Genomic DNA, 119,389 nt, shown 5'->3' with positions numbered 1-119,389 from the left:
TCTTAGAGGAAGCAATAAATTGAGATCTGAATTATGAGGGGAAGCTAGATGAGCAAAACCTAGGCAAGAAAATCTAGGAGAGAATATGGTGGATAACTTCACCCTTATTTTTAAAGATTCTAGAAAGCTGCTCAGTTGGCTATGCTCAGTAGTTGAGCGTTGACCTATGAACCAGGAGGTCAAGTTTCGATTCCCGGTCAGGGCACATGCCGGTTGCGGGCTTCCCCAGTGGGGGCCATGCGGGAGGCAGCCGATCAATGACTCTCTCATCATTGATGTTTCTCTGTCTCTCTCCCTTACTCTCTCTGAAATCAGTAAAAACATATATTATATATATGTGTGATTCTAGAAAGCTGCTTATATCATTCACAGAACTTTTCCCCTTTCCTTGATAGTTCATAATGCCCAACATTCCTCCTCCAACTGCCAACCCCAGATCCAGCCTCCCAACATTACCGTTGGTCATTCACAAGTGTTATATTGTCACAAAACTGCCTCAGAGCATAAAGTAACAGAAGATCAACAGTGATTCTCTACTGTTTTCTACTAAAACTGCTCAACACATGGGTATATAATGGAATATGCACATATAATAAAAAATGTATTCCGTGGGGTATGCTCATTTATAATTCTGATTGCCTATGGCATCTAGTAGGATCTTTCACCAAATAAAAATTCAATGGCTCCATACCAATAAGGAGAACATCCCCAAAATACCCACCAGGAAAACAAAATGCACCTAATTCTTTAAGTGAACAATTAATTTATAACTAGAATAAAAACAAACTCTGGCCTAAACAATAATTTACAACTTTATAATTTTATGCCTAATTCTCCTTACATAAAAAGATACACAAAAAAGGAATTAAAGGAGGAAAGTTACATGAAAATAAGCATATAGGTTATGAAGATAATCGCTGAGGCATGGGCAAGGTCTATTTTATTACCAAGAAGTAAATTTATTTTCAGATCAGTGACGGTCAATATTGTTATTTATCCTCACTTTGTTTTAATTAAAAGGTGCCATAGCACCCACAAAGAGGTTTTTAAAAGTCTTACAGATGCCATTGTGTCTCAGAGAGGTTTGTCTTGTACATCTGGGAGTCAGCTTGTACTTATCTAAACCTCACACACAATTAAATGTTCTCAGTAGGTACAGCTTTAGTTTCAGCGGAATAGGGTTCCAGGAAACCCCATTAGGAGTTTCACTATTTACTCTACACCAACAAGGGCAGCTGGTGCCTTTCGGCCACGGTGCGTACTCTTTTGTGCATGACCAGCAGACCTTTTCCTCTTAGTGTGATTTCTCACAAGTCAGATTTTAATCTTTCATGTCTTATCAAAAAACTAAGAATAATACTTTACAGTTAAAATTGTATTTTTAAAGGCTATACAAAAAGCTCAAAAATAATTTTGAAGTATACCATCCCAGCCAGCTAGCTCACTATATTAATGGTGGCGGGTCACGAGTACGCACATGTTCCGTGTCCCAACGTTGCTGACCGGTCACGAGACAACTCGTGTCTGCACTTACATTAATTTAAGTAATTTTAGACACCTTGCTGACTGGTCATCACGGAAAAGTAGCCTGCTGCACCCGCGAGTTATGGCGTGAAATAGCCACAGGCTGTTAGCATCTCCTTTAATCTTATACTGCTGAAAACTGAGCGTTTCCCTTCAACTCTCCCATGTTTAGCTACAACCCAGTAAAAATGGCTGGGCTGCCAATGACCCAGATAAGTACAGTTAATTCAAGATTCCAACTCCTATTTCCAGGATTAGAACATTCACAATACCTGCTGCTTTAAACACTTGAACTTTCTAGTTTCACTGAAGTTGAGAGCTGTCTTGCCTAGAAAGTTCCAATTTTATTTTCTCAATTTCTGATAACAAACAAACTTGTTTTTCACTGAAGGGAACAAAATCAATGATATCCTACCGAGTTTCTGCTGGGCCGAGCACAGCTGCAGGGTTGCTATAGTAACTCTCGTACACTGACCATGGAGTGTCCCTGTTCAGGAAGGAAATCATTTGCTCCACCCCCTGAAGAGTCAAAGGCTCTGGCAAGCAGCAGTCTGTGAGCTGGGACACATTTTTAGTCCAGCAGGTGTGACAGAGGAACAAGAGACCATTCTTTATTGCCTCTCAGTAAGAAATGTCACTCCAACAACCAAAACAGACTCCAAACCAAGTTGCAGTGTGTGATCATGTATTTCTGCACCATGGGAGGACTCTATTCTTTACCCAGTTCTACTAGAAACCTGAGCTAGGGAACAAGCAAAAGCAATTTCCTCCCAGGCACATAGCAAAAGGGAACCCCTCCAAAAAAAACAAAGACCCCTCCCCCCCGCCAAAAAAAACCCCAACCAAGTAAATTAGAATATTCCCACTTTTATGAAGAATGCGTTTTGGTTCTTGCTTTCAGGCTTTAAGCCAGGTAAACAGGTTCTTGACATTTTCCCCCCACTCAGACTTAACATTTATTGAATTTTTACTTAGTGCCAACCTTTCTGCTGGGTGCTTTAACATGTTATTTCATTTACTCCTCATAATAGCCCTGTGAGGTAGACAGTAATACAATCTCCACTTTACAAGTAAGACACAGAGGTTCCAAAAATTTATTTGATGTTCAAGCTACTAAATGGTCGAGTCACAATTTGAACCCAAATCTAATTCTGAAATCCATTTTTTTCTACAACACTACACTGATTTTGCAAGAAAATTCTAAATCAAAATATTCAAGCATTCTTAAAACGACTTTAAAATTTTTATGGTATTTTGTTTTAGAAATACATTTCCATAATAATGACTTCACTACTGATATTCAGCCACCTTAAGTGCACAGAAAATAAAGGCACAGAAAGATAAGGCTACATTATGGTCCTGGTTTTTGTTTGTTTTTTTGCTAAATATAAACTACAGAACTCACATTCTTGAGAATGAAAGGCAGAGTAGAAAAACAGGCAAGGTGAGGAAACTGAGTTTAGACTATGTACTCTGTGGGCCATCTCTGGGGCTGAAGAAGCTGATAGAGATAGAAGGAGTGAAAGTGAGTGAAGACACATGTACTTATTTAAACCACAGGGAGAGAGAAACTTTTATCTCTGCCATTAGTTATTTTCAAGGACAATTCCAAGTATCACTCTGCCTGTTCTCGGTCTTCCCCTCACTTCAGGTATGGAAAGGTCTTCTAACATAGTACATCTTACTGAGAATGAGTCATAGTTCTCCCCAGAAAGACCACAATTATCCCCTTCACAACACTTTTTGGGAATTTCCTAGGACATGAAGACTGTCTTTTAAAATTGTTTTTCCTAGCTCCCCAAGATCCTAACCAAAAATTCTTTTACACCTATAGCTTGAACATTCCCCCAGCTGTGGATTCAATAAAGGTATACCTCCAATTCTGTCCCTTTGGAATCACCACTTCTTAAACTGTTTCCCTATTTTCTAAGTTCCTCCCTCCCAGTATATCTTTTCTGTCAGTCTTTTATTTCAGTTAATGACTCCAATTCTCTAGTTGTCCCAAAGGATTTCAATGAGAAACCAAAAAAGTTCAGAAGAGTCATACTAGTTTTCATAGGCTTCTGGAAAGATAGGTAAACAAATGTAAATTTATTATTATACATAGAAACATAGAAATCTCTTTTACAGCACTGATTTAAAAATATAAAAAATAAAAATATTTTCCCAAATTTTTGCTGGATGAGGTATTGAAATGTCCAACTTCTTCGTATATTTTTCTATTAAAAATTTGCGGGTCCTGGAAACTCACATTCTCAATTTATACTGATGAATATTATATATAATACAAAAACTAAAAGTTGTCAAAAGTTGTAGTTATAAAAGTGGGTTTGTAAAAGAGAATGAGAATAGTAAAGCTTCTGCAGTTGGCATGTCATCTAAAAATGAAGTAATTATGGGTTCTTATTTGTAATTGTCATAGAAACTTGGGCTAAAGGCCTCTTCACAAAGTTTTTCCATTTCCAAAAAAGAAAAGTATTTCACAGCTCTAAAGCAAGATAGGGAAGTAGTACTAGGAAAACTAAAAGACCTTTCCATACTCTGTTCATTTTATATTGGTTCTTAGGGTTACAGGCCTACTAAATGAAAAAGTGGAATGGTACTTGAAATGGTATTTCAAGTTGAACTCAATTTTAAATATCATCAATCTAGTATAATTTCTTAGATTTAGCTTAAGATATCTGAAAAGTGAACAATGTTTCTAAAATATGGTGAGATTAGTATTTCAGTCAAGAAAAACAAAAAAGCATACCATTTATTATTTGGGACTCTTAGGAGGTCATTGGGCATTAATTTAAAAAATACTACAACTTGACACTTCATAGAGGCTAGAAACATAATTCGAAATTTCATAAAGATATATTAAATTAAAGCCATTTTAACAACACAAGATCTCATTGACAAGAGTTCATTTAAGGTGACAGTTTTGCTATAGTGTTACTGTTCCCACATGATATCATCTCTTCTCAATTTCATTTGAAGATTATGGACTTGTGTTGGATGAAAGTTGCTGTTCTTCTGAAGAGAGTTATTTAGCAAACATTTTCTGGGGCGATTTTTTATGTTCTGTGATCCTTTAGGGTTGCTATCTTCTCGTTGAATACCTGAAGCTTCACGCATCTTTGAGTTTTGAACTTTTTGCTGCAGTTTACGAACCTGGAGAGAAAAAAAAATCTACCATTTTAGTCAAAAACATTAAAATATACCCTATAAAAGATGGATTGATGGTTTAAAGATTACATAAGATTAAAAAGCTCAAGTTTTTATTAAATGAATACCTATTATATGCCTACTACTGTGCTAATCAGGTAGAAATATAATTAAAACAATCCTTGCTCTCAAGAAGCTTACTGCTCTTATTAGTGAAAGAAAAGCATAAACATGCCAGGTAGAGAGTAAGTCAGGCCAAGATAACCTGGAGTAGGACAAAACCGTGTATCTGAGAAGGCCAAAGTAGGACAAGGTCAGTGTGGCTGGGGAAGCTGAGAGAAAGGTTTATGGAAGACATGAAATGGGTAAAAACTATAAAAAAGAGAGGAGAGAGAAGCTTTCAGGTGACATCAGCAGCAAAGATTGGGTGCTAAGAATGAGCATCAAGTTTTTAGTCAAGTATATACAGGGTGTCCCGAAAAAATGTATACATACTTTGAATGATTATTCCAATGAGTTAAATCTGACAGGAAACATCAATTGAGCTATTAGCTGTTAAGTGTGTGTACATTTTTTTGGGACACCCTGTATATATATTACTTAAAAGTATTCCTGAATTTAAAGTACTACTTTGGCCCGGCCGGCCAGGCGTGGTTTAGCAGTTGAGCATTGACCTAGGATCCAGGCAATCGGGGTTCGATTCCCGGTCAGGGCACATGCCCGGGTTGCCGGCTAGGCAGCCAATCAATGACTCTCTCATCATTGATGTTTCTATCTCTCTCTCTCCCTCGCCCTTCCTCTCTCTGAAATCAATAAAGATATATTTAAAAAAATAAAAAAGAAAGTACTACTTTGTTGTTGCCAGTAGCAACAACAAAAAAGTCAAGGGAATAACTTTATCTCATTAAGAAGTATCTAGTAATGGTTGGGTAGACAGAATTAAACAAAACAAAATCTATGAACTAGCCAAACCCATTTCTTCCAAGTCCAGTCAATTACTTAATGTTTCACTTATGCACAGGCCTCATTTGTAGAGCTGATCCAGACACAAGCGAAGTACCTGGTGTTCTATATGTCTAAGGCCATTTTAATCGCAGACATTAAATCTATCATGATAAAATACTTGAAAATTTATGCTACTACAGCCATTATGGAATATATTTTCAAGATATAATTTATGAGCTAAAATTTATGCCTAAATTTTTAAAAATTACTTTTCTATTCCCTTCAAGTTTCTCCTAAGTATGTTATATATCTTCATTTCCTAACACAATCATACAAAAATTTTTATTTACTATAGCCTTAAAAGCCAGTAATGTGAACACGTTTGCTTCAAAATGTTCATTTCCCTTTCTTTCTTTATTGGCCATAGAAGTATAAAGGCAGTAAAATTCTGCATCCTTTATTATTGTTCTATAAAGTGAAGGAGGCTTAATTGCAAGGCTAATATATCACCAATTTATATGCTGATTACTGCACAGGTAGATAGCTATCCTATGTGATTTGAGAGCTCCTGGAAAGTCTCCCTCTGCCTTCTGCTCCAGTAGTGCAATAGTGCTAAAAATCCAACCTATGAAGTCACTGTCTTGGGATCAAATATTATAATATTCCATAATTCATCTTAAAATACTAAAATTGTTATGCCACTCTTAGTTATTAAGAATTCCCATGCAAGGACGGAGTCCCCCTCACCACCTCAGCACAGGTCCTCAGGGAACGCAGCACAGCAGAGTTTGCTCCGGGAAAGTGGAAATAGTGGTTTTAGGATTGGGTACTGCTTAAGGAGTCAGGTTTATGTATGGTTCTGAATTAGAGACCTGTCAACATAAGGGGCTTCATTCAGCATACCTCACAATTTTCCCAAAGACATTTCTGAATACGTAACTAAATCTTCTTTCTCCCCTTTCATTCTTATTTTGGAAAGTTATGTAGGAGGCCATGTTATTCCAATGGGACAGATGGTTCTATTCTATAACAGGCCTGCGTGAATTGTTTATCATCTTTTCACTAAGTCATATACACAGACCTCAAATTTGGAAGGTCATACAAAGATATAACACTGAATCCAGGTATATTATCTTTTTATTAAAATCTTTTACTAAAGCCTTCTTACACTGTCTTGATGCTTAATCAGTTTGGAAATCTGTTCTCCTTTAATTTCCATTTTCTTGACTAAATGCTCTAGTTCACATTCTATGTCTTCAGAGACTGCATGGCTTTCAGTTTCCTTCATTTGGTTCAGTAGTTCTTGGTGCTCTCTATGAAAGAAAAATATTAGACACTGTTATAAATTTTAGTTAAATATTAATCTTCAAAGACAGTCTGTTCCTATAATTAGGACTATCTAATTAAATACATGGTAAATGTAAACAGGCTCTTGTGATTTGAGATTAGATACATTTAGAAATATCTTAGACTTAGGGTCTTAAAGAACCTTAAAAAAAAGTCCCAATTCTTGACATTCATAGCTAAATGTAGCAAAATATTCTGATGTCCTTAGCTAGAGGCATTAAAGTATTCTCTTTAGTTCCAACTTTGGAATTATTAATGTAGGATCTTTGGAAGAATTCCAGCTATAGAAGTATTTGCCAGAGAAATCCCTAGATTAGGTGATAGCTTACTCAAAGAAATACTGTCAAAGGAACTAGTTACATCTTCCACATTGGTCTTAGTACAATTAGCTGGCCAGCCAAATCACATATTTTCTGGAATCTTGTTAAATATATATTTAAACTTGGGGCTAAAAATATGTATCCCATACTGAATCTTGTTTGCTACTGATGCTTCAACTTGTAATGCAGACCAGCCAGAGTCTAAAACAAGAAACTACATTCCTACTTGTCTAATGAAATCACTCATTTAACTAAGAGTATAAAAAAACAAAATAATCTTTCTTGTAAAAGCTTTTGTGAGTTATAATTTAAGATCACCAGACCCCAGTTGTTAGAATGACACTATTGCACTAAAAGTTGAGATTTTGGAAATATAGAAACTCCTCAGATTAGAACAGTAGTAATTACACACAGTTGAAATTTTTAAATCCAGGAATAAATACAATGAAAAATCAGTGACAAAAAATCTGCAGAACAAAATAAGTCCAAATTGCTAAGTGAGGCCATTAAGAATTTATAAGTGACACTGTTCTTAAGACTAAGAAGGAAAATAATACCTAAATATCTTGCTACTTCTGATAAAAAATAAAAATACTTACATACTCATTTGGTCCAGCTCATCTTGCATTGCCATCAAAAGTTCAGACAAATTGTCACAAATGGAAACAGATTTTTCTGAGTTAGGAGGTACAACTTTACACTGGGAAGTTGTTCTAGTAGGCTTGTAGAGACATCTAGGCTCAGTAACTTCAGTGGGTTTCTGAAGAATATGTGACCCATAATGTTGCATCATTTGCAGGAGGTTTTGCATACTTGTATTTGCAGAATGGTGTGCACTGGCAGACTTTAGGGGAAAAGAAATAGTGAGAACAATGTCAAGTGACTGATGGCATTTAAACAGAAATTACAACAAAGCAGGAGTTTTTTTGAATAAGTATCTTCATTTTCCCCCTCTCACCTTCTCAGCCACAATGGGCAGTGATCCAGACTTTGAATAAAGTTGCTGAGGTGGTCCTCTTTTTAAACATTTAGTTTTCTAAATATTGAGAAGGGAAAAAGAAAACAAAAATATTTTCAAAGACATTTATGGCATGAAGAAGTCTCAAAACTCAACAGTAAATAAATAATCTGATGAGAAAATAGGCAAAAAAGAGAGATTTCACTGAAGAGGACATATAGATGGCAAATAAACACATGAAAAGATGCAGGTTCACATAACTTTGAATTTTACATAAATGGACTTATTTTGTTTCTGTTCTTGAGCAACTTGCTTTTTCCACTCAACATTAAGCTTATGAGGTTCATTCAACTGATATATATACCTGTGGTTCACTTTTTTTTATGGCTATAAAAACTTTATTCTTCCTCCTTTCAACGATCATTTGAATTGTTTCTCACTTTTTGTTATTATAAACAATACTGTCTTGAACATTTAGTACCTGCCTCCTGCTGTATATACACAGGAGTTTCTCTTAGATGCTGGGCCATAGAGTCGTGCATCCTTAATTTTACAAGATAATGTCCAAAGTGATTGGACCAACCTATGTTTTAGCCAACTTTTATGACTGTTCCATATCCTTACCACAATCTTTTTTTGTTTGCTTTGTTTTCACTTTTTACTTTGAAATAATTATAGATTCAAAGGAGATTACAAAAATACATACAGGGAGGTCCCCTCTATCTTTAACCAGTTTCCCACAATGTTAATATCTGGCATAAATATAGTATAGTACAGAGATTCCAAGATGGCTGCAGAGTAGCTGGAAGTTGTGCTCACTTGCTCCCAGCCCCAAACCGGATTTACAACTAAATTACAGAGCAATCAGCCTGAAAAACCAATTGAAGGCTAGCTGATCTGAAATATTATAACCACTGAAGCCACACAGAGACTGGTAAGAAGGGTGAAGACACAGAAAGGACAGCCTTCTCACACAGGTGCAGCGGTCCATGAGAAGCTGGAGGGATAACACAGCTGCAGACCTCCCTCCTCCCTTAAAAGCCTGAGGTCTCAACCCCACACAGCGATCCCTAAACCAGAGCAACAGAAACAGGAGCCCAAATAGCATGTGGCGGTGGGAATCAGTGGGGATTCAGCCTGCCTGGGAGATTTAGACCATACCCAAGGATAGAGCACTCCTAAAGTTATAGCACCAGCCTGGGGAGTTCACTCTGGACTCCTATAGCAAGGCCATGCTGCCATACTTGGGTCCTGCGGAGGGGTCTGCTGGCTACACCCAGCAGTGACTTTAAGGGGCCCTCTATTTTCTGGGTAGGCTTTTGGTGGAGATCCAGATGGTGAGTAAACAATGTGGCTTGAGAAAGGGGGCCAGTCTCCCCCACCTCCATCACATAGCTGGTGCCCACTGCCCTACCAGTTGAACAGCTAGGCCTGCCTTGTCCTGCTGGGTTCGGGTTTAGGGGTTGGGAGCAGAGAGGCGCACAGAGCTGGGATTTTTGTATTGTGTCTCCTGGGGAGGCTTCTGTCCGGGGGCCAGTCGGGCAAGTGCTGGGCTGTGTGGCTACATTGAGTGGAGGCAAATCCAAGCTCCCCTGTGAGTTCAGCCCCCACTACCTTGGGAAGGAGAAGAAATGCCTGCCCATCTCCTACAAACTTTCGGGCACTACCCTCAATGGGAGGCTGTTTGGATCAGTCCTGCCAAGACCCAGATATCCAGGCTGGGCGCAGTTCCATTGGGGAAAGGGGGACGTTCAAAGTGTGAGACCCTCAGAGGCTATTGTCTGGGACCAGGGCCAAATGCTTAGCCCCCTCCTGCAGGCTGGGCTGGGATCATCCCCATTGGGAGACTCTTCTGATCTACACCTCTGAGCCCAGGGAGGCTAAGTTTGCTCCTGCAGAGGGGACAGCTGGTTGTAACCAACCTGAACCTGCAGTGAGCCCCTTCCCTTCCCCCCAAAGGGAAACCAGGGTTGGAGACTCTGGCAGAGGCTGAGGGATTTGGCTTTGAAACAGGGGTTACTTTCCCCTCACTGAGTGTCTGACTGCATGATCCCCAAGTAGAGGACCCACTAGCCCTATAGTGGCTAGCCTGGGCTCTTTTAGAAGCTACCTTTTTTCTTTCCTTTGTTTCTTTTTCCTTACTTATCTCTCTACCTTCATTATTTTTATAATGAATAAAAAATTTTTTGAAAATTTCCACTAACTCAACAAAGGATGCCGTAAGACATAAATATAAAAATAGTTCATTATTTTTTTCCACCGGCAAATTACTTATAGTGATTTTCTATTTGGCTTTGCAGTTTCTAATCTCATTGTACAAATAAGATACAGAACAAATATTTAAGAAAGGAAATAAGCAAAAAAAATCAGCATAAAGTTTCACTGGGAAAATGTTTTTCATTATTGCCATTTGTAAATTCTCTGAAAGAAAAAATTATGTAAAATACAGCCAGATTATTGAACAGTAATTCTTATTTATGCAATAAAAGGGTAGCCAAACTTAAGTACAATGTTCTCTACCTTACTGAATACATAGTGTGAGCCTATGGCAGTGGCCAGAGTTCTCAAAAATCATCTCTGCTTCCACAGCAAATGGCACACAGAAGCACTCATTACATGCATATTGAATAAATAGTAATAATGGTCATCAAAACTATAATTTCAGAATCATAAGATTAAAAAGGATTAAAATTTTCTCTCTTACCATTACAGATAATTAAGAAGGTTTAATACAATTTATCCAAGCCATCAACTCATCTAGAGTTTAGAACTAGGAAAATGTTTGTCTTTCTAGAAAAACTGGAATGCCTATTATTTCACAAAGGCAGACATACTGCCCATTATATGCTCCTTTTTGCCTTCACTGTCAAGCAAACTCAGCTAGGTTTTGTGTTCAACTGCTGTTGAGGTTTTATGTAATTTTCTGTCCTTACACCCCAAACCACCATCACTCGATTCATATTTTTATCTCCATTTTATAGCAGTATTGTATGTCTTTTATTATAAATCTCTCTAAATTTTCTTGGGAAATGGATAGGTATAAATATTAAGAGTCAGTAAATAAGTATTAGCAAATAAAAATAAAGTGTTTGCATACCTTTGAAGATTTCTTTTTTTCCTTAGATCGTTTTGGGTTTGATACTGAAGACATTAAAATTCTATTGATTTCAAGTCCAGTTTGAAGCTACAATATTAAAGACAAAACTTTTTAAAACTGATTTTTAACAAGCTTCTTTACAATGAAAGATCAGGTCTCAACTTATAAAGATAAAAATGTGTTTTGAAAAAAAAGAAAACCCAAAATACTATTTATGTGTGTGTGAAGGTCATTAAATCTGTTGGTAATTACAATCATTTACTGTTTATAAGAGAATGAATTATTTAATGTATATATCAACCAAAGAGAAAACAATTTATAACCAGGAGTTGATATATATATCTATGTATATAGATATATAGATCTCTCTCTCTCTATATATATATATAGTCAAAATTTCAAAACATTAAAAGACCTCTTGGCAATGCATTCCGGTATATGAATGTATTGGCTTATTGAGAATTTCATTAAGAGACAAAACTAACAAGCTAGTAAGCAGAAACTGGATTCTAGAATATAGGCTTCAGTTAAAAAAAATCAAGTATGCCCTGGCTGGTGTGGCTCAGTGGTTAAAGCACTGGCCCTCTCATCAAAGGGTCTCGGGTTCAATTACCCATCAAGGATATATACCTGGGTTGCAGGCTGGATCCCTGTCCTCCGCCCCCCCATCCACTCTCTCTAAAAATCAGTGTAAAAAATATCCTCGGGTGAGGATTAACAACAACAAAAGAAAAGAAAGTAGAACTGTGATATATGATATAGTGCTCTATTTACCTCAGAAGCTTTGTCTTGAAATAGCTTACGCTGATGTTCTTCTTCCTTAAGTTTTTCCTCTAAATGTTTAATCTTGTCCTGCAAAATAAAAAAATAACTCAGCCAAATAACTAGAGCCAAATACCCTTTGTTCCTTTTCCAAATAGAGCCCTTGGGGTCTTGATTCTTAATAGTTTGGCAAATTAAAGCAGAAAGTAAGAAAAAGGAATGGCAAAAGACAGTAAGGTTTTTCTTGGCTTTCTTCTATGCTCCTTTACCTGCTATTACATATAAGAACAAAGGGAAAACAAAGAATGTACATGCATAGGCATTATTAACTTCCAGCAACAAAACCATAATGATGAAACTTTGGGGGGTATTAAAGGTCTAGAAGGTCAAATAATTATAGTCCTGGGTCTTAATGTTTCATTCAAAATACAGACAAATCACAATAAACGTCTGTCATGTACATACAATAAGGGCATAGTTGGAGAAGGTGGGAAAGGATAAGACATTAAAAATATAAGGTATGGTCCTTGTTACTTAAGAGCTTATATTATATGTATGAAATCAAGAGTAGCATAGATGAAACAAACAACAAAACAATGAACATGATTTGACCAAGACCAAGTATTTCGTTTTACATCCTTGGTGTGGTTCAGAATAGGAGGATAGTACCATTTCAAAGGAAGAGTATCCTGAGTGTTGGAGAACTCAAGGAAAGCTTCCAGGAAGTAGGACCTGGAGAAAGTCCTATGGAATAGACAGAATTTTGGTGGAAAAAGGAGAGGGCATTGCAAGATGGGATGTATTAAGTTAAGCATTTCAGGCTTAACTTCACTGCAAGTGGTGAAAGACAATCTTCTCAATATCCTTTAGGTAAATTATTTGAAATGAAAATGTTCTGCCATCTGAGAAGAAGCCAAAATTACAATTTTCCATCAACAGGCAAGATCATTCATGCTGTGACAGAATATATTAACTTTTCATCTCCATAGGCAGGACTTCATGTTTGGATTACTAAAAGTTGTTAATGAAGTTTTATAAATGTAAGATTTACTGCACATTCACATACAGAGCCAATTATGCCTCATACTAAAGATTTATTCCTGGCATCACCACTTCAAAGAAATTAAGTGGAAGCTTACCTCAGCAGTTTTCTGAGTTGTTGTAAGTTTAAAACATTCTTTTTCTAAAGTGTCAAGCTTTTCAAGTTTTGCTTGCAGCTTCATATGATCTTGCTCTTTTTCCCTTTGAAGTTGGGCCTGGAAAGGATAAAAACAAAACCTGAATTTGGCAAGTGATGCCAAGGGCTCAAGAATAATACAATTTCTCACAATTCAAAGCACAGTATAAATCTGTCTTAAGAAACATGTATATACATGCACCTAGTTTAGGTGTAATATAAATCTGTCATAAGAAACATGTACACCCCTGGCTAGTGTGGCTCAGTTGGTTGGAGCACCGTCCCGTACACTGAAAGGTGGCAGGTTCAATTCCTGGTTGGGGCGCATATGGGAGGCAACCAGTCAGTTTCTCTCTCACATCTATGTTTCTTTCTTTCTCTTTCTCTCTAAAACAAACAAACAAACAAACAACAAAAACAAAGAAATATGTACATACACGAACCAACTTTAGGTGCTTACAAGGAAAAGCCAAGAAAATAAAATATCTTTAAATAAGAAATAAAATGTGCTACATTAGCACCAGTGGAACAAACATTTCTGTGCTACATTAGCACCAGTGGAACAAACATTTCTGTGCATTTTTATATAACATTTCAACTAAGAAAAACATCATCAGTGAAACCTGTATTAAAGTGTTATACACAGAGTGACCAAATCTACTCATTGAATTACCCTTTCTCTGTAACATAGAAAAGCAGCTATCAGAGAAATAAAGCATACAGAGAACATGGAGAAGAGGAGAGTTATACATATATATGCATATCTATCTATGCACTGTTTTGTAATGGTACTTATTACAATGCAATATGTTAATAAAGGAACAGTGAGGGGGGCAAAGGGTAGAAGAAAATACTCTAGAAAAAAGTTTACTAGTTTCTTATAAAGTTAAACATATATACCTACCCCGTGGCTCAGCAATTCTACTACTACATATTTACCCAAGAGAAATTAAAACATATGTCCACAGAAAAGATTTGTATAAGAACATCATAGCAGCTTTATTTATAATACCCCCAAACTGGAAATAAACCAAATGTCCATCAACAGGAAAATAGGTAACCAAATTGTGGCATATCTATATAATGAAATTCTGCGCAGCAATAAAAAGGAATGAACTACTGATACATAAAACAACGTGCAAGAATCTCAAAAACTGTATACTAAAAAAAAGAACAGGAAACAAAAGAGTATATTTTCTATGATTCAATTTATATAAAGTTCTAGGACAGGCAAAATTAATCTAAGGCAGAATAGTACTTGTCTTGTTGGGAGGTAGGGAGAGATCAGAGAATAACTTGGAAGAGATATGAAATAATTTCTGATGAAAATGTTTTATTATTTTAGAGGGCTGTGGATTATATGAGTATATGCATTTATCAATAATCACTGAACTATATACTTAAGAGCTGTACCTTTCACTGTATGTAGATTATATGTCAATAAAACATTTAAAAAACTGTTATAAGTCACTGATCTATAATATTCAGCTAGGATAGGGATTTCTAGGTTATTGGGAATGTGCATGGTAATTTTACAAGATAAAGTGGTTGCTCTTTCTGGTTGTTGTATCCTCATTTACATACAGAATTGTCAGACTTTTTAAATTTTTTCCAATCTGGTATGTGCCCCAACTGGGAATCGAACCCACAACCTTTTGATGCACAGGACAACACTCTAAACAACTGAGCCACGGGGCAGGGCTCTTATTGTGTTTTTAATTTGCATTCCTCTGGTTACTAATGAGATTGATCATCTTTTCTACAGATGTATGTCCATTTGTGATTCCTTTTTTCCTGCAAAATGCCTCTTTATAACTTTGCCCATTTTTCTTTGTTGTTTTGTCTTGTTTAAGAAATCCTTCTAGCCCTAGCCAGTTTGGCTCAGTGGCTAGAGCACTGGCCTGCGGACCGAAGAGTCCCGGGTTCAATTCTGGCCAAGGGCGTGTACCCCAGCTGCGGGCTTGACCCCCAGCCCCTGGTATCTCTCTCCCATTGATGTTTCTCCCTCCCTCCCTCTCTGAAAAGCAATGGGAAAAACAATATATCCTCAGGTGAGGATTAAAAGAAAAAAGAAAACCCTCTACCCCAAGGTCATCTAGACATTGTTCTGCATTTGCTTCTAAAAATTTCAAAGTTTTGCCTTTTATGTTTCCATCTTTAATCCACCTGAAACTGATTTTGTGTATGATATGAGGTAGCAATCAAACTATTTTTTCCCTTAACATGGATAACAAAATTTCCCAGACCATTATTGAAGTCTATCTTTTTCCCAATGATGTGCAATGGTACCCTTGTCATATATTGAGTTTCCATACAATATACTGACTACATTCTACTCCTTTATTCCGCTGTCTATCCATATAAATATCATGTTAATTTTGATGACATTACAGTTTTAATACATAGAAGAGTAAGGTCTCACCGTATTCTTTTTCAGAATAGTTTGGCTATTCTTGGACCCTTGCTTTTCCATATAAGCTTTAGAATCAACCTTTCCAGTTCCTTGAAAAACCTACTAAATACCTGACCAATTAAAATTCAGTACTGATTGGTACTTTTACCCATTTCCAAGACAATGCAAAGGCCTTAGAACACTTTAAACTACATGTATCCCTTCCTAATTTATCAGCTATTATCATTAATTTTAATCCTTTATATATATTTAAACCACATAAAACATACATTATTGTTGTCTAATACAATATTCATTTACCTATATATTTACTATCTTCACTGCTCTTCATTCCTGCCTGAATCTCTGACCTGCCATCTAAAATAATTTTCCTTCTGTCTGAATGCCCTAGTACTTCCTAAAGCAGGGATGGGGAACTTTTTTTTTGCCAAGAGCCATTTGGATATTTATAACATCATTCATGGGCCATACAAAATTATTAACTTAAAATTTAGCTATGAAAAAAGCTCCTAGATTTATTGAATTTCGAGTCTCACCTGTGGTTGCCTTGGCAGGGCCAGACCAAATGATTTTGTGGCCTTATATGGCCCTTGGGCCAGACGTTCCCTACCCTTGTCCTAAAGGGTGAATTTCCTAGTAATAAATTATTTCAGTCTTTGTTAGTCTTAAAATGTCATTATTACACCTTTCTTTCTAAAGGATATTTTTCCCAGTCATGATTTTTAAGTGGCAGTTATTTTCTTTTAATGCCGTAATTATATCAGTCCACTGTCTTCTGGACTCAATACTTTCAGTTGAGAAGTCAGCTGTCCCTTTAATGTCCCTTTGAATGTAATCACCCCCCCCCCCCCAGGAAGCTTTTACGTTTTTTTCTTGCCTCATTATTTATCTTCTTCTGAGGTGTCTAGGCATAATTTCTTTTTATGTATCCTGCTTTAGTTTGATAGGGCTTCGTGAATCTATGGTATAATCCTTTTAAAAATCAGTTTTGGAAAATTCTATGCCATTATTTCTTCAAATATCACTTCTATCCCATTCTCTCTCACCTTTCCTTTTGGACTTCCAATTATACATAAGTTTGACCTTTTCACTCTAACTTATGCCTCTCAGTCTCTTTTTTGAAACTACTATCATTTTGTTTCTTCACTGATCTGGATGGTTTCATTTTCCAGTTCACTAATTATCTCTTCTTATCCACTGTTAGACCCATCCATTGAGTTCTAAATTTCAGTTATTATATTTTTCAGTTCTATAATTTTTATTTATTTTTTCTTAAATCTGTTCAGCCATTTTATGGTTTCCAATGCTCTGCTGAAAATTTCAATCCTCTGTTTTATCTCCTTGATTATAGCTAGCATAATTTTTTTTTTAATCCTCACCCAAGAATGAAAATTATATATATATATATTTAAATATTTATTGGTTTCAGAGAGAGGAAGGGAGAGGAGAGAGAAAGATAGAAACATCAATGATGAGAGCGTTGTCACTGATTGGCACACCCCCGACTGAGGATTGAGCCCGCAACCCAGGCATGTGCCCCGACCAGGAATCAAACCGCGATCTCCTGGATCCTAGGTCGGTGCTCAGCCGCTGAGCCACGCCTGGCTGGGCCCAAGGATATGTTTTTACTGATTTTAGAGAAAGAAGGAAGGAGACGGAGAGAGCATGAGGGAAACATCCATGTGAAAGAGTAACATCGATTCATTGCCTCCCGTATGCTCCCTGACCAGGGATCGAGCCCACAACCTGGGTATGTGTCTTGACTGGGAATCGAACCCACGACCCTTCAGTGCATGGGACAATGTTCCAACCAACTGAGCCACACTGGCCAGGGCACAAGCATAATTATTTTAAAGACTGTGTCTGTTAGAGACAGTGCCTAGTTGGAGCTACCTTGTGAAAGTGTTTATACACAGTCTATTAAGTATGATATATCTTTCTTCTTAGTGTCCTTTCTTCTGCCTGGTTATCTCTAAAAGTTTCTCACTGTGTCAAAGAAATGTTTGTAGAAATAATTTGAGGTACCTGAGAATATTAGCAATCCAGGATCGCTTTAATCCAATTTCAAGGACTAAGATTTTTCTGAGTTATTTTGATAACCTAGAGCAGAGTTGAAATCTGGGTTTTTTCCCTACTGTTTACCCTTATAAAGCATTGAGCCCAGAGGATATACTAGGGTTCCTATTCTTGATAGGCCCGAATTCTAACTTTAATTTCCTTAACCCCAAAAGGATGGCTGTCAAAAGCATTATTTAGCCTCTGAATGGACTGTTCTAGAATCAGAAATGCCCTTAGAAGGGACCTGATATATCAGGCCTACCTCTCTGGATTTAAGTTTGCACAAAGATTTTGAAATGGTGATTTTTCATCAACTTTTTAATTCTCCAATGCCTTTGTGTATTTTTTCTTTCTCCTCTTTCTATTCTGTCTTTCCTTTTAATATTCTGTACAGTTTTTCTTGTTCTTCTCTATAGAAAGTTTGGTCCAAATGACCTAGTCTGCACCACTATAAGTGGAAATCTATATATAGCTTTATATCCTATTTTACTTATGATTATACTATAACAATTTTTCCACAACATTAAATATTCTCTTTTTTCCTGAGGGCAAATTTGCCAGCTTTTATCGTGTATTGAATTTGTGTCATCTAGTTTACATCTTACTTTTTTACTAAGGTATAATTAACATACAATGTTATATTAGTTTCAGGTGTACAACATAGTCATTCAACCTTTGTATACATTGTGAAATGATCATCTCAGTAAATCTAGTACCATCCGTTTCCATACAGACATTAAATATTCTTCAAAACCATATTAAATTATATTTCTTATAGAAAATATGTTCACCTGTTGTTCTAGGATCATATTCTTCTCTCGCTCTACATTGAGAACCATTCTCTTCGTATATTCTAGTTGCTTCTCTAGGAGTGTACAGCGAGACTGAGCTGAGCTTAATTGTATACTTATATCTATGAAAAAGTAATGAGTCAATTAGTTGATTATCACATAGACCAGAGATTTGGTTATCATAAGAAATACATTATATGAATTCAATCAAGGGTTAAAAGTTAAGGCTTCTTTAGTTCTATGTACTGATTCTTCCAGAGTTACCAACATACATTTTTGTGAATACTTCATTAATTATATGTAACTGGTTTAACATTATCTCCCCCTAAAGACCCAGAGGGCATACATCTCAAAAGGGAAGATGTCAGTGACTTATGGGATGATAAAAATCCTGGCTGTTCCTGGGAAATAACACTAACTGGAAAAACAGAGGACCCAAAGTCTCTTCCCTATCATTCTACCATTCCCATTTTTCTCTGCTCTTGACTACAGACAGCACAGTTAAATTCATAAGGTATAAATAACCTCTTTTTATTATTTTTTTAAATATATCTTCCTTGATTTCAGAGAGAGGAAAGGAGAGGGAGAAAGAGAGATAGAAACATCAATGATGAGAGAGTCATTGATCAGCTGCCTCCTGCATGCCCCCGACTGGGGATCGAGCCTGCAACCTGGGCATGTGCCCTGACCGGAAATCGAACCCCAATCGCCTGGATCCTAGGTCGACACTCAACTGCTGAGCCACGCCTGGCCGGGCAATAACCTCTTTTTAATCCTTTAATTTCTTACTTTCCTAAGCTCTTTCTTCCACTTTTTCCAATTACCTCAGAAAAATATCTCTCCCCATTTCTTCATTCTATTTATAAATTGAAACACAAACTTGAACCTTGTTTTTAAGGGTGAGTGTTATGTTACAAAAAGAAAACCATATGCTTTGAAGTAAAAGTATATAAAGAATTTATGTTCTAAATCTCTAAAACCTGTCTCCAGGTGTCTTTTTCATAATTTCCACAGAATTTCCACCTACCTGTTCATTTCATCTAATTAACCTCTCAAGTTATATAAAATTTATTTATTTTTATTGTTTTTGTATTGCTTAATTACTAGTGTTGCCTTATAGTTTTAAATTTTAAAAATGTGTTAACTGAAGCTATAAAGTATTCTAATTATGTACAGGTTAAACTGGATTTTGTTGGAATTCTGAAAACATTCTAATTTCTAAACACAACTTGTCTAAAAACTTAATTTTTCTTTTAATCCTAAAGTTTTATGAACGAGGATAAAACAGACATAATAAAAATAAGTCCAAAGTGATATCCATTTCCTGAAAATATCAAAATATCTGATAATAAGGGTTTGAATGTATATATAAGAACAAATATATTTAAGTAAATCTGCTTAGACTGGGCTTATTATTTTCAAACTGTAAACTTTACTAACTCCTTGTTTCTGAGAACTACTGAATTTTCTCACCTTTTTTCTGCTTTATCAGTTCCTGGTGTACCAGATTTCTCACATTTGTTTCATCTTCCAAGGCCTTTTTATACTGTGCTGCTTCTCTGGACAGAATGTTCAGGTTATCCTCAGCTTGTGTTCTCTCTAACTCTAAACGATGAATCTTTTCCTGAAGAGTTTTTAAGGCTAAAATAAGAGCTGTTGAAGGAAAATTTGCTTGATATTATAAATGAGAATTTTGAACACTTACAATCATATAAAAGTTACTGGTATATTTTTGTTAGTGAGCCAGAAAAATGTGTAAGTAATACATAGTTCTCATAAAAACGGAAAATAACTAAAATTCTAAAAAGGAACACATTTTCTCTAACATATCTTGTAAAAACAATATATTTATGATTGTATTTAGTGAGTTTTCTAGGTTTGACTTAAGGCTATTTTTTTTCAGTTATTGATGTGTTCAGTTTTAATCAAACCACAAACATTTATTATTCCTTTGCCCAAGATACAGTGTTAATAATCAGGACATATAAGGAAGAACAGTTTCTTCCACTGGAAAAAAATTATAACCTAGTGGTTTACCTGATAGCAGGCTTGAAAGATTATATGTAGCACACATAAAATACTAAAATTTTGGTCTGCTATGTTAATATCTTCATGATTCAGGTAAGTTCAGAGTTATAAAATGTTCAAATATTATCTTACTCTTTCTATTGAGTTGTAACTTCAAATTATAAAACTAGAGATGAATGGAATACAAATAAATATTATAAGCTATCTTTCATATAGTTTATATCCAATTAGAAAGATGTTTGCTAGAGATTATCATTTGTTTTTTACAAATAAAATAATTATATTTATTGCTTTTTATATGGTAACTGTGGCTGGCTTATTGGTTTGGATTATTATTTCTTGCAGTTGTTCTACTCCATAAGGCTAGTCTATTTATTAATAGCAACCTTTATCAGAGAATATTAAAAAACAAAGTGATAATCAGCATCTAAGAAAGTAATTTGAATTGCACAAGGTATGCCTGGAATCAGAAATATTTTTCTAATTCAGTTTTAAGATCCTCCTAAATTTATATTTTAAAAGTTATAATATTTGTATTTTGTAGTTATTCCAAAGTACTGGTTCCTCACGGATTTTCAAGGAAATTTTGGATATATGTTATTTCTGAATTTAATCCTTGAATAAGACACAATTCTACTTAACTCACTAGCATTCTAATCATCTAGTTTAGAAAGATTCCAAATATGACCTCTTATTCTTTAAATAATTTTTCTGTTTTCTAATGATGCTTTTATAATAAATCTGTGATATATGTCATCTTGCAGCTGAAGCCAAAAAAAAAAACTTAAATAACTTGCCTAAGCTTACAGAAACTTTTAACAGAATAAAAATTAGTAGTTTAATTAAGATTAGTTAAAACAGAATTATTTCATTTTTACATAAAAATGTTTTATATAACATACTTTGCATCATTCCTCTAATTTTAAGTAAGATTTGATATTAACATTACCTTGGCTATTTGGACTACGAAGCATTTTAGGAGAGGTAACTTCAAAGTTCACAGAGTGGTGATTCTGAGATAATTCATCATTCTGGGTGAATGATGGAACAAACACTCTTTCTGGAGGCTTAAGATAGCTTCCTACTATACTATGCATTAATTCAGAATCCATTATCTGTAGAGAATAAAGAAGTTAGATAGTATAGCATACTCTTTCCTATTTGAATGACAAAAACATCAGACAAATATTCAAATAAAACTTTAACATTAATACAAAATCATATACTGTGGAGTTGTATCCTCATGAACTTAATTGTCACAAATTCAACTATAATATAAGCTCAGCAATACAAGAAAGAAAAATGACTATTTACTGTATAAACAGTATGGCCAATTCTGCCTGATTTGCAATGAACACATGCCCTGGAGTGAGCATTACATGGGTGGTGTAAATTTTTTGGTTTCTCAGTTGATCATAAGTTCCCATACATCTCATCATATGAGTACCTCTCTATAAAAAGAATGATTCTAGAGTTCAAAGAGAAAGTATATATTCTAAAAGACAACACAGCTTTTAAAACAAGCCACTGATATAACTTAATTCTTGAATTAAATGGTGGAACTCCGATGTACTGGCTTCCAAAGGGATTTCCAAGAGTAATTCTGGATATATCAATTTCTGAATCCAATCCTTAAATAAGACACAACTCCATTTAATGCATTAGCATTCTAATCATCTAGTTTAGAAAGGTTTCAAATCTGAAGAATCTAAAATAGCCTTTTAGATTTTGGGCCTTTTTTTTTTTTTTTTGGTCTTATTTGGTTGGTTGTAGGAGAGCCCTTTTAATCATTTAGCAGGCAATTTATCTAACTTTCCCAAATCATTCTATTTCCCTTTCTGTAATTTCAATGTCTTAGAAATGCATCCTACTTTACAGCTTCTAGTCAATGTTAATTAATTCATAACCACATTGGAAAAAACAGGGTAATAATTACACACATGTGTTACTGATGAAATGTGGTGTTTTTAATAATATCTAGAACAAAGCTGGACACAGAGTCCTTGCTCAGAAATACTATCTCTTATGTTGCTGTTTTAGGAGAAAAATCATAATTATCTTTTTTTATGGTAACTTCCCCCGACTAAAGCTTAAAATTAAAACATATTAAAGCTAAGTTGCACACTTGAGAAAAATGAAATATAAGGATCTTATAAAATATTAGAGAATGCTAATAGCATTTTTCAGTTCAACTATAAAGCACTTTATATTTCACTAATTTCAATCAAATTGAAGGATAGTATTTTTTACATAAACATGCTCATTTTAAAAAATACTGTTTCTTGAGAGCCAACATATGCCATATGCTAATCTAAAACTTTATATACATTACCTCATTAAATCCTCACACTAGTCCTGGGAAGGTAGGTACTATCCTTTTATAGGTAAGATAACGATCTCATCTCCCACATCCAAAATTAGTGAGGTGAAAGAACTGGTCAAATTCACACTGCTAGTAAAAATAGAGTTGGAACTCAAACCCAAGATGCTGTCACTCCAGGACCCATGGTCTTCTCACTATTCGAACCTAAGCTACATCTAAGCTTTCATGTATAGAAGCTATTCAGAAGCAGCATTGACTATTGTTCACCTTAAGACTCATGAGTCCCTCAAACAAGATGATTAACATATTCAAACCTGCACTCAGAATCTTTCCATTCCACGATGGTCTTTCTAGTATAGTTCCAGGTTTGATTAATGGAAGGAGTTACTCTTTATCTGGAAAGTAGTCACCCCAGGCATTTTCATTTTTATCTCCCAAATAGTCAGTCCTGCTGACTCTACATCCCTCTCTCATTCTCTCTCACAGACCTTTAGCTACTACCTATCTCTAGCCCTCACTGTTAAGCCAAGTTTGTTTGTTTGTTTTTAAAAGGTCTATAATCCACAGACATTGTATGCTTTTTAAGGGCAGTTCTTAAGCAGCTTCTTATGTATGCTACTGTATACTTATTGCCAATCACAGAACTTGCCCATAATAGCTTTTCAATAAATAATGAACAAATGAACGCACATATCTGGCTTTCATTCCTCTATCCCCCTGCAAGTGCCATAAAAAAGGTCACTGATAAATTTCTGATAGGAAAACTGCATTGCCTTCATTATTAAAACCCAGAGTCTCTTGAGGTTGACAATGGAAGACTCTCCACATGCGGAACTTATGAGTTAAATCCATTATGTACTTCAACTTCTTACCCTCAAAATTCACTTTCCCCTTGGAAATCTCATTATCACTGTCCTTCCTCATTGGCCTCACTGGAAGAAGGGTGCTGCTCCTCTTACAATGCTCTTGCCTTATTATTATATGTCTTGTTACAGCAAAGATAAAGTTATATTTAAAAAAGACTTTACCAAGGCTAGAGGATAAGAAAAGAGAAGAAAGCGCAGACACCAAAAGGAAACCAGGTAGTCAATCTGAAGTTAGGATTTTCTCCTGAGGCATTTACGTCCTATTCTATCCTAGCTCCTGATCTACCTTTAACTAATGATCACTTTTTTACCACCCACCATATTCCCTCCTTAAACACTAAGCCTAGGAAAGAGAAGCACAGAGAGATCCAAGGCATCTATCCATCCCCACTTAAATCCCTTTATCCAAGTGATAGTTTCCTGATCTGCAACCTACCTTTTCTTAGTAGAGGTTTAACAAAAGAAACACCAGCCCTTTAGGAGAGACTTCCCTATCCTCAGCAAGCAGCCTGGTTTTACCCTACAGGTCACCTCCAATCAATCGTTATCTCAATATAACATAGCAATTCAACATTTATATGGCAATATATGCCAAATGCACACATTGTACGGTAACAGGGACTACTAATGTCAAACCATCTAGAAACCTGAGCTTTCTAGACATGTTGGTAGCATTCTGTGTATTGACTAGTCATTCCTTCTTGAAATTTTCAAATCCTTTGGTTGCCCATCTCCTGGTTATTTTCCTCCCTTCTCTGGTTAATTTCAGACTACCCTGGCTCTTTTCTTATTCTGGCATCCCCTCCATAGCCAATAGTGGTTAAGAGTAAGCTTTGGATCATATCTACGTTTTTGGTTTTTTTAAAGCTATGTAAGGATAAGAGTATATGCAAAACACTTAACAAAGTGCTTAAAACATAGTAAGCACTTAGACATGGTAGCATAAAAGCAAAATAAAACAAAATATTCCAATATGCGGGTAGTTTCCAAATATATATCTCTAGTTCAGACTTTCTTGCTGAGCTCAAGATAAATGTACCCCGTATGATATGTGGGGCCTAGGAAAACTTGGAAATAAGATTATCCTGAGAGCTAAACTGTAAATCAGTAATATAATGGACCAGAGCAGATATACGCAAAGTTAGCTTACAAAGAATGGCTCTAAGACCACAGATTAGACTGCAATATGTTTTAATATGTTCAAAGTAAGAATATTTTCATCAAAACGAAGAGGTGTCAGGAATGAAAAAAGAGAAACAACTAAGAAAAGACAAAAATTGGAGGTAAGTAAAGCTCTACTGTGGAGGTTCTCCTAGCTTATGTGGATGGAGGGAAAGGATGAATCTGAGGGATATTTGGGAGACAAGATTGATAGAACATAGCAATAATTTGACTACAGAAATAATTTGGCTACAGAGGTATGAAGGACAGGAAGAAATCAAGAAGAATGCTTGGGTTTCAACTTTTCACAAGTGGATGGTAGTGTTCTTAAATGAGAAAGAATCAGGTTCATAGGAGACACATGCATTTGGTTGTAGGCCATGTTGAATCTGTGGCCCTTCTGAGATATCCGAGAACAAATATCAAGCAGATATATGAAAGCTGAAAGTGAAGCTGGATGGAGCTGTATACCAAATGGTCACGGGTGGTGGTGAAAGCATGGGTGTGGATGAGATCAGATTCAACTATGCAGTAAAAAAGGTGCTTAGACTTAAGATAACTACCCTACCCTTTGTGGGCTGGACGAAGAATGAGGAGCCCAAAAAGAAGACAAGAAAGGAATGCCTTTTTTGCTTGTTTTGTGTACTCATACTCGCAAGAAGTTCTCATTTTTTAAAAAATTCTCATTTAATCAGTAGCATTAGAATACAGCAAGGCTTTCCAAATTAGAACAATTCTTTGAAACTATAAATCTGTTCAAGAATAGGTCACTTTCAGCATCTATCTGGAAAATTCATAGTACCTGTCTCTTTGCAGCTTCAAAGCACATCAATACACAAAAAGACACCCCTTCCAAAATATATACGATTTGGCTCACTGCAGTTTCCGGAAAACACCGCCTCTCTCTCACTTCTGGGCCTCACCATATGCTGTTCTTCTGGCCCTCTCTTTCCCTGGGATGAGGACTTCCCTGACTTTCCAAGACTGGATGAAGTGATCTTCGAAGCCATCCCAGCGATATCTCAGCACTGTAATGATGTGTTTAACCACTTGGTTCTCTAAGATAGGTAGGGGCTGTGTCTTTTTCACTCTTGTGTACTCAGTACCCAAAAAGGCTCAATTTTTTGAAACACATCTATTCTGCAACAGATTTAAGAATCTATTCTGTGAAGAATTAAAATCTAATTTGGTTATCACTCCATTGATGCCTTATCTCACCACAAGTTTTCCTAAAAGGAATTCTTTCAAGCCCTAGCCCAGAAGCGCAGTTGTAACAGCATCGTGTCCCATAGGCCAAGCCTGTGGGTTGGATCCCCGGTCAGGGCAAATCCAACAATCAACCAATGGCTGCATAAATAAGTGAACGAATCCACGTTCTCTCTCAAATCAGTCAATCAAAAAAATGTTTAAAGGGATTACTTAAAAACAGACAATACTTTGTAAACAAATGGTTGACTCCTTTGTACTAAAATTTGAAGATTTTTATGGGTCTTTTTTGACATGGTACACTTAAAGTCTGCAAAAATTCATTCCAAAAAATCATGCCCTTTAGTCTCATACGACATGGGTCTGACAACTCGCTTTCAAAGCCCTGCTTGGGAGGTCCTTTGATTGAGCAATTAAAGCACAAAACACCTCTATGCAATGTCAAAGGTGCAACTGGACAGGTATTCCCTAATCCACTCCGCACGAATCCGCCAAAAAAGACAGGCAGCAGCGCAGAGCACCTCTTCCCACAGCATCCCTCTTGCCTGGGTTAACGCCGCTCCCTCCGACCCTCAGGATCGCCACCTCCACGCGCCCTCGGGCTTGGGTACCCGGGCTGGTCCTTCTCACGCAGCTTTCTGGCAAAAGTCCCCGGGCAAAGAGGACAGCCAGCCCCAGATGGCCTCGTCTCCAAAACCTCAGAGGAAATGGAGGAAGGAAAGTCCGTGAAGGGGAAAGCGGCAGCCAGGCCGGCAGTTCTCTCACCGAGCCCAGGCGCTCAGCGCGCTAACCGTTGACTCGCAGGCCAACTCAAAAAAAGCCGTAGCGCCTACTGGGGGCTGTAGTTTCCGTCGCAAACCGAACGCGCCAGCAGCATCAAAACTACAATTCCCAGAAGCCAGTGTGACGACGCCCTGCCAGCTTAAATAAGAAGTTTGGCGTAATAAAGAGATCGTCACTATTTTTAGGCTAATCTTAAATTAAATTTCTCCCAGGAATGCGCCTTGGCCCTCTTTGCTGTGCCTGCCTTGTCTGTGAGAGTGTCAGTACTTCAACTCCTCCTTACTTTTCTTCCTCCTTCCCCAGTCCACAGATTCCGAAAGTCGAGGTACGGAAAACACACCCGCGGCGGATTAAGCGTCTCCTAAGGCGCATGCGCCTTGCTCGCCGTCACGCATGCGTAGCAGCAGGCGGCCGTTGGCGGCAGCGCGCGGGCTAGGGGTCTGGAGGTAGCCTACGGAGGGCGGGGCTTTTTCCAATGGCTTTGCCTCGGCGGGTCGCGTCTGCCTGGGCGGGGAAGAGGGCGCTAGGGCAGGGACTGCTCCTGGGCTCCTGGTTAGTGCCGGGCGGAGAAAGGGGAGGGACTGGGGGTGAGGACCCCATCTCCCCTCCCTGCTCCCGCCCTCTGGGACGAGCCCCGCCGGTGGGGCTGGGCGAGGGGGCGGGCTTTGCGCCTTGGGCCCCGCGGCTTTGCCAGCTCCGCGGCCCTACCCCGCACTCGGGGATTGCGGTGCAGCCGGGTGTTCGTCCGATTTAGCGGGCGGTGGGCGGGGACGCAGAAATCGGAAAAGAAACGGCATCTCCCCAAGGGTCTGGAACTGACGGGGCCGGAGACCCTTTTCTTCCACGTCGCTGCGGAGACAGCGACGGCCGGAGGCGGCCGCCCCCCGGGAGCGCCGGGATCCTCGGGCCCCGGCGGCGAGCGAACCAGGAGTCGGCGAGCCCTCCCTGCCGGCCTCCAGCCCGCGGCCGAGGCGCGGGGAGGAGCTGCGGAGGGCGGGGACTGGTGCCGGAGGAGGGCGGGGTGGGAGCGCTGCTGAGAACCCCGTGGCTGCGAGACAAAAAAACCCCGAATGGCTGGAGGGCGTTCAACTGTTACCAGCCTTTTTGGGCAGAGCACGGATTTGACAGCTCCACAACGTGAGGACATCCGCTGACCCCGTAAGACGGAGGCAAACCCTTCCCTGTCCAGCAAAGCCAGCACTGTAAGGTTTCAACTTTCCAACTTAGGTTTTTCAGTGTCTGGTCAGAAGACCACCCCTTCGCGTAGAAGGAGAGGGTGAGCTCTATCTTGTAGATCGCTTGAAAGCCATCAGTATAAAAGACTCTGGTTCCAGATGTCACCCAGACGTGTGTTTTCATGAAGATTCGATTTCTCTGATTTTATTCTTACATTTCTCGTTTAAAAAATAGAAGGTGCTTTTGGGGACATGCTGAAAGTTAACTGAAGGCTGCAAAGAAAAATCTCCAATTGTCATGGCTGAAGGAGAGAATGAAGTGAGATGGGATGGACTGTGCAGTAGAGATTCAACTACTAGAGAGACAGCACTGGAAAACATTAGGCAAATCATTTTGAGAAAAACTGAGTATCTTCGTTCAGTGAAAGAGACACCTTTTCGTTCATCGGACGGGCTTTCAAATGCTGTTTCCTTGGATGGGTTGAATAAGCTTCTTGCTCATCTGCTTATGCTTTCTAAGAGGTGTCCCTTTAAAGATGTAAGAGAGAAAAGTGAGCTTATTTTGAAGAGCGTCCAGGTAAGGAAGAGCATTGTAATTTCAACTGTCTATAAAGTATAGTGAAATTTTACTTGCTTAAATTCACTTTGTGTTTACTTCAAATAGGTTATTATATGAACTCATGAATTCACTCTACATCTTAAATTTGGAGTGTTCTGTAAAACATTGAATTTGGGGCCAAAATTGTACAAGACGAGCTAAAGTAAAAGTAATTTTCAAATATAAGTAAACAAGTATTGTCTTTCTAGAGAGTTTTCACAGAAACTACATTCCTCCTGGAAAAAAATACGTGAAAGTTACAGTTAGTTGCAAGTAAAGACTTGCTTTTCCTTATATTTATTTTTACATGTTGTTGGAAAGTGTAGCCACTATGCTTTTCACATTGTTACAAACTGTTCTGTGTCGACAGTTTCACATTTAAAGTCTCTAAAATGATGAAGGACATTAAATGTTTCCTTGTCAGCTTTTTCAAGATAATTGGTGAAACAATTTTCTCTTGTTCTTAAAAACAAAACAAAAAATCTAGGGTCTGTTCTCTAAATGCAGCCTTTCTTTTGTTTCAAAAAAAGAATTACATAAAATAATGAAAGCTTATGTTATAAAAGCTGACATCTTCAGATTTAAAATTTGGATTCAGGTGGAGTGTATGGTAGAGACACTATGGTAAATTACTCAGCCAACTTTCTCTGTATTTGCTTAGGTTGTTTGTTTCTTTTCATTTTCACATACATTCCTGTTTAAATTGAGTGCAACAGGTTAAACATAGTTTTCCTCCTGTTTTGTACATAATCAATTTATACCATTTTAGTAGATTTATTGAAAGGGTTCTTTTTTTAAGAGAGGTTATTTTTAGATATTAAGAATACTCAGTAACCCTCTGTGCTTGTCGATCTAAATTACTCAATCCACATATGTTGTTCAAAGTCATAGTGTGAGTTTTAAAAATTTATAGTTTACTTGGATATATATGGAAATTAAGATTGACAGTTTTTCTCTTCTGACTTGAATTCATTTTAAAGCAACAGAAAAATCATGTCTATAAAATGAAGACTCTTCACATCTTGGGATATTTCTTCTTACAAACACTTTGGAAATAATCATTACAATTCATTTATCCAGAGTTACCAGAGAGGAAAGTTTTCTAGATACAGGAAGTTTACCCTTTTAAGCATCAAAAGTTATTTCTCTCTCTCATAGACTGTTGTGACTACAACCACCTTTTTTTTAACTTATATATATATACACACATATATATCTTTATTGATTTCAGAGAGAGGAAAGGAGAGACAGAGAGAGACAGACAGAAAGAAACATCAATGATGAGAGAGTCATTGATCGGCTGCCTCCTGCACGCCACCTACTGGGGATCACGCCTGCAACCTGGGCATGTGCCCTGACCTGGAATCGAACCGCCATCTTCTCCATCATAGGTTGATGCTCATCCGCTGAGCTATGCCGGCCGGGCTTTTTTTTCTTTTTTGTAATGAGGTCATCATTGTGCACATCAAGTACTGTTGCATAGCTGAGGGTGGAGTGTATAAAACTATATGATCCATGTTTTTTGAATTTTTGTGTTTGTGTTCAATTCTGTTTTTTGCTGTTGGTATATTTCACTTTGGTTTCTTTAACCTTTCGTTTTGCTGCTTATTTGTGTTAAAATGGGAAACCAGATAACCAATTTTCTTGAGTTACTGTGAAAAAAGTAATTAGGCTCTGGGGAGTACAGGGTCAAAGAGCTGTAATATAGTGGTAAGTAAATGGGTACTGGAGTCAGATAACAGACTGGGCTCAAATTCTCTCTTTTATTAATGTACTACAGAACCTTGGATAAGTAAGTCACTTGTTTTAGCTTGGATTTCCTCATCTGTAAATTGGGAATAATAACAGAGCTGTCGTGAGAATTAAATGTGATGTAAAGTGCCCCACTACATTGTGGATGATTCCCCTTTCATAAGTGAAATACATGGGACTATGTGATATAGTATATTTCAAGACTCATTCATCATGCAAAATGACTCAAGAATCTCCTTGACTGTAAAGGTTTCCCATAGATTTATACTCTCTTCGTCATCTCTGCACCTATCGCACTTTATTCCCGCCACAATTTTAACAGGCACTTTACTTATATTGTGCTATAATCATGTTTATGTGTCTGTCTCCCCCAGTAGGATTGTAAGTTCTTAAGAGTATTGGCTGGGACCTGGAAGCTACTAAATAAATATCCAATGGATGAATTTATATTCAATAGCCAAATTTATATTTGGCTTCTTTTTGTTTCTTATCAGTCTGAATAGATGAAGTTACCAAATTAGGGAGTCGTCCCCCCCCCCCCCCCGCCCCATAATTCAGTCATGCCTTCATTCAATGAGTGGTTATGGAACCCCAGGTGAATGCCATTCTAAGAACTAAGAACTGGTGGGCAACAATTTTAACGTTCTTTTGAAGGGAAGCAGACCATAAAGAAATAATCAAATAATGTAATTTTAGATAGTAAGGGAAGACTTCCCTGAAGAGGTGCCATTTAAGCAGAGAATTGATGAATGAATAAATGTTATTCTGGCAAAAAGGAGATTATTCTGTCCAAAAATGGGGGACAGTCCCGACATAGGGAACAATGCATGTGGAGGACTTATGGCAAGAAAGGGCAGATGAGTTTTAGGAACTGAAAGTAATGCGATGTCGTTGGGTCATGCAGTTTGATGGGAGTGTGAACGTTTAAGCATAAAATTATATAATATCTCCTTGACTCAGTTTTCTTATCTGCAAAATGAGGGTAATGCTCATAGTTCCTGCTTCACAATGAGAGTAAAATGAAATAACGCTTGCAAAGCATAGCACGGTGCCTAGCACACTAACGCTCAGCAATGTTAGGGATTCTTACTGTTTTTAGGCAGCCAGATAACAGAGGATCTTCTAAGCCATGTTAAGATCTGCGAACTTGATCCTAGGAACAATGTGAAGTCCCTGAGGGGTTTTGAGCAAGATGGTGACATGATCCATCCTGTATTGGAAGGAAGCAGTGAGGAGAATGGATATCAGGGGTCAAGAGTGGGTGTATGACATCAGTTAGGAGGTTGTCCACTAGCCCAAAGCAAAAATGATGGAGTAGGATAGTAGAAAAAGTTGGGAAAAGTGAATGGATTTGGGAGATAGATAGGAGTTAGAAACCACAGGATATTGTGTTTATTGTGAATATAGGAAGTGAGGAAAATAACAGAAATCAAGGATGGCTCAAAAGTTTCTGGCTTTAACTACTTGGTGAATAGTTCAGTAATTTCCTGAGGCAGAAGAGCGGTAGAGGGTCATTTTAGAGGGAATGATGAGTTTCATTTTAGACATGTTGAGATTACATTGCTTATGTTACATCCAATTAGAAATAGCTCACAAAGGGATTTCTGCCCCTGCTACCACTGTTCTAGCTCTGCCATTATCTCTTCTCGAGACGTAACCCATCCTCCCCCTTTATATCCATCCTTCATGTAACTGCAGAGCCATTTATCTAAAAAGAAATCTAACCATGTTACTCTCCTGCCTAAAATCCTTTAAAATAGGATAGAATCTAAACTTCTTAAGAATTCCAGCATCATCTGGCTTCCACTTACCACTCTACCTCACTGCCCACCACTCCCAGCTTCACTGTTCACACCCTTGCATCAGCCTCACATGGGAAACCAAGTAGCTCAAATGTAGTGCTCCATAGTGCTTTTTGTTAGTCATTAGTAAAGCAGCAGCTGATGAACTGGCTTTGCAATTCCTGCAGGTGTTCCTGAGGACCCTCAATTGCTATAGGTCAGCTCAGAGGACTATAGTTAGGAAGGGAGAGATGGTAGGGCATTTCTGTATTCCTGCTGTCAATTTATTAATTTCATGTCAACGTACTTAAATTTGTTCAACACATTTTTGAGAACTGTTCTATGCTAGGCACTGTACTCAGGACTGGGAGATCAGTAAGATTTGTTCCCACTTTTGAGAAAGGTCATCTATCCTCACAGGAGGCTTTATTTTATTTTTAAAAAATTTAACCCCATAATACCTTTTTGATATGCTTGATTCCCTAAACAAAGGAACAGAAGTAATACACTGGCTCAGTATACTAATAGAGCCCACTGGTAACTATAGTCTTTATGATGCACGTAACTAGGGAAGAAATGTGAATGTATGTATATACATCAAAAGATTATGAGGAGTAGTCAAAATAGCCAAGTATATTTTCAAGAATGGCCATTTGATCATTTTCATTTTCGTCTGAAAATGTCTGAAAGTAATTTGGCTTAAGACAGAAAATTTAGACCAAGTAACAAGGTATTTATCTTTAAGTGGGATGGAGGAGGCGTTCCTTTAGTGAAGTGATTGTTACACCCCAGTGAGAAGTGAAACTTAAGCTGTTGGGTATGGTGCACACTTACAGTTGTTGGAGTTCCAGTTGAAGTAGTCATTTGTTATCCAATTGGGGGATATATGGTTTGTAATTTTAACAATAAGAGGATTATTATTTTGCTAAGAAGTCTGGAGGTTGGGCAGCTTCAAGCTTGATTGATTCATTAACTGAACTACATTACCTTTTTGCTTCCATTTTTTTGTTCTCTTTTTCTCAACATAGCAAATGCTATCTCTGCTTATGGTTACAGGATTGCTACAGCAGTTACTGTCATCATGACCATCCACAGCTAAGAATTTCTTCCCATGTGTCTATCAGGGAAGAAAAGCTTTCCCCAGAGCCCCTCCAGCAGACTTCTTCTTAGTTTCTATTGACTGGGGTTGGGTCATATGCCCTTTTCTAAGCCAGTCATTGGCAAGGAAATTGGGCATTTCTACTTTTGGTTCAGACTAATCTGAATTCAGCTCCTAAGAACCAGGAGAGCCCCATCACTTGAACAAAGAATTTCTGTTAGTGAGGAGTAGGAGGACAGAAGGCAGTTAGGTTTAGTCAGAGGCTGCTATTAAAACTGTTGTTAGCCCTGACAGGTGTTCTCGGTGGTTAGAGTGTCGGCCTGCACACCAAAGGGTATCAGGTTCGATTCCTGGTCAGGGGCACGTTGCAGGTTTGATCCTGGCCCTGGTCGGGGTTCGTGTAGGAGGCAGACAGTCCTTATGTCTCTCATACTGATGTTTCCCTCCCTCCATCCCTCCCTCCCTCGCCTCTGCCCCTCCTTCCACTCTCTAAAAAAATCAATAGAAAAAATATTAAAAACAACAACAAACTGTTGTTATATCTAACTAGATAATGTATTGTTTGAGTCTAGTTATAATTTAGATTCTATTTGATAAGAAACTATTTATAATGATGCAATAAAATATAACAGATTAGGGTCATTCTAGAAGCAGATTTGACCTTTTTAAATGGTTGTTTTGATTTCTTTTTTACTACCACGTCTAGTCAGAGCCCAAAGTTTAAGATAGTGCATCTCAAATATTCACCCCTGACTCTTAGATCACAACAAAGAAGGTGTTCCTCTTTCAGTATTTACACTAAGCTTTTCTCTTCCATTTCCACTATCTTCTGGCCTTTCTTATTTTATTGATACATGAGAACTCAGTCCCTTTCCCTTAGAAAGCCTCCGGGCTTACTTCTCTACTCGTGCTTCCTCTTTGACCACTCTCTTTCCTTGCTTTTGAGCTCAGAGGAGAATACTGTTTACCTTCAGGTTGTCTGGGCTTCTTTGAATGGAAGATGTGGAGAAGTTGAAGGTAAATCTTTTTTTCTTAAATGGTTTGAAGACAAGTAAAGAGCCTATCTTCCCCTCCCCACCCCTTCCTCCCCAACTGGCTTACAGGATGAATCATATCTGCACTATCTACCCTCAGTGTCTTCTTTATAATATATAAATACATCCTGTCCTTTTCCTTTGTTCTAACTTTTTAAAGTTTTCAGCTTTTTAAATGTTTTATTCTTTTTACAGTGTCCCAAATGGTCTCTAGCATAATTTTAAAAATGCCCCAGAATGATTAATTTAAAAAACATAAAAAGGGGACATCTGTAATACTTTCAACAATAAAGATTAAACCAATTTAAAAAATATTTTTCTAACAGTTATTAGGTTTATAAATGGGAAGTAGTGTTTTGCAGGGAAATGGAATGTTAAACACTTGCTTATTAAATTTTGATTTATGGTCATGGGTTGTTCATGATATCATGGAGGACCCTCTGAACAGTTTGGCTTAATTAGAATTTTCTCATCTTTAACACGTGCCCTTAAAGTGCTGCACAGATCATTCATGGAATAAAAGAATTAGAAAATAAGTATGCTGTTCTCTTTGTTTCAGAGTTATATTTTCCTTTTGGTAAGCCATTAGGAATTTGCCAAATATCTTTTAAACCATTTGAAAAGATAATAAATTAATAACTCAAACAGCAAACTTAAGAATTTTTTGAAGCATTGACCTGACCGAAGGTAGTTATGGAATCTTGGGTTTAATAAAAGATTATTAATCACTTAAAACTTTGACACAACAGGGCCCTATATGGTGTTATATCTTAATCAGAAAGAGTTTTCATATTTAAAAACAGAAAATGTTTATGTGGTAGCAAGTTAACATGGTCTGGAGGAACTGTAGACATGGGAAAACTTAGAATTTGTGGAAGGACAAGGGGAGATGATGGGGAAGGGGGAGGCAATGCTTAAAATACATTGAAGGATAAAAGTACTGCAGTAAATGCATCAGCACCCAGCAAGCCTTCCCACCAATTTTAATCTCTTCTTTATCACAGTTTCCCAGTCAGTCAGTTTTTTCACGCTATGGTAAAATATTTACTTTTTAAATGGAAGTCAATGGAAAATAGGATTTATTTTGACCCAGCTTTTCTAGATCACTTTCTATGTTAGGTGAGAAAAACCTTAGTTGACCTTGATGAAATTATGCTGGCACTGTATACTCAGGGGTACCTGAGGGTTCTTCAGACTATTTGATGATGGTTTTGCTAGGGGCACTGGGTAGACTGGAAATTTAAGTATGAAAACCTCAGCTAGATAGTCATACTGTGGGAACATTATTTCATACTTTGCTTTTTTCATGTGGGTTACTACACCAAGTTAAACTAATGTTGATAAAGATACAGTTACCATGATGTTTGTGTATAGAAAAAAGTCTTTAAAAAAAAATTTTTTTTAATGCCTTTTTTACTGGAAAGATTTAGGGAGTTTTTGTAGGGTAGCAATTAGGACCATTTATTGAATTTTCCCGGTTGGCATTTTTATTGTTGAAAGTCTGTGTATTACTAGTAGACTGTCACAATTTGTGACTTTTCAACTTATAAGAAAATAACTCGTGAAATTTAGCAACATAAGAATTATCTGTTTTCTCATGCTCTAATCTCTTTTATATAGCTTATAGAAAAATCTGATTAGATTGCAATGAAATATGTAGTTACTTTAGAAAAATTAGATACTTTCAGTTTTATATTTAAATCTTACCCTATTTTTAAATTTAAAAAGGGAAAGGTCTTCATAGATTTATAAATTATTACTTATATTACAAAATTATCTTAAAACAACTTGCTAAGCTTTAAATCATACTAAAGGGAAATAAAATTTATGATGTGAGTTTTGTGAGTTATATTAACCAAATCAACTTTTATATATAAATGTTCATTAAATGAATAGTATTTACTTAGTCTTTTAACTTAATTGTATAAATTGACAAACTAATACAGGCATATATATATGCCTTTTAAAAATTAGGTAGGGTAATTTGTGAATTCTATGTGTAATATTCAGTGGAGTCTAATTAGAACCTTAGTTCACCCCACTGAAATGAGCATGTACTATTTTATACTTCGGTGTTTGACAAGCATTGCATACTCATCTTTAAAGTTTACATGATTTCATTTTCTAGCAAGTTGGCAGGTGTTAGCTGTCTATAATTATAACTGAGTAATTTTTCAAATGCTATTCATAGCCTAAACACAGCAAGAATTCTTCTGATCATGTGATGAAGACCAAACCTTGACAAATAGTGGTAGAGTAATATGTTCAGTGGTACTGAAGGACATATTTAGGAGAAGCCTTTTAAAAATAAAAAGTGATAGAGAGACAGGATTTCTCATAAAATAAGGTCTCTTGCAATCGTTGATAGTGATTACACCTTACCAAATTAAGGTGTGCCTACTTACTCAACTAACAAGTAATGTATACGTTGGTAGACTTAAATTATTAAATATAACTTAAGTTTATTCAGCTTTGTTGATGACAGAGGTTATGAGTATAAGAAATAACTGAAATTTTATTGAACTAGTATAGATTTTACCATTGAACCAGGTAAGTTAGTTCTTCTCATATCATTCATTAGGTGTTTGTTGTGTGCCTACTATATACCAAAACACTGCTTATGTATCTTTGGACATGTCAGAGGAAAGGCTGTAAGTTTCACTCAATAATGATTCTACTAAAAAAAAACAGAAGAAGCTTGTATTTTCTTTTTATCTATTTTGTGATGTGATTTAAAAATTAAAGGAGATCATATTGATAAAGCATTTTGTAAACTTCAGTATACTGTACAAATTTAATTATGAATTAACTCTTGGAATTTTCCTCATCTGTAAATGAGGATAATAATAATACCAATATCACAGGGCAGTTTTGAGAATTAAATAACATGAGAAGCATGTAGAAGTGGGCCCGGTACATAGTAAGTGCTCAGCCAATATTGGTGATGATGAAGATGGAGATGCTGAACTTGATCTAGGTCATTTAGCTAAAGAATCCAACTCCAAACTAGCATCACTTTTGAATTTTTATGTTTAGAGTTTAGGATTTTTATGTGATTTTTTATACATTTCACACTTTGTATCTACATGTATTAACACCTCTAATTGCCTTTTGTACACTAAATTTTTATATATTGGATGATTAATAAAGATGTCCAACTTTATCTTGGGGTTCTTCTAACCAGTGACTACCCCACACTTGCTCAGAGTTTTACCCCAGGGGTGGTGGCATGTCTATGGCATCTATCCCCTCCTTGGAGTTCAACACCATTCTGGTATGTCAGCATGGCACCAGCAGGGAGGGGTTGCAAGCACACAGATGCATGTGTCATCCAAACGGTGAGGTGCACATGGAGAGGTCCACGGCCAAGACCTGTACTTCAGTGCCAGGACACCATTGGAGGGTAATGGTCAAGACCATGGGCTTTGAAGTTAGTCAGTCCTGGCTTTAAATCCTACTCTGCCAAACTCCGTGATGCTGGGCAAATTACATAACCCTCTTAAGTCTCAGTTCCCCCACAGAATTTGTGAGGATTAAATGAGGTAACATATGCATTGCTTACTGGTACCCAGTAAGCACTCAGTGAACGTTAACTGTTAGTATTATGTTGTGCCCACACAGTGCAATGGCACAATATGTTCTTTAGGGTACCCTAAGTCTCTGGGCAACTGGGAAAGTTTTCACCTATTTTTCAGGTTCCCTGGCTCTAGGTAACAGCACTCTAGAGGAAATAGCACCTCTAGGAAACAAATTAAGGATTTTATAAATATTTGGTTTTTGCAACACCACCATAAGGGTAGGTATTATTATCCCCATTATATGTATCAGAAAAAAATCAAGGCCCAGCTAGGTTAAGTAACTTGCCCAAAGTATCATTGCTAGGAAGAGGCGGAGCAGCCAGGTTTCAAACCCAGGCGGTGAGATGCCATAGTTTCACTGTTAGATTGTATTATCTGGATAAAAATTTAATATAAGATTCCTAACAGTGAAAATATATAACATATTACTTTCAGATGTAAAACTTTGATTTTTCTAGGGGAAACCACATTCTCAGATGTTATTAAATTGCACATCAAATTCTTATTTAAACCCTCACCCATCTTGAAACTGCATTTGAACCCTGTGGAATCGTCCCCTTTCACTGTGGCATGTTAATTTTCATTATGTTGTCATAAATTTCAGCTGATTGCTTGCTGGCTATGCACTGTGATCTTGGAAGTACGGTATACAAAAGGCTTATCTTTACATTAAGAGATTACTGACTACGATGATTTCTTTAGTGAACTGCCTGAAAGAAAATTTGGTATATTTCCATGAGTAATAGAGTCAAGATTAGCTTTGAATGTTAAAAGAGCATTCTCCTAGCTAGTTCATTGTTGCCATGACAGTGCTGGCAGGGTGAGTGTTGTAGTAACTCCTTGCAATGATCTTATTTTAGACCCTAACGTTTGCAATGCTGAACATCCCCTTCCCCGCCCCACAAGTAACTCTAGTGGAAAAGTACTGGTTTTATAACTGGCTTCTGGCTTTGTAGCTGAAAGACTGCACTATTGTGGGCTTAAAAAAATAGTGTAGGAGTGTTGAGTATTTTTCCTGTGGATTATGAATGTTTGAAATTTCCCAAAATAAGGTATTGCATTACATGTCATACAGCAAGTTGTTTACAGCTAAAAAGGGGCCTCAGTTGTCTTTTTAGAAATCACCCCCAGATTGTACCATACATTGAGCTTATATAGAAGTCATTTTCCCATTTGTGTCTCCCATGCATACTTTAAAGTCTTTGGATTCTTTATTCAGTTATTATGGAAAATTAACATTAGAACCATAAATGATTGTGTTTAAACAGTGTAGGAAAGGACTTTTTTCTTATTCTTTCCATAATACAACATTTATCTAATCAAATTTGAACATTTCAGTCTTGATTTCCTTAAATTGTGAGCTAACTTATGTAACGATTTAAAGAAGTTACCCAATTTGAACTGTATAGTTAAATTAACAATTGTTGAGGTGTTTTAAAGTACTTCACTGATATTTTCTAATTGTAAGTGCTGTTATAACTATACTGTTAAGTGCAAAATATTTTCAAACTCACAATAGTAAGTGTCATTTTGTATTCTTTTGCATACCAATTGTTCAGTTTTGATATCTATGGCATGTACATTAAAAATCTAGTATAATATGATGAAACAAAATGATTTTGACAACAAACCTTGTCAAAGAAGATGGAAAATTTAATTCTGTACTTCCTTCATTAGTGACAATTACTACAAATGATTACATTTACGTTTTTCCTAAATGCTGCATTAAAAGCTTATTTTGCTTAGATGCTGATGTAAGTAAATCTTGCACAGTTGGTTCTGTACTAAGTAATTGAGTATGAATCTCAGGAAGCCCTTTTCTGTCCTTTTTTTTTTCTTCAGTTTAATGTATAAAAATCATTTTCTAAACAAAAAATTGACCCCAAGTTAGAGCTGTGTATTTGACTTTTTGACCAAGTATTTGGTATTTTAATCTTTATTTTATTTTATTTTATTTTTTTATTCCTTTTAGTGCATTTTATTATCTCCTTAGTGGTTATTATTTAGACTAGAAGGTGTCTGATCCCAATATACACATATCTTTGATGACTCTTTCTTTGAATTTGGAAGTAGGTGTGTAGTAAAATGTCAAAAGTCAAACCTTGAAGATTATTCTGTCGTTTTGATACTACATATTTATAGTAAATGCTTTTTATTGGCTGGAATGAAGCTAAATTATCATTAGCTCTTGTTCCTTTGTTAAAATATTTAATAACAGGATTGTTGTTTTGTTTTGTTTTTTCCTGAACCCCACAGCACCTCCAGCTGACCTCCCCCTGTATCTAAGACTGAAATGAGTATAGTTGTTTAAAGTAAGAATTCATTTTAAATCTTTCTTTGTACTTCTGACATTTTTCTGGCACTGTGAAGGATATAAAAAAAAGAAGACTACCACTACCCTTAAGACTTTTCCAATAACTTAGAGGAAAAAATTTAAGAACAAATCAAGACTGTAACTAAAAATGTTAAGTTTTATGGTACTAAGCTGACAACAGTGTAACTGTTGGTGGGCAAGTGTATACATAGTAATTCTACATTTAGGAAATCATCTGAAAAAAGATTAAGTATAATGATAATTACTATACTGCTATTTCTGATATAAATTATTATTTATATGTATTTTTATGTATAAGTGGGTAATCTAAATATCCAATTTCAATTATGGATTGATTAAATTATGGTACATCTGTATAAAGGACTATTATACAGTTATTAAAAGTTGTTTTAAAATATATTTCTGAGAAAAGAAAAAATTGTATATGTAAGTAGAAAAGCAACTTTTAAAGCAGTATGCGAACTATATATATTTTTATAAAGGGCAAAAAGTCAGAAAACCTATGCACACCAGAATATTAACTGTAATTTCTTGAGATGGGATTAAGGGAGACTGAAATTTTTCCTTTTATAATAATCATTACTAAATACTTAATTTTATTGAATTCTTACTATTGCCAAGCATCATCACAAGCATTTTACTTGTAACAGTCCCAAAATCTGAGGTGAGTTACACGCTTTGAGGAAGCTGTCTTCCCAAAACAAAACAAATATACAAATATGAATGCACCCACTCACTGTAAAGTTAGATTAAGTTTTTGGGTTATGTAGCCAAGGAAATAGGAACTTTGCAAAAGCTAAGCTTTCTCATTGAGAAAAAGCACTTGCAGCCAGCCTGGTGCTACTTTCCTTGGCCCTCAGGTCTCCTGAAGGGGTGCAGCTACTGGTGACACTGGGTCACGCCAGGTCTGCAAAACTCAATTCTTGGTATACTGTTGCCTTTTTATATTAGGGTTTACATCCACATTCTGGAAGAATTTATACAAATCTATACACTTTCTTTGAAGGCCCATGTGCCTGCAGTATCTTTTTTTTTTTTTTTTTTTAACCTACAGCAATTCTATGAGGTGAGTTTTACATTTCATAGATGAGGAAACAGATTAAGTAACTTAACTCAAATAGTGAATACTGGGAATCAGGAGGCATGTCCGACTCCTAGTTAATTCTGTGTTCTTAACCATTAATCTGTTTTTCTATAGTATCTTCTCTTTTTTTGTAATGAACTTATTTTACTTTTATTTTTGGAAATGATTTAAAATCAATGTGGGAAAATATGATATATATGGAGTATTATAGTAATTCATAGCAAGGGAAGATCAGGATGGATTAGGACAATGAAAGCAGCTTAATGGAGCAGATAAATTTTAATGTAATAATTAACTTTCTTTTTCAGCTGTTTGTTTATACAAGTATACACTGTTTCTATCTCCAACATGCCCAAACCAAACCTCTGTTGACTGGCTGGAAGTAATTAATGCTCTGTTGTACTTTCCTACAGACTGAGTTTTGGCCTCATCTTTGTTTCCTTTTTGTGGCCCCTTTTTATTTCCCTTTCACCATCTCTCAGTGCATGTATGAACATGTAACTGACTTTTAGGAGAGCTCCTTCTCACTATAGTATTGGGCATTATAAATAAAACAGCTCCAGATTGGTGGTTTCCATGTAGTAATACCATCATAATTTAAAGATTGAGATGGTTAAAAGTAGTAAAATTTACATTTATTATATTTTAAAGCCCATTGAAAGGAAGTAGAACTAGGTAGGATCTTGAGTCTGATGAATTAACCTTACAACATAAACTCGGGCTGATATGCAGCCAATATTCATTGGCACAACAATACATGTTAAAATATTTTCATACCAGCTGGTAAATAGTAAATGGAAACTGCAAAAGCAATAAAATTAATGATACATAGTTAAGATGGGTGGTTTATCTTAGAAGCCACACAGGCACTTGGGTTCCAAGCTAGACTGGTGACTGAAACGTGGAGCTAGGGAGTTTGCCCAAATGCCCTGTTATTTATTTCAGATGTTGAGGTACAGAAGCCCTTGAATGGGAGAGAGAGACCAGGCAGGTGAACCTAATCTATAAACCCACAGAAGAAGTGCCCAATTGTGCCAAGGGTTCAGGCCTTGGTGGTAACTGAGGGGTCTGCCACAAGCCAGGGACAGAGACTCTCAGGGTACAGTCTCTCAGGTGGGCTTGAGCAGCTTCTCTTTAAGAATTGAATTAGTTATCTGTTGCTTCATAACAAATTTGATGGTTTAAGACAATACACATTTATTATTTCACAGTTTCTGTGCATCAGGAATATGGCTACAGCTAGTTAAGACCTCTGCTTCAGTCTCTCATGAGGCTGCAGTTAGGTGGTGGCCAGGATTGTGGTCTTATCTGATGGCTCAGATGGGGAAGGATTTGCTTCCAAACTCACATGGTTGTTGTCAGGAGTCAGTTTTTTGAGGGCTTTTGGACTGAGAGCCTTAATTCCCTGCTGGTACTTGTCTAGAGGCTGCTCTCAGTTCCTTGCCATGTGGGCCTCTACTTGCTTTTCAGAGAAAGCACCTGAGAAACATGGAATGGATACCAGAAGGTAGAGATCATTGGGAACCATTTTAAAAGCAGCCTACCATGACAATATATCTCCTGAAACTACAGGTTGGGCAGAGTGGGTCTTCTTGCTTACTATGAAGAGAGTTGTGATTTAGGTTTGTGCCCAGGAACCTAATTAATGTCTAGAAAAGAGTGTGGTCCAGCAAGTGATAGTATGAGCCCAGGTTCTGTTCCTTCCCCACCCTTGCAGCCAGTTTCCAGATAAAGAAATCTCAGACCAGCCTGGCCAATGGATGCCCTTCCCCAGTCCCTGCTCTCTCACTGGGTAGGCCCACTAAGTATCAGTTGGAGGGGCCAGGCCATATGCCTCTAGCAGCTTTTTGATCCTCTTTTTTTCTGTCTTCCCCCATGACTCTTCAGTTCTCCCATTATTCCTATGTGATCCTAGTAAATTTCCTACTTTTTTTCTACTAAAAGTAAAATAGCATTTGTCCAAATTGTAGGTAGTGGCCAACAGCTTTCTTTTCATTATTTAATGATTATCTAATGAGCTGTGAATCAAATCTCAGCTGTGCCTAACTTGAGGGGAAAGTGTGTTAAAAAGAAAGTCCAAAACTTTTATGAGCATTCTCAAATGAATAATGAATGAAGTTAAACATTATTATAGCCCAGCCGGGCGTGGCTCAGCGGTTGAGCATCGACCTAGGATCCAGGCGATCGGGGTTCAATTCCCGTTCAGGGCACATGCCCGGATTGGGGGCTCGATCAATGACTCTCTCATCATTGATGTTTCTGTCTCTCCCTCTCCTTTCCTCTCTCTAAGATCAATAAAGATATATTTAAAAAAAAACACGAAAACAAAAACAAAAAACACACACATTATTATAAATCCAAATTTGTACTCAAATCTCCCAAATTCAAGTTTGTATACTTTACTAACAATTTAGTGGTATCCAAAAGGGAGCAGATGAAGTAATTTATAATTTATATTTTTTTATTGTATAAGCCCCAGTCTTAATGGATTTTGGATATTGTAGAACAAGAACCAAAGTGATTACATATGAAATAGAAATTTTTTTAAAAATTTACCCCATTGAATACAATGTTAAGTTGAGGCTAGGAAAGTTCTTGATTTTAGTTGAAAAAATATATATATAATATATCATTTTTTGTATTTTATTTTTAACATATTGACCAAATATTTTATTAAAATTAAATTATTGTTTCCACATATATTTTAAATCTGGGAAATATATATATATATATAAAATCTCCAAATGTCAACTATTTCTCTCTCTCTGGACCATGGTTTATGCTTTTCTACATTTCTCCAAAATTTTCATAATGAGTGTTTGTATCTTTTCTAATAAGATCAAAACATGTTATTAAAAAGAAAATAAGCTCAATACACCACTTTCTGTTCATAGCAGAATGACCTATGCTAAGTAGATCTTCAATATACTCTCTGAAATAAGTTTTTTCTAATACAGTATATACTAATTTTATTTTTAAAAAATATATTTTAAATTGATTTTTAGAGAGAGGAAGAGGGAAAGAGAGAGAGAGAGAGAAAGAAACATTGATCTATTGCCTCCTGTGCCTGTCCAGAGTAGGAATCGAATCCACAACCCTTTGGTGCTTGGGATGATGTTCCAACCAACCAAGCCACAGTGGCCATGGCAATATATACTAATTTTAAAAGCTTCTGTTATTTAATTTCCTTTAGAAATACATTTCTTTCAAGACTTTGGCTGTTGATAGAGCAGATTTTTTTCTAACAGAACTTTCTGTTTTTATTTTTGTCTTCATCACACAGGATGAAAATTAACTCTGAATTTTCAGCTTGTTGTAGCTTTTATGAGCACTAGATGGCACTCTTGCTCAACTGAAATTTACCTTACTCTCGTTTATAGGTCATATTTTAGTGCTGTGGGCCTTAGAAGAATTGAGTGTGCAACTTAAAAATGCTTATGTTTCCATTTTATTTTAAAGGAGGGAGTTTGAGGAGAAAGAGGAATTTTCCAAGTTTAAGTAGCAGAGCTTCACTGGTTCGATTTTTCCATGTATTTAGAAATCACCATAATAATAATGTCAGCCATTCATTCCACAATTATTTATTATGCACCTACTGTCTTTAGGCACTGTTCTTGGCACTACATACATCAGTGAGCAAAGAGATAAAAATTCTCTACCCCCATAGAGCTTACATTCCAGTACTTGGATTTTTTTTCCCCAGGTGCCATTCTAAGCTTGTACTTGCCTTCACCCATTAACTTACCACTTAATAAGAAGCTGTCAAAGCACAGAGAGGTTATCTAACTTACCCCTCTTCACCTAGCTAATGTAGGTGGAAATGCTGGGATTCAAACTCAGGTATTTGGTCTCTGGAGTTATAGTAATCTCAACACTATAGTGCCTCTCAAAAACTAAAGAATATTTTATTGATTCTATTGAATTAAATAATATAAATTCACCTATTTCTTTATAATTGTTCCTAGATCTGTTCAATTAAAATATTCCCATTTTTATTGAAAAATACTGAATTAATAAAGTGCTTATTTTTTAATGACTCTGTTGTCAACTTATCATATTGTCTTAACTCTTTTAAGATAATGTAGATCAAGTACAAGCATAGCTAGCCTTGTTTAAGTGTATATTTAAGCATCTTTATAGCCCTGTATTAGCCATATAGTAATTTGGATATGTTACATTAATGAGAACTCTTCTAGATTGTGATTCAGTTGTTGTGTAATGAAACATGGGACATCAAATATCAAGTTACTCTTTTACTTTCCTGCTTGCTCCACTGTGTCATTTTATGTTTTAGTAGTACTGTACTCTTTATAAAAAACAGAGTAAGGTCAACAATACACTGTGTAACTGAAAAATGGCACAGAACCTTAAATCACTTCTTGGTAGTATAGGGATATGTTTCATAATTTGGGGGAGGAGGGAGCAAATTTACCTTACTCTAAAAAAATATATATGTGATTTAGGATAATTTACAATTATGCTTGTATTTCTCAAGGATCAGAATTGTATTCAACAGTATACTGGTTCTAAGGCACTAAGTATAGAAGGCAAATCAGCCACTTTAGAATAAAAATATTGATGACTCATTCACACTTAGGTAATCGATAAGTAAAACCTGCCTTCAGGGAAGCTGAAATAAATAGTTCTTAACAGTCAGCTAGGCTAGGTTCTTATTCTTTTTTGCTACAGAACTGTTTTAGATAACAAAACTATGTTTTTACTGTGCTAATAATTAGAGTTAACTGTCTTTTAATTAAATGAAGTAATTAGTAAAAGAGGTTCACTCTGTTCACCAGGGAATAGAAGGAAGCTTTCAGAGCAGAAATTTATTTTGGTAGGTGACACAAATGAAGATTTCTCAAATTGAGGATTATGACTTTTCTAGGGGCCTGTGTACCCCTAATTTGAATGCAAAATTGTGTAGACTTATGAGCATTTTTCTTGGGAAAGGGCCCAAGTTTTATCAGATTTTGAAAGAGATTGTAACCCCAAAAGGTTAAGAACCACTGCTAAAACTAGAGTAACCTACTGCATAGTAAACTTACAAGAAAAGTTTAAGTGATTGAAATTTGGGAGTTTTAAACCAACAAAGGGAAAATTTTGTTGATTAAATGTTAGCTTATCCTTCTTGGTCTGCTGATCCTTTTGTGTTGTGTCTGGTGATATCAGTACCTGAATTACTTATGATGTTTATCATAAACTGTCAGTTTAGAGGTTAAAAGTTCAAGTCTTGCTTCAAGAATGTTAAGACACTGGGAGCTCAGCTGAGCACAGCATAACTCCAACCCTCATGTTAACATGAGCAATACATACCTGTGAGCCTCAGATATCAGGGTTGTGTTTTTCCTTAGCAAAGCTAATTAATACAGAAACTGGTAATAGCCAGACTACCAGAGTCCATATCCTTCTTCTGCCTAGCTGTCTCTAAGCTTCAGTTTTATCACCTGCAAAATAAGTCAATAGCATCTCATATCAATGAGATAATAGTACCTTGCTCTCTTTTAAGGTACTCAGAATAGTGCCTGCCTTAGTACTTATGGCAAAAAAACTTAAGTCTATCCTTGTATGTGCCGCAGTTGTCTAACATAACACCTCCTCTTACCTTCTAGTTCCTTATCTTGATTTTTCTCCTTAGTCCCAAACACTGCTGATACTGTTATTTATTTACTTTTGATTCTGTCTACTCCGTGAAGATGGAGACTTGTTCATTGCTGGGATCTCTAGGCTAGTGCTAGCACATACAAACAGATGTCTAATAAATATTTGTTAAATGAATGAATAAATGTTAGCTACTATTATTACTTGGCAATTTCTGTCTACCCCCCCCCCCCAAACCCCATCTGCCTAGACCAGCTGCTTCAGCTTTTTAAATGAGATGGGTAGGCCAAGAGGAAAGTCTCTTTCCCTAGCTGGAGTAGCTGAAATCATAACTTCAAAAGGAATATTAATCTCTTATGGGCCTTCTCTACTCAAGCTGTGGCCTGCATCTGGAGCACATAGGAGATTGTTAGAGATGCAAAATCTCAGGCCTCACCCCAGTCCTACTGAATCAGACTTGAATCTCCCGGTGGCTAGTGTACATTATAGTTTGAGAACCACCACAATGACCATTTTAAGGATTTTGGATTTTATCCTAACAGTAATGGAGAGCCACTAAAATATTTTAGGTTAGAGATTACATTATTAGATTTGTGATTTTTAAATGATCACTCTTGTGTTAGAAACTGGTTGTTTTGGGGAAGGGAAGGCTTTGGGCTGGGGATAGAAGTGGGACTGAGGCTTTTCACTATATATGTTTTCCCAGGCCCACTCTGATATGGTGGGCCCTGGCCAGCATGTGGCCTATCTACCGTGTCCTCCCACCTCAACCGTACTCTCAGACCTATTCATGAAGGATGGATACCCTGCTCTCACATCAGGACTCAGTGCACACCCCACATATAGCTATCATTTGCCCACTTCCTGGGCCTAGGGGTGTGTCAGTGGGCCCTATATTCAGCCAAAGGGAGGACACCCAAGTACAGGCCCTGGGAGTGGGCTTAGCCCTTTTGGGCAGAAACGCTCAGGGTGCAAGTACATGATCTGAGTGGGTACATGCCCTAGGCTCTGTGGACTCTCACCTGTTGAAGAGCTGCAGCTGGAACAGGCCTACAGAGGACCCTCTAAAGTGCAGGGACCCATTTTCTGGTTCTCGGGTATGTAATGCCTGTTTGCACCTTCTATTTTCAAATCATTGAATGCATTTTTGTTCAATGTGAATATATTACCTACATAAAATAAATAAAATGGGACATTAAATTATAATAAAATAAAATCACATTGGCTCCTGTGTGGGAATGGATAGGAGGGGTACACAGTGGAAACAGAGTTAAAAGGCAATTGCAGTGTTTCATCAGTTATTGATAAATGCTTGGACTGGCATAACAGTAATGAAGATACAGTTTCAACTCGTTTTTCATCTAAGTGTTTCACTGCTATGTTGTTTAGAGTGTATAAACTCAGTATTTTATTTTTCCTAAAGAGTTGTGGGAATTAAGCCTTCTGGTCCTTGAATATTTGAAAGTATTTTTCTTTGCCCTCAGGTTTCATTATAGTTCACTAGAATTCTAGGTTAAAATCCTTTTCTCTCAGAACTGTGAAGACATTGTTAGAATATTTTTGAGCATCTGGTGCTTATAGTGAGAAGTCTTATGACAGACAGTCTCATTCTTTTTTTATAAAATGTGCTTATGTTTGTTTGTTCGACTTTCCCTCTCTTTGGGAGCCTGTGGGCTTGCTGCTGCTCTCCAGTTTTTTGAACTCTTGAACAGTTCACAGAGCAAGACAGTAAGTACCACCTAGATTCACATGCTAACATTTTGCTATGATGGCTTTCCCTAATTTTTTTTCTTTCCTTTTGCTGAACCTCTTGAAAGTTACAAACACTTCATCCCTAAATACTTTATCATGTATTTCTTAGGAACAAGGACATTCTGGGAGTTTAAGATGTTTTTATTTATCCTTTGAGTTTTGAAATTCCATTAGTATATGCTAGAATGTGTATCTCTCCCCATCTCCCTTTTATTATTAATCCTTTACATTTGGGCTCTTTGAGTATAAAGATTTGAATCTCACATCTTCTTCTATTACTTCTTTTCCTCAGTTACCACTATTATATCTGTCCTTTCTGACCTGTTGTTAGGTAAGTGTTTAGGCCTCCATTGTAACTTTTTCCTGTATGTCCTTTCATTTTTGTCTTTTTATTCTATGCCTTAAAGAGTTTCCTGAATTGATCTTTTAAATTACAAATTTGTTTTCAGCCTAGTTTATTCTATAGTGTTTCTATTTACATGTTTATTCAGCAGTCATGTTTTTAATTTCCAAGAACTCTTGTTCTCTAATTGTTCCTTTCTCAGAACAACCAATTCTTGTATTATGAGTAATTTATTCTCTGTAATCCAAGGATGTCAATATAATTTTTAATTCGTTTCTTTTTCCTCCTTGCTGAATCAGCGAGGATCCTGGTGGGAAATGGATGGCACACTCAAATGGAGTGCCTAAAGAGACTTCATGAAGGTGTGGGTGGAGTTAAGGGAAACCAACCAAGGATGAAAAGCATTTTAGACTAGTAACAGGCAGATCTCAAGGGGCAAGGTTTGGGAGTAGTTACTGGAGCCAATGAAATTTATAGCTGTAGGAGAAGGGACTGTTGCCTTCAGTAGAGGAATATACTCACTGCTAGCCTTCAGCCTGGCTGGGAGGGAAGTGGAAGAATAAATACCCTGACGTCCTTCCTCCTGTCCTTCAATCTGTTAGTGCCTGCCATTAGAAGAACTTAATTATAGGCCAGACGGCAAGGGAACCCTAGTGATAGCATCCATAGAGGTGAGTATTTTGAAGCACAAAACAAAGAAGAGTAGGTCAGAGAAAGAATTTGGAGAGGGAAGTAGAGGATATGCTGTTTAGGAAGACATCTTGATGGGCAGATTGGGGCTGTGGAAAGAGGAGCCCTCTAGGATGATCTGGTAGAAGGCAGCAGCAAAAACAAATGCTCTGGTGAAGAGTGAATATGAGAGCAGTTGAAGGGGGAGAGGTTTTCAAGATTTGAGGGCTCAGAAACCAGGGAATAGAGATGGAAAAGTCTAGAGAGAGGGAGGATAAGAGGATAGGGAGAGAGCTGTTGAATTGAGGGTCTACCAAAGAAATGCATCACTTTGAAGTGTTTACACTTGTTCTTACTTTCTTTGAATTTGGAGGGCAGTCATATTCGGTATCCAGTTTTAGGGGTTTTTATCTCCTCATATTGTTAACTCTTATCTTTTACCTCCAAAATGTCCATAACAAACTTGTACACTTGGCTATATGTTAGTGATGCTTTGGAAAATGATGGTGGAGAGGGTAGGGAAACTACCATGAGAGCTCAGGGAAGTGTTACTGTATGGAGGAACCAGCAGTGAAGGTCACACAATTCCTTTGTGTCCAGATAGACTAGATCTGTTGGGCGGGGGGAGAGACACGGGTTCAGGTTATTTTGTTGAATAGTAAGGGCTGCAGGACAGGAGGACATCCAGAGTGCAGGCTCCTGGAGTTATATGATGTTTTATTCATCAGGAAAGCAACTAAATTAAATGGTACTAGAATGAAGGGTTAAAATAAAAAAATTTTAAATAAACCTGTCTTAGGAAACATAATTGATTTTCTTAATAATGTACCAGAATAACCATGTCCAAGGAGATAATGAGAGGATAGCTTTTCACATATTTTCTCCAGATCTACATGTGTCTTTTATATATGTTTGTGTGTGTGTGTGTGTGTGTGTGTATAATTTGATTTTTTATTTATTTTTTTTAGAGAGAGGAAGGGAGAGAGAGAGAAATATTGAGGTGAGAGAACCATTGATAAATTGCCTCCCCTGCACGCTCCAGTGGGGGATCAAATGTGCATCCTGGGTATGTGCCCTGACTGGGAATCAAACCTGCAGCCCTTTGGTATGCAGGACAATGCTCCAACCAACTGAGCCACACCGGCCAGGGCTGCACGTTTCTTTTGTGTTATGGCATTTCTTTGCTACTTCAAACGTGATATACAGGGTGTCCCCCAAAAATGTATACACACTTTGAATGATTGTAAAGTCAGTGTTTATTAACATATAGTTCCTTTTCAAAATTAAGTGAATTATCAGCTGGTATACGCACTTTGAATGATTATAAAGCCAGTGTTTATTAACATACAGTTCATTTTCAAAATTGAGTTATCAGCTGTTAAAGTGTGTAGACATTTTCTTGGGACACCCTGTATATTTGCTGTACTGCAAGTCTTCATTGACACTTGCCTCACACAAATCAATTTTTCTCTGCATGGACTCTCTAAAACTTTTTAAACAGTCTTTCAGTAGTACAGTGTATTTCTTTTGGGGGCAGTGATTATTTCTTTTATATTTTAAAGTAGTGTTCACTTATATCTCTTTGTTATTCAAGTGAAGTGGCTTAGGAGTTTTCACTATTTTACATGTCTTCATGGACCCCTTCCAGCCTCTCTTCCCCTTTGGTGGTTTTAATACTTGTTCCTTAGGCTTAAGTTAATCAATTTAGAGTTGTATGATGTTCTTAATTTTATCTGGTTAGGTTTTTGGTCGTTTTTTTTCATTAATTATGTCGCTCTATGATAGATTTCCTGAGTAAGCATTTAATGTATTCCATCATATTTCTAAAAATCCCTTTAGATTTTTCCTTCCAAAATTAAAGAATTATTTGGTAAATTTTTGGGCTTTTCACTCTCCCATTAAGTTATTTAAGCACCTTACCATTGTCTTTCATCAGTGGCTCCTTCATAGACCAGGATGAGTTCCTTTTCTTCACTTTGTATCACACATTCCTGAAAATAGAAGATGATCTAGTTGGCTTCTTTGGTTTCATCTTTTTTTAAATTTAAACACCATCAGATAATATCAGTGCTATGATACATGTCCAGATCTTAGTTACTCAGATTTTCCTCAGGGAAACAGACTAACTAGACTCCTATATGAGTCCTACCTACTTTCTTTTTCGTCCCATCCCAGAGGGATTCACGTGCCTCCCTTACCCTCACTATAGAAGAAAAAGAGATAGCAACCGTCTCCCCAACCCCCAAAAAACATCTTAGTGTCTTTAATCTGTGCTTCCTAAACAGGCTTGCACTTGCTTTTCTCTCCATTAGGAAGCTACAGCAAAGGCTCTAGGGAGAAAGAAATATGGATAGAAATTGTAGGTTTGTGTCTTTTTTATTATTAGTTTATGGATATATTATTAAGCCAGAAATCAAGATGCAGGATCCAAGAAAGGATTACCTGTCAATAGGAATATTAATTTGAGAGAATTAAGCTGAATGCAAAACCAGGATTTCTAGAGTTTTATATTAGTTTCATAACTTTACCTTCCACTATGTGTATAGTAGTAACTCTTTTATCCATCCTAACGGTGTCTCTTTCAAAATTTAAGGGATAGTTCTCATTCTTAGCTACTTCAGGCTCTTACCTTACATTAGACTAAAAGGAATTCTAATCTTTGTAAAAAACTTTCCATGTGTTGGTTTTAGACTGTAATTATTGATATAATTTTGTTTTATAATAGGTAAAAGATATTACTGTATTTTAAAGAAAATAAATTTTATTTTTAAATATTGTTTTGTCTTTTATAAATGGGCAGTGTTTTGTTACACTGAGACTATTACTATCACTCTGTCCACAAATATCTGAAAGACAAATGTGTGATCCTGAGCCTTTTCTACACCTGAATACACATGTGTTTTAATTTTTGGCTTGCAGCCTTGTCCCTATGAGGCACAATAATCTTGTTTTTTTCTTTTTTTCTTTCTCTTTAAATCCTCTAGTCATCTCGTTCAACCTTTGAAGCTAGTTTAGAAAGAACGACAACTCTGCTTCAGAGTTTGTGCCTCATGTCTCCATAATCAACTAGTTGGGAATATGTGAGAGGCACAATTAAATGATTTGATTTTATTTTTTTTAAATATGGTTTTATTGATTTTTAGAGTGAGAGAGGAAGGGAGAGGGATAGAGAGATAGAAACATCGATGAGAGAGAAATAGCATTTATCAGCTGCCTCCTGCACGCCCCCTACTGGGGATCGAGCCTGAAACCTAGGCATGTGCTCTGGCCAGGAATCGAACCGGTGACCTCTTGGTTCACGGGTCAGCACTCAACCACCAAGTCATACTGTCTGGGAGATTTTAGGGGTTTTTTTTTAAGTACAGCTGATTATTATTTCTTTTCAAATTGAATAATAAGAAGAAACAGATCCCTGAAGATTGAATGAGTAAATGGAAGTAGGAAAAGGAGAAACTAAATAACAAAATTCATTCTTATAAAGCTGAGAGGCATCATAATAAATAATAACAGCATTAGGGGGAAATATTTTTTATAAACCTGTAAGAACACCAATAATGATAATAATTCTCAAATATGCCTATAGTTAAGGAACAATAACCTTATGAAAGTTAAGGTAATAGATGTGAAAATAAGAAATAATAGGAAAATAGAATTATAAAGAGTTAATGAGGTGTTAAATTTGGAGACTGAAGAGAAAGATACTGAAAATAAGTGGTGTAAAATTTTAAGTTTGGCTAATCAGGAGTTTGGTCCAGTAGCAAGAGAAGTAGTTGGGGTAAATATTAGGGTAAATAATAACCCAGTTATTTCATGTGTCTTATTCAAATAACACAGTTTCTTATGTGAAAGGTAACCTCTGTGTTGCACTTGATGAAAGAACTAAGAACACACAGTACTATTATTTGTAGCTATTTTTAAATTGTCATAGTATGTTTGGCATTCTGAAGGTTTATAGACTGATAGTTGTAGAAAGTGGAAAAGAAAGGACTCTTTACTGTTATTTTGCCTCCTTACACACACACGGATTGCTGAAGTGTTACTAGTTTATTACCACACAGATTTGCCAACATTAAAGTATATTATCAGTGATGTAGACTTGTTTACACTTGATATATTCTCTGTGGTTTTCTGTTTTCTTTCTTTTTTTTCTTTCTAGTATTTGATATTCTCCAAGCTGGTTTAAAAAAACTGATGATCCATGTTTTGATTTAGTGATTGGTGATGACTGTGGCTTTCAGATCTTGCCTTTTGTTCTCAAGTACATACTGTCCTTAAATCATTTTCTATGTTGGTGTCAGTTAATACATCATGGGACAAGGTGTTGTCTATGTAGCTGAATCCATGATACTTTGGGATCAAGTATACTACCTCCAATTATAGCCTGATAGGTGCCTGAGTCACCTTTAAGTTTATTGACTCTGAGCTAACTCTGTAGTCATCCATAAGCTTTTATATACTGTCTTGGCATATAATTCAAGAATATAAGGGTATAGCTATTGTAGGATTTAAAATCATAGCCTGTAGGAAAAAGGTGAGGGAGTGGCAGAACCCTAGAAATTGTCAGATATCAAGCCCGTTTAGTGAGTGACAAGGCTAAATATTAGTTCACTAAGACTCTAGGACTATTTCATGATGATTTACCATTTATTGTTGATTTCAGTGTCGTGAATTTGAATTCTTTGGATCCAGAATTATACACATGGCTCAATTTTATTTCTACTATTTAATTTAGCATTGATATGAGTAAAGGAAAAGGCTGAAAGTTGGGGTGAAATAGAGGAAAACCTAAATTTTTTAGATTATCAAGGGGTTTTTTCCTCTTTAAAAGCATAACTATTTTCATAAATAATTAGATACAAGATAACTTGTGAAGTTCCCCCCTCCCTTAAAATGCTTTAACTTCACAATATACTATGAATATCAGTATCTTCCTGTGCAAATGGTAAAACTCCCCTGCTGAGGAATTTATAAACTGGGTGGCAAAATAATGAGATTAGAAGATATAACAGGACACACATGAAACAAAGTATCATCAAACAGTTATATCAGCAAAGGTACACCAGAAAAATGCAAATGGAAAACAGCAGTGATCACAAATCCCAGCAGAGACCTTGGGATTCAAAAATTTAGGCAAATATTATGATAGTGAGTTCCTCAGCAGTAGTACCCTAAACTTTCTCTTGATTGCTCTCATCTCCTTCATGAACATCTTCATCCCCTCCCGTCCCTCATTGTCATTGAACTGGCCACTGGGTAAAGCCCATGGGGAATTTGGGGTAAACAGACTCTTTAAACAGTTCCTCCTGGGCCTATCCTGGCATCTCCCTTCTCTTCTATCTTACATATAAATGTATATATTAGAGGACCCACCCAGCTGACAGATATATTCCTGACCGCCTCTTCAGGCCAGAAGCCCACCCAACCCCTGTAGGGTGGCTGGGAACTGGGACTCAGACAAGACAGTGACTAAGCATACATGGGCTGCTTCATTCTGCAGAGAGGTTTTATTGCTCATTCATTTGGTACAATTTCAGACATTTTGTTCTCCGTGAGACGAACTCTGAAGTATATTTCAGACTTTTTAGGTAAAGGGATCTCTAGCAATTGTATATTTACCTTCATGTTTAATTTCATGTTATAATATTGCTATTTTTGGTCTCTCTCTTTCTCTCTCACATACACACACCACTTTAAAATTCTTATATATGATTTTCTGTTGGTGTTTTGGTCAAGGACAAAATTCTTTATCTATGGCCTCACAAAATTGATCATTCACACTAGGACAGGTAAGATGATGGGTTATGCCAGGTCAGCAGGAGTAAACCAGGACGAATAGTCACCCTCCCTGTAAGTTCCTACGTGGCCTGGCCTCTGCTTACCTCTGTAGCCTCACCTTGCAATGGATTCTTTCTTGCTCTGTGAGTCCCAGATTCACAGGCCGTCTGCAGTTCCTTTTTTAAGTGTACTGTGCTTCTGGGTGCTTAGTCTTACTAGAAAGCCTTTATACATGCCTTTCCTCTCCCTGGACAGAGCTTTTCCTCTCTTCTTCACTCAATAAACTCCTACTTTTTCAGAACTTAGGGTAACTTCCTCAGGTAAGCCTTCTCAGACTTCATTGACTAGATCCCTTCTTGTTATTCCTCAGAGCACTACACTTGACCACATTTAGATCATTCTTGGATTAATGTCTCTCCTACACTAGAGCAAGGCTTCATGTAGGCAGAGGCCATGCCAGGTTTTCTCAGCAATTATTTCTCTGTCACTCAGTAGGTACATAGTAAAAGCTAAGTAAATATTTGCTAGATTAATTTAAGATGAAAATAAAGATCAAGTTTATTGCATAACCCAAATAGTTATGTGAAGTCAATTCAGATATGTCCCATTTAATTTTTGTTTAGAATAAGTAATACATTTATATTTATAATTGAAAGTGTTTAAAATTTTAGAAATTTTACTTTTACATTATACAATAATCAAAGGTTCCAAGACAGTAAATTTATTGAAAAAAAACATTTTTTTTGGGCCAAGGCTGTGTTTTCCTAATATAACATGCCTTTCAGTTATTTAGGTTTAATCCGCGGCCTCAGATGTGGTCCACAAGTCCCTGTATTAGCTAGCTCATTATTCTTTCTTCCTAAGGGAACCTTAACGTAGGGAAAACTTGTTGTTGCTTTAACTTTAGATTGTGCACATTTTAAAATCAGATAGATACATCTGAGTCTGAGTAATATGTGTAAGATATTTCCAAGAGTTGAATGCATTTTTAAAAGAAAATGTTACCTTTCTGTTGTTATAACAATTTTAATCACAAATTAAATCAAGGCTTATATGCATTTATCGAATTAATCATTTAAATTCATTTGATTTGCAGTCAGCCTATCCTGATAGAAAGATTGGGAGAGAAAGTTAGAAAGAGTAGTATATACTTTTTCTCTTGAGATATTGAAAGGCATAAATTTAACAAAGAGGGACAGGAAAAACACATGGTTATTTCTGATTTTCTTGGTCACCTGTCTTGGTGAGAAAATTGCTACCTTCCAGTAATGAATTTTCTGAGGCTTACTAGTGGCTCCATGACACAATCAGTTCTGATCGCATTTAATCATAATTTAAATAATATTAAATTATTCTATGTAATTAGAGTGGAGCATCCTACAGATGCTGTGCTAATTATAGTCATTAATGGCCTACTTTTCCTGACCTAAAAAGGTAAATGAAGAAGGGAATTATCTTTGCCTTTGAGGGATTTTCCCTCTAAAAGAGATTAGTTCACTATCGTTGCTATTTATTTTCACATGATACTTTTCTAGAATCTTTGTAAAACTTCATAGTACTAAACTAATCCATAGAAAAGGCAAGTCAGATCTCTCCCACTCCAATTAGAAATTGTAAAGTTTTATAAACAGGCTCTTTCAATAAAAGAGCTTAGACATAGATGGGATCTGTGGATCAGGAATGCACACATGAAGCATTACTTTAAAAACACTATTATAACATTTCTTATAATACATCTCTTTTAAATGTTTTAGAATATATTTCTGGAAAAACATCTTCAAGTTATCCTTTGTTAATGTGTTTACTTAGTGGTATGCTTTTTCTACAGATTAGGTGATGTTTACTCTTTAATGTAAATGTGTATGCATGTTACTATAGTTTATCAATGCATAGTGCTTAACAGAGGCCTAGCTTTGGTGCTTTGAGACTGAGAGCTAAAGGGGTGATTTGACCAAAGTAGGTCAAAGAGTACCATGGTGTAGCAAAGGGGAAGTCCCTGTGCTCACTCACATTGTTTGCCTCTGGTGGAGCTCAGTTTCATTGTTATGGTCTAGGCCTGTCTTCCTGTGAATGGAAGAAATACTCAAATTGCAGAAAAGTCTCAGGAATATTATGATAAGTAACTTTTTAGAACAATAAGTAATTGTCTGTTATTGGGAGGGTTGGTAGGGCAGCAAAGGGGAGAGTAAAAATTAGAACTGTAATCCTAAATTCCACAAGATCAAAAGCAAACATCTGCATACATATGATAGCTTCTCTAAGTATAACAGAAGAAGTGCTGTGTAGGTCTCCGTAAGATGGGACCTAGTGTTTCAAATTTTGCCTGCCTATTCTGCTTTTTTATATGCTAAGCTGTTGTGGAAATGACCATGTTTTAGAATCAAGGAGCTGTTTCAGGTTTATCAATTTATGTCATATTAGTTCTGAACATATGCAATTGATTAAACATTATAAGCAAATCTACTTACTGATCATTGGAATAGCACCTATCACATTTCTATGAAATACCATTTTGTGCCTGTTTGACTATGTATGATTAAGCTACTGTTAGAATCTAGGAGCATACTTTAGCTGGCTTCAAAGATCCTAGAACGTTTTTACATCTCGAAGATAAAATGAAATTTTCTTAAAATTAAGTTCTAAGAAATGACTTCCTTAGGTTGGTTAAATGTTAAAAAGTTATACACACATATATATAGTTGCATACATTTTGAAAAACTCTATATTCAGTTTGATGTCTTCTCCAACATAGTATTCCTAGTATCTTGGATCATGTTATCTCTTAGAGCACAGGTTTATTTTTCTGGCTAAATGTCTTTTTACTTAGGTTCCCCACCCCCCTTTTCTAAGGGCAAGAGACCCGTGAGAACCCTAAGCCTTTTAGAGCTCGGAGTTGCTGAAGTTATTTTCTATTCTTATATTTGCCAGGAATTGCTGACAACTTAAAAGCTATCATGAGTGAATACCAGCTGCCTAGATTGTTTGATGATTTTGGACAAGCGTGGATCAGGATTTCCTGTAATTTTTCTTCCTCTTCTGGGGTCGTGTTGCCTCTATCTCTGAGCAATTGTACACTTGGAATGAAAAAACAAAGCAAGGTCACTGGATCTAAATTACTTTTACTTCTGTGCCAAATGAAACTTTCCTCCTGTTATGTGTTACAGTTTTGGCATCTTTTGGTATCTTTTGGCATCTAGAGAGAGATTTGCAGTTAGGAGGGAGAATGCAGGGTTTTTAGGAGAGGAGATTTTTCTGAGCCTAAAGCCTTGCTTTTTCTGTACTCCAATCAGGGTAGAGACGCCTGCTCTTTGGCTGAAACATGTTCTTAGAATATATGATAAAGCAGAGTATCGTAAGAAAAACCCATTTTTCTATGGATTATATAATCCAGCAGTTTATAATCTATTCCTGAATTCTCTGTGTTTTGGAGTGTAGCTGAATGGATTTTTAAAAAGGGTATGTCTGAGGGCAGCATGTTTTAAGACATCGGCTTTCTACTGAAGGAACTGTAGCTGCTAGCTGAATGAAGAGGATAATCCTAGCCATTGCCTTGCAGTACCAGAGTGTCTGCAGGACAGCCTGAGTATTTTTTCTGGGTCAGGAAATGAACAGCTTGGTTCCAGAAGTTAAGAGACGTAGGAACTTCTGAGCAGAGGCAGATCTTTGAATAAAAGGAACGTCTCTTTAGAGACTGTAATTGGACTTGGGAGATTGTTTAGTGTGTCAGTTAGGAATGTGTTTGGCTGCAAATAACAGAGAACTTTACTGCGTGGCTTACATAGATAGAGGTCTCCCTGCGTAAGAAACCCTAATAAGCTGATGCTGATGCTTGAGCATGTTAATAGTGGCCCTTTACCATCCTAGAACCTGATTCTTACTCTTAGGGTCACCAAATGGCTCTTATACCTCAGGCATCACTGTGTTTGTTATCTATCGCTATGTAACAAATTACCCCCAAACATACTAGCTAAAAGCAAACAGTGATCTCACAGTTTCTGAGGGTTGAGAATTGAGAGTGGTTTAGCTGGAAGGTTCTGACTCAGAGTCTCTCATGAGGTTCAGCCAAGATGATTTCACTCATATGTGGAATCTAGTGAACAAAATGAACTAACAAGCAAAATAGTGAGACTCATAGATAGCATGCTGACAGATGTTTGGGGGGAGGGCCTAGGTGGTGGGGATGGAAGGATTGAGAAAAAAAAGAGAGAGAGAAAAAACCTCATGGACATGGACAACAGTCTGGTGATTGCAGGGGTGGAATGGGGTGGGATTTCGGGTGGTGGAGGAAGGTATAGGGGTAAATGGTGATGGAAGGAGACTTGACTTGGGGTGGTGAACACACAAGACAGTATATAGATGATGTGTAGTAGAATTGTACACCTGAAACCTGTTTAATTTTGTTAACCAGTGTTAACCCAATAAATTCAATTTTTAAAAAAAGTTAATAGCTGTAACTGTAGTCCAGTAAAGCCTTGACTGATCTGGAGATCTGCTTCCAAGCTAACTTATGTGGCTATTAGCAGGAGGCTTCAGTTCCTTACCACATGGGGGTGTTCATGACATGGCAGTGGGCTTTCCCCAGGGCAAATGGTCTGAAGGGTGCAGTGGGAGAGTAGTCTCTTGCACCCTCACCTTGGAAGGATGTCATCACTTCTGCCATATTATACTGGTCACACACAGCATGGGAGGGGATTGCACAAAGGTGTGAATAACTGGAGGCGGGGATCGTGGGGGCCATCTTGGAGGCTGCCTACTGTACATCACAAATGTTTCTGTCAGTGAGACAGAGGGAAAGAAAAGAGACAGTGCTAACAGACTTGTCTCGTTGGCCAGAACTGTGTAATGAGGCCTCTCAAAGGAGGTTCAGAAATCAAGTGTTTAGCTTTTACAGCCTCTGTCATAGAGACAGGCAGGGGAGAAGGGTGTGAGAAATGGAGTTTGTCTGTCCCAGTGTCCATTGTCTGCCACTGCCAAGGCCTTTGGTGACTGTAACTAATTTAAATTTGCCTGTATTGTCTATTCTTAGAGTAACAATTAGCTTTCTGGGAGGAGACTCAATTAATAAAAGTGTAAATAAGAGGAGCCCTAAAATTTAAAAAACTTTTTCTAAGTTGAGGTATAATCAACATTCAACACTATATTAGTTTTCAGTATACAACATAATGATTCAAAATTTGTGTATATTGCAAAATGATCACTACAGTAAATCTAGTTAACATCTATCACCATTTATAGTTACAGAATTAAATTTTTTTTAATGTAATGGTTCCTCTAGCTGTTACAGAAATAAAGTTCTTACTGGTGTCTAGCTACCAGAAAGTATCTGAAGTTAATTATGAATCACAATACAGTTTATTATGAGGAAATATTAGGTTATTTTTTCCTCTATATTCTTTTATATTGTTTGCAAAAAAAGTGTTCTGACAGTAAAAATTCTGAAATTTGAAACTATACCCAATGTCTGTTTTTAGACATAAAAAGATACTTTTTTCCCTACAACAATTTATTGAGGCCTACCATATATCATATGCAATTAGATTATTAACAGTGTTTTGGAAAATTTGAAAGAATTTCTGCTAGGCACTGTTTCACTTGTTGGGTTTTTTTCTTTCTAATGACTGAATTTTTATAAACCATATTGTTGATTGGAATAACTGCATTTATTTCCCATATACTGTATTCTTTTAGTAGTTAATATCAAACTACATTTCTGACAAATACTATACAATTTGAAAACATGAGAGTAGAATCTGAAATAAACTGGGGACCCAAAAGGAATTAGAGAGGAAGGTAGAGGAAGTTAGATGCAAAAAATAAAGGGAGGTGAGGACCAGAGTATCTTACCCCTTGTTTCCTCTATGCCCAGAGACCAGGTAGGAAAAGGGTTCTCTCTGCAGAACAGAAAGCTGAAGAGCAAGAGGCACCACATAGCCACTGGCACGTAGAGGTGAGAATTTATACCTAGAGCATCAAAAATATATCCCACTGGGAAGGGAGACCTGCGCCATAAATGTTCAGCTTCTTGGGGAAAATCATGAAGTTTGAACCTACCTCACACCAACAAATTTAACTGATATTTAATTTGACCTCAAGTTAGGGAAGGTCTTTTAAAGAATAAAGACAAGGGAAGAAACTTAACAGAAAAGGTATGATAGTATAAAAATTAAGTACATCAAAAAATACCATTAAAATATAAACCACAGATTGGAAACAAAAGTTATATCAGGTATGAAAAACATTAATATTCTGAATGTATTAAACACTCTTAAAATCAATAAGAAAAAACAAAAGACAAAAATAGATAAGTTATAAATACACAAAAATTGTCACAAGGCTAACTTCACAATGCAGTGGTACCTTGGTTTTCCAGCATCTCCGCTGACGAACATTTCGGTTTATGAACACCCTAAACCCGGAAGGAAATGCTTCGGTTTTCGAACTCGCCCCGGAAGTGGAACACGCCACTGGGCTTCCACTGAGGGCAAGATCCTGAGGCCCAGCTGTCGGCTGTTGATCCCTCGGTTTTCCATTGTTTCAGAACTCGAATGGTCTTCTGGAACGGGGTACATTCGAAAACTGAGGCACCACTGTAATAGAAGAAAAATTTTAAGTGATTCTTTTTGCTTACTATATTGGAGGTTTTTAAAAAGTGATAATCCTCATGTAGGTAAGGATACACTACATGTAAATTGATTTAACATAATTTTTCATACCTTTTTATTCAGTTATTGCTCTTAGAACAAAAAAATTTATTCACTTTGTATCTCTAATAAAATACTTTATTTTTAAAAGGATTATAAAAATAAGATATAAAAAATCTTTTAAAACTATATGTTTGAACTTTACACTGTCCTCTCTTCTGTTAAACTGAGAAAATTAATGAATTTATTATTCCTTTCTCTTCCTGTTTTTGTTAGTCAAATTACTATTTTATATTCTTAAAAACTAAGAGTTAGTCTTAGTTCTATATTTAGGTGAATTTGTGGTTCATTGCTATGAATAACCAACAGAGAATTAAATTAACAGTAACTTAGAACTCTGTTCAGGAATTTTAGTCAGACACTTCCTGCCCTCCCTACCCCCCCCCCCCACCAAAAAAAAAAAACAGAAAAGAAACATTTTACTGGTAACATTAAAAATTGACAAGGGGGGAATTTGGGCAAGAAATAATCCCAAAATAAAGATGAAAATTTCTAAAACTGTACAAAGTAAGTTTACCAATATTAAAAAAAGCAAATCAAATTTTCGCATCACCTTTGAGAAAATTAAACTTGATAATAATAGTCACAAAAGACAACTCACAATAGCAAAACCTATTACTGATCAAATTTGATATGGATGATAAAATTTGTTATGGAGAAAAACCCAATGGATGAATCAAATCTTCATTGTAAAATTTATGGAAAAGAATTTATTTCAATGAAAATTTCAGGAAACTGAAAATTGAAAAAAATGATTATAATGTAACTGCATTATTAGATAATTGATCATGGAATTCAATTGCCTCAAAATACATTCTAGATGAAATTTATTATTGCCATAATTAACAATAATTCAGAAATATGGAGTCAAATATTCTGAACCTATGGGATTCAAAGGACTGCATAAATGAGCAGAGCAACTGATCTGCTTGTTAACAGAGACTACAGAAGGTTTGCTATCCAAGGTTCCAATCCACTGAAAGTAACACAGTTTCTACATGACATATAATCTTTTTATATTAAGATTGTTGCCATATAGGGAGGATATTTTAAGACTGTATCTTGGAAATACCTTTTACTATAATATAACTTGCCTTGTACCCTGATGAAGAGCCCAAGTGTTTCCAGCTTATTCTTAATAGTATGTTTACTGTTTCCACTTTCATACCTTTGTGATACCATCCTTTCTATACTACTACTGTATCTGAAATCTGTGTCAGCTTTCCCTGCTGCCTATTCAGCCCTGGGGCCTCCCCGTGCCTTGGTATTAAATATCAGCCTATTTACCCACCCTGTTACAACGTAGCCCAAAGCCATTTTCTAGAACTGCATAGAACCCTCCTCTGTAGTTGCACATTAGACCCAGAAAGAGAAAAAACAAATCTCTCTTGACTTTATCTACATTTGCATTTACTTTAAAAGGCATTTAAAAGCCATAACTTTTGTTCCTGAAGTGTTCAGACTTAGACATAGATATGATAGATCCCAGAAAATATTTTTAAAACTGAGCAAATATTCATCCTTCTGTTCCTTACTTCATTAAATCCAACCTTTGTGAATTTTCTTCCCTTAAGTTTTTGAATTTCAAATAAAAGCAGTAAAAGTGTATTGTGCCTTTTCATCGCATTTAAGATTGAAGCCAACATGTTTAATGTGGCCCATGAGGACTTTTCACTGCGTTGGACATGCCTTTTCCTGCAGCCTCATCCTCTGTGTCCCTGCCTAGTGCACTGGCTGTGGTCATTGTTCTCTGATTCAAGGAAGTCTCTCCATCTCAGAGCCTTTCTCATGACTCAGCCTGCATCGAATGCTCTTCCCACTCCTCCTACCCTTCTTCATGCATTATTAACACCTTCTAATCCTTGATATGTCAGCATAAATCTTAATTATGCTCGGAAGTGAGACATGTCACATTTCACTTCAGGCTCCACTGCTTTATTGTCTGAGTTACCCCCACAGCTTGCTATTTACTGGCTACATAATCTTAAGTAAATTATTTGACTTTTCTCTGAGCAGCAATTTCTTTACTGTAAAGTGGGGGAAAAGAATTCTGACTCATGTAGGTACTATGATTATTAAATGAAAAAGTGAGATAAACCATGTAAAGTACCCAACACAGGGCCTGACTAACACCGAATGAAGTACTCAGTAAATGTTAGATAAAATTATTCCCTACCCACCTCCTACCCCCAATTCCCTATAAACACACACACAGACACACACACACACACCCCACTACCAAATAGCCTAGGTCAATTCCTTTTATTGTATAAGAGGAATACCTCTTACTTCTAACATCTACAACTTACCACAGTTGGGATTTAAAAATATATATATATCTTTATTGATTTCAGAGAGAGGAAGGGAGAGGGAGAGAGAGAGAGATAGAAACATCCATGATGACAGAGTCATTGATCGGCTTCCTCCTGCACGCCCCATACTGGGGATCAAGCCCACAACCTAGGCATGTGCCCTGACCAGGAATCGAACCTCAATCTCTGGATCCTAAGCCAATGCTCAACTACTGAGCCGCGCCTGGCTGGGCCACAGTTGTGATTTTTAATTTCACTTTTTTGATTGGCCAGTTAATGTCTATCCCCCTTGACTAGATTATCAACTCTATGGGATTAGCAATTCTCTAGTTTTGCTCCCATATCCTCAGTATTTAGCCCACAATACGCCAATAATAAATATTTATTGAGTGGATAAACAAATGAATGAACTAGAGGTATATATCCTATCTCCTCTCAAAACAGCATACTTGATGGTAATGATGTTTCCTATAGGATAGTCTTGCCTTTAAGCCAATAAATCATAAATTCAGTACCAATGACTAGAGAATACTCTGGTATCAGTACCTTATATGAAACTTATTTGTCACTAAAAATTGTTTTTAGGTCTGTTTGAATGTTTGAATATAATATTTCAGAGGCATTGAAGAAGACCTTCGCTTTCAGTAACATTGGAAAAGGTTTGCACTAAAATTGTGTGTACAATGAAGGCTAGATAGATTGTTTTAAGTAATGTTTGATTTCAACTATGTAAAAATATGCATAAGATAAAGAACTGGAAGTAATTTATTAATGTTAATGTTGCCTTTCTCTGAGTAGTAGAATTATGATTAATTTTAATCATTTTATGTCTATAGATAATTTTTTACTTTCTTATAGCAAAACTTTTTATATGAACAAAAAAATACCTTTAAAACTTAAATATTTCTGAAATGTATAGGGGGATACTTTTCATTCATTCATTTATTCAGCAACTATTTATTGAGCAGCTGCTAAGTGCCAAGCACTATTTTAGACCAAGAGGAGAGGCTATAATAAAATAGGCAAAAATCCCTGTTTTTTAAAAATTTCTATTCTGTTATACTGCAGCTACCTGTGTATCTTTGGTTTGAAGCTTCACATCCAGCCCTGGTCCGTTTGGTTCAGTGGTTAGAACCTCAGCCCAAGGACCAAAGGGTTGTGGGTTCGATTCCTGGTCAAGGGCACATACCATTGCTAACAGTGTTCTCCACCCCCTTCCTTCATCCCTGCCCCATTCTTCCTCCCTTCCACTCTCTCTAAAAATCAATGGCAAAAATGTCCTCAGGTGAGAATTATTAAGAAAAGAAAAAAAAAAAAACTCCTCTTCCACGTCTTTCCTAAAAACTATTGATGTCACATGAGTGATTTATCATTTTCATCTTGTGTTCAGTTACAGAAAAAAGAAAACCAGTAACTGCAGTTTCCAAACTCTGCAGTTCTTCAACCCTTCTCATGTTTTTTATACCTTAGAATCCTCTTTGATGCAATAGTCCAGGGTAGAGGTAATTAGAGGTACTCAATTTAAACATTCCTACATTTTCACGTTCAAAGAGTCATTCACATAGTGTTACTCATTAATATATAATGTTGCAGCTTGTCCAACTTCCTTATTGTTAAAACTAGTCAACTGATTTGTTACATTATCACCAAAGTAGTATCATTATAGTCCTACTCAGTTCTTGTGTTCAGTAAATAAACAAAAAATCTTTCAGTCTTTCTAATAAAAGATTCTGATTATATAAAACTTTATGGAACCCTGCTATTCATAAAACCAACTTTAAAGCTACTAATCCAAAATAATTTTTAAACCATTGTGAAGCTGATCTCTGAAATGAGTTCCTCTGTTTCTTAACAGAAGTTAGTTTGCAAATCAGTTGTTTAGGACTCAGGCTATATTCCTATATACATAGGGCAAATATTAATATTGGTGATTAGCTTTAAGGATTAGCTTGTGGGGGGGGATATTCAGCCCCTTCTTACTAGAAAAGTTATGCTAATTAAACAATTTTTACCATAACAACCTATTACTATATTATTCCCATAATATTATATGTGTAATTTGAGGACCACATTTCCCCTATCAAAGCAGTAGAAGCTGTGTATTTTTCCTTCTTGCCTTCCCATTCTAGACTGGGATCCAGAGAATGGAAAGTGAGTATGGAAAGGAAGGAAGGCTAGTGGTGACTGTTGGTGCCAATATTTTCTTTATTCTTCATGCTTACTTAAAAGAAGATAGCTCTCTTGAAAAATTGCTCTTTCTGTGGTCAAAACTAGAAAACAGAGCATTTGCCCTTAGACTTAGAAACCTTAGCTAAGGAATGTAATGTGTAAGACTGGAGTGATTTGGGAGATGGGGGAGGAACTTCTGCTTGCCTATTTGTATAGACAGTTTGTTTGAACATTGGAGACTGCTTTGGTATTTGCCTCTCTTAGGAAGCTAATTTCATCAACATTTTTAAACCATTCCAACTAATTTTATGCCTCTTGCAATATTTTTTACATAGTTAAAGTCTATGGTAAACCTGTGATTCACTATACACTGAAATGACTTTTTAATGATAAAAAAAAAAAAAATTCCATGTGTTTTTCTAGGCTGAGAATGTGTTTACTGCTGCCTAATAGGTGCTGTTGAAAACAGACACCACCTCAGTTTATAGCACAGTTGATTAGTCCTTGAGCAGCTCCCAGTTGGACCAGCTATTACTCTATTTGAACATATTTAGATTTGAAGTTCCACCCTTCACTGGCTGTCTCTGTCAAGTGATTAGAGCAGGGTTGTGACATGCCACACAACCTGTTGAAAATGAAAAAAGTAATTAAGTCAGATGCTTGATAACCAGTTTGGCTTTTTCACTGAATTGGCCAATATTTTTACTTTAGATAAACAGTTTTAAAAACCAGTTGTTCCTATACTTACTACCTTTCCTTTATTCTTGTATTTGTTATATTTTACATTTTCATTTATGAATCTTCACTTTAAAATTTCTTTTAAATCTGTAACCTAGTTTCAAACCAAAGTTAGACGTACAGTTTTACTTACACTTCCTCTTCTCTGGGTATTTATGTTTGTTTTAATATTTAATTCCTATGGTGCAATTTTCTTGTTGAAAATTTTTTTTAAAGTTTTATGTAAGTTAACTTTCAGTTCTTTGTTATTAAAATATATATAAATATATATAACTGACTTCAATATATGTTATCTATCAATATATATTAATATGTAATATATTAACAGAAATAATAAATATCCACTCTTCTTTTTTTCTCTCTCTGAAGTTTTCTCTTCTCTCTAAACCCCAATACTATTTGGGTTGTAACCACATATCTGTACTGTTGAGAATGTAGTGTTCTGCATTGTTTTCTGTTTTGTGCAACTCTGTTTTGATTCCCGTGCATGTTGGAGCAGTGGTCAGATAAGAACCACTTTGTGGCTGGTAGTCATTTAAGAAAGGGGGGGTTAACATGGAGAGGGTGTAGAACCGAGGGCTCAACATTTTGACTTTGGGAATTTGTTTTTGGTTCCATCAACCCTGTCTGGTGCTAAGGTCTCTCCCTTGCATTGAAATAATGGAAGAAATAAAACTTAGTTATGCTTTACATCAATACAGCCTGAAAATATTTCCAAAGTACAGGGACAGGCTGGCTCCACACTACCACAGAAAGCTTTTACTAAAGCGGCAGTGGCACTTATTAAGGTAGCTCCTGTGGACCTGTGTCCTTGTACAGGATCTTAGGTCCTCAACAAAGAATTTATAGCAATGTATTCTGAAGACCAGGACACTAGATCTGAGAGGGTTGTAGGGGCCCTTTGAATATATAGCACTGGGAGGGACAGGCTCCTCTGTGCTGAAACAGGTCAGTGGCTGACTGGCTGAGATGTAATCTGTGCACTCTAAATTGAGGTGCTGTGAGTGAGGGAGAGTCTGTTGCCAAGCCCCAGATATATTGCTCTCATCAGAGAAGAATTTCCATTTCTTTTAGGAAATTGAGCTCCATTATAATCTTCTTATGGGATCACCATCATATATGTGGTCCATTATTGACTAAAACATTGTTATGCAGCACATGACTGTAATGTGTTTTGCAAATATTTTCTCCCATTCTGTGGCTTAAGTGTATCTTTTGCAAAACAGGAGGGGTTTTTTTCTGGTTGTTGTTTTCATTTATCTGTATTGTTGGCAGTATTACAGATGTCCCTTTTTTTCCCTCCATTGACCCCACTCCACTCCACTCTTGCCCCCTCCCCCTCCCCAGGCCTTCACCACAGCAAAACAGATGGTTTTAATCTTAAAGTACAACATCTTTTTTTTTTTTTTTTTAACGGATCTTGCTTTTGGTGTTGAATCTATAGTCATTGCAAAGTCCAACATCATCTACATGTTCTCCTATTTTTTTTTATAGTTTTGTGTGTTACATTTAGGTCTGTGGTCCATTTTGAGTTAATTTTGTGAAAGGTATTATTAGTCTGTCTAAGTTGTTTCTTTTGACTTTTTTATATAGATGGATGTCTAATTGTTCGAGCATCATTTGTTGAAAAGGTTATCCTTTCTTCAATGAAATATCTTTGCTCCTTTGGCAGTGACTCTTTGTATGGATCTATTTCTGGTCTTTATGCTGTGTTCCATTGATACATATCTGTTCTTTCACTGATACCATGCTCTCTTGATTACTGTAGGTTTATAGTTAGTTTTGAAATCAGGCGGTGTGACTGGTCTTCAGTATTGTGTAGGTCTTTCGTCTTTTCATATAAACTTTAGAACTAGTTTGTTGATGTCTACAAAATAGCTTGCTAGAATTTTGATTGGAATTGCATTGAACCTATGGATCAAAATGGGAAGAAGTGATATGTTAACAATATTGAATTTTCTAATCCATGAACATGGAGTATTTCTCCATTTATTTATGTTACTTTCCCCCCCTCCATTTATTTAAATCTTTGATTTCTTTCATCAGAGTTTTGTAGTTTTAGGCATATAGGTCCTGCTCATATTTAGATTTATAACTAAGTATTTTATTTTTTGTGCTATTGTACTTTATTAATTTCAAATTGTAATAGTTTATTGCTGGTATATAGGAAAGCAATTGACTTCTATATATTAATTTTGTGTCCTGAATTTTTTTGTAAATTCCTTGGGATTTTCTGTGTAAACGATTATGTCATCTGCAAATAAGAACAGTTTTATTTTTTCCTTCCTGATCTGTATGCCTTTTATTTCTTTTCTTATGTTATAGCACTGACTAGAACTCCCAATACTACCTTTGACTAAGAGTGGTGAGAGTAGACATCATCTTATTTCTAATCTTAGGGGGAAAGCATTTAATCTTTCACGACTAAGTATAAAATCAGCTATAGGTTTTCTGTAGACAGTCTTTATTAGTGCTATGTTGGATTTTTTTTTTTTTAATACTCACCTGAGGATATTTTTTCATTGCTTTTCAGAGAGAATGGAAGGGGAGTAGAGAGAGAGAGAGACATCAATGTGAGAGAGACACATTGATTGGTTGCCTCCTGCACATGCCCTGAGCAGGGCCAGGGATCCAGCTTGGGCTGGAATCTAACCCCAGACCCTTTAGTCCACGGGCCGACACTCTAACCACTGAGCAAAACTGGCTAGGGCTATGTTGGAATCTTTTAATGAAACTTAAAAATATTTCAGGAATTATGACATGGTTTAAGAGAGGAGAGATCCCAGAATTCTTAGTTAAGCAATCAATTATAAATTGACTATTGCTACATTATTAAAATGTTTTATATTGTTTATATTATTCACATATTGATTATGGGCCCTATTGTTTGTTGTTGCATGACATAAAGAATTTTTGTGATTGGACTTTGATTCCTTATGTTCTGGAAACTTCTACTTCTTCATGGCCCTCAAAATTCCCCCTTTGGCTCAATGGTTACTTGTTGGTGGCACAAGTATTTGCACAGGTGAATGCTGAGCTGTTCTTGGAGAGAAGAAGTTTTTCTATTTCAATTTAAAATGTTGAACACTCTGCAAACTGAAGATATGTTATTAAAAATTTATACTAGTTTGTCATATACATGGTTAACATTTCATTTGTTTTTAAGAAGTTAAAATAAACTCAAGGAAGTGATACCAAGAACTCCTGTTTTAATTTAATCACTGTAGCAAAACACCTGATGTAACTTGCTGGCGTTGCCCCAAGAGTCCTTGGACAAGTGTTTACACAAAGAATGGAGTGGCACAACTAAAATAATAAATATATAACTTTCCCACATTTAACAACTAAGTTGACAGAGAAATCAAAAGCCTAAACATTAAATACAACCCTTTCATTTTTTTCTCAACCTCCACCTCTGCCCCCCAAAACTTCAGTCTGATACTTAAAGAAGTATATTTAAATTATAGAGATATATTTGAATATAATAAAGAGATATCATATAAATGAGAGGAGTATATTTAAAGAAGTATATTTAACTATAGTAAAAAGGGATATCATGTAAATGAGAGGAGACCTGACAAACTATTTTTTTCGTGAAAGAAGGAAGAGTTGCTCTGTTGTTGTTGCTAAAATAAGTTTCATTAGTGCTATAGCTGAAGACTAGCTATTCAAATAATAATCTCTAATCCCATTACTGGGGTTTCATGCTAAAGATAATGCTTGGTATCAATAGGCCATGTGTTTCTAGTTAGTTGTTTTCCCAGTCATGATTCTTAAGTGAGTTCAGCCGTTCATATTCTCTCACAGTCCTCCATTGGACTGAGGTACATATACATTTGTGAAATCCCAGCCACAGCTGTGGTGTAGTGTGTGGCCATGAAATAACCCCCCTCAACTGTGCTTTCTCCTCTCTCCCATCCCTGCTTCCTTTTTAAATGTGAAGCCACAATAAATCTCTTGACTAACGTATTTTCTGCATGAACAAGACACTAGTTAGGAAAAAAATATCTACAAGGTCTTGGAAAACTGAATTTGTAGCCAAAAGAACTTTTAATAGATACTTAGTTTGTAAATTCATGAAAATACTTGTTCCCATTTCCAGCAACTTCATTTTGTCATTTAGGTCAGCTGGTTTAGAATCTGTAAATGTAAATTGTCTTTATAAAATTTGGTGATTTAGGGTTTTTAACTAGTGATAGGACTATGACCCCTCTCCTTGAGATGTTTTTAAGTGCTTATCAAGATAAAGATAGCCAGAGCCTGCTGGCAGTACTCAATAAGTCACAAGACGGCTGTCTGATTTGCAGATTTGACGTTCTTGTCTCCAAGTTTCTTTAAATTGAATCTCATCTTGAACTGAAAATAGAAAAACATAAAGGTAACACTTTGGCACTAATAGTTACTATTTGCAAAAGTGAAAGGAAATTACAGTAAATTATCAGTAATCTGTAAGGTTGAGATTGTAGGAGGTTATGGTTAATAAGCCATTATGACTTAAAGTTTTATGCAGCACATGCATATCTATACTCTAAGCAAATTTGTGAAGTAGGCAAAACTTATCTTTGGCCATGGCCTTCCCCCATCCCACCCACATGGCATCCCTCCTTGCTCTCCAGCACAGAGCCTATTCATTTTCCTTCTGCTCTTACATGCCAGCGCAACCTGCTAAGGAAGGAACTCCCTGAAATGGAGTTGCATCATTCATACATTTAACTTATGCAAATGTAACTATTCTTGCTCATCAAACATTTTTAAATGTGAGGCAGAAACTATTTTTAATGTAAATAGCATAGGCAGTTCTGCCAGACATCTCACTCAAAGAACATATGCCCCTGAGTGAGTATGAAATGAGAAACAGAAATCTGCTCTGTTCTCCATTGGTCTGAATTCCTGCTTGGTTCTCACAGAGTGAGCATCTCACTGTTCTGAGGGTATTTTGGCTGTTAAGGACATGCTTTTTTATCCAGGGCTCCTAAACACAAGTCAATAACTCCAACTAATGCTGAACCCATAAACAGTCATCTGCTTTAATGCTGGAAGATAAAATGTCTGATTTGCACTTACTAAGAAGTGGCTTATCAGTCTCTAGTCTGGTACTTTCAAAGGATAATTTACATGATTTTCACTTTACATGCCTATGTAAGGTTTGAGTCCATTATATAGTTTACTGAATTTTCTCTTTTATAGGATATTTACATTTTAACAGAAAATAGTGGAACTAATTTGCTTATAGAATTATAGGCATAATTTAACCTCAGCTAAATATATAAAAGAAAGACAAGTAGGTATCATTTTACCATTTTCATCTCTGAGGAAGAATTTGGGTGACAACTTTGTGTGTGTGTGTGTGTGTGTGTGTGTGTGTGTGTGTGTGTTAATACTAGCACTTCTAAAATTATACAAAGTAAACAACTACTTTATCAAATCCCAAGGCCAGGCCTGATTTTACACACAGATGTCTAAGTTTCTCAAAAATATAGTATGATAAATATATCAACATTAAAACTATGTATTTCACCTCTGGTTTTCAATTTTTTTCTTTCAAAGACAAGGGATCTTGATCAGCAAGAGTCTTTTTTTTTTTTTTTCCCTGCATTAGAAAAGTTTAATTTTATTTATGTTTCCTTTTTATTGAGGTGACATCAGTTAATAAAATTATATAGGTTTCAGGTGTTTAATTCTATAATACATTTGTATATTGTATTGTATATTCACTGCCCCAAGTGAAATTGGTTCTCAATTTCTAAGTACCAGTCCTTTTTGACACTCCAAATTCCTATTCAATTCCTATTCTGGTTCTACTTAGTTTATTTTAATAATATTTTAGCTCTGAAATTCTATGGTTATTACATCAGATATGGACTAGATGCTGAATGTAATTGCATCAGTTAATTAGAGGGGATTTAAACATCTTGCAGCACTTCATAGTTATCCCTATGCATTAAGGTTTTCATAATTATTGTTATGCAAAGATACCAATTAGTAGAGATTTATAGTTTCTAGGGACTAATGATGTTTACTGTGTGAAATCAAAATTCTATTTTCTTTGCCCTAAATCCAGTTTGAACGAATAACAGAGAGAGAAAAACACAACCTAGATTTTTGGGACCTTTCTGAACATTAGAGCTATGATTTTGATTGAAAGAATACATTTTTATAGAAAATAGAACCAGAGGCATGGATACATGGAACAGACTGACAGCTTTCATTGGGGAGGGAGTGTTGCTGGATGAAAGAAGGTGACGGGATTAGCCAAAGAACATATATGCATAACCCACAGACACGGACAACAGTGTGGTGATGGCCAGAGGGAAGGGGGGCTAGAGGCTGGGTGGAGGGGGTAAATGGGGGTGTGCAAATGGGGACATCTCAATAGTGTCAACAATAAAAATGAAGTTAAGCTGCTTACACCATTTCAAAAAACAATGAATATGTTTTATCAACTTTATTAAAATATAATTTACACATCAAAAAAAATAGTAATGCAGTAGTGTTGCATCACGGAGTCTTAAACAGCATGGTTCATAAATGAGGTAACTTGTTTTTCTGGGCTTATGGCCCATTGGGGAGGGAAAGATTGCCTTTACCACTTAGAATGTGTTTGTGCTCTTTTGTGCTGTATCAGGGATATAACAAATGTTGCATTTTGGCTGAATGTTATGGGCAGGGACCTTGTAGAAAAAGACAAGGGACCTTGATCAGCAAGAGTTTTCTGACTTCAGGTGCTGAACAAAAGCCAAAGAAAGTTTGTAAATGTCCTCGTAAGCCTTTTTGCTAGGACTGATGGGGCACTGTTCCTCTTCTTCTCGGTCTCAGGTTTATAATTGTTTTATTATTCTACTATAATTATTTTAAGAGCATTTTATTAGATTACAAAGAGAACTGTAAATGAACATATGATGCTTTCCTAATAGAGAAAAGCTGAGAGTAATATTGCTCAACTGGAAATAAAGCTAAAATTGTGGTAGCACTTCCTCCAGATATTTAGCTCAAGCTTAAGCAGAGTTGTCTGAAAGTTAACAGGAAAAGAAACTACTTGTGAAGTGTTAAAACCACAATCTAAGAAAAAAACTTTCCATAATGTCATATTGTAGAGTATTAAGAACTAAATGTCACAAATTGGTTTAGTAGTATTTAATAAATTACTTTCCCTCACCTAAGATTAAAACAACAACAAAAAGCACCTAATCCCAAAATCAGTAGCTGAGTTGGTTTTTTTTGTTTGTGTTTTTTTTCATTCTCCTGGAGCCATATGTCCAGCAATAGTATTACCATCTTTATATTTTAGACGAAGGATGATCTTCAGGTTTTCTATGTGTCATAGTCTACAGTCCAGTTAAAATTTGTATTAATTCTTTGTAACTAGGAACTTATTTTCTCACTCTGGCAAATCCTATAAACAACCCAGTTAACTTTAACTGCATGAGATAGCTGAACTATAAAGTTATTAATATAAATAGTTTTTTCATTCTATTTTAGCAGTATTTCTATGAGAAAATTAAACCTAAATTTTTACTGGTGATTTCAACAACACTCTCTCCCCATTCTGCTGAATCACTTCTTCCCTCAGGAGACACTGGGAGAAGAAGGTTCCAAGGAGAGGTGGGAAGGGGTAGAGCTGTGAATTGGGGCTAAAATTGGGAAAGAATAGTGGGGAGCCGGGGAGCCTTTTGAGTGTTTCTGAAGGTCTTTGCCTTTGGCATTGCAAAGACAGATGTTAAAGATATGACAGTTGCCATGCTCTAGAAGTTCCAGAAATTTAACAATAAGCTTGTATGTATTAATTATTAATACATGAAAAAGGTTGTGAGGATATATGAAGCCCAATAAAATTCAATGAATATGTGTTCCTTTTCTTTCTCCCTCCTTCCTTTTCTATACAGTTTTATCTTTGCCTTTGTCCCTAAAAGTTCTCCACACCTCCTTTCTTCCTACTCCCTCTCCATATGTCTGCTTTCTCCCAGTCTTTTACATTCATGTATCTTTCACTTTGATCCAATAGGAAAATTTGAGACCACATAGGTATAGTGCACAAATAATAAAACACAATTCAATCTACATTTTTAAATATTGCCTGACTTAGCTCTCTGAAGTCAGGGTCTGTTTTATTCATCATCTAACAATGCCTAGCACATGGTAGTCATTCAGTAAAAATTTGTTGAGTAATGAACAAACGAATGCTATTTTTGAGGACAGTTCTTTTACAGAGTTGAAATTCTAGGATGAAGGAAAAAGATGGATCCTAGAGTGTGTGGAGTAGACTAAACGATAATTTAGGAATGTGATGTGAACTATGTCAGTGGTAGAATAGCTGAATGAACCCATCTCTTTTCTCACCTTCACTTAATACCATATAAATGAATCAAAGGTTAATATCTACAGGCGCCCAGAAGTCTACAGTGTATGAAGGCAGTGCAGGACTGATTTAGAGGCCCCATGATACCTGAATCCCTTCTGTGTTTTTCCAGTAGCTTCAAGATGTGGCTTGCATCTCTAAGATAGCTATCCAGGATGGCTGCTTCAGCTCTAAACTCACATTCCAGACAGAGGAAGAATTAACTAGAAGAATGAGCATACACATACTTACTCTAGTGATATTTACTATGCACACACCATTTCCTTTTATAATCACATGGGCCAGAGCCTACTAACTTGGTCACACCTAGCTGCAAGGAAAGCTTCTGAGTGGCAATATGCCCAGCTAAAGATTTGAGAGTTTATTAACCATGGAAGAAGCAGAGAACAGATGCTAGGGACAACTAGTAATCTCTACCACACAGACCAGTGGGTTTTCTTGGAAAAATGTCACTGATAAAAGGTAGTCAAAGAATTGTTAAATTAGAGAAAATATTCAATATTGTATTGTTTTTAAAATATAGATTCTGTTTTAACATGTAACATCATTGAGACTAGGTTTGTTAAGCACTAATTTATTTGTAGATACTTAGTAAATATTGTAATTAGAAGAATTATAGTAGTACAAATACTAAATTTTTAAAAGTGCAATACCTAGTAATTTTTATCCTAAATACACATTGTTCAAGCCCAAAACACCAAAAGGAGGAATAAAATTTGAGTATTGCGCACAAATGCTATGCTAAAGAGTTAATTTATATTCCAAGTAAAACAGGGTTGCCAGTTGAATGTATTGTAGCTCTAATGTATCTCCTACCACTAATATTTACTGAAAACTTAATATTTACTAACCACTTAGTATTACAGTGACCGTGCGAGATTTCATGTCATCCTGTGACCCTCTACGGCCACTCACTGTATTATCATTCCCATTGTACAAGTGAGAACATTAAGGCCAAGAGAGACTAATTTATCTGTGGAACCCAGGATTGTTGGATCTAATGCCAATGCTTTTCGCCATTATACTTTACTGTTTCATCTTTATAAATGTTTAATAATATAGTCTATCTGATTGTCACTTGTATCTACATAGAAACACAGCTGGAATCATTTGAGAGACAGTGCTAACTGGATGCTTTTTCTTATTATCATTACTATTTCTCCTGTCCATATGGCAACCTGATAGTGTGAAAGTGCCAAAATGTTGGCACTGTCAGTATAATAACTTACTTGTTTCTAATGGTTTTTATATTATCACATTTTGTTCTTATACCAATCGCATGAAGTAACTAACAGGTGTTAAATGAAAGTTGTTAAATTCTTTGCTCCCTTTAAGGCCAAAATGTGATTTAACAAAAATTTATCCTCATGCAGTGGTTATAAAAAGAATATCTTTTTCCTATCTTTGCTATGGCCCTGATCCAATCCTCCTCTTCATTAAGGGGCTTGAGTAGATAGAAGAAAAGAAGGCTTGGAATAGCTCTTTCACTGAGATTGAGGCCATCTTCCAAATTACATCAGTCCCTATTTTAGCACACCTGCTTATGCATCTGTCTTTTTTCCCATTCATATAATCTTAGGGAAAGTAACTCCTAAATCTTCCTGATCTTATACCCCTCTTTACTTCCTCTGACTCACCATTATTTGCCAAGTGATTCAGTACTGGAAAAAGTGGGCCATTTCTTACCCTTGGAGCTTTCGGTTTAAGAAGGCAAACTGGCTATCCCACTAGGAATCACCGTGTAGAGACCTAAGTGCTATAGCAGGGGAAGTAAACAAAGGGGATATCTAACCCAGGTGGGAAGGGGTCAGGGAAGGCTTCTCCAAGGCAGTGACTTCTAACTTCAGACCAAAGGTGCGAAAAGGGATAGGATTAGAGGGTACTGACTTGTAGTCAGAGGGAAGAGCATGTGTACAAGTCCAGGAATGATCCCTGCGGATGGACTGTGAAGTTCAGTAACATCATAAGGCTGTAAAAAGGAAGGGGAGTGGTAAGTCTCACTACCTCTTCCTTAAAGTACACAGATTTCCTTTGCCTGCTCTCATCTTGCACACTTGTGAAAGTTGCTGCTTTTACCACTTAGTGCTACTACTCAAGTTATTTTAGGGCTCCATTATTGCCTCCTGCTTTGTCCAGTCTCTTTCACTGGCCTTCTAGGCTTTCTAAAACTGATCCTAACCTATTTCCCACTGCTTACTAACTCACATCCCCCTGCCTGAGCCAAGACAATCTCCTTATAGTCTCGAGTTCATCCAGCTTATTTTCTCCTCTGTTCCATTCCCTTCTACCCATCTTTCAAGTTTTTAGTGATTCTCTACCCCTGGATATTTGCAGTTGATGACATTCAATTTAACACAGAATTACACATTGCCTAGTGTTGTCCTTTGATTGTTTCTGAGTCTTTTATGATCAACTGGGCTGTTAGCTCCCTGAGGGCTGGCTCTGAAGCTGCATTTTAAACTGTTGAGGAAAGGAAAGGGCTGTCGACCTGAAGTCAGACAGATGTGCATTTGACGTGTAGCTCAGCCACTTATCAGTTGCATGACAGGTTTGCTCTTGGGTAATACAGGAATAATGAGATTCATCTCACAAAGTTGTCATGAGAAATTACACAAGTCACTCTGTGAAATTTGTGGGCTGTAAAGGTCTATATGCATTTTACATTTTGTTCCACAGTTCCTGTGTAGAGTCATAGTCATTACATAATATGAGATTTTATGGCTCCTTCCAAGACCTTAGGATCTTGAGTATTTCAGACATATTTTTCCTGAGACATTTTTCTCTAATCCAGGTCCTGGTTATTTTTATTCTTCCTCTGTTCACCTATTCCTACCCTGTCCTCAAACGTAAGGATAAAATCATTTTAGGCATCTGAGAAAAGAATATTTTGAGACATGAAAAAATTCAGTTGCCTAATCTATTGACACACTGAAGAAACTTCCCACTATCTTTTCCCCACACTGTACTCTGAATGCATAAGAACATGTTACTAGCAGTACATGTGTTCTTCATGCATTAATGGGCATTCGTAGTTCCAAGCAGTTTTATGATACCCCTGCTTCTTCCAGACCCATTCTTCTTATTCTTGAGTTTCATACCTCTTCTTAGACCAGATTCTCAGGTCAGGGGGTCCTAGCAATGACTTCTTGTCAGGTACTAGAACTCAGATTCTGAGGTTCCAGAGGTAGGCATCTTGCTCATGCTAATGCAGGACGGAAACATGGAGAACCAGAGGAAGCAGACACATGCCTCTAAGTCCCAAGGGTTGGGAGTTAAAAGGCCATTTTATTAATTTTTACCTACTACTAGTTCTAGGGGGAGGAGAGAGCCCAACATTCCAAGGGCTGGTTACCTTAATAGCACTTATATTGTCAGTCAGTCTAAATTTAAGAACCTTACTGAGGGGTTGAAGAAGCTCAGCACAGGCTTTAACTGAACACAAATTTACATAAGAAAATAATGAACATTTCCTTCCTTGCTAAGAAAACACAGAGAGTAGATAAACCTCCTTGTTATTGGGGGAAAGGAAAATATTGGGGGAAGGGAAGGTGTTAGGTGGCAACATGTAAATTCAGTATTTGCAGCATCTTAGGAAATAATTCACATTCAAGAAAAAAGATTTCATAAAGCAAAATCATCCCTGCTACTTATAAGAATTGTTCTGAATGCTAAAATTGCCATGAATCAAGTGCATTTATTCTGGAGACCACCTTTTTGGTACAATTACTGTGTTATTACTGTGTTTTAAACTATGGTTTTCATTGTTCTTAATAGCATCTTTAGTCATCAATGGAAAAATGTCTTTCTAGGACACTAGTAGCTCTGAAATTCCTTGTAGAATTCAGGACCTTTCTTTCTCCTTTAGTTCCCCATTTACTGCCGACATTATTGCAAATTTCTATAGTAAATAATGCTCTTAGCAGAGAAGGTAGAAAAATATCCTGAAATCATCATCTTCATACAGTAAAGATCTGTTTCAAAGTAGGCATGAAACTGTAAGAATTTTAGATTATTATCAAATGAATGATTTAGACTCTAAATCTACATGAGACAATGTACATCTTTTCAAGGTAATCTTCAAACCCAGTTCAAAGATGCTTTTCATGTAACCTATTTGCATCATTGTGCAGTCCAGTACCATTTTTTCATTTCTTCAGCTGCAGATATTTTGGAATGTTTTGGGGTTATTTTCTGTTACAGCCATGATTTAGGAGGCTTTTTCAAAGGATCTGTTTGTCCGAACACTGCTTCCATGGTTCAGTTCATGTTATGTGCCAGGGCCTGGGATTAGGAAGGTCATTTTAAGTAGTGGATTCTCTTTGTCTTTATGGTGTGTGCTCCTAGGTTTCTATGTGGCATCAACTAATACTGCCTTTAAGAAATGCTTTTTTATGATCCAAGGGTACAGAAATAAAACTGTGTTGTTGAACTCTGTCTTACTCCAGTATTTTTGCCTGTCCTGGTCTCTGGAAGAAAGATCACTTTACTCTTTGCTGTATGGAGTTAATGTACTAGGAAATCACCACAGAGTACTTAGTATAACTGCATACATGCAATGTGCCAGCAGGCCTTAGGGTCAGATTTGGTCCCTGGAACAGAAAAATAAAATTTGCCCTGTTATTAGAACTATATTTCTCCCTTCCATTCGCCCCACCCAAAAAGTTATTTGTACTGTGGAATTTTTAGTCATTATAGCAGGAAGATAGTCAGATATGATATATATAAGAAAGTGAACAGCACCTACCATATAGTCCCATTCCCTGGAGAGAAGCACTTTTAACAGTTTGATTTTCAGGTGTAATAAAATTTATATGATCTTTAAATATGTAAAACCTAAAGCTATACATACTTCTAGAGGAAAACAATCTTTGTGACCTTGAGGTAGGCGAAGGTTTCTTAGAATACACAAGCATAAAACATTAGAGAAAAAATTGATAAATTGGACCTCGCCAAAAAAAAAAACTTACAATCTTCAAAGAACACCATTACAAAACTGAAAAGACAAGCCACAGATTGGAAGAAAATATTTGCAACACTTATACAAGACAAAGTACTTGTGTTCAGAGTGTATAAAGAACTCCAACAGTCCAGGAACAAGAAGACAATCATCCAGTTTTTAAAAAATGGACAAAAGATTTGGACTGACATCATAAAAGAAGATATATAAATGACCAATAAGCACATATTAAATGATCTTCAATATCAATCGTTAGCCAAATTAAAAACACAATGAGATATTATTACACCAGGGCTTCTAAACCTTAGCACTTGACATTTGCGATCAGATAATTATTTGTTGTGAGGGGCAGCCCTGTGCATTGTAGGATGATTGGCAGCATCCCTAGCCTCTACCAACTGCATGCCAGTAGCAGCGCCCCCAACTCAACAGTTGTGAAAACCAAGAATGTATCCCGACATGGTCAAATGTCCCCCGTGGAGGGGGCAAAATCACCCCCAGTACACCCATTAGACTGACTAAAAACCACTGCGGCACACTCATTAGATTGACTAAAATTAAAAATATTGACCATGCTAACTAAGTGTTGGTAAAGAGGTGGAGCCAATGGAACTCTTGTACTCTTCTGGTAGTAATATAAAAATGGTGCAACCACTGTGGAAAACAGTTTGGCAGGTACTTAAAAAGTTAAATCTAGACCTATTACATGATCCATCCATTCCACTCCAAGCCAAGAGAAATGAAAGCATACATTCACACAAAACTATTTCGTATCCTTAGGGCATGTACTATTCTAAATAAGTGAGAATTTTATCATGAAGTGAAAATCTTAAGTACAAAGAACTTTTTCTTTTTTGACAGTTTAGCATTTTCCACACTTCCTTCTAGGGTTATTTTGTTTTTTCCTTCCCTAATGCTCCTTCAGTGAGGATCTGTTGGTGGTAGAGTCTTACTCTTTATCTCTTAAAATGTTTCTTGCATTTACTTTCTTGAAAGATAGTTTCATATGCCATACAATAAAATAAAATAAAAAATTTTTTAAAAAGGCATTTTCTTTTAGATACTGTTCCTTATCTCTGGCTTCCATTGTTAAAAATTAGGCTGCCAGCTTAGGTTTTTCCTTTGTGGGTAATCTGGCTTTTCTCTTAAGATCTTAACCTTTTAGATCTTCTCTTTTCTGGGAACTTTTTAGTTTTACTTTTTTGTCAAGGTGTGAATTTCCTTTCAGTTCTTCTGCATGGGATTCATTGTGCTTCCTGAAAAAAATGGGGATTGGAGTCTCTAATCAGTTCTGGAAAATTCTCAACCAACATCTCTCTCCTTCTGGACCCCCAATTAGATATATATTAGATTTTCAGTTTCATCGCCCGTATCTTTTCTTTTTTCTTTCATATTTTCCATCTCTTTGTTCTGTGTGCTACATTCTGTATTATTTTTTTATATTTACTTTCTAGTTTATTAATAGTTTTCTGTTTAGTTATGCTAAATATGCTATATTGAATTTTAAGTTAATTACTATAAAATCTGTATTCATTTTTCAAATCTGTCTGGTTATTATTTTTTGATGATTTGTTTTTCTTTGCCTATACTTCCCATTTCATTAAAAAATTTTAAAAACATATTCAACTGGAATTCTGTATCTATAATTCTAACACCTGAAGCCTTGCAGGTCTGAGTCAGGTGATTATTGTTTCTTCTGACCCTTACTAATGGTGTCTTTTTTCATGGCATGTTTTATTGTAAGTTCATATTTATGAGAATTTTATTCCTTTAGAGATAATCTGTATCTCTGACTGAAGCCTGGGGAACATAACCAACCCACTTTAACTGGATCCTTGCCTTATTTTTGTTTTAAGACCAGGCAGGTAATAAGGAATTAAGGTCCCAATTCCTCATGTGTGAGCTACTTTGTGCTTATGAATTTTCAGGGGAGATTGCACCCCTACACTTTTATTTCTATCTCCTTTTGTAGATGGGAGTTTTTCCTAGTTCATGCTTTCATTGATAGACTAGCTTTTCATGATTTGACTTTATGATAGGGTCACTGGTCTTCCCCCCAATTTCCCAAGTTCTAAGCTTTGTCTTCTGTTCCCTATGCTGCTGCTCTAGGTTACTGGGGATCCATAGCTACCAGCCTCAATAATCATTACCTCCTTGGATTCCTCCTATTGGTCATCTTTTACTTCTAAGGATTTCTGGTTACTTTGCCAGTTCACCCATACATTTTAAGTTATATTTCTTACAAAAATATTTTTAGCTGTTTTGTCCAACATGGGTAAGAATCACTATTATGGAGGTTAGTTATTACCCTAAACTGTCATAAGAGTGTTGCTAACAGAGTTCCTTAAGGCTTACCGGACTAAGTACACTTATAGTAAATGGCTCCTGCTACTGTTATGTTCAAGTTTTTATTTCTGCTTTTCAGAATTTTTCTCTTGCCTTGTGATTAAATGGTTAACTAACATTTTTCTCTGCTCTCAGTTTAAACAGTAGTCCCTAATCCCTCCTAAATCACTGTGGACTTAGAAACTAGATAAACAAGCTTGCTATACTTTTGTACAAAGTAAAAGTAAACTGCTTTAAAAAGAGGTAGGACAAAGGTTTTCCTCTTGAGTACAGTATATACACTTTGGTATATAAACTCTGTGGCATCTATTTCACATCTTTTTTTGCTCACTTGTTCTAGATTCTGTTTGTGAGATTGGCAAAAAAAAAAAGTCAGTTGAGGTATAATGAGGTATTACTATAGTCTATATAATAATCAGCTATTTTGGCCAAAATTGCTGATTTTCAGATGTAGGAAAAAACATTTCAAGGGGTGTGTGTGTGTGTGTGTGTGTGTGTGTGTGTGTGTGTAAGTCACCATTGTATTTAATCCTACTAAATAAATCACTCTGAATTCTGCCTCTCATTTTTGAATAGGCAATACCATATTTAGCCTCTAAGAAAAAATAACAATTTTTTTTATGTTTTAAGTCTGTTAAAGTGACTTGAATGATGGTATGCCAATTTGTTTTTGTGTTTTTATTTTACTCTTTTACATAAAATGTTACCTTTTGTTTGTGCTAAAAGATCATATTTATTTATTTATTTATTCATTTAGGTTAGACTCAAGCCTGTTGCTTTCTTTTTAGTGTTCTATGTACAAAGCCTATAATACAATGAAAATGTATTTTTAAGCACTTGTGTGTGATGTGCCAATAGTTATCATTTCAAAGCAAGATTAACGTATTTCCACTGCCTAAATCCTTGCATTTGAAACAGAATGTATTCTCAACATAGTCCAAAAGGTACATATAAATACTCTGAGGTTGTACTTCAAAACTGTTAACACAACATAGACCCATACACAAATAATGTTTATGACTCCATCCAAAACTTAATGGATGGTATTTTGGAGATTAAAAGACAATATTGGCATGGTAAACTGTCAAGTAGTATAAGATATTCATGACCAAATTTTGTACAGAAGATGAAATTTTAGAAGACCTTTGAAAGAAGCTATGATAATGTATCCTTAGAGAAATTGTGAGGGAAGAATGTTTTCAAGTGTTGGGGAGAAATATATAAAGATTTAGAAGGGAACCACAAGTAGGTAGATGAAATAAAGGAAATTGGAATAGGGCTAACATGTATAAGATAGGCAGTCGCCAGGGAGAAGGGATATTGAGAGGTGCTATGGAGCAGCATTTTTATTTTGGCAGTAGGCTCAGTGGGGAACCAGTTCATATTTTCTGGAGAAGGATGGTGCTCTAGTGATTTGGGTGGTCACAGAGGGCTAGGTGAGCAGTCAGTTAGTCATATAGAAGAAATTGCAGGAAAAATAATTTAGGGGAAGATATAGAAGAATAAAGAAAAGAGCTAAGAGTCCCTTGGACTCCTTCCTGATGGGCATCAAATCACTGGACTATTAATAGTAGAAAGGAAAGTAAAACATCAGGTGGGATAATACCCCACATCATTATGGTATAGTAAAAAGAGCATGGCTTTGGAGTCAGGCGGGCTTGAGTTCTAATCTTTACTTAGGCCCCTGCTGGCTCTGTGACCTAGGTTAGATACTTAACCTCTCTGTCTCCCATTTCTAAAGTAAAGATATTATCTACCTAAAGGGTTATTATGGGGGTTAGATAAATTAAAATATATGTAAAATTCTTTAGAAGAGTGCCTGATACATACTAACCACAGCATATTAGCTATTCTATTAATAATATCAAATCTGAAACTATGAAGTGTGATATCTATCTAGTTACAGAATCAAATGTTAGAGTAAAATCTGAGTTCTTTATTTTAAAGCTCTCCATCAACTGGCACTCAATTACCTAACTACTAGAATAACATTCAGATGTTCAACATAACACAGAATCCTGCTCTCCAAGTGCTTTGTACGTCTTTGCCTTTGTAGTTTTAAGCCATTTCTCAGTCCAGGAACCCTTTCTGGAGCAAAATTACTATAGTGGGTGGATTACTATAGGAAATTATAAGAAGGAAGCGGGAGGAGAGAGGAAGAAAATATGGAAAACATGGAAGAAGACAGACTAGGAAGAAAAAAATGACTGGCTCATAGTAGATGCTTAATTAATGTTGGTTGAATGAATAGGTTTACTATATCCATACATATAGAGGTTCATGAATTTAACAGAAACATATAACCAACCCATGGTGTATAGATATATGTCCTGAGTAATTGATAAAACTTTCAGTAAGAATTGGATGGACACTGTTTTAAATTATTAAGGTTTAAGAGCCTAAGGAAAACATGAGCATGATATACAGTGTCTCTTTCCCAAATGATGTACCTGTAGTGAAACTATATTTTTTTCTTGATTCACCTTAGTTTAGTTATCTTTGACAACTGAGGATAGAGGAAAAGAATGAAGTAAGGATATCACTGATAAATAAAACCTAAAACTAGTCTCCAAACATTATTTCATTTTCCCCCACCTTCCAAGAGGTGTACAGAATACATAAAATATTGAGGGGAAGTATATATATATATACATTTTTACAGCATCCTACAGTTTTAGTAGCAAACCTGTTTTATAGTACATGGTGAGTTCAGGAGATAATTGATATGACAAGTCAAGCTGATCTTCATAAAATCATTATTTTTTTAGGGAACTAAAACCAGCAAATGGTCTAAACAGTACCTAAAGAAAAAAATAAAAGGTGGTTCTTGAAGATTTTTACAAAAATATTGGAAACTGCCTTAGGACACTATAAATTTGACAAGCCAAAAGCAAAATGAAGAGAGCTGTTAACTACTATTTTACAGTGTTTTTGTGTCTCTGTTGCAAGTAGCACTTTGTCAATTTGAGCAAATACTGAGAATTTCACTAAACAGCGTAGCAATGGCATCTGTAACTCTGAAAACCCCTTCTACATTCTCAGAAAACTTTCTCCCTCAGAGGAGGAGGAGATGTATTGAGCGATAGAAATACAGAGGGAGAATTGCATAGAACTGTGCAATTTTTTCAGTTTGCTTGCTTGTGTTGAAGGTTGTATTTATATGTGGTTGTTTTTACTCATATTTTATATTTTTGGGTTTGAACTGTACCATTTTGGAGGATGATCCCCCCCATCCATGAATTTTAGAAATTGAGTATTCGGGAATTAAAAAATAATCTTTTCTTACAGATATTCCCACCCTTATCCTCTATCCACAAACAAGAAAGAAAATTTCCCACAAAATTCTATATTTTATTACAAATACACTAATATTTTAAACATAACTTTAATGTATATAGTATCTGACACAGTAAGGATGAAAACAAAATTATCAGTATGTTATTAAAATCTGATATTTTGATAAGCTTTGGTGAAGAGATTTTATCTTTGTTACTTGTAACCCAGTACAGTACATCGTGTTTTATTACTTTTGTTCTGCTCTAACACTATATAATTGAAAACAAACAGCAAAACATTGAATGAAGGTTGGACCTCATTGGTATCTGGAGCTGAGTCCCTACCTGTTTGTCTGCTCTATGATTGGCTGAAAGCTGTTGCTAAGCTTGTTTTTTTCTTCTTAGGAAAAGTTAAAAGTTAAGTGTGACCTATTTGAATTACATCCTGCTGCTTTTGACTCTGCTTTGCTCCCTCTCCTGATCCACATACTTTTTCTGTTACCTTTGAAGCTTAGATATTTCTTATATCTACCAATTTGTAAACTTAGTATGCAATATTTTAAGGTTTTAATTGTGTATTTCTAATGCACAAATTAAAGTACTGTGGTTTAACTTTTGAAATCTTGTTGAATATTTGAAAGTTGAATTTTCTGACATAAAGCAAGTTCTAATTGTAGAGAGCAAATACATTATTTAAAAACTTATCTGTTAGAAACACAAAAGATTATTTGAATATCAACAATATCCTTATTGTTAATTTAAACAAATTCTAGAGTACTTCACTGAAAAATTTGTTAGATCAACTCTTTGCGATCCAGGGTAAAAGCTATTATTGATCATATTGGCATGTATGTCACCGAAGGATAAGATGGACTTTACTCGTGTTTTCTGGAGAAGGGCTAGAAGGATTGATAATCTTCTCAGTTATAGACCAGGTCCAGGACAGGCTAAAGTTCTACTAGAGGGCAAGTTTGGTTTGCAATTCAGTATACCATTGTGAAACACTGTGCTTCTAAGAGCTTTTCCTCTGTTTGGTATTGATGGGAATCAGACTTTGAACTGGATTCCCCCAGCACCCTGCTGGAACCAGCAGAAACCTTTAGAACATTCCTGAACCTTAAAGCCTGACCCAAGCCTTGGGTGAATAATGTAGGAAGCTACAGACTAGCATGGATCTTCCAAACCTACTGTGAGAGTACCAGTGTGCAGATCAGGAGATGTGGTATATGTATAAAACAGTGATACTCAAGTATGTTACTACATTATTTTTTCAACATAGTGTTTAGTCAAACATTATTACCAGAATTCTGATATATACAATATCTAAAACTGACATTTTATTAATAGATTATGCCTGTAAGTTCAAATTAGTGAGAACAGTGAGGCTTTATGTTTTAAACAAATTTGAAGTTAAGGGGCTATGGATTATAGTTCGGTATTATTTCTGATTTTTCATGTATGCATAACATCAAGGAAATCTGGATTCACGTGCTGTAGCGGTCCACTCACTACTATAGTTTTACGCCAGCAAATGCAGACAGGCATGAATTTTTTAAAAGGCTAGAATACACTGACTATACCCTTCCTAATCACTAACACATTTACAAGAATATTCAGGCATGTGCTCACGGAGATGGTGGAAGAAGCTTTATTTAGTCCAGTAACTGAATTATTAGTGGCAACAAATTATTATTTTGTTGGTTTCCAATGTATTTAATATTGATATACATTTGTTGGTTATTTTTAAAAAGCTCAAATCTAATATAATATCTCTAGAGTATTTATAAGGAATGGATCCTAAGAAATACAATTTGAAATGTACAAAAAAGGCTGGTATAGGAGGAGGCCAGGTTCTAGTTAGCTTAAAGCATATAACTCTTGATAAAATCAGTAATTATGTAAACAGGTTAGAACTTTGGAGCTGAAATAAAGTTTGAGATATGAAGTTCAGTTGCCCTTTTTAAATTTGAGGGAACTAAAACTAGAAGGGTTGTTAAAGAGATTTCCAGACTGGGTTTGGTTTTTTGTTTTTTTGTTGTTGTTTTGTCAACTCAGGCAATAAACTAGATAACTTCTCATTTACTGCTCTCTAACAGAGTCCCAATCTGTATGACTTAAGTGAGGGTTTAAGTCTAAATAAAAGACATCCAATCTCAAATTAAGATATTTCTCCTTGCCCTGGCTGGGTGACTTGGTTGGAGTGTTGTCCTATACACCAAAAAGGTTGCAGTTCAATTCCCAATCAGGGCACACACCTAGGTTGCAGGTTTAGTCTGGAGTCAGGGTGCATACTGTAGGCAACCAATCAATGTTTTGCCCCCTCCCCCATTCCTTTCTCTGTCAAATCAATAAACATATCCTCAAGTGAGGATTTTTAAAAAAAGATATTTCTCCTGTTAATTAGTAAAATAATAGCACTGGCATCCGTACATAAACCTATGAAAAATATATTTTTTAAATTAGCGTTATAACAAATTAAGGGAGAATACTACCTTCTCCAGTTTGTAATCTGAATAAAATCCTATTTTAGTATTTTTCAATTATTTGCCAAAAATTAGGAAAATCAGATTTCCTAATACTGCAAATGAAATGATTTTGAATTCTGTTCAAACTTAAGCTTATGTCAAAAACTGGCATTATCTCTTTTTTTTAAGTATGTTTAGCTGAAAAAAAGTATGGTAGTGATAAGCAAAAATAAACATCTTTATTTGTTGAACTGTAGTGCCCTGAATTTACTCACACCCTTTGAGCAAAGGGAGAACGGGCCCACAGAGGTGTCCTTAAGATTTAAAAGGCAGAACAGATGGGAAAGTTCAGTGAATGGCATTTTATTTCTAAGATGCTTAGTAACGGGCAAGTAGACTCTAGATGTGGCCTTGTACTTTGTGACCGGGATACGGATCTACAACTTAATACCCTCTTGGAAAGCAAGATCTCAGGAGGAGGCAGAGAAAGAAGGTGATTTAAAGGATTAAAGGACCTACAACTAAAGATTTATCACAAAAGAACTTAGTGGGTGTTCTTTGAGCTGTGCAAGAAAAGCACATATTGTAGAACTCTATTCACTGCTTGGCTGTATTAATCATGGGGGTGGGAATAGATAGGGAGGTCAGGATAGCTGTTATAAATAAGAAATAACTTGATTAAGAGATTTTAGGACATTGTCATTAGGATTTTGTTTCTTTGAATCAAAACTATCTTTAGTATGAATAAAATATTTAAAATTCAGACATGATTAAGCTAATTAATATACAATTAGCCCAAACATTTTAACCATGGGTAAATTCAATTTTATAAAGGAAATAGATACTTTAGTGTTCAATTCCATCAAGCCTGTGAACTCAGGATAAGCTAAAGATATTAGGTTTTGTTTTAACCTATTTTGAAAAGGTAATTTTTAAAATATTATGCCAGACTGATATATTCCTTGGTTTTAAAATTGTAGGTTATATATTAAAACCAGTTCTTTCCTGTATCCACTAACAGAAGAACTTTGAGAATTTAAAAAATATTTTCACCTGTTTTTAGGTATAGATGAAATCCAGCCCCTCGATTAGTTACTATTTTAGTAATTGGGTAGCTCAGTTGGTTAGAACGTCATCCCAATACCCCAAGGTTGTGGGTTTGATCCCTGGTCAGAGCGCATATAAGAATTAACAAATGAATGCATAAATAAGTGGAACAACAAATCGATGTCTCTCTCCCTCTCTCTCTGTCTCTCAAATCAGTAAATAAAATTTTTAAAAAATTATGCAGTATAGTTAGTATATATGCATAGTCTGAGAAATAGCTTTTTTCTTTTTTAGTTTGTATCATTTCCTTTTTCTCCTTCTTTAAAACCTTCAGTAGCTCCTAAGACAATATGGGATAAAGTACTCTCTATTTCCTATTACATTCACCTTTTTCCTGTACCTGAGCCTATTCCAAATTAAAGCTGTTCCTTATTTAACTCAACAATGATGCCAAAAAGTAATTAGCCCCTAAAAGTTGTAATATTTCTGAATGAATTCTCCCATTTAATTATGATATCTCAACAGACACATTCTTGTCATTTCACCTTAGATAGGCTAGAGGATGTATAAAGTCAAACTTGGTTACAAAATGTTTATGAATCTTGTCAAACAATGGTACGTGTACAGGCAGTGTCTGACCTCTATAGCTGCGATCTTGGTGTCGTGAAAGAGAGCAGGCACAGAAAAAAAATCACAGAAGCTTGGGAGTATCTGTGAGTTCCCAAGAAGATGAGGAGAGACTATGAAAAATAGAAGCTGCTTAGCAGAATTGAACCCAAGCACAATCTGATTCCCGTGCAGAGCCTGCCTGCTTATATAGTAACCCCAAAGCCTTCAAAAATGTTCACCTAGATGGCCCACATCTTTTATAAATTGAATATCGAACTTGAAACTCATTGTTATGCTTTCAATTGAGTGAGGCTTTTTTTTCTTTTTTTTATGGAAACATCTATGCAGAGCTCATTCATTCAGTACATACGGATTGAAGGTCTACTGTGTGCTGGTATTAGGGCATTGGAAATATAGCAGTGAACAAAAAAGACAAACATTCTGATCTTACGGAGCTTACGTTCTATTGAGACAGACTAAATAAATAAATTAGTGTGAGATATCAGCCCTCATACAATAAACAGTGCGCATTAGTTTAAGAACCCTGTTTTCTTCTTAACACCTACCAGTTATTCTAAGAGGAATAAGGATAATGTGAGGAGCATTTAAGAGGTTGGGTAGACTCAGGTGAGTTATTTATCGAAAGAGCTTTGGGTAGCATAAAGTCACCAGACGCTTGGGAAGAGACACTGAGAGGAGTGCAGGGATAGAGAAACAGAGAAGAGGAGCTCTCAAAGACCAAGATCACTCATTCTGTGATTTCGCGCCCCCCCCCCCCAAATCAGATCTCACCCTGAGTATAAACAAGGGAGCTAAGCTTTTCTTTCTTCCTGTCCTCTGCTTGTCATCACAATCAAGAACTTAGGCTAATGTGTAGTTATCAACATTTTTAAAATATTCATTAAAAGAAGCAGGCCAGCTTCTGCTGCTTTGGATTCAGACAGACCTGGGTTCTATTCTCAGGCTGCATTTTAGTACTTTTATAACCTTGGACAAGTTACCTATACTTTATGAATTTCTGTTTTATAAATGTGTAAAACAGAAATAATTATATCTGCCTTATAAGTATAAAGTGCTTAATGCATGCTTAGGAATTCATAAGTTACTGGTCTTATTATCATTAGCCTGGAAAACTTGACCATGACTGAACACACTTATTCTTTGGGAGAAAGTGATTCTCTAATTTAAAACCACTGACACTGTTTAGAATATTGCTTATTTACAGATATGGGTGATGGATGGCCTGTTTCCAAAAGCCTATGTGGAGATTTAAAACTGCATTTCTAAAAGAAGAAACCCTATGCTAAGAGAGTAAATCTTAAAAGTTCTCACCACAAGAAAAAAAAAATTTGTAACTATGTATGGTGACAGATGTTAACTACATTTATTGTGGTGATCATTTTATAATATGTACAAATATTGAATCATGTTATATACCTGAAAGTAATGTAATGTCAGTTATTCTTGAATTAAAAATAAATAAATCAAAGAAGGAACCCTAAAGGAGAGAAAGAGAGCAAAAATTTGTCAACATTCTTGCTCCTTTATAAGTCATATAACTCTAAAAATTAAATTGAAGAAGTGAAAAACGTAGAGGACAGATAAGAACAATGTAAAATTAAAGTTCAGTGCTAAAAGGATCTCTGTGTACCCAAAACATGATGTTAAAAGGAAAAAAGTGCTTAGCAGACAAGCTACATACACAAAAACAGGAAGATATCAGCTGGAGGAGAAATATCTTGACAAAGTTAGTAAGCAGAAGTAATTTTATAAACCAGCATTCGTTCTAAATGAAATGTTTTAAATGACAATAGGACATTTTTAAAGAATGCTTAAACCACATAAATGTAACGAATTCTACTCCCACTCTTAAAGTTATTTGGTTTAATAGCTGAAACCATTGCCCTTTGTGTTTTCTAATTAATTATTATTCTTTTTTTCAAATTTTCACCTGAGGATATTCTTTCAACTGCTTTTCAGAGAGAGTAGAAGGGAGAGGGAGAGAGAAACATCGATGTGAGAGAAACACATCAACTGGTTGCCTCATGCACTCGCCCCGACCAGGGCCAGGGATCGAGCCGCAAACAAGGTACATGCCCTTGACCATAATTGAACCAGGGACCCTTCAGTCCAAGGACTGATGCTGTAACCACTGAGCCAGACTGGTTAGGCCTAATCAGTTATTAAATATAATTCCTATTCTAATGAATAGATCTACAAGTAGATAGTATTTTAATATAATTCCTTGGGTTAATGAGAAAATTTAAGGTTTAATATGTGGTCCATGAAAACATGATTATGCCTTTGGCCTGATTAGTAAGTATTCTTTCTACTAAAATATGTCTATTCTTTTTTATGAATTAGCTAAATTTTTTTCAAGTCAAATGACTAGGGAAAGCCATTTGATCAGGAGAGGAAGATAATTTGAGATTTATCTCTTAAATTTCAAAAACAAAAAAATGAGGCGTGATTTCCTTTCTCAAGAAACCTATGTCGGAGAAACAAAATCCACCCTCATTCCTACCCTTTGCTTCAATTCCCACTGTTTTCAGGCCACCCTCTCGCCTTGCCAGAATTGTCTCAACACCCTCCCTAACTCATCTTCCTGCCTCTGGTTTTGCCCTTTCCAATATATTTTGCTAAACCCTAGCTGAAATGCAAATCTGATGTCATTCTACTCTTTAAAATTTGAATAACTCCACAAAACACTTGAGTGAAATGTATTTTCCTTAATGACTCTTTAACAAGTCCCCCTTATTGTTTTTATCTTTTACCTAAACTACTCCATTACTCTCCATACCCTCTCTGCTGCAGACCCAATGAATTTCCTTTATTCTGCTTCCCTAATGGACCACTCTCACTCTCTCCCCTGCCTCTGGACCTTTGGTACATGCTGGTTTTGTTGCTTAGAACTGTCTCTACTCTCTCTGCTCTCTCTCGCTCTCTGTCTCAAGTCTCTCTCTCTCTCTTTCTCTCTCTCTCTCTCACACACACACACACAATTCTTACCAAGGCCTCTTCCAATTCCCTAAGCTTCAACTCTGATGTTTCTTCCTTAGGAAGCCTATCTTGACCCACTGCTCCAAGTCTGGACTCTTAATGCTTCATAGTTCTCTGCTCAGATTAAGTGATTTGACACCACTCTGCTTTTATGTCAGTGTATCAGCTTGTTTTTGAGAAAATTAGAGTTGAGACCATTACTGCTAATGACAGATACAGAAACCTCACTTTGGTACAGCTAATTTACCAAAATATTTTTAGACGGAAGGAAATATTTCAGAATTAATATTACTTCTTGTATTAGATGTCAGATTCTTCTTAGAAGAAATAAAATGTTTAAATAGCAGACTTTATAAAATAGCTACTGGCCTACATTGATAACCTGTGGTAAATATCAAAAACATAGTTCTTTCCAACTACTGTTCTGTGCTCAGGATGTTCATCTTTTCAGCAGATGTTTATTGCATGCCTGTCATGTGCCTAGCACTGGGGGTTCATTAGGAGAAGCAACTTCAGGACATCCAGCCTACTTGAAGTGAAATCTTTGGAAAGTACAAACTTTTTATTGAATGATTTTTGTCAACGTAAGAAACATTCAAACCTGTAAAGAATTTTTGTGAGTTTATTTGAGCCAAATTGTCGACAATTTCCGGAAAGCAAAATCTGAACACATTGAGATAATGCTCCAGAGAATGGCAGCTTTGCACCTTATTTTATACATTACAATTCAAAAGAGAAGATGCAAGTGAGTTACATGAAATCATTAGTGATAGATTAGGGAGGTGGGAGAAAGCAGAGCCGGGAAATTTCTGGGATTGGATGAAAAATAAAATTATAGACACATACATCTTTACCCAGGTGGGTACAGAATAGTTAACAGTCAACAATTAACAACAATAGCTAGGAGAGGATTTGTACTCTTTGCCCTGGTGCTTTGGTTGTGCCCTGAGGGGTTTGGGAATGTTATCCTAGATGGAAAAGACTACAGACAGGCTTAGTTAAGGTAAAGATTGATTTTTGTCAGGGAAGATTTTAGCCTAGGACATGACTAACTGCCATAAACTGCTTTTAGTTTAAAAGTTTTTAAATTCCGTATCATCCTTTGTGGTTACTTTAGGTCACTGAGTATGCAAGGCTGCCACACAGGCCTTCCCTGAGCTTGTCAGGTTAGCATGTGGTCCCTTTTCATCCACAATTTGGAACAAAACATTTATAGAAGTGAAATCTGCACAGTGATATTTTCAGGTCAATACATTTGTTGGAATTCCTGGTAACTGGAGATTTATTTGGAGGCAACCTTAAGTATCAAACACGACTTAAATGTATACAGTTTGAAGTTTTAATTTGCATTTAATTATATTAAACCATTTTTGGGTTAGCTAAATGCATGCTTTCCCCTTGCCTCTCATTAAAAAATAGAAAGGTAAGCATCCTCCACTTTGCAAATGACATAATTTTAATGCCACAAACAAGGTTATGCCCTACTAGATAACTAACCCCACTGTTTTACTCCTTCCAGAAAATAAAATCACAGCCCAGCTCTTTAGAACCAGTCATCATTTTTCACGTACTTCATTATCTAACTAGCTTTATAGCTCACAACCCTATACAACAAATCCATTTGTGTTTCCGATATTCATGTACGATCAGTTTATCTTGGAGGGCACGTCATATTGCTGCAAATTGGATGATTTGCTGGGTTTATTTTTGCCTGTTTGTGGCTGAGTGGGCATTTGATTATAATACTTGTTTTTGTAGCTGTGCTCAGAGTTCCCTCTGAGCTTGGAAGCCTCTATATAGCCTTTTCTTCTATGCTATTAGCCCCAAATTGCTTTTCATGACCAGTAAAAATATTTTGGATGCTTTAGCAATTTATAAAGGTAGTTTATGAGAACAAACATCTTATTGATCTGGGAATATAAATAAAAAGTAACCATTTTTTAACCTGCTACTTTTAAAATATGACAGTTTGAGCAAAAAGAGTAACAGTGTTGTCTGAGACATTGTAATCTTACTCCTAAAACTGAAACTTATTTTCATTTATAAGTCCTGGTTCTGTGCCTGTGAGGATTTTTTTATTTTTAACTCCACTTGTTTCCTTGTCAGAATGTTCCAACTTTTTAAAAACCTGAGCATGTAAGCTTTTTAAAAAAACAAGGGCAAACATGCAAAAAGAGATCTAATTTAGGATTTTATTTTTACAAGTGAATGGAGTCATGTAAGGAAATAGTGTTGACACAGGATTTGAGAGATTTGTGTTCTCTCAAGTTCCTCATCAGATTTCAGAGAGAAATTCTTTAGAACCCAAGGCGCTTAGGAGGGAACATTAGACATTTTAAAGCCTTCGAATATACATGAAAAGAAAAAATTCAGAGATCTGCTACCAAATCTTATCTGTGTAGGAGAGTGATATTTATAGTTTCTATATGTCTTACCAAAAATAATTTTACATTGGATATAGATAGGCAGGCCATGGTTCCGAAGTTCCTCCTGCATTCTGCCGTCCATTCTGCGTTGTTTGGGCATCATTGGAAAGGAAGAAGGGAAATTTCAATAGTGTATAAAATGTAAAACGAACTTGATTCCTCCTGGTGGTGAGGGCCAGCCCAGAGGTTGGTTGCTGTCTGGCTCTAGGTGAATGGACCCGAGCGGGTGGACGGAGGGCAGGCTCTCGGCTGCAGGTACCGGGCACGGGCGCATTGGCCTTTCACTGAAGCCCGAGGACTCGCGCCGCAGTGCACGCTCACCTCCCACCCGCCCGAGCCCCTTCCGGACCTGAGCGTTAGCTGCCCTCGGCAGCTGGGCCCCTGGAGGTTGTTTTTCGCCGGGTCCGCGTCGGAACCGCCCGCCAACGCCCGCCCCTCCGCGCTGAGAGGGCAGGGCTCCGGGGCGCCGCGGGTCCGCATTGGTGCGCGCGGCCGCCGCGGGCGGAGTGACAGCCGGGCTGGGCGGTGCGGCCCGCTTGTCGGCCCCCCTCCCGGCTGTGCCGCCCCCGCCGCGGACGCCGACCGAGGCGCTGCAGCCCGAAGCCGGGCCGGCAGTCTTCCCAGCGCTCGCGTCCTCCCGAGCGTCCGGGCTGCTCGCAGCGTCTCCGCGCCGACATGCGCCTGGCCACCGCCGCGAACGAGGCGTACACGGCCTCACTGGCCGTCTCGGAGCTGCTGGGCTGCAAGCAGTGCGGCGGGGGCCGCGGCCAGGACGAGGTACCTGGGCGAGGGGCCTGGCGGGCGGGTGCCCGGGGGCGGGAGCGAGCTGGTACCCTCCCGAGCTGCCTGGGCTGCAGGATGGTCGTGTCACCCCCGCGCCGGTTCCCCCTCACAGCTTCGGAGACCGCTTTCCTGGGAGGGCGCCCCTGGCCGGCCCCCTGCGCGGCAGGGGCGTCTCGGGCTGGCCGGCGTCCCCCAGGTGAAGGGGCCACCTGTGATTGGCGGGGGCGGGGGGAGACGTTTCCCATTGTGGTCCCCGGGCGAAAGCTGCCGGGCTGGAAGAGACAGCTGTCTCGGTCATTTAAATGGAAGCCTCCGAAACGTAAATAACGTTGCCTTCCGTGCAAGTCTCCACAAGTCAGAAACCGAACAAAGCTCCAGTCTCACGGTAGAACAGCCTGTGGACTTTTTCCCTCAGCGTCCTGTCAAACCAGATTATTCAGTGACCCTCACTCCCTTTGCCTCCTACTTAAAAAGAGAAAGAAAAAGAAAAAAAAAGTACATTTGAGTCAGTTAAAAGATGATAGTGCCTAGAGTAGGTATGTTCTGCCAGCTCCGTGACGTTATGCACAACGTTTACTCTTGTTTATTACCATCCCTTTTGTGTCTGAATTGGCCTTCAGAAGGAGCTAATTGTAACATTTTGTATTTTTCCTAAGTGTTTGCAAATAGGGCACCATTTGAGAGTTACTAATACAACTGTAAAATTTGAACCTTTGAAAGGCTTTGATTTAGAAAGTAACAAGGACAAAGTAGAGAAATAGTCATTAAAATTTGAATTGAAATCAGATTGCTGTATTGCCTCAGTTCAAGAAATCTAAATACAAAGTAAGTTCTCTGCAGCTTTGCCTACCAAAATGACTCAGTTTTAGTATTCATAGTATTTTAAATGGAATCTTCATTATGAGAATACTTGTATATTCATGTAAACCTAAATAAAGACACTTTCTCTTGAAGGTTGTATAACAAATACTTTTTCTAGATTTTAACATTCATGGACATATAATATGCTCTTTCTTTACAGTTAATACAACAACCTAAAAAACATACACAAAAAAACACAACAAAATAAGAACTCTTATACCTTACTTTGAAAACTACCAAAGAGAAAACACCATGAAGGTGTTCGAATAGCATTTACAGTTTCTGTTTGCAGGCCATACAGATCTTCTCTCATTTTGAGAAGTGAACCCCAATAATTGTGCTTGAATAGATCTGTTATTTCTGGTTATATCTGTGTTGCAGAATCCTGGTTCTTGCCCAAGTCTAGACTCTCTAAATATAGCCATGTAAACTGGAAGATAAAGAGATACATTTTAGCTTGAACATTGATTACCCAAGGGATTGTGCTCATGGGATGATGTTCAGGAAACCAGGAAGCTTTGTATAGTTGTATTTCGTTTTTAACACATCCAACATGTGAGAAGATAAATTAGGAAGCAGTGCTTTATAGGAAAATGATTTACTTTACAGAAGAACTAATAACACAACTCCTTCAAATAGTAAGCTTCATGGTGCTTTTATATTAAACACTTCCAGGAATGAAACTCCTGACTAAAAGTATAGGGCACACATAGGACCTAAGTCAGCCTTACAAATCTAGTACTTTGACGTCAGTGAATGTTTATTTTTCTAGAATATAGTTCATAAAAGACTCGATACTAGAAAATGAGATACCTGAACTTTCCATATTTCTAAATTCCCTAGTAGAGTTAATGACAATTTTAAAGAAACACTAATATGTTTTATTATAACAGGAATATTTCTTTATAACACTTCTAGATTTATTTCTGTTTAAAATTTTTGAATGTCAAAAGGCACCCAGCTATAGACAGTGATTCTCCTTAAGAAGGGGGAGTGGGATGAGAACTTTCACTTTTATACAATATACTTTTGCCTTGTTGAAATGCCTCAAAAAGCACATAGTCCAGTTAATATCAATGTTGTGGTTATCAGTATTAAAACATCTATACAGTTTTAAAATGTACCAAGTGCAGTGTGAAAAATATAATGATTGAAATGATCTGAGTATTTTTAATTTTTAACTAGTTTTGCAAGTAGGTAGAAGCTATAAGCCAACAAATGCTTTCATTTTGCATTTGTGGCAAATTGTTCATTCTTTCACTTATATAGATTATAAATGTATCTAACAAATTTTTAAAATCTCATTAGAACAGTACTTTCATAGTGATACATTATATACATAGTCTTTCTGTGGTACTGTCAACATTTGCTAAGAATTTTCATACTGTGAAAGTATTTTACTAACAGTAATGATACTATGTCAGAGATTTGCAGCAATATTGTGATGGTAGAGGCTGTTACTATCTCTTTCAAAGATGCTGATTAGGAGAATTGTTGAGGAGAGGACTGTTAGCTCCTTTTAGTTTTTCCAGCCACACCTTCACCAAGAGCCAATGACATTTATGCTGTGATTAGCATCTACATCTGTTTTTCAATAAGGCTACTTTCTATTGGCAGTTTTGCTTCCTAGAATCTGGATTGGCAAAAATTTTATCAAAGTCTGTAATTCAGTTTCTTACAGACACAGATGAAGTCATAATTGAAGTAACCTTTAGGAAGTTATGAAATGCACTTAGTTTAGCTTATGATTACCCCATTGAAAACCTGCGGTGCCTTTTTTTGATCAACACCTGCTAGAAAATAGGGTAGTAACTAATTTGTCATGTAACTAGGAAAAGCAGTGCTTCAAAAGTGAGTTTTCCAGAAAATTGAAACTTTTAACCTTTTAGAGACCAAGAATACTGTTGTATAATAACAGTATATAAAGGGACTTTTAAGGTATCAAAACCTCTTAAAGAGGCTCAAAAAAAAACCCTATCTCTAGAACTAGACTTCCTGGCTGTTTTTGGGTTAATTATCACTTGTTTTCTTTTCCCAGAAGTTAGAATTCAATTTGTGTGCAATGGGAGGTTACATGGAATCAATGATTTGCTCCCCGCCAGTATCTGGAGTTCAATAAATTGGGACGCAATCTCATGGCTCATCAGTAGCACCCCAGGTCAACCCTTTGTCTCTCTTGGGCATGAAATTAAGTAGAAAAGATCATATCATTTTCTTGTATCCTCCTCAGGTACTAGTCTAGAAACAGAGAGAGAGAACAGTGGACATGTCTTGAGTCCTGCCTACAAAAAGAGGAGAATGAGGATGTGAGGTCTAGAACAGTAGTAACTGTATTTCCCATTATATCAATCTTGATATCAACCCTTTCTGTTTGGGAAAGTCTTAATTTTTAAAAACCTGCCCATCTCCTCCTCCTCCTCCTCCCCCCATCCTTTCTTTCACTTCCTCTCTTCCCCCCTTACCATTTCCCTTTCTGCTTTTACTAAATGGCACAAACATCTCACAACTTCTTCAGCTTAGTAGGAAATTGACCCTAGTAGCCCAAGGGTGAGCTGGGTAAAATTCTCTTTTACTTAGAACTAGCCTTAGGTAAAACAGTGAAATCATATTCTTGAATGTCAGAGACTCCTTTAAGTTCCTTTTCTTTCTTTAGGTTTTTCTGTTCTTCTGTCCCCTTTTCTATTCTTCTGTTCTCTTTTATAGATTCATCTTTCTTGTTAGACTGGTCTCAACAAGGAATGAATGTGATCTTATACTAAGAGGTTATTAGCATAATGGATCTAAAACCCACTCCCAAAAATATTTGGTTTTTCTTAGCATCCTGTTTTAAAATACATAGTTTTTCTCTTTAAAATAATGTATTTCTAAAGGAATAGGAAGGAAGGCTTTGCCAATGAAGGCAAGGAGGAGGGGAGACAGTGATACCAATATGACTTCTAAATCCCTACACCTGTAGGGATGGACTTAGAAAGATTTGAAAATTACAGAGGACCATTGGGAAAGACCCTTGCCATACCTATAGGAAAATACTCCGTTTCTGAAATACTGATAGTGACTTGTTTTATAGTAGTTAGATATATAAACTGTACATTTGGTATAAAGACAAAACCAAAATAATATAATTTAACCTTTGTTTGAGGCCCATGTCTATCAATCTGGTCTCATTAAAGACTTTATATATACACCACTTACATGCTGCTAATGTATTTGTAAAGTTCTAGAAATAGAATTGGTAAGTTTTTTTCCCTCTCCTTACAAAGAGTAACATAATTATACATATTATGCATTTTGGTTTTTTGCCTCCACATTATATATCTAGGAGATCTTTTAAAGCCAACCCATGTGGAACCACCTCATTTTGTAAAGACTGCATGTTATTTAGTCCAGCAATTTTCAACTGGTATGCCGCAGTAATTTTAAAACATGCGATACCTATTTCGGTCAGGTTAGATTGTCAAATATAAAAATGACAACAGCCAGCACAGTAGCTATCCAGTGTGAATGAGTCAAAATTATACCTTTTTTTTGTCAGATCACAAAACATACATTTTTTAGTATGCCCCAGAATTTTAGTATTGCATGACATGAGGTGAAAAAGGTTAAAAATCGCTATTTTTGTCTCTGGTCATACTAAACTGTATTGAAACAACCGTCTGTTGGTGAGCACTTAGGTTATTTTCTGTCTTGTACTGTTAGAACAATGTTGCCGTGATTATCCTTGTATATACTATAACATTTCACATATGTAACCTATATTACTATAGGCTAATATTTAGGATGGAATTGTTGATTCAAAGGGTATTTGATTTTTTCATTTTGCTCATTATTGCAAATTGCCCTCCCTGGAAGTTGTAGTAATGTGTACTCCTTATATCTTTCTTGATCTTTTTTCCTCACGCTTCAGAACATTCCCATCAGAAATGTATAAGTAATGAATGATATTTTTTCCACCTCCTCTCCACAGCCTGTTATCAAATGTTTTTATTTTAAGCAATCTTTTAGGTGACAAATGATATCTTAGTGTAGTTAAGTCACAGTTGTTTTATTATGAGGTATCATTTTGTTAGTCACTTGTATTTCATTTCCTTTTAACTGTCTGTGTTCTTCATTCATTTTTCTCTCAGGTTATTCAGGGATTTCTTATTCATTTGTAGAGTGTTTATGTATTAAAGAAATTTAGCCCCTTGATATATTAACTGCAAATGTAGTCCCCAGTTTTCTGTTTGCTTGTGACTTTGTATACTTATTTTTCTAATGTGAAAGTATTTTTGTCATCAGATTTATCAGTCTTATATTGTATGACTTGGATTTTGTGACATTATTACTCCCACTCTATTTCACGTGTGCTTTGATCTACTGTAGTGGTTTTTATTTTTGTGAGTTTTTGTATACCTAGCTCTGACTTATTGTGGAGTAAAGTGTGATTTAGGGCTCCAACTTAATTTTTTTCTGAGTAGCTATCCAGTTGTTCCAAGATCATTTGTTGAAGAATCTCCCTCATTTGATATGTCACCTTTTTATATACTAAAGTCCCTAAAATAATCTCTTGTTATAAAATGAATAATAAACCCTTGAAATGGATATTTTCTTAAAATGCACTTTGTAAAGAAATAAGAAGGGGTAAATATTGATTTTAGCCTTAAAGTTGTGCCCAATATATTTTGTTTGAATTGTATGTAATTAAGTCAGAAATTCAGCAGTTTAAAAGGCTAATAGAATCATCATTTTATATAAGTGGCTGCAATTATACCAAGATGATGTATTGAATAGCAGGAATGTGGTTTTTCTTGCATTCATTATAGAACATTAAAGTAAAGACATAGACATGGTCAGACCAGTGGATTGAGTGCCTCTAATGAAGTGAATGGTTGTTAGAACATTACTGTCATGCATACGTGTGGAATAACCAGGTTAAGAAATCACTGGCCTCCAATACAAGATTATTTGAATTATATTATATATGGTGTAGATTCATTTGGCAAGTATAGCCTGCTTTGAATCTGAATCTAGAGTTCTCCTAATAAAGCTTCTCTTCGATTTTGTCCTGCCTAATTTTTAAAACTCCATTCTGCTCAAAAGGTTTTCATTCACTTGGACCAGATTTCTTGAATTGCTGCCACATGTCTTTCTTTACTCCACCCCCCTACCCCCTGCTTTTCTTTCTTTAAAAAGAAAGCATCTGGTTTATATCATGAGGGATTTTTTAAAGCAGTATTGAGAGGATAGAAATGCTATTTGTATGTAATTTTGTATGTAATGTAATTTGTATCTAATCAAGGGTTAATCTTTAGTTGTTAAAACGCTAAGAACTTTTTGTTTGTTTGTTTAGAGACCAGATTGATGAGCCTCAAAAAAAATAATGTTGAATTATTTTGATTTTGTTTCTATAAGCACACTGTATTGGGGGGAAAATGGAAGCCTTAACAGTAGATTTTTGTTTTTTGTTAACCATACTGCATTGTCCAATAAGGTATAGAATTCTAGATTCCAGGTACAGGATTCTAAATTCACTATGTCAAAAAGCAGAAAACCATTTATTTCTCAATTATCTGAGCTTCTCTAAAATATAAGCAAGGTTGATGGCATCCTGTAGATAAAAAACTTAATTTAAGGCTCACAATCAAACTTAATTTCTCTAAAATTGTTTCACTCAACCACAGAGAAAGCATGTCCTGCAGTACTTTCTCTTTTGTAGATTTAAATAACTACTTTTTTATTCATAATATTTCTAATCTTATTGTGAACTATTATTATAGATGTAATAATAATTATACTTCTTTCAGTTTAAGACATCTAGGTAGAGGTTACTGCTTTTTCATTTCCTGACAAGATGCACAGGAATTGATATTTTGGTTGGTTGTGTTTTGGATGTACAAACACATTGGTCTTATTTTGTATCACTGACAATCCACAGGGTTGGCTGCTATGTGCTGAACTTTCTGTTCTAGACATTTTGCCAAGTACTCTATGCAAAACTCTGGTTTAAGTGAACAGGTTTCATTGTTTTTAGTCAGAGTCGTATCATAAGCTGTTGTCAGCTATGTGATATGAACAGAGGAGTTGGTATGTATATATGGCTATGAAAGCAAACCACCCAAACAAGCCTGTCTCTGTTCAACTGGTGTTCCCACCCCCCCCTTCCTGTAGCCTCAGTTCATGTTGTTTACTACTGGAGGCCTGAGATGGTGTAATTTTCTTTTCTAGGAACTTGGAATTAGAATTCCTCGACCACTAGGACACGGACCAAGCAGATTTATCCCAGAAAAGGAGGTATGTTGTTTGTGAAAGTACATAGTGAACTGTGTGCTTTTAAGGAAAAACTTACACGATCTGCATCTTGGCATCTGAACAAGTGTTAGTCAACAACATGTTTTACACAGAGTCGATCACAGTTAATCATCATGCTTTGGCATTGAATATGTGGGATTAGAAAGCTGTTGTAGTCATGTTGATTTCTAGTATTTCTAACACCCATATTTAATCAAGGAAAGGTAAGACTTGTTTTGACCAATGATACCCATCTAATTAGATGTTATTTAGTTGTGCCCTTAGCTGAGTTACTTGGTATTGACCATCTCCACAGGTTGGCATCAATGCTCAATTGAGTATTTAATTGTAAGTATGTAAATACTCCTATGCTTTGTTTACAGATTGTTTGCTGTTAGTCAGTTTTGGTTCTCCTTAAATTGAGTGAGAGTAAGCATTGTTATAAGGAAAGGCTTTAGTATCTGTTTGCAAGCTCTGCAAGTTTGGTCATCTAAACCTGCTTCTTCTTCTGGATTCCGCCAGGTCAGCAAGTAGGCTATCTAGGTGGCCTTTGATGTTCAGACTTTGTCATTTATTCCCATCTACACGATATGTGACTTTATTCTTGGTTGAGTTAAATTTGTAGGATTATAACCTGTCTCTTCCCTTAAGCCAAATTTAATCTGCTTCTAGATGACCCTTAAAGTGCAGTGCACGCATATTTTCTTTAACACTGATTTACAGTTTATGTAACCATGGTTTTCCTCTCTTTTATACAGATTCTTCAGGTGGGGAGTGAAGACGCACAAATGCACGCTTTATTTGCAGATTCTTTTGCTGCTTTGGGTCGTTTGGATAACATTACATTAGTGATGGTTTTTCACCCACAGTATTTAGAAAGTTTCTTAAAAACTCAACACTATCTACTGCAAATGGATGGGCCATTGCCCCTGCATTACCGGCACTACATTGGAATAATGGTTTGTGAACATTTAGTGAAAAATTCTGCCTGCCTGCTTTATTAATCTTTTTAAGAGATGTTTAATGCTTTAAACACAGGGATAAATACTTATACTGTGACTTCTAAGTGGATTCCTGTTAGGTAGTATCTGTTTTTCCTCTTTCTAAATAAGTATACCCTCAAGTATAACAGAAAAAGAAACATGTATTTACTTTTGAGAATAATAATAAATAAGAATATAAAGTAGAACACAATACCTGTTTTACTATTATAAATAGTTCACATTGACATAAGTGGTGCTACTCCTGTGTGATGTGTATTCCATTATTTTATGGTTGGCACTTTAAGTAAAGTTTCTTCTTAATCTGAGTTTCTGAAAATTGGTATATAATAAAAGTTTCTGATGTTCAAATACTTTTATCAGATATTTTGTTCTTGGAATATTTCTGAAGTGCTTTCTGTGGTGCTGGTGTATGAATTTGTAAACTGTTTATGTGAAAACTTCATTTCTGTAGTTCAGGAAAATTTGAAACATACTAGTCAAAAACTTAATTAACTGTTTTGAACATTGTAAAGAAAAACAGGATGTATAGTTCAAGATTTTATTATTGTTACAAAAATCTTTTTGTTTTCTGTTAAGGCTGCAGCAAGACATCAGTGCTCTTACTTAGTAAACCTCCATGTAAATGATTTCCTTCATGTTGGTGGGGACCCCAAGTGGCTTAATGGCTTAGAGAATGCTCCTCAAAAACTACAAAATTTAGGAGAACTTAACAAATTGTTAGCCCATAGACCTTGGCTTATTACCAAAGAACACATTGAGGTAAGTAGTAAAGTAATGTATCTAGGGGGTCATTAAAAAAATTAATTTTTATTTTTTTATTGAATTAATTGGGGTGACATTGGTTAATAAAATTATATAGGTTTCAGGTATACAATTCTATAATACATCATCTGTATATTGTATTGTGTGTTTACCACCAAATTTTTTTAATAGACTATTTTGAGAGCAGTTTAAGGTTTATAGATAAATGTCAGTGTTTCCATATTCTACCCCCTCAGCCCCCCAGACACATAAGTTCTTCTATTATTAACATCCAGTATTATTAGTATGGTGCATTTTCTGTGATTGATGAATCAATATTGATATATTGCTATTAACTAAAATCTATAGTTTACATTACGGTTCATTGAGTTGTATAGTTTTATGGGTTTTGACAAATGCGTATGGTCATGTATCCACCATTACAGTATCATACAGAACAGTTTCACTGCTCTAAAAATCCTCTGTTCATTTCTATCCCTTTCTCCCTAATTTTTTTACTGTCTCTATAGTTTTGCCTTTTCCAGAATGTCATACAGTTGGAATTGTACAGTACTGTATGTAGCCCTTTTCAGACTAGCTTCTTTAACTTATCAGTATGTATTTAAGATTCCTACATGCCTTTAAATGGCACGATAGCTCATTTATTTATTATTTTTAAAGAATATGTTTTTATTGATTAGAGAGAGGGAGAAACATCAATGATTGGCTGCCTCTTGCACACCCCCTACTGGTGATCGAGCCCACAACCTGGGCATGTGCCCTGACTGGGAATCGTACCAGCGACCTCTTGGTGCATGGGACAGAGCTCAACCAACTGAACCACACTGGCTAGAGCACTTGTTTATTTTTGCTGAAAAACGGTTCAGTGTATGGATGTATCACCATTTGTTTATCCATTCACCTATGGAAGGACATCTTGGTTACTTCCAGTTTGGGGCAATTATGAATAAAGCTGTTACAGACATTCATGTGCAGGTTTTTTGTTGGACATAAGTTTTAAACTCAGTTGGGTAAATAACTAGGAGTGTGATTGCTGGACTGTATGGTAAGCCTATGTTTAGCTTTACAGTAAACTGTCTTCCACAGTGGCTGGAGCAGTTTGCATTCCCACCAGCAGTTAATGAGCATTCTTGTTGCTCTTCATCCTTGTCTGCATTTGGTGTTATCAGTGTTTTAGATTTTAGCCATTCTGATAGCTCTGAAGTGACATCTTGTTCTATATCTTTTAAAAATACCATCTTAAACTAATTCCTTCTAGTTCTACTTATTAATAAAGGTAATAGAATAAAAGTAGATTGGCATTCTCTAAAAGTATCTACCATGCAATAGAAATTCTTGAAAATACATCTTTTTGGTCTTACCTGTTTTATAGAACATTTTAATTACTGTTACATAGTTGAGACATCAAGAAGATACAAAATTTGAATATGATTAATACAATGTTTATTATATTGTCTAGTAGTGAAAAATTATGCAAGATTATAAAATAGATAATGAAGCAGAAGGGACACAGGTGTAAGACTTTGAAGAATTGTAGACTTTACCTTGATCATAATTTTTAAAATATGATTTAAGTTAGGAATATTCAGAGTCAAGTTGAAACTATCTTAAAAATTCCTTGAGGAGGCCTGATAATAATTTAAAACAAAAATAAACAGGCATATTTTATACAGTAGGTCCCACTTTGAACACAAATTATATTTGGTTTGAAACTTGGAACAACATAGTTAATCTATTCATAATTTAGTTTATAAAATAATGGCAGCTGCTTTTAATATGCTTTGACTGCAAAATGCATTCTATTTTTAAATCAAGATCTTAGAAAATCAAAATGATAATGAATATGTCATTATCAGATTATGTTAAGCTCTATTGGTGAATACATGTTCATAAAAATTAGCAAATTCTGGGTTCTACATGTCTCAAATTGCAGTTTCACACTTTGTATAATGACTAATTCTGTTTTCAATAGATTAAATACCAAGATGAACTATATACTTTCACCAACACCATACCCCAATATAAAAATATATTCTCTTTTTTCTCCCCTAAGCAACTTTTAAAAGCTGAAGAGCACAGCTGGTCCCTTGCAGAACTGGTACATGCAGTAGTTCTACTCACACACTATCACTCTCTTGCCTCGTTCACATTTGGCTGTGGAATCACTCCAGAAATTCATTGTGATGGTGGCCACACATTCAGACCTCCTTCTGTTAGTAACTACTGCATCTGTGACATTACAAATGGCAATCACAGTGTGGAAGAGAATCAGGTCAACTCAGCAGGAAATGTTTCGGTAAGTAACTCATTTGTTACAGGATTGTCATAAGACTAATCACAATAATTGCTGTTGTCTTATTTTTTCATTTGGCGCCTATATCTGTTCATTCAGCAAGTATTTATTGACTGTCCCCAAATGCCCAGCACCAGTTTAGTACTAAGGGATATACAAAATTATAAGATCCTCTAGGATAATAATAATATTTGGATTAGGAGCCACCAGCATGTGCCCATCAGAGCCAGCTAGCACTGAATGGCTATTGCAGTGAGAGGAGGGGAGGCTGAGGATAGTGCTACGTGGTGATGATGACTTCCTAATGCTGATCACAGCCTTTTCTTCCCTTCTGCACAAGAGAAACAGGCTGGCTTCTTAATTGTTTATCTTTTAGAAGATTTAATTATCCTTGATCTGTAAATTTCTCCTTTTAAAATTCTTTTTTATGTTTAATTTTATACAAGTAAATATTAAAGAAATGTAATTTTATTAAAATACGTTCACCTCTACTTTTCTCTGACTTTTATATTTTCTCAGTTGTTATTCCTTTGAAACAGAATGAGTTGAATTTTCTATAAGCAAATTTTAATTCCTGTATATAATGAGTGAAAATTTCCTCTGCATTCTTTTGCTATAGCGAAAGTTCAGGGGTTTATTTTATGCTTCCAAATAGAAATCAGAGAAACAGCATCACAGCCTTCTAAATACTGTGCATGGATTTTCTCAGTTGTATTATTCCTTTGAAACAGATTTCGACAGGTTAAATTGCCTTTAACTTATATATTTGATTGTGGCAAGTTATCTAACTTCTCTGGGCTTCTGTTCTTCATGGGAGGTTTAAATGAAATGTCTCTGAAGAGGTAAAAGGCCTAGTACAGCACTTGGTATTTATCAGGTGCTAACACACAGTGAGATGAGCACATGAAGGAAAGTCATGTTCCCCAGGTTGGTTGACATGCTTTGCTGACAAGGCCCAAGACCCTCATCTTCATCCTCTTTGGAGCTAGTTGGGGTCACGTCTAGGTCTGCATGTGGCCACTGATTATTCGTCAACACTTAGAGGTTATGAGGTGGTCTAAGGGAGAGTATATCAGTTGCTAGGATGCTGGGAATTGTAGTATTGTCCTTCTCCACTTTTGATACAGTACAAGGCTAAAGAAATAGTACTTTATTGTTTTTAGTGATCCTTCTACTAAATAATAGTGAAATAATAGAAAATTTTTCTCTAGTGGATACTCTCCCTATTTTCAGGTGTTGAGTTGGCTGCTTTTAGAAAGTTTATAGCCCGCCCTGATGGGAATTGACTGTAATCTGATACAGCTTATTCTTCAGGTACATATCAGATATCTGGCTTAGTTCTTCAGATACAAATGGTAAAAAACAAAACAAAAGTAATTCCTCATACAATAGCAGCATTTTAATGTTAAAATGAAATGCCTTAACTTTTTTTTACACTACTAACAACTTCAACAGATTGTTCAAGGAGCAAAAAACAAAACAAAACAAAAAACCCCCACTGTTTCCTTTCCCTCTTATTTCTATCAAGAATTGTCTCACCTAAGAATACTTAAATTTTGGACAGTTTATTTTAGAGGAAAATGGATAAAATAGATAAATTAACACAATGAGGGATAATGTGAGTCGACAACTTGATTTAAACACACACACACACACACACACACACGCACGCACACAAACTTAGGTCTCTCTCTTAAGCAACACAACCCGTTTCCACCTTCTTAATTTTTGTTTGGCTACTGACCCGGTCTCAGGAATAATTATGAAGAGGTATGCATCAGAAGAATCATCAGTACATCATAGAAACACTTTCCATCATGAAATTATGAGAGAAAGTGCTTAGTACAGGACCCAGGGCACTTTGGTGTAACCGTTAGGATCATATGAAAATATGAAGTACAGATAGTATACACTATTTTTCTCTTAATGTAGAATTATCCTGACAATCATTCTGCAACAGATATTTCTTGAATATCTTCTATTTGCCAGGCACTATGCTAGGTTCTGAATATATACTAATAAATTAGAGAGGTCCCCTGCCTTTATAAAGGTTTGGTTGTAAGAAGGCAGGCATTAACTCATTATCATGCAATAACAATCACAAACTAATTCCCTCTCTTACTGAAAGAGCAGAGTGCTGTTTGAGAGTAATTAGGGTGACTGGATTGGGGGTGGGGACTTGGGAGAAGCTTGTAACCTGACACCTAAAGGACCAACGAGTGTAAGCCAGGAAGAGAGTTGGAAGAGTAGGGGAAACAACATTCCTAGCAAAATAAATTTATAAAGGGAAAACACTGCTTTTGTATTTGAACACAGATTTGAAATTTTAAGGTTTCCTACTATATTTTATAAAATATGAATTCCACAGATTTGATCCAACTCTAATAGTAAGGATGTAGCAGGGTAGAGGAGTATAAATTGTTTGGCTAGTTCCAGACCATTTGGCCAGTCTTCTTGTGTCAGACCTGTCACTACAAATGTGTCACTGCTCTAGTCATCCTAGCAAGTGACAGCTGCCAGCCCTTATTTGCATAGGTCAGGAGGACAACTCCAGCCCTATAAGGACATGTTTCATTCTTAATTGGTAAATTGGAAAGATAGAGCTGATTGCTATAATTTAAAGATGATAAACATATGTTAATATGCCTAATGTACATAGTTGATGCAAAACCACTTATACTTTGTGTATCTTGTTTAAACTGATTGAGCAAGTAGAAATTAACTGTTAAATACTCAGTTCTGTTTTCGATTGACGAGTAATATTAAATTTTAATTTTTAAAACTTAGCATTAATGATAATGACATTACTAATTTTCTAAGGTAAAAATGTTAGAATGTATTCTTAAAATAATTTTACTCTTATATTTTAAAATCTGCATATCTCTGTAATAGGCCAAAACCAGTTTTTGATTCATTCATGTATGTTAAAATTACAATATTTATTTTTCCTATATTCGGTTAAAATTCAAATTCTTATGAGATAGCCTTAAAAGAAAATTCAAAAATTTCATCCTCTGACTGATGTAACATTCGCTGTATTGTCTCTTCAGGTAAGTGATTCCTTCTTTGAGGTCGAAGCCCTCATGGAAAAGATGAGGCAGTTACAGGAATGTCGAGATGAAGAGGAGGCGAGTCAGGAAGAGATGGCTTCACGTTTTGAAATAGAAAAAAGAGAGAGCATGTTTGTCTTCTCTTCAGGTAAAAGCAGCTGTTACATACTGATAAAACTTCTAAAGCTTACAAAAAAGAGCCCACTTTTTTTATTTAGAGAATTTAAAAATTGTTAAACATCTATCCAAATATGTCTTTTTCTTTTAGAAAGGCTATTGCATAGGTATTCCTACTTATAAAGCAGGCAACTTAGAAAAGGAAGTTGTAGTGAAAATAGCTCTAGACTAGGAGGGAAGGACATTTGAAAACATCTCATTTGTACCTCAGAAATACTGTGGGTTCAGTTCCAGATCACCACAATAAAGCAAGTACCACAATAACGTGAATCACAATAGTTTTGCAGGTGGAAGGCCTTGCCCTCAATTTGCAAAAAAACCACATCTGTGAAGTGCAATACAATGAGGAAGTATCCTTAGATGGAGGTTGGATGTTAGCTTGTTTTTCCGTTTCTATTTACTTGAAACTGTAATTTCATCAACTCCTAAAGATAGTTCAGAAAGGTTTAGAACAGTACAGGAAACATTGTAAAAATGATCACACACACACACACAAACACCCCTCTTTATTCACCATCCTGAAACCTTTGAGCTGTTAAAGAAATAATAATATATATTGTAGGACATTAATATTAAAAAAAAATAGTTCAAGTGCCAAAGCTTAGAGCATAGCTGATTTGTTATCACCATAAAGATTATCCAAAGTGGTGTTCATACTTTGAGCACATACTTTTAAGTAGAACCTAATATCTATAAACTGGAGTGGAGCCAGAGGAAAAATGAGTGTGGATGAAAAGCATAAAAATTCAACCATGACTATTTTTTTGTAATAAATAATCTACTTTTATTATGCTCCATTCACTTGTAAGTAAGCTATTTCTCTTTACAGTTTTAAGACTATTTTAGTTGATACTGGTTAGGGTCAAAGAAAGGATTATCCTATTTTTACTTGTTACTGGTAAAATGAATTTTAACTAGCATCCTGTATTTGAAAAGTTTTCAGTAGCTTTTTTAATTATTTCAGATGATGAAGAAGTTACACCAGCAAGAGACATATCTCGTCACTTTGAGGATACTAGTTACGGCTATAAGGATTTCTCTAGACATGGGATGCACGTTCCAACATTTCGAGTCCAGGTAAAATCGCAACATGTTTATTTTGAAATAACTCAATTTGACTTAAAAGCCACATGGATTTGAGATCTAGGAAATGTTGCAGAAAAAAGCAGCTTTCCTATGTATAGGCAGTTCCCTTAGGTATATTTATTGTATTGCTAAAGCTTGTAAATCATTTGCTCAGAACTTACAACACATTCACCCAAAACAAAATTACAGTGGTAGTTAGGTTCCCGGATGATGCATTAAAAGCTCACTTAAAGTTCTAATATAGCTAAACAATAAATAATAGTTGTATTTGAACGTAGCTAGCATGTATAGCATTGATTTTTCCCCCCCTCCTTCTGAGCCCCAATGTTTTTAAAATGACGTGGTGATTTGTGCCCTGATATGCACCAGGCCTGAGTGATGAAAAATGTCTTCAGTATATCAAGCATTATGTGTAGGTGGACTGAAAGGGGTGAGAAAATCAGAGGTGAAAGATGTGTTTAAATACAGATACCACAAAAAATAAAGCATGACAATTAAAGTATCCCAGTTCCCTTTAAAATATGAACTGAGTGTTGTTTGAAGCAATAAGAATTTTTGAGGGTTTTAAATTTAAACCTTGAGAGGATTCACATAAGTAAATATTATTTCAAAATTACTTAACACCTACCTCTCAGAGTGAATAAAGTTAGTGATGTAGGGAATATAATTATTGTTGGTAGGCCCACTTACTTTAGCTCCCAAATCATTAACTTTGAAATACATAGTAAATTTCCCCAGTACACTTATGTATATATTGAGTCCATGGAAACTTAGGGACCTGGTGGTCCTCCAGGATACGAGGCTCCTTCTCTGTTTTTGTTTTGCAGGAAGCACTGTTTTAAGTGCTTTGCAAGCATATCTCAGAAGCAACAGTAGCCTTATACCCTTGTACCAGAATAAAAGTTGACAAGGATCAGTTAGTTACCAAATATTTATCTATTCTGTGCTCTAGTTTTGTAAGACTGCTTCCAGTCCATGCAGTAGAATATACTGTAGTTTAAAGGTATTTTAAAATAATCTGTATAAATACTTAAATTCAGGTGAGTTGATATTCCCAACTTTTCCAGTTATTATAAGGAGCCTGTGTTAATAACTGTTTTACCAAGATTATGAAAATAATTGAGAACTGTAAGATTTCATTTCTTTGTTCAAGGAACAAAGATTATTTAAGGGAACAAAAAGAGACACAAGGAAGAGTTATGGAATATTTCTACTTGATAGTGAAATTGTGTCATGAAATAGATTAGAATTGAAGAAATCATGAGGGCTGGAAATTTTGTGGAGGGAGATTAGGAATTTAGATAGTTGAATGGTCCAAAGGCATGGGCATTATAAGCAGAGGACAGTAATTGAGCAATAATTGAGCTTAGATTAAGGGATGTAGTGAGGGAGGAAATCAAAGAAACTGGCTGGGCTGCAGAGAGCTTTAAGCAAGGGGTTCCTACTTCTGACAAGTGGGAAATTAGTTTAAAATTGGTCAGGTTTGGCCTTGCCCGGTGTGGCTCAGCAGTTGAGCATCGACCTAGGATCCAGGAGATTGCTGTTTGATTCCCAGTCAGGACACACGCCCAGGTTGTGGGTTCGGTTCCCAGTGGGGGGCATGCAGGAGGGAGCCAATCAATGACTCTCATCATTGATGTTTCTCTCTCCCTCTCCCTTCCTCTCTCTGAAATCAGTAAAGATACATCTTTTTAAAAAAGAAAGAGAAGGAGAGAGGGCTCCAAGTTGGTCACCTCTGGATGCTGAGTAAGGAGACTAAGAGAGAGAAAGCTGAAAACATTGGCTATGCGTAAGGGGATGAGAGTCCATTGTTTTTTAAACTCACTGAGTTATAAAACATAACCTTTTGTATGTTGTAGTATAGAAATTAAAAACATCAGACTGGAGTGCAAGTGAAGCTGGGAGCTAGGGATGTACTAGAACGGCAGTGGATTCCAGCTGACAGTAATCACACTGCAGAACAGTACGCGTAGAACTATACTTGGCCCCATTTTAATTATTCACATTTATTCTGTTCTCTGTATTTAGGACTATTGCTGGGAAGACCATGGTTATTCTTTGGTAAATCGCCTTTATCCAGATGTGGGACAGTTGATTGATGAAAAATTTCACATTGCTTACAATCTTACTTATAATACAATGGCAATGCACAAAGATGTTGATACCTCAATGCTCAGACGGGCTATTTGGAACTATATTCACTGCATGTTTGGAATAAGGTTAGTCTGTTTTCTTATGTTTATAAAGAGGTATTTTCCATTGGACTAAATTATTCAGGTACTTGGAACACATACATACACAGACTCAAAATGATCCCCTCCCTCTCCAGTAGCTTATTTTTATGCTTATGCTTCAGAGAACCAATTTATTACAGCTTGGTTGGTTTCCTCTTTCCTGATTAGGCGGGAGGGAGAGTTAGGAACATTGACAAGATGCTTCAGGGAAGCGGGGAGAGAGGCAAGCCAGTTGGTCCTAGAACATAGAGGAGAAGAGGGAAAGTTTGTCACTGAACATCTTTGGTATCTTTTCTCTTTGTATCATCTGTTCCCTAACACATGTATATGTCTACCTTCCTGGAACTTAGTACCTGTATAGTACCCCTCTGGCTGTAACTCCTTCTGAAGCTACTCCATACTCCCATGATACTTCATCAAAGTGCAGAACTTTCATGTCCTGACTGTTAGGTATTCAGCCACATAATTATGTTATATAGGAAGTGCAGCCAATATATACCACTTTCTAACACATGCACACAAACTCCATGCCACGGTGCTTTCTGATTATTTTAGCTATAAAGTCAGGCTTTCTCTTGCTATCTTATCAGTGGCCAGGATATTGACTTTAGCCTCCTGAATGGTTAGGACCAGCTTTGCAAGAACTACTCCCTTTTCCACTGAAAACCACATAGGGGATTTCAGTCCTTGGGTTCTAGAAATCATCACCCAGCAGAGTGGAGCAGACACTGGTGCCTCTGGCCATTTTTGCTTAAAGCAGAACAGTGTCTCCCAAGTATAGTAGACACTCTGAAGGCCATCTGTAGACCATCTTTTTCTCTGGGAAACTCCCCCCCCCTTTTTTTTTACTCATATGACCCCAGAAACTTTGGGAAACATGAGAAAAAGAATTCTAATTATTTTTATTTACACGGGTAGATTACAAGTTCTAGCTCATGTAGTAGTACCACTAATAGACACTACTGTCTGATTAATTTCTTATTCTCAGCAATAGTCATAAACTCTGCTTCTAGAATCTGTGCCTCAGTGTGTTTGCTTGTTCATGGCAGTAAATCCAAACTGTTGTGGGCATGGGCAGATTTCCTGTTCATCTCCCTAACTTCTGACTCTTGTCCCTTTTACTCAGTAATCACCTCCATTTAACCATGGTAAAGTTGTTATTGGGGGACAGCTGCCTACACAGAGTGGAAAAGATATAGCATTTCCTAGCGGTGTCTGTACTTTTTGTGAGAAGAAAACAGCTCATACATTGAAAATATAATTTTTACTTTGTCTTTTAATAGATATGATGACTATGACTATGGTGAAATTAACCAGCTATTGGATCGTAGCTTTAAAGTTTATATCAAAACTATTGTTTGCACTCCTGAGAAGGTTACCAAAAGAATGTACGATAGCTTCTGGAGGCAGTTCAAGCACTCCGAGAAGGTATGCACCTGTTGTGGCTTGTTTACTCTGTAACTTAGCAGGGATTCTTATCCTTCACTTAATCTAAAGCATCTCAAACCTTCCCATCACCTCTGCCAACCCAGAGAACATTGCAGCACAGCCGCCTCAGATACCCTTTGGGAGAGAACCTCATTATGGTGCTAGAGTAAAAGAATAAAGACAGGGAAGACAGGTGGCCTGGCCCTTCTTTAAATGTTGACATGGCTCTCACCACTTAGGAGAAGACTGTTTTACAAGAGCTTTTTAAAAAAATGTTTAGATAGAAGTATCTGGTCTGGTCTTTGATTCATCTGTATAGAAATTATTGAATGATGATTTGGCAGGGGAAACTGGTATTCTAATAAAGCACTGTCTAGATTTTCTGAAATACAACAAACCTCCAAGGAGAGATGTGATCAGGCATAAATATAAGCACAAAACGTCTATCCAAAAAGAACATCAGATAGCTTTTCCTTTGAGAAATTGGTATTCAATAAGCCCAAGACTTCTAAGTTATTCACTGGCACACAGAAAATGTACTTGATTTTCGGTGTTTGTTTATTAGATGCACTGAAAAAGTGATTGTGAATGATTATAACCCTACCTTAAATGATGTTGTGTTTTATATGCAGGTTCATGTTAATCTGCTTCTTATAGAAGCTAGGATGCAAGCAGAACTCCTTTACGCTCTGAGAGCCATCACCCGCTATATGACCTGATGCCTTTCCTCCACTAAAGACAATGGAATAATCAGCAGATCTAGTCTACGAGGGGAAGGTTCTCAGCCCCAGGACCAATGGTAGATAAAAGAATTCAGAAATATATTGTGCCATGATTCCTTTAGTTTCTGCTATTTTACTGTGGAAATACCACTGTTGGCACAAGCAGTGAATGCTTGGCAGCTTCAGGTTTGTAGAGCTGTGAAGAAGGGTTGCCATTCACAGTATTTTGCTTTTTGAAGTACAAGATACTGTATAACTGTTTTATTACAGCAAATAGTAACTCCAAATCCTGTTGCTTTTATGTTAAATAACAAGAATTGGAGCGTGCAAGGAATGGGACTTGGATAGTTACATAAGCTTTTTTACATAAAGAATTTTAGACCTTGGTGCTGCTATTCCTGCTGGTGGAATGAATAGAGTGGCTGTTCCAGTTAAGCTATTAGTAATAAAAGTGAACACTGCTACTATCTGAGCCTACAGACATAATTTGTGTGGTTTTCAAATTAAATTTGCATATGTGTTAATTTTGTTGCATCTAAAAAAGCATAGATTACTCATAGCTCAGCAAAGACCGTTTTGATGGTAACAGTTCAATTCTTTCATTATTGTTTTTTAAATTCAGAGTTATTGGATGACATTGAATTTTACAGTGTCATTCTTAAAGATTTTCTTCAAAAAGCAATCTTAAATGAAAATGTATAAATTACAAGAAAAGCTGGCTATCTCTTGATATGCTGTTTCCCAAGATTCTCTGACACTGGAGGGCAGCTATCCTGTGCAGCATTTTTGTTTTCAGCGCGTAAGTTGTGTGAAATGTTGCTGTAGACTCCTGCACAGTCCCAGGTGCATTCTGTTCCCACCTGTCTCATGGACCCCACTTTAAAGGTTGTACACTCCTTAAATAATAAAGCTGGAAAATATTTTAGTCAAAATATGATTTACAAAAATGCTAACTTCGTTTGAAATGCAAACAGGTTTGAAAAAATGTATTGAGTACTTTGTATTCTGGAAGCCTGAATTGCTTTTGAAGTCTGTCAGTATTATTGGTATTTTTCAATAAAGAATAACTTTTCTCCAATTTTAGTTTGTTGTCTCAATCTCAAGTCATGACTTCACAATCAGTAACAATTCTAAGTTTATATTTACTTTCATTAGCCATGTAGATTCACACTTAAATAATGCTATATCAGATGAGAGACTGCTATTAAATGGAAAACTCATTAATTTTGAAGGATACAGAGAAAAGTGGTCCTTCAGAATCTTAGGTAAGACTATTTTTATCTTGGAAGTGGCTAACATGGCCCCCATGCCTTCTCCCTTTTGAACTGGGATGTTTTAGAGTTCAAATAGAATTACTAAAAATTATTAGAAACAAGGACTTATTAGGGAGTGACTATATAGCAAAAAATGACAACTAGAAATAGCTCTAAATTTAATCAAAGCTGTTGTAATAACTCTGTTACTCATTAAAACATTTATTGAGTTCAGTCTATTGCCCACAAATTTATAATGTGTGGATGGGGGTGGGGGTAGGAGTGGGGAGGCACTAACTGACTAGAAATTGATATATTTATATTCAATATATTGTATATTTAAAGAAATGTATAAGTTCGTTTCTAGTTAGCTTACAGTAATATACACATGGTCCTACCCGCTGAATTTGCACCATGCCTTTGCCCTCTTCTGTCAGCTGCTGATCACGTAGCAGTGCAGGTAAACCCAACAAGTAAGCCTGCGCTGGATACAGTTCAAGTTTTACTCATTCTGCTGCTGCTTTGTCTTGAAAATACAAAACTTGTAAGAGAGACTGTGATCACGAAACAAGATCAACTGAATGCATCATCTTAGTCCACTGAAGTTTATAATCACTTAGAAATCACAAGTCAGAATGAAAAATTTAATGAGTAAAAACGTGTGCTTATACTAACTAATAAGGGAGTGTATGTGATGCAAAGTTGATGTTCCAATGCCGCCCATTTAACAGGTGCTTCCTGTTACTCAGAATGTTTTCTCAAAACTAAACACACTGGATTTCTAATGTTACCGTAATCTTTGAAACTAATAGTTTCCAAAATAATTAGGGATAGTGAAATAGAATAGTCTATGGGCTATCAAAACCCTCAACCCACAAGAGGAAATTTTTTTCTTAAATAATCATGAAAACATTTCTGGTTGACGTTTCCAGGATTTCATTTTTTAAAGCTGAGGTGTTTTGCAGGATTTCAGTTTTTAAATCTGAAGTATTTGGGGGAAAGTTTGGGGAACTTTTTTATGCCAAACTTAATTATTTCTCACTAGAAGAAAGATTAAATTCCAAACACCTCTGTATTTACAATTATTTAAGTTTATATGATGTAAACTGGTGATATTTTAAACTTCATTTAAAAGCTAAAAGATTCTTATTCTAATGGTTGAGCTATTTCAAATTAATTTTGATAACACACCATTGGTAGATATGTAGATAAATAAAACTTGTTGGATAAGCATGTTTTCCAAGCATATTTTTTTTATCGTTAGATACTCTGAAAGTTTTATTACCGTATGTGTGACTAGTGACTATCATAAGCAAGGTGTTTAAAATTACTTAGATTAATGTAAATGCAGACAAGAATTATCTCATGACTGGTCAGCAACATTCAGACACAGAAACATGTGTCTGTATGCTCCTGACCAGTCAGCAAAGTGTTTAAAATGATGTCAACTATCGGAATGAATCTATTATCATTTACTTACAAATTACAGACTATAATAAGGTGAGTGTCCCAGTAATTCTGCTGAGCCCTATATCAGGGAGGAGCCCTTGGAAAATGTGTTTGTTCCTGGAAATTTAGGTTTTTCT

At 36.3% G+C, this 119,389-nt stretch overlaps 2 protein-coding genes across 5 annotated transcripts; one reads left to right on the top strand and one right to left on the bottom strand.

Annotated features, from left to right (window-relative positions):
• Positions 1-2,590: 2,590 nt before the first annotated feature.
• On the bottom strand, positions 2,591-27,873 carry CEP57L1 (centrosomal protein 57 like 1). Of its 2 annotated transcripts, none has more exons than XM_081139848.1 (11): positions 26,672-27,873; positions 21,520-21,685; positions 20,016-20,195; positions 18,543-18,664; positions 13,243-13,359; positions 12,116-12,193; positions 11,342-11,428; positions 8,245-8,322; positions 7,886-8,130; positions 6,788-6,932; positions 2,591-4,680 (listed from the first exon to the last, which is right to left on the bottom strand). In XM_081139848.1, the coding sequence occupies exons 2-11, from the start codon at positions 21,680-21,682 to the stop codon at positions 4,462-4,464; spliced, it is 1,434 nt and encodes a 477-aa protein (XP_080995974.1). In that variant the 5' UTR covers positions 21,683-21,685; positions 26,672-27,873; the 3' UTR covers positions 2,591-4,461. The 2 variants fall into 2 exon arrangements, with proteins under 2 accessions (XP_080995974.1, XP_080995975.1); XM_081139849.1 differs by having other exon boundaries at positions 27,193-27,298.
• Positions 27,874-27,946: 73 nt separating this feature from the next.
• Positions 27,947-117,628, top strand: SESN1 (sestrin 1). 3 transcript variants are annotated; one of them, XM_081139842.1, is made up of 10 exons: positions 27,947-28,661; positions 103,732-103,797; positions 104,553-104,753; positions 105,375-105,557; positions 107,614-107,856; positions 110,904-111,051; positions 112,045-112,157; positions 114,195-114,385; positions 115,684-115,828; positions 116,461-117,628. In XM_081139842.1, the coding sequence occupies exons 1-10, from the start codon at positions 28,383-28,385 to the stop codon at positions 116,545-116,547; spliced, it is 1,656 nt and encodes a 551-aa protein (XP_080995968.1). In that variant the 5' UTR covers positions 27,947-28,382; the 3' UTR covers positions 116,548-117,628. The 3 variants fall into 3 exon arrangements, with proteins under 3 accessions (XP_080995968.1, XP_080995970.1, XP_080995969.1); XM_081139844.1 differs by lacking the exon at positions 27,947-28,661 and adding an exon at positions 96,434-96,660; XM_081139843.1 differs by lacking the exon at positions 27,947-28,661 and adding an exon at positions 103,572-103,590.
• Positions 117,629-119,389: the final 1,761 nt, after the last annotated feature.

The sequence above is a fragment of the Miniopterus schreibersii genome (assembly GCF_964146895.1).
Source record: "Miniopterus schreibersii genome assembly, chromosome: 6".
Classification (NCBI taxonomy): Eukaryota; Metazoa; Chordata; class Mammalia; order Chiroptera; family Miniopteridae; genus Miniopterus; species Miniopterus schreibersii.
Note: the sequence above shows the minus strand (reverse complement) of the source record. Positions and strands in the feature narration are given on the sequence as shown.

Excerpts from the sequence above, each read along its gene's own strand:
- SESN1 (XM_081139842.1), top strand. The coding sequence starts at position 28,383 with ATGGCTGAAGGAGAGAATGAAGTGAGATGGGATGGACTGTGCAGTAGA. Across the intron at positions 28,662-103,731 it reads TTATTTTGAAGAGCGTCCAG|GAACTTGGAATTAGAATTCC; the intron begins GTAAGGAAGAGC and ends TTTCTTTTCTAG. Across the intron at positions 105,558-107,613 it reads TTACCAAAGAACACATTGAG|CAACTTTTAAAAGCTGAAGA; the intron begins GTAAGTAGTAAA and ends TTCTCCCCTAAG.
- CEP57L1 (XM_081139848.1), bottom strand. The coding sequence starts at position 21,682 with ATGGATTCTGAATTAATGCATAGTATAGTAGGAAGCTATCTTAAGCCT. Across the intron at positions 18,665-20,015 it reads ACTGATAAAGCAGAAAAAAG|ATATAAGTATACAATTAAGC; the intron begins GTGAGAAAATTC and ends ACTTTTTCATAG. Across the intron at positions 6,933-7,885 it reads GAGCTGGACCAAATGAGTAT|AGAGCACCAAGAACTACTGA; the intron begins GTAAGTATTTTT and ends TTTCTTTCATAG.